Source organism: Pungitius pungitius, chromosome 3 (genome assembly GCF_949316345.1).
Source record: "Pungitius pungitius chromosome 3, fPunPun2.1, whole genome shotgun sequence".
NCBI classification, from domain to species: Eukaryota; Metazoa; Chordata; class Actinopteri; order Perciformes; family Gasterosteidae; genus Pungitius; species Pungitius pungitius.
This window is the reverse complement of record NC_084902.1, coordinates 17,285,814-17,393,531: the sequence shown is the minus strand read 5'-3', so window position 1 is coordinate 17,393,531 and position 107,718 is coordinate 17,285,814. Positions and strand designations below refer to the sequence as shown.

The 107,718-nt window shown below is 40.9% G+C and overlaps 4 protein-coding genes across 4 annotated transcripts; 2 read left to right on the top strand and 2 right to left on the bottom strand.

Moving 5' to 3' along the window:
* Window positions 1-3,217: 3,217 nt before the first annotated feature.
* LOC119217811 (glycerophosphodiester phosphodiesterase domain-containing protein 5) lies at window positions 3,218-34,672 on the top strand. The gene is made up of 19 exons (XM_037471759.2): window positions 3,218-3,244; window positions 4,990-5,115; window positions 6,821-6,985; window positions 17,749-17,831; window positions 18,364-18,469; window positions 18,676-18,779; window positions 19,603-19,696; window positions 20,091-20,150; window positions 20,245-20,343; window positions 20,497-20,590; window positions 23,988-24,133; window positions 24,217-24,299; window positions 25,111-25,261; window positions 25,644-25,862; window positions 26,574-26,731; window positions 29,069-29,216; window positions 31,259-31,341; window positions 32,367-32,446; window positions 33,558-34,672. Exons 1-19 carry the CDS (start codon window positions 3,218-3,220, stop codon window positions 33,662-33,664), a joined length of 2,133 nt encoding a protein of 710 aa, XP_037327656.2. The 3' UTR covers window positions 33,665-34,672.
* A 2,723-nt stretch (window positions 34,673-37,395) lies between these two features.
* myo7aa (myosin VIIAa) lies at window positions 37,396-86,791 on the bottom strand. The gene is made up of 50 exons (XM_062561281.1): window positions 85,822-86,791; window positions 78,564-78,631; window positions 72,262-72,375; window positions 69,942-70,094; window positions 68,390-68,574; window positions 66,879-67,000; window positions 66,323-66,465; window positions 65,800-65,913; window positions 65,152-65,220; window positions 64,956-65,040; window positions 64,486-64,562; window positions 63,847-63,966; window positions 63,428-63,570; window positions 62,956-63,166; window positions 61,712-61,847; window positions 60,675-60,781; window positions 58,906-59,043; window positions 57,916-58,074; window positions 56,529-56,621; window positions 54,745-54,839; window positions 54,508-54,592; window positions 54,171-54,389; window positions 53,428-53,535; window positions 52,807-53,016; window positions 52,279-52,485; window positions 51,985-52,161; window positions 51,385-51,474; window positions 51,186-51,313; window positions 50,543-50,669; window positions 49,470-49,589; window positions 48,945-49,118; window positions 47,684-47,911; window positions 47,152-47,319; window positions 46,854-46,971; window positions 46,088-46,214; window positions 45,556-45,725; window positions 44,956-45,146; window positions 44,434-44,558; window positions 43,959-44,116; window positions 43,433-43,586; window positions 42,845-43,000; window positions 42,570-42,675; window positions 42,363-42,476; window positions 42,110-42,197; window positions 41,787-41,893; window positions 41,432-41,617; window positions 40,728-40,844; window positions 40,400-40,483; window positions 40,067-40,186; window positions 37,396-39,620 (listed from the first exon to the last, which is right to left on the bottom strand). Exons 2-50 carry the CDS (start codon window positions 78,579-78,581, stop codon window positions 39,528-39,530), a joined length of 6,537 nt encoding a protein of 2,178 aa, XP_062417265.1. The 5' UTR covers window positions 78,582-78,631; window positions 85,822-86,791; the 3' UTR covers window positions 37,396-39,527.
* A 566-nt stretch (window positions 86,792-87,357) lies between these two features.
* On the bottom strand, window positions 87,358-107,000 carry capn5a (calpain 5a). The gene is made up of 13 exons (XM_037471646.2): window positions 106,775-107,000; window positions 103,691-103,850; window positions 100,099-100,230; window positions 94,180-94,388; window positions 93,692-93,884; window positions 93,416-93,609; window positions 93,190-93,267; window positions 92,733-92,928; window positions 92,508-92,630; window positions 91,559-91,755; window positions 90,813-90,934; window positions 90,318-90,454; window positions 87,358-89,666 (listed from the first exon to the last, which is right to left on the bottom strand). Exons 2-13 carry the CDS (start codon window positions 103,844-103,846, stop codon window positions 89,490-89,492), a joined length of 1,914 nt encoding a protein of 637 aa, XP_037327543.2. The 5' UTR covers window positions 103,847-103,850; window positions 106,775-107,000; the 3' UTR covers window positions 87,358-89,489.
* On the top strand, window positions 95,813-98,084 carry ompa (olfactory marker protein a). The gene is made up of 2 exons (XM_037471870.2): window positions 95,813-95,989; window positions 96,915-98,084. The coding sequence occupies exons 1-2, from the start codon at window positions 95,921-95,923 to the stop codon at window positions 97,344-97,346; spliced, it is 501 nt and encodes a 166-aa protein (XP_037327767.1). The 5' UTR covers window positions 95,813-95,920; the 3' UTR covers window positions 97,347-98,084.
* Window positions 107,001-107,718: the final 718 nt, after the last annotated feature.

Sequence of the window (107,718 nt, the reverse complement as noted above, 5' to 3'; positions counted from 1 at the left end):
GAGGGCCACTAGCAGCCCCCCCCTCCCCCCAATTTCTTCTCGTTCTCGCTCCTAATAAAAAGTGCTGAATACAGATCGCCTGCTTCCAACACATTCGCTTTCATTTGCAGGCGAACCAGGAGGGAGTTATGTGACTGATATGTGGGCCTTGTAGGACTCTGTCCTTGGACGAGGAGGGAGGGGGGCGGGCAGAGTTGGAAGCTTTACAATTTTCCTCTTAATAAATGTCAAATTCCAAAGGTCAAAACTCTATATGATAGTCAAACACACCCTGACACCGCCAGTAAAGAGTCTCATTGTAAATTAGGTGCATTTGTTGCACTGATCATAACACAATTTGAGCCTGTGTCTGTCTTATTGAATCAAATGGATAATTTAGCAAAGATCACACATTTCACTGTTTTTTGCTAACTGCTATGAAAAGGAAAACCCCTCTAAAAAGCTGCTTAGATTGCGCTACACTCAAGCGATCATGCAAGCGGAGCATTATGAGGATGCAGAATGAGCTCAAAGCACACCACGAGAACTGCATTGTCCACACACTGGTCTTCACTACACAGTGTACGATACAAGACAACAACATTATCGAACATCAAGGGAAAACAAAATATTTAAAATATATAGCTAGCAAAAGTGTTCTAGCGTCCTAACTATTAGTATCAGTATTTGCCAAGAGAGACTTCCTGTACATGTTTGGTGGCCCATGCTTTCCCAAGCAGAATATTTTAGTTTCTTATATAAACAATAGAGGATCAATATTGTTTTTAAATTACATTATAGCTCCCTGTGTATTCTGAAGATTGAACTGATAATTTGTTTACTTGGACTTTAAATGCAACAAAATGTTGGACTCTTTCTTGTTTGACTATCAAAACCCTTAAGTTTCACTTTTAGGGGTTGAAAAAAGAAAGAGCATGACGGAGATGCCAACATTAGCCGTAACTCAGACTTTCTTACAGCGCATCATGTCCATTTTTCGTTTATTGTAAAAATTCAAAATGTCTTTATATGACAATATAACCTACGATAACCAGAATATAAATATAATAGTATATATTTGCATTCAAATTGTGCATGGAGGTGCTGTACGTCATTTCTGGCCACCATTTTTGGGGAATTAAGAAATACAGCTTAGTCTTAATGGCAAAAGCCCCCTGTTACCATGGAAACTGAGGAACCTCTAATCGTCCTGCAGGGATAGAAACAGTGACGCAGGATTTTTCTCTTACGTTTCAGCAAAGAAACTCTCTCTGATTCTCCGTATCCACCTCTCTCCACCTTCTTTATCTGTCCTAAACATTCTCTCTCTCTCTCTCTCTCTCTCTCTCTCTCTCTCTCTCACACGTGCACACCAGTATCTCTTCCTCTGCTGGTGCAGTGTGGAGAGCTGTGAGGCCTGTTTCTGCTGAGGTGGCAGAAAGGAGGAGGAGCTACAGAGTGTGACGTATCTCTGGAGAGAAGCTTGAGATGGGATCACACTGGTTACCATAGGACCAGGGGCCACAACGTGTACCGGGGGCCCGTGGACACCGCTCCCTTTGCTCAGACCATACCCATCTTCACACTCTGCATTTTTAACTACACAAGACATCTGTAACGTTTCTGGAATGCTGTTTCCAGAATGCAACCACGTTAACATAGTCTGTCCACAGACAGACAGAAACACCTAAAAAAGTTTTAAAGAAATCAAATGGAAATTGCTGCTCCACGAGCTGTTTTCCCAGAGCACACAGGGTGAAACGACACTAGATGCTGTCACAGAAAAAGAGTTCTCTCTTTTTACTGCCAAACCTGTGGCACAGGAAAAACAGGAGATAATGTGTAAAATAGGACAAATAATAACATCTTATGCACTAGTGGTTGTAGAAAATAAGAAGCAATAAGGTGCAAAAGGTAGACAATGCCCAAAAATAATAAAAAATGATAAAGTAGTTCAGCCACGATAGATGAGTTTCAGTAGCATGGCTCTCAGCTCCTCAGAAAGATCCTACTTACCTTTTAACCACAAAGTTGGAGGCACAATACGGCCTAAAGTACCACTGTATATTATACTTAGCTTTGCAATTAAGAGACAAAAGTGTCTTACGACTGTATAATGTATTGCTGAAGATAAAAAGCATCTGCTACAAGCCACACTTCTTTGGGTCATGTAATCAACTGTGTGTGTGTGTGTGTGAGTGTGTTGATTGATGTCCTTTAGTGTTGCAGTGGAGCCCCCACCTTCTCCCCACTATTATATAACAGCCTCCGCTGCAGAGGAAGAGCACTGCAGAGGACTCTGGCCACAGCACATAAATCTTATTATGTACAATCTCTACTTGGGTAAGCATTTACCATTTGTTTCAGTTTACAGTCACGTATTTCATCATTACAAAGACCAGAATCAGGTGATATCGGAGCATTCTGTTTATTTCTACCTCTTATTTTTAGAATTATGGTCAGATATCCTTTTGATGAAGTATAATATTTAACTCACTGTGTAAATAGATAGCAAATTATATATAACATTCCGGGATTGGAAAACAAGGCTATGGCCACTTGAGACTGGTAATGCCTTCTGGATAAAACTTAAATGACATGTAATGTACTATAGAAAATCCTCAGATGTCTTCAGAAAAAAAGAAACACCTGTCATTGTCGTCTGAATCATATATTTGTGTGTAATTTTATTAAAAATGAATGAGGATATGCTTTAATAGCTCCAATTTCTTTGTACAGCTCAGGAGAGAATGATGGAAACAGAAGCTGAGGACCCCAAATCTTCCAGTTAAGGCCATTTAACATGTGACATGTGAGCCGGATTTGATTAAACCTTGGAAATATGTGTACATGCTGCTGGGCATATGTAGTATACAGCATGTGCATCGGTGGATTTATATATCTGTAATTATATTTAAGCATTATGTATTTGACTTTCTTTCGGTTTTTAGCTGAAAAAATAAAAAAAATGGGCATGGTGTCCAAAGGATGACTCCTGTTTATTTTGGTGCATCCTTTACATTCCAAATCATTAGGGCTGAAAATAGATTTAGCCCAGAATTCGTTTGTAACTTCAAAACTAAGAATTTCACTATTAGCTGTGCTTTCTGTTTGATGCAATTGAGGCAATGCCTTACTAATATGTTAAACAAAGTGCAAGATTAAACCTACCAAACATTAGCCTGTTGGCGTTATCGCTGCAAGTATTTTAGCATGACGCATGTAGCATTTAGCCTGCATGTGTATGGCTCTGCAGAGTCACAAGGTAAAGGGAACATCGTCCCTTTATTTACAACAAAAGTAGAATTATTAGACTATTATTATAGTCTCCTGTCTTTAAATGTTTTAAGAATTATGACATCAGTGTGTGTGTGTGTGTGTGTGTGTACGTGTGTATGGCGTCATCTCTTATTGTTTGTCTGTGAACAACAGATGTCTTTTTACTGGCTATCATCACTCATGCAGTGTAATAAAGCTGTTACCTGTGTGTGTTGCACAGGTTACCGGGGCTTCCATTACTGTGGCGACTCGTGCCTTATTGAACAGATTCAACGTGTTATGATTAAAGGTGCACCGAGTTGCTACGGCAACCCTCTGTTAGAGTATCAGATAGAGGAGGCCCCAGTCACTGTGTGTGTGTGTGTGTGTGTGTAGGTTTGTGTTGCAGATCAGTGACCTCAAACTAAAAGAGTTTGACGTTTTGTATCTCTTGAGGAATACTCAAGAGGTTGATGACTTTCCTTCTGTCATTCTTTTAACCTTTTTATTTACCGTGGGGAATTTGTTCATTTCACAACAACGCCCTGCTTCCCATTGTCTCTGCTACAACAATGACCTGCATTAATGTGTTTGTTCCATTTCTATATCTGTAGATGCCCTTGTCTAGCTTGTTTAGTCTACATCAATGCATCACATTTTCTAACATCATAATATGACACTTCGCAGGTTCTCTGTCCTATGAGAAACTTGTATCTCTAAAAAAAAAAAAGTTCTATTTTTATTTGTGAACATTGTGCTACGTGAACATGATGCTACGTGAACATGGTGCTACGTGAACGTTGTGCTATATGAACGTTGTCCTAAATGAGCGTTGTACTACATGAATGTTGTGTTACATGAACGCTGTGCTACATGAACGTTGTGCTACATGAACGTTGTGCTACATGAACGTTGTGCTATATGAACGTTGTCCTAAATGAGCGTTGTACTACATGAATGTTGTGCTACATGAACACTGTGCTACATGAACGTTGTGCTACATGAACGTTGTGCTATATGAACGTTGTCCTAAATGAGCGTTGTGCTACATGAATGTTGTGCTACATGAACGCTGTGCTACATGAACGTTGTGCTACATGAACGTTGTGCTATATGAACGTTGTCCTAAATGAGCGTTGTACTACATGAACGCTGTGCTACATGAACGTTGTGCTACATGAATGTTGTGTTACATGAACGCTGTGCTACATGAACGTTGTGCTACATGAATGTTGTGCTACATGAACGCGAAAGGAAGGTCCATGTGGAAAAAATGCACGACCCGCCACTAGTGTGACGTGTGTGAAAGAGTTTGCCATAACATCACAGAACTGATGCAGAAGTGAGAAAAATACCTTTAGAATATAATTAATATACAAGGCAAAATCTGCATCTTATCAAGTTTACTTTTTTAATTTTAAGAAATAGGTCAGACATAAATTTGAACAAAAAAGGCTTCCAAGAGGTTGTTGCTAACCATGTTTTGGAATATGTTTTTCCATGTAGTCCAAAGTAATATATCCTCTCAAGAAAAGCATGATTACTAATATAGAATATTAAGCGTGGAAGTATATTCAAAGTGATAAGTTATTGTACTCAGTACTCAATGAATCGGTTAATATCAGGCTTTCTTCTCGAATAAAACATATCATTTTGCCAGAGAAGGAGACAAGCGAGGGTGGTGACGTAAGCAACAGGTGAGTTGAAGCCCCCTCTCGCGCACGCTTCGTGCTTATCTGCCCTCCCCTTCAGCCGGAGCGCGTGCTCGTACTGTCCTCACGCACGGAGCTCGAGAGGCTGCCTGCCGCGCGAGGCTACACGCTGCAGCAGCACAGCACGACTCGTGAGCGGACCGCGAGCAGCAGAGCGCAGCCTCAGGTAAGAAGACGGGTCTCTTCGGGGTCTGTTCCGATGGGAATATCAGTCCGTGGCCGGAAGGAAGGAAGGAATGCAAATACTCGTTTTAATGTGAAACGGGGTTAGTAGACACCAGAAACGTTTCATTACGGCGGAGGCACTTCGGCTTAAATCCGTTGAGCTGTTCCATCTGGCGCACTACTTGTCTCCCTCCCTGTACATTTGGTCATTTCTCTCAAAGATATTGTCAACATCAGCTGTTATGAAAGGGATCCTTTTTTCCGTTTGAAGTGCCCTTTTTCTTCTTCTTTTCTCGTTAATCAGTTTGCTATAACATTAATGTTCGAAATGTAACTAGCGAGTGGATCTATCATTTTAGAACATTTATCTGGGAAACCTGCATAGCAATATTTAAGAAACATTTCTCCCATAATCAGGACTATATACATGAGAGCACTGTACATAAAGGCTGCCATCCTTGTGCTGGTGAGGTATGCTCATTCTGTACTGACCAGCAGGGGGAGGAGATCTGATCGTATAGAACTCTATGAGGAAATTGCCCTACTTCTCACTTAGTTTATTCCCTCAGTAAACAATTTAAACATGAGTTTGTGGTCTCAGTTTCTATTCTTATTCAATATAGCAAATTGTTGTATGCTAATTCATAGTCATGCTCCGACGGTGAGAACTTTAACTAGGGCGGTACTAATCTTATCCGGTGGCGTTGGGTAGGGAGGATCAGTCAAGCTATTGAGAAAGAAGTGGTGCATGTGGGAGGGCAGCTTATTAACTACCCCCCAAAATAAAGGCGCATGAAGTCTCTAACCACTGATTTTATATCTTGTGTTAATGTTTTTTTTTATCAACAAGGCTTTTTGTTTTTTGTTTGTTATTTTCTTTTCTTACTATAAATGTTGTTCTTTAAGTCTGTGTTTCAGTTCACCAACATTGGTCATGCTGCATTTTATGATTTGTATGTTAATGTTTTTGCCTGGACCCCAGGAAGAATAGTCTGCACTATGGTGTAGACTAATGGGGATCCTTAAAAAACATAAACATAAGCATAAACAGACTTAAATTAATGGGAGGTGTTCAGTTTTATATTGAAAATGAGTGAGTGGCTATTGATTATTTCAAGAAAGATTATAGTCATTGCTAATATTACTGTGCTTCCTGTCCTGAAGATTGCAGCTTTTCAGCTTTCAAGCACTTCTGTCATAGCGGTGCTCCCACTGACGTCACTTTGAGTATTTCCTCTTCCTCCATCAGCACCCGAGGCCGCAGAATGTGGCTCAGCAGTTGTCACACGCTGGTAATTTTCCACATCTGATTTAGTGACAGAGCTGTGATTGATTGCGTTCCCTGTCTCTGTCGGCCCACCTCATTGTTAACCCGCAGATCAAAACGAGCTGATTGGCGGCTGCACACCTGGCGGAAAGTCTGCTGTCAATTCAACCGGGAGCGCTTGATATATGTTCATTGGTCGCCCTTCGGGGCCCAAGGTCAGCTCACGCAGTTGCAGCCATGTGAGGGATAACGCTCGTGGGTGACGAGGTCTGGTTCTTTATCGCTAAGCTGAAAGCACCCGTTTATCCTTCAGGTGTGCAGGTTTGGTTAATCAATCACATGGGCCAAGTGATAACACGTCATCACATGTCCGACTTGAAGTGGAAGTGGCTGGCACCCTTTTTTCCTCACGTCTTGCCCCCCTGGTTTAATCTGCCAGTGGAGAACGAGTAGCGGCTTGGTGATACATGGCACAGAGCAGCATCACGGAATGAGCAGTGTCAGCAGGAAGTGGAACATCCTGAAGTGGAGTTACAGTGTTTTGAGGGCCAAATGCCAGAAGAGTGGCATGCAAACACTGAGGAGGGATGCACCGCTCATGACTGTAGGTGAAATCGCTGATTAATAGAGAAAAGGTGAAAAATTGGTAAAGAATAGTCACACATCAAATCTGTTGTACCTCAGGTGATCCAGTCGTGATGCCTAAACCACCAGCAGCTAAAACCACAGCATTTCCAGAAAGTAACTTTAGATCTGTGTCAGAGAGTGAATATGCTACTTTATATTGTCCTACTGCTATTTGATACATTTAGTCCATTGCTTTACAGATTTTGATTATATATACTTTATGATAAAGTGATATGTTATCATAGAGTAAGCTTCCCAACAGTAGAAAAAGTAATTCACTTTAGGCCCACATGTACCAGCAGAAACTTAAATGGATACGCACAATAATCCACCAATGATTTTAAATCAGTTTTACTTTTGGTTTGATAACCACACTTTTCAGCATTGCTGACCCAATCAAAAGAGGCAAGTAAGCTCCAACATTGCAGTTTTGAGATGTCTGAAATCTTTCCGGAATTATAAGAATCGGTTTTGCAAACCCAGTGAAGCTTGTGGTGTACGTATGTGTGTATGTGTATATGTGTGTGTTTGTGAGAGAGAGAGAGAGAGAGAGCGATAGTTTGCATTTGGCCTGTATACCAGTACCCGGGAGACACTGGCCTGAAGCAGGCGTCATGGTAACGGGAGACGGGGGAGAGTGTCATGATGCAGCAGCTGGTCTCCAGCCCTGCCTGACACTAAAGCTCACACAGCCCCGTCACAGCAACCAGCGGTGGGTCTCTGCGCAGCCCCCCCTGTGTGGTTCTGGATGACGTCAGTGTTGCTCCATCATCCTCCTTTTCAACACCAAAAATCAGAAGCACAAATGCAGATTTCGCCAATGTTAAACCATCAGTTCCTGTTATAGGCGCAGAAATGACAGATGGAATGTTTGGACATAAGTCAATTGACAATGTTCCTAAAGCCTGACTCGGCTTTTGGGCTTTTCCCCCCAAGACACAAAGGGTTGGAGTCGTGGATCTTTGTTAGCTTTACAGAGTATTCTCTCTTTTTGTGTGGATGACTTTGTGTTTCCTTCTCAGCTCCATAACTTTTTTTTTCAAACTCAATTTGCAGCTTGGTTGATTTAAAAGTTAAAATATTAAGAGGCGGTCTCCAAGACCCGTACATTTTAATTAAAGGTTAATCAGCTGATTATCGTCAAGGTGTATAGATGAGATAGTGAAAAAGGTCCATCCCAAATATCTCAAAAGATGGTGGTGTTTTTAAATGCTTTATTTCGTCCATCCAAAACCCAACGATATTAAGTGTAATAGAATATCCTGAGAGGCTGGCATGAAAAATGACTTGGGCAATGAATCGTTTAAAGATAGTTTCTTGATATTGGACTAATGGTTGTAGCATAGCAACAGGTACAAAGTGACTTTAAAGCCTTTACACACAACGCTGGTGAATCCATGAACCGATGCTAGTGGCCACTGATGAGGCACTGCTATTATTAGTGCTGACGCTCTCTCTGTGCTTTAAATCCTCCCAAACGTGAGAAGCCCATTTTTACAGTTGCAATAACCAAAACATTATCAAACACACGCTTAAGAGAGAGTTAGACCCTCACGTCTGCAGCCGATTGGATCCATTGTCTCGCCCAAAGGCAGCGCAATCTGTCGATGTATGTTCTTTTGTTTTGTTCTTGAAAAGGGGTAAGAAAAAAAAGTAAACTAATATTAATGAAATGCGACACAGTTGGAATTAAAAGCTCTCTGCATTGGAATTTCCATGTGCATTGTTTTTTATAGTTGCTTTCAAAGACTTGTTGATTAAATCTGCTCTATTACTGTGACCGAATATTCCCACAGGTCGACAGAACTCCCAGTCCAGCAATAAAAAGGCATTAAATGGCCCTTTGATGAGGGTTCCTTCCTTCTCACTGAGGCTGTTTCAGCGGCTGTGATGATGACAACATGTAGCGAGTAGTTTAATGATTAAATCGATGTTTGTTACGGTAAATTGTCAGCTCCTTAACATCATTCCCTCTTTGTGTCGTGGTGGGAAAGATTGCAACACTCATGCACAGACCACTCTAGTCTACTAGTGAGGTAGGTAGGGGTTCGGTTTGAAAGCCTGGTGCGTCTCATGCAGACTCGGTGCGACGGTATCAGACTGTTCTTCCCACTCAATTGTCCCAGTGCATGTTTCCTCTCCTGCTTCCTGACATCCATCTGATAGTAAGCTATGCAGTGGGTTGAGCGGTGTCTTGTGTTACTCTGAGCTCACGTATAGTTTCAGGAGCTCGTGGCGAGTGTTGTTGTGGTGTGCTGAGAGTGAACAGAGGAGACAGAGGGCTGCATTGTTTCATGGAGCTGTCTCCTCTCCGTCCCTCTCTCTGGCTAACAGCTGTCCGTCTCTATTCATCCATCTGTATCTTTTTCCTCCGCGTTGTCTGCACATTCAGTGGAAACGTATATATCTCCTCCTCCAAGGTTGGGTTTTTCTCTGCATTGTGGTCCAGCACACTGAATGCACCCTGGCATCGTACAGGCGGCCTCCAGCACTATGTGATTGCATTATGTCGTCACCACCGGCCCCCTCCCAGCCTGGGACCAGATCCAGGATCTGCTGCTGGCTTACAGAGCTTTGTGTTTGCACCACAGGAGCTCATTCGTGTATTCACATGTAGTCTGTGTCAGTTAGTTTTCCACTCTAGTTCCTCCACACTTTTACTCAGCAATATAATTCCATCACATATTTATTTTCATTTTATTACTTTAATGCTTATACTCTTGCTACTATTGTTATCTTTTACTATAATCATTTGTACTCCATTTGTCCTAATATAATATTCATATTTTATATACAATCCCCATCTTTATACTCTATTAAAACTACCTTAATCGTTATAGTCTTTATGCCAGTCCACTTTTTATACCACTCTATTCTTCGTACTTATATTATCTAATAAATAAGTATTTTTATGTGATTTTGTATACTCTCTTGATATTGCTCTAATATGTACACTCTTATACTACTCTACTTTATACCATCTCCTTAATGCTCTCAAAATATATCTAATCTTTATATCATATTTAATCCAATTTATTCACTGTGGTTCCTTTAGATTAACTTTTACACAATATAATATAAACTATACACTATAAATAATTTGAATGCAGTAGTCAACACATTTAATCAATTCTTTGTGGATGTTGGCCCGAACCTTGCTGCAAATATTCCAAATGCTGAGAGCTATAATTGTGAGCTAATAGACACAAACTCTAAGACATTGTTTCTTAAACCTGTTGAGGAAAATGAGACACTGGACATTGTTAGGGGATGTAAAAATAAAACTTCTACAGACTATTATGATATGGATATGAAGCCCTTAAAAAGTGTTATTGAAAGTATCTGTAAGTAACAATGTGTGCAAATAGGAGACTATCAGTCAGGTTATCAAGAAATTGTGTGTGGCTTACCTCAAGGTTCAATTTTGGGCCCAAAATTGTTTAACATTTATATAAACGATATTTGCAAAACGTCTATAACAATACTTGTTATTATAGATGATTTAGAATTACATGGAATTCTCATATCAAATATTTAACCACTAAAATATCAATAACTATTTCAGTAATTGCAAAAGTAAAGCATTTTTTTTTAAATCAAAGCTCTGCATACTTTATACTTTTCCCCACTTACATTATTGTTCTGAGGTATGGGGTAGTACATACAAAAGCACATTAAAACCAATAGTAACAATGCAAAAAAGAGCCATCCGACTCATTCATAAAGTTGGGTTTTTGGACCACACAAACTCATTATTTTTAAAATCTAAGTTAATGAAGTTTTATGACATTGTTGAGTTCCAAACAGTACAGATGGCGAGGCACAAACTATTACCAAGTCAAATACAAAGAAGGTTTCAAGAACGTACTGCTGGTTATGCATTGCGTGATGAATTGAACTTTAGGACGCAAAAACATAGTACAACCGTAAGTTTTAGCCTTACGGTTAATGGCGTGCAATTGTGGAATAACTTAGAAATAGACATGAAACAATGTCCAAATATCAACCTGTTTAAATATAAATACAAACAAAAGAAGTATAAAAAAGAAAATATTGTCCATTAGGAGTATTCTACCATGATCAGACATTGTGTATATAATCCCTTATGCTTTTGTTTTGTAATTGTTGTTGATGTTGTTTTGTTGTATTTGGCACTATGGTCTGTAGTACTAATGTGAGATGACAAATTTTATTTAATTTTGGGGTGGGCGCCTATAAGCTCTTTTGCTTCGGCCCACTCCTTTTGAGCAGAATGGTTACTGCTCAAATAAATAAATAATTCCAATGTTCTTTAAAAATGCCTTCATTTTCAGCGCTGACCTGCTTCTAATCTAACAGTCATACCCCAAGGGATCATTAAAGATTAAGGTAATCGCATGTGCATAATCACATCCTGAAACCACAGCGGTGCAGCTCCACAGGAGCAGCAGGAATTAAGTGGCTGCTTTAAAGGGCGCTCCCAAAAGCTCTGTGGGATTCAAATTCAGTGTCAGAGGAAAAGCCGACAGGTCAGTTTGACCTCCGCCAACTTTGTGTTGAGGGCTTTATTTACTGTCACACACACCGTCAGTTTACGATTAATACACACATTTTACTAGCTGGCCTCTCTTGTTTTACATCTGATTAATCTAGTAAACAGATCCTCCTTGTATTTTCATAGATATTTTATTTTACTCCGTCCATCCCCAGAGGGGAATCCCCCCCCCCCTCTGCCATTCAATCTAAGGTTTCTTCCTTTTTCCTCTGTGTTAAAGGGTTTTATAAAGGGTGCCGTGAAGGTTCACGGGACAGAGGATGTCACATGAGGACTGACTGTAAAGCCCTTTGAGACAAATTAGGCCAAAGTAAAATGAATTGAATTGTTAAAATATTATTTGCACCTCACCAGCTAGCAGTCTTGTAATTCTTATTTTTCCAATACAGTCTCACATGTGGTGGTGTGTATATATATATATATATATATATATATATATATACACAGTATATATGTAGGTGGGGAATTTGTGTGCCCCACCTGCATTTGATAAGGTTCCAGTGGACCCTTTCTTTAGTACACCTGCCATAAACTCTCAGTTTTTGCTATGGTGAAATGAATCCCACTGGTTTCATGTCACGGTGTGTTCTAATAGTCAGACTTGGCATCGGCCTCTCGGCTCCGCATCAATAGGTGCAATATTTCCAGCTGTACTCGGCCCTGTCGGGTTCTAATCGAATTCTTTGGCGGGGCCACAAGGCAGTCGGCTACCCCGTCCGACGTAATGGAGCCGAAACATGACAGACGTCTCACATGTTCTCAACCTGCTGGCCTCTGTCGGTTCTTTGCATCTCCCGTAGAAGAAGCTGTGAGACAGCTGGGGTTGAGATAGCAGTTTGCAATGCAGCAATAGTAAAATATTAAAGTAAAATGAATAAGATCGCACCTATGATCGGCTTTGAACATTTCCAGACTGAATCAACTTCCTTCATGGTAAATGGTCTTTAACTGCTGCTGTTAATCTACTCAGACAATCTGGCCTCACTGTTAAACCTGGAGGAGCCTTCAACCCGACTGGCACCTCGTCCTACCATGGGCTCCCCAGGATGCTCAGACACTTCGACGTTCACATCCCATGCGGACAGGCAACGGGAGGGGGGGGGGGGGGCACAAACGGTACGAATCAATATAATTAAAAACATGGCCAGCTTCTCGTCTGTCAGAAGCGACCGTGCATGCGTAGGGATCTTTCTGTACTTTCTGTACACGGCGGGCCGCGAGTTTGATATACGTGCTTTATGGCATCTCTGACTAATAGATAGACAGATAGATTGTTGATGGATATAATAATGCAAGGATGGATGGATAGATGACAGATAAATAAATGGAAGGATAGATCTCATTGTGTATTTTGTTCTATTCAACCTAAATTTAGTCAAGTCTTCATATTTCATTCTCAATAATAAATCAGTATGCTAAATATATTAGTAATAAACCGGATCACTTAGGATAGTTTAATTCAAGTTTGAATCTGTTAATGACAAGAAATGTCTTCATTTTCACCGTCTGAAATCATTTTCTCCAGTTATTAGTAAATCGGAATGATATCTTTCACAAGTTCCACCTGAAGCTCGTTTTCTTCCATCAAAACCCCTCTGACTCTTTGATTGATTTTGAAGATTGTTGCTGATTGATTTTTGTGTTGAGGGACTAATTGATTGAGCTCTACCATTTAAAAAGGGAGTGCCGCTTACGGTTTGCATAGTTTCTGACCCGTGTGTGTCAGGTTACTGTGTGAAATGTACTTGATTGTTTGCGGCTTCGTGCAGAGATGCACTCAGCAAGAGGCTCAGGCTGCGGTGGTTCCCACCTCCTCGTCGGTGCGATGTCCCAGAGGATGCTGCCCGTCTGACTCTGCTTCGGACACAGACTCTGCCCTGTGTCACAAAGCTCGCGTGGCGCCGTGTTGGTTCAATGGTTTCATCTGTTGGCGCCACAGCATCAAGGACGGAAGGCTCTGCAGTATTTTATCTGTGCTATGTGTGTTTTAGTGATTACACAGTTCATCTCTGCGTGTTGACTCCACTATCTTTTTAAAAAAGGATGAAATATAACAGGGCCCTTCAGGGAAAAAAGGGGACGTATTCAAACAGTGAGGCAAAGCGTCATCTAGCAGCAAGGTGAGCTGCTCCTGGATCTGTCGGATCTGTGCTCCAGGAGCAGCGTAGCGGGCTTACAGCGAATGGTTGATGGTGATGTAGGTTCTCCATATTAGGAGAAAGAAGACATGCTGACTCAAACAGTCAGGTGGGGGTGTGTGAGGGAAAGAAGGCGTAAGAGGAGCAGGGGGGCACAAGCCGAGCTGTCAGTCGAACACCAGGCTGAGGTTTGATACTCAACCTCTGGATACATTTTAGGATTTAGTGTGGAAGTTAGGTTGTATTATAACAAGTGTAACAAGCGACAGGCCAAACAAACGCAGGACTTTCACCCAGACGGTTGGTGTTCGTGTCCCAAGTGAGACCAAAAGGAAACGTTTAACTTCATGTTGTTACTGCTGTCACTAAACAGAAGTTGAGTAAGGGCAGTTTATTCATGTAGTTATGGTTCGTACATTTCGTTCTTACCTCGTTATGTTGCCGCAAACCGTAATGTTTTTTATAAACTTGTTGCCTCAGCCTAGCCACGCTAACCTATTACAGCATTAGCATCATGTGTCTCTGCATTTGTGATGCTAAGCTGACACAGAAGCATTGACATCAATCGTCTCCCACGGTTTGCAGGAATTTTCAATGCCAACATGATTCAGGATCGACCATGAATCCTATAAATGTTTCTATTTGTGGGTGTTGCCCTTTCCCAAGCTGTTCAGAAGGTTTTATACAAACTCTGGAGTCTTCATTTGGAAATGACCTGTTTTCATTGTTGATGAATGTAAGTGACCCCTATAAATGTGACACACCTGTGTAAATAGAAAAGTGTGCCGATAGCTGACCTCAGCCCATTTTGGCTCCCCACCTGTGAAGAGCTGACTCAATGAGGTGCTGTCCACTCATGTAGTTTCATGTCGAGCTGCTCAAGCACTGACTACCTTCAAGAGAGGAAGAGGAGCACTGACAGGTACAGATGGTCGTGGAAGACAAACCCGAGATGAAGTCAATTAGTTTAGAAAGCCAACAGGGACAGAACGGAGCTTGTTGATGTAAGAAACAAAGACTGAGGAATTGTGAAGCTTTCTCCTCTGCTATTCTTGTTATCCTGAGTCCTCACATCATGACCACCTGTCAGATCTCCGACCCACTTTGGCTTTAAAAGTCATGAGTTATACAGCAGTGAAAGAAGATGTAGAAAAAGGAATCGCTAATGATGCGTCAGAAGCGGTGCAAGGGGGGGGGATAACAAACGTGTTGCTAAAACATATATCGCTTCTTGAATAAAAAAATAAAATTCAACTGGGACAGGAAGCTGTTAAGGTTGACAGAGTCAGTCAGGGGGGGACCCGGGCTCTGTTGATGAGCCCCACTGCCGACAGGAAGAAACTGTTTGTGTGGCGTGACGTCTTGGTCCTGATGGACCTCAGCTTCCTGCCAGATGGAAGGGACAGTTTTTGTCTGCAGTGAGAGAGTTCGACCACATTCTTTCTTGCTCACTTTATGCTCCTGGAAGCGAACAAGTCCTGGAGAGACGGCCGATTGCAGCTGATCACCCTCTGTGCAGAGCGGATGACACGCTGCAGCCTGCCCTTGTCCTTGGCTGTGGCTGCAGCGTACCACACGGTGATGGAGGAGCAGAGGATGGACTCAATGATGGCCGTGTAGAAGTGCACCATCATCGTCTTTGGCAGTTTGAATTTCTTCAGCAGCCTCAGGAAGAACATGAGCCTTCTTGGTGATGGAGCTGATCTTCAGCTCTCACTTGTTGGACGCAACCCCACCTGAGATGAGTCCAATGAGGGTGGTGTCATCCGGAAACTCTGGGAGTCTGCGGCCGGCTTCCTGTCCCAAAACCACACACAAACACACCTACGGAAGTAGCTCGGGCCACTGGAGAACATTGTATAAACCCACATTATAGAATATAAGCAATAAAATACAATATACAATATACGACAACGGCTCTCTGCTCAGCCACCAAATGACTGTCAAGACTTAAAGTTTCTCTGTGGCCACCTTTCATCTCACGCTGTGAACCTGCAGAATATTTATGGTTTCAGAGCATCACACTCCTGATGGTGATTTCTCACTCTTTATTACTCCGTCTGGCCCTTTCTTCTTTATTACCCGGCTCACTTCATCCTTCTCTCTGCAGTAATAATAACAGAGCTGATGTCACCGTTGCCATGGTGGCAGTGTGGTGACTCGGCCGACGTCAGTCCCCAACAAATGGATCATTGTATAGCAGAACAGGAGGTTGTATTGATTTGGATCAAAAAGTAGGCTGTAGTTTATATATAAAAATAAATGTTCATAAAAAAATGTTTTTCACATAATGATAGAAAATGTTCTTTGGTAAGAAACAACATAAAACATAAATGTGCTCAAAATGATTCCATCCAACTGCAAATTAGGTTTATTTGCAAAATCTATAAACTTTAAGTGTTTAAGTGTCAAACCACTCGAAAGGACAATTTTAACAGCTCATCAAAAAGCAAGTGGTTTTTCCAAAACTGAACACAAAATTTTATTCTGATAGTCTTGGTGGACTTTGAGGTATGCTTGGGATCATTGTACTTTTGGAAGGTACAATTATGGCCAAGCTTCTCCTTCATCACAGACGGCATGACGTTTTTTCCTGAATCCATCGCGCCCTTCACACGCTGCAGGTTTCCAGTGCCGCTGAGTACATATAATGACATAATGACTCTGAGTACCACACATGAAGGTTCATTTTTGTTACATTTTTTCTTTATCTTTATTGTTAAATTAAAAATTGTCGGTTCTCTTGGTGTTCCAACCTTCTAACTTTGGTCTTTAGTAGTATGTTGTGTTGTTTATTGAAGAGACATGTTGTTCAGTCTTGAAGTACAAAAGAAACATAGTCGGGTGTTTGTGATGAACACAACAGTGCGCTAACCATCTGTTAGCACTACAGTGTATCCTGTTACACATACACACACACATGCTGCACATGTATTCAGGTAGAGTTGAGTGACATCGGTGTTAGTAAACCATCGCGCCATCACCACTAATCTGCCTCCCTGTATTGAGATCAAACATCCTGCATGTTAGCCTTGAACCAGTCCACCCTCTGGTCAGCAGAGTGTTTGTGGTGGAGAATGTGTGTTAAGGCGCTGAGCTGACCTCTTTGTTTTTTAACTCACGGCGCAGGGCTTAAAAGCTTTTGTTGGACCTACGTTAATCAGATTTAGGGCACCTATCTGGGTCTGTACTACATCAGGTTCAGTATAAGCACAACTCCAGAAAGGGGAGGCTCAATGGTTTAGCCAAGTCTGATCTGGAATTTTGTTTTGTGAGAGATGGCGACACTTTTGAATGATTGTTTAAATTGTTTCCAAAATAGGAAATAATTAATGAATTTTAATGTTCAACAAACTTCTGAGTTCTGAACTGAGTCGTAGTGTAACAGCCAAGTTTTGTTTGAGTTACAGCGATAGTAGATATTCTGTGTCAGCCGCTCAAGGCTCTGGTCGTTGGCTGACTGGCAGGCCTGCTGCTCTGTTGAGGAGCGCAGTGGTGCTGCTATTTGGTTCAGTGGAGCAGAGGATGCAGAGCTGTTTTATAACTGCTCTTAATGCCCCACACTGTTGCTCATATTGTTGTTCAGCTGTTAATGTTCATGGGGCACCTCAAAGTAAAACAGCCTAACAAATACCTTTAAAATGAGAGGGTTTTGTTTTGTCTCAGCTGATCCGAAATTGTCGATTCACGCTGGATCAGCGCTGCCTAGTTTGACAGTTTGACACAAGCTTCACCAGCAGTAGTGCAGACTCTCTGCTCTGATTGGTTGTTTTCTTTTTAGGCCTTGTGGACTTTGCCCAATGCCATTAAAGCGCTAAAAGGAGGAAGAAGAACCTGATTGTTTTCATATATAATGTTGTATCTTGTGATTATAAATTGACATTATTAGAAAAAAATTCTTGAACGGTGTTTTAATTTGTGTGTTGATTCTGGTGATTTTAAATCGAGTCAAACCTTTTTCTCTCCCTCAGGTGAAGGTGGTACCTATTTTTCTGTCTTTTCTGCCCCCTCTTCTTCGTCTTCCTCCTTCTTCCTCTTCCTCCTCTCTCTCTCCGTTGGTCTCTGTGATGCCGGGCTGTGGGTGAGTGTACTCTTGTGACCAGACTGAAGCTGGGGAAGCTAAAGGTGGTGCGGCGGCAGCTGCTGCAGAGGTACGGAGCAACACACTCCAAAGTAATGTCAGTCAGGAAGCAGTAGTCATTGTATATGTGTCCATGCTTCTCCGAAGACACTGTGTTTGTGACATTCAACACAATGGCGGACAGTGCTTCTGGACAGGTGTGTTATGTTGATGCAACTTGATAATAAATTGAGAAGCGGAAGGAAATAATAATCAAATCGAACAACAGGATCGCTTCAAATAGCGGAAGGTCCTGGTTCAGAACCTTTAGGTCAATAACCTTGAATTTTGATTAAATTGAGGATTTAAAGATCTGAAACTGACAGGGGCTCAGTAGGTAATCTAGAGTAGCATCCCATGTGACACCTGCAAGTGAGATCCTGCTAAAATCTATTCTTATCAAAAGCTGCTGTGGTTTGGAAATTGCTCTTTAAACTGTTATGATTTATAAGTTATTATTTTGTCTGGAAGTATGCAGCTTAATGTTTTTTGAAATAATAAAAGTGCAACCTAGTCTTTATTCTTTGTTTTCATTAATATGAATTCCTCATTGACTCATTCAGGTATGAACACCAGCCGTTTGTCTCCTGCCTAGCCGGCCTCTATGGTTGCCAATGGAGGCGGTACCAGAGAGCCCGTGCCCAGCCAGGAGAGTGCTGCTGCAGCAAGGTAAGCACACACACACACACACACGTACACACACACATACACACATGTACACATGTGATCTCCCCTGTGACTGCCAGATGTTGAATTATGACATAAGACAACCTTAAATTCACTTTTCTGGACCAAAGAGTTAAAGACTAAACATTCCTCCGGCTAGAAGTGGTTTGGTTAAACTGAACATGTGTATATGTGTGTGTGTGTTACAGGTGGAATGTGGCAGTTTTGGCCTCCTGATCCTCACTTTCTTCCTGAGTTTTCTATTTCTCTACTTCTGGAGTGAGGCTCAGAACGACTACATTGACTTTGACTGGTGGGTAACAACACACGCACACGCATATGGGCTCCAGTGCGTTGGAGTGTTTCCGGATATGATGGGCACATTAAAGTAATTGTAATGGAAATACAATAAAATACTTTATTTGTCCTTAGGGGAATTGCTTTGCAGAGGTTGCGGTGCAAATAATGAAAATATATCAAAAAGATTCAGATAATGGAAGGTGTATTGAATTATATTTGCATCATTTTGTTATGCAAGACAATATGGTCCAATGGCAGGTATATGTAATAAAATATTGTGTTGTTACATATACGTAGAGGATCAGCAGTATCAAACCTGAGGTAGTGGTGTTGGAGTGCATGCTTAATACAGAATGTTTATGATCATGTCCATAATTATGGTCAGTCTTCCTAGACATAAATTAATGAGTTGTGGAACAAGCCTCAGAGAATTTAGCGTTTCCCTCTTTGATATAAGTGACATCAGTATAAAACCCTCTCAGGAAAGGAAGGCCGGTTGGTGATTATTGTCTAGATGGGACTATAGGTTTTTGCGTGAAATCAAATTACAAGTCGGAAGCTTAATGGTAGTGATTATTGAAGTCATGTGACCATGCTGTTGTTTGTTGATGGCCATTTGTTTTTTATGATTCAGGAATGATGAGTATAAGTGGTATTGATTCCAGAAGATGATCTTGCTGAATGAAACGTATTAATAGAATCATAAACGTTTGCCACAGAGCTTTATTATTACATTTAATCTTAATAATGAATACATGAATGCATGAAATGAGCGACCCATCCTGGAAACATGAAGTATGCTGGTTTTGCAAGCTGTTTTTCTTGTGCCTCCTCAGGTTTAACTTTGGGACTCTGGGCTTCTGGTTCCCCTGGTCTCTGGTGCTGCTGGTGGTTGCTGCTGCTCTCTTCACATACATCGCCCTTCTGTTGGTACGGACACTGATTCAAACCTGTCAGAAACCATGTGCTGAGAAAACTTTGGTCCTCTCTTTACAGATTCACTGGACTTCTTGGCAAGACACACATATTTTATTTGTCAAACAATGTGTTTAGTTCACATTATCCTATTAACCCTGTCAGCCCTTTGTATGGAGAAAGATCGGTCTCAATATTATTGATGTGAATAGTTAGACAATCCGTGTCAATCCGTGCACAAATAAAAAAAAACTCTAAATGCATTAAAATCATTTAGAGAGTGAAATAGACCAAATATAAACAATAAAGATTAACAGTAGGACAGGAGAACATTTAAAATATACATGCAGCAAATGACTTAAATCAGCTGTCTGTAAAAAATGTTGATGAATATGTAAATATTATTCAGGTGCTGGCCGTGTGTCTGCTCTCTGAGGGACAGAGGCTTTACCTTCACTGGAGCCACAAGGTAATGATTATAATAACCCTTGTTAATAAATACAAACACTGACATATCAAGATATCACACAAGGTGTTTTCCCGTCCTCCTGTGTTTCTGTCAGACTGGCATTGTTGTGGCGTTGGCCTTCTCTGTCACAGCCACCGCCATCTTGTCTGACCTGTGGAGCAAAGAATGGAAGACTCTCCTTCTTTCGCTGCAGGTAACTCAGTCTGGACACACCAGCCAATCACAGGAGAGGATTTCACATTTCACACGCTTTTTTGTTTACACATACGTTAATTTGTGCATTGTGATTTGACCAAGTTATTCTGGCCAAGCCCTTGTCACGAGCTTCCTCTTTTTTTGTCATCAGGTGACGGCGCCTTTCCTCCACGTGGCCGCCGTCTCGCTAATGGTCGTACTCTCCTGGCCTATAGCATTGCACTTCTTCCGCATGAGCAAGAGAGGTAATCCCCTACCGAGTGTTTATCTTCTGAGAGGCATGTGTGTTGCAGCGGTTGAAGTATTTCACCCCACATTCCATCTTTTAGTAGGGCTGTTGCGATTAGTTGACTAAACAGTTATTCAACTTATTTAGTTGATAGTGATTTTTTTCAAGCTGAATGACTCATCACCGCTGAAACCGACAAGCAACGAACAGCAGTAACTGGTGTGAATAAAGGTTGAAGGAGGTGGTTGACATATGGGCTGACAATAAAGGGTTTTGACCATAAAAGCTTCAGCTGTAGTGTCTGTGAGCTGCCCCGCCCACCAGGCATAGAGTTTTTCTAAAATTACATTACATGTCATTCAGCTGACGCGTTCATCCAAAGCGACTTACAATAAGTCTATTTCAACCATAGGGATACAAACTCAGAAGAACAAGAAACAAGAAAGTGCAATTTCATAAAATAAGCCGATTTACAACTTATAGATCCATTATAAGTACAATTTAAGTGCTGCAATTTGGTATAGTCTGAAGAGGTGTGCCTTTAGTTTGTGGTGGAAGATGTAAAGGCTCTCTGCAGTCCTGATGTCATCAGAGAGCTCATTCCACCATTTGGGAACTAGGACGGCAAAGAGTTGCGATCTTGTTGAGTGTTTTGCTCTGATGCAGAGCGGTGTAGATAGAGAAGAGGAGGGGACCCAGAACGGAGCTCTGAGGAACTCCAGTAGTATGAGGACAAGGTTCCGACACAGATCTTCTCCAAGTTACCCGGTAGATGCGGCCATCAGCGTAGGAGAGAGCAGAGCCTGAGCCCAAGTTCCTGAAGGGAGGAAATAAGAATCTGATGGTTTACTTTGCCAAATGCAGCAGAAAGGTCCAGAAGTATGAGGACAGAGGAGAGAGAGGCGGCTCTAACATTGTGGAGTTGCTCTGAGACAGAGAGGAGAGCATTCTTCCCAACCGCCTTTAAGCCTGACTGGTGGGGGTCAAGGACGTTGTTACGGTGGAGATAGGAGGACAGTTGGTTAAAGAAAGCATATTTTTGGACAGAAAGGGAAGAGAGACCGGAGGAGAGACCGGTCTGTAGTTGTTTTTTTCAGAAGGGAGTGTGTTAACTCTTGCCTCCTTCAGAGAGTTGGGAAAACAGCCAGATAACAGAGCATTGTTAATGAGACAGGTGAGGAAAGGAAGAAGGTCAGGAGCGATGGACTGTAGAATGTGGGATGGAATGGGGTTAAGAAGGCAGGTAAAATCAAATGTCTCCCTCAGCAACGTGATGAACTTTTCTGGCATGGACAGAACGGCTCTAGCCCTCCCTGCCAACCTTCTTTCTCCGACTCCACTCCCTCTCAACAGAAAATCAATGAGTTTGTTTTTCCCCTGTTTCCCCTGACGATTTCTCCCTTTCATACACTATGTTGTTTTCTGTAATTTTTTTTCATTATTCTAACCTCTTTTCCAACCCCACCGGCCTGTTTCTTTTTTCTCCCTTTTCCCTCTCCACTGCATCGTCTTTGACCCGAACGTCTCTCCCTTCTCTTTTTGTTCTCCATGGCGACTGTCCTTGGTTGCCATGGATATTCAGCAGAGTAGAGTGATGCTGAGTCAGGTCTTGCTTAGCAGTAGATAAGGGAAAGAGTTGTTTACACAAGAGGTCGTATTGTCTCCCTACTTCTGCTGCATTGACATGAACGCCCACCCAAGCTTGTAGTTTTGTGGAGAGCTTGGAGTCGATCTTTAAAGGGATGATTTGGAGCTTTTTAAGCGGGGTTTTGTATAAACACTGAGTAGATGGCTGTTGGGACGCCTCCAGGTCAAAGACATCGACAGGAGTACCGGACTCTTGTGTGAAATCACTTTGCTTGTGTTTGTGTTATGTTTTATTTCTCTGGTGTTTTAAAGGGTTAGTTCGGATATAATAAAGACACAGAATAACGGGTACAGACAAACCATTTGAGGCAGCGGTAGGTTGGCACATCCTCGGTGTTTGTTCTAAGAGATAGTAGTTTTTGTCAATGGAATCTGTTGCTTTGAAGAAAGCACAGATATGGCTCCCCAAGGACTGACTACGTTGAATCAGGGAAATATTTTAAATATATTGAACACTAAAACTATTATGGATTTTTTAAAGGTGTCTATAATACATTTTGGAGCTGCTCCCATTGCCAGCAGTATACTGCTGTGCTCAGGCAATCAATACAACTATATTGTTTTTTGATGAATAAGCAGTACCAGTTTGACCACTGTCACTGATTTATTTTGTGACAACAACCAGCCCTGAGCCCTTCATATCCTTTCAACATTTGTTAGGGATATTATTAGCTATATACAACCTTTAGTACGTGAGTCAGCTAAATAGGACAGTATTTCAATCAAAGTTCCAGGGGTTGTCAGGAAATCTTCATTTTGTAATGTCTGTGGTTCAGGGTGGCTTCCCAGGGGGATTAGATTACAAATCAGACATATGGCTATTGTTCAGCTCCAGACCACCATTTTCATCCTATCAGGAAAGATTTACTGTATCTTATCCTGATTACTGTAAGATCAGCTATCACACTCCCTTAACCCTGAACCAGGCTGTATTTAGAGGCTCAGAGATGTATCTGCTGCTTTTTTTGGGTTTTGTTTGTGCATGTGTGGCAGTCAGAGTATTGCAGATGGACTGGTCAGTATGTGTGTGTGTGTCTTTTTTGTGCGAAGTTGGTTATAAAACATGATATAGCCTTTATGTTGCTATCACATTTGTATGATTATCAGTGTTCTAATACTTCTGAAATTACACTATAGGTTGATACACCTTCTAATAACACACTTATAAAAATATAATTAGTTGCTGAAAACTAAGGATTATGACCCCAAATTAATTAAAGTAATGAATTAAATTTAAATACTCAAATTAATATATTTAGTATATGCATATATTCAAAAAATCAGCAACTATGACTTGACCTTAGCAGGAGCATAACTGCAAATTGATTGACCTGAATTGGTTTGATATGTTTAATTTAAAACTTACTTAATGTAAATGCTGTTTTAATGTGGTAAACATTACAAAAATAAATATACAATGACACAATGATGGTATCCACTACCCAACACCAAGGGCCCCACTTTAGAGCCAGCTGTTCTATTTAGTTCTATTTGCATTCATCATCAGTAAGGCTGAGGAAAGCAGGCAGTTAAAGGAGCAGGGTGCAGGATTTAGTGACATCTAATGATGAGATTGCAGGTACAAGGTTACCCCTTTGCTCCCCCCTGCCTTTCATGCGTGTCTTAGAACTACGATAGCCTTCAGGGAACGTCAGTAAACCCCCCCTGACTCCAACACACTGCTCCTCTAAAGCCAACACCTTGTATTTAAAGAGTTTTTTAAAAGTCAGTCCATGTAAACCACTGTGTTGTTGTGTGTTCTTCAGTGCGTCAGGTGGCCATCCTGGGTCTCTACCTATCCATGCTCTCCTCCCTCTACCTGGTCCCTCTCGGGATGTACTCGCCCTGCATTTTAGAGGAAGGAAGGCTGGGTCCCGCCCCCACACTCATCGGACACAGAGGAGCTCCGATGGTGAGACTAAACGAGACCATGGACCTGTCTTATTGGTTATGGTTTTTATCATTTCTCATTCTGGGAATGTTTTTTATGTGCAGCTTGCTCCAGAGAATACTGTGATGTCGTTTGAGAGAGCAGTGGAAGCTGGAGGGGAAGGACTAGAGACGGACATCACCATCAGGTATTAACAACTATCACTTGTGTATATACTGTATGTCCCTCTAGAACACAACCGTAAAAAAACACTATGGTGATAAATATAGTAAATAGAAAAGCTTGGTGTGTTTGTGCAAGTTCTGCTCTTGGATTAAGCATCCTGTCTGCATCAGTCTTCTATTTTTCACAAACAATGATGTAGTCATCCCTGAGAAGGAAAACAGTCCTGTTTTCAGCTTTGTGATGCATTTTACAGCTGTTTCATGGGGCTTTTAAAAGAGTTTATAGTGCAAGCTTAAAGTATTGAATGATTTTCTCAACTCATAAATGAACACTTCATTCCTCAGTTTTTCAAAAACCATTAAACCGTAACATATCTTGAGACAGGAAGGTAAAAATGTATCTTTCACCAAAAGGGACATTATGAAATCATCAATTGTGACTAAATAACACAAGACTCCAACATGTACAATTATCAGCAGAGCAGTCAGTCTGGTGCTAATTGTACAAAACATAGCATGCTAGCATTGGGCGCTAAGGTGATTACTGCCATGCTAATCCAGTTAGCCTTTAGCCCTCCCATTAGCCCACAGCAGCTGGGTTAGCACACAGGCTGAAAACAGAGGGGATTAGCAGCATGGCATGACTCAGCGTGAGCAGGTTAGCTTAATCCAGCTGGTGACCAGGGCGAGACTGGTAGTGTGTGTGTGTGTGTGTGTGTGTGTGTGTGTGTGTATGAGAGAGAGAAAGAGATGGCTTTAATTTGCTATCAGGTGTTTTGAGGGGGACACAGAGTTAAATGCTTACTGGTTACTTTAAGCATCCTCTATCTGCAGTTATGATGGGGTTCCCTTCCTGATGCACGACTCCACCCTAAGGAGAACCACCAATGTCGGCGAGGTTTTCCCAAATCGAACACACGTCGACGCCTCCATGTTCACTTGGGCTGAGCTGCAGCTGCTGAATGCTGGCGACTGGTTCTTATCGGTGAGGCTTGTAATACTAGACATGGCTGGGTTTGCTTAGAAATATGCAATACAACAGAAGTGAAGTGTAATTCACAGGGAGGATGATACACATTTTAACCTTAAATAACTATGAAGTTGTGTTACGATATGACTCTTTGACCCATAGATAACTGTAAAGTTAAACCAACTTTATATATATTAGTATATATGTACATTTATTTTTTATTTTTAACACTCAATTACAGTATTGTTGCTGCATAAAAAAACATGCAAACTTCAAATTACCTCTGACATTGCAACTATGCAAAGCTTTAGTTTGATTCTGAATTTTGGAGTTCATTTAATTTCCTTTTTTGAGTCCTAGAGCTTGGAAGATTGACGGACTAACCTTTGTTTTCCAGAGGGATCCCTTTGGGACGGTGTCGACCCTGTCCGAGGCGGAGTGCTCAATGGCCCAGAACCAGTCTGTTCCCTCACTGGCTCAGTTTCTGAAGTTGGCGGCCTTTAGTGATAAATTTGTGCTGTTTGACCTGCACAGGCCACCGTATGGACATCCCTACTATGAGTCATACATTAACACCACTCTGCAGGTGGTTCAGGCCCACATCAACTCCTCACAGGTATTTGGAGGTGCATGCGTGTAAAACTCTAGCTAACAAACAATGTGCCGTTTTTTTCCAGGTCCTTGCGAATCCGTTGATACCGAGTTAATTCAATACTTTTCAACGTTTATTCATATTTTCAAAGCAGCAATACGTGCAATGTTTATTAAATATGTGTCTGGCACATATAGCCTATATTTAGCAAATCTTCCCCAGCTTCTTAATTCGAATACTACAGTTCTTGTTTCAGCACAATTGAGTTGATCATTTTAAATCATTTAGCTCCTCCCTTATGTGTCACTTTGGTTTGCAAAGGCAAATGTTGACGTCGCAAATATCAAAATACAGGGTGGTTAATCTTCCTTAAAATATTTGTATTATATTTGTAGAAAGTTGGATTATATCCCAGAGCGATCAAGTCATCAATGGAAAATAATGGTGTCTGATTGATTAAAACGGACAAATGTAATGGTTGGACAGACCCTCTGTGCTCGACACCGGAGTCCATGAGGTTTTATCTTTTCCGCTGTGTGTGCTAAAAATAGCCTTTTTTTTCATGTAACATTCATTATGGTACTTTGAATGGAGGCCTGAAGATATCGGCCTGAAGAACAGTTTTTATACGTTTACCATTTGTTGTTGCAAGTGGTAAAAATGTATTTGTGCCTACACAGATGAGCATTTGTTTCTAATCGCGCACGTGTGTGGTGTGTGGTGGTGTGTGTGTAGGTGCTGTGGCTGCCATCTGAAGACCGGGAGCTGGTCCAGGCTGTGGACCCGGAGCTGCAGCAGACTTCTGGAGAAAGGGCGTCTCTTCAGGAGCTGACAGACAGCCACATCACCAGACTGAACCTGCACTACAGCACCATGTCACAGCAACAATTCAGGTAAACACACACTTCCATAGAAAAATAACCGCTTTGCAAGAAATATATATTTTAGGCAAAAGGTTTGTGTATGTAATGTATTTATGTAACAATGATTCATGCACAGTATTCAGAAAAACACGCTCATTGGCGGATTTAAATCAATTAAATAATTTCCCTCAAATGCAAGCATTGCAAACATTGGAGTGACTGAATTCTGCAGTTGTATATACCTGATTTTACTGTGGGCTGATGAAAGGTTGTGTGTGTGTGAATTCCCATGTGTGTAGTTATGTAACTTAAGGTACACGGTGACTTTGTCTCACTACGTTCATACAGAATTGGGTATTGCAGAGGTGTGTATGCGTATGGAATCTGAAAATATAAAATCTGCAACCCAAAAATATAATACTGCAAATATAAACAAATATATATAAAATATAAAAATATTAGTTAAACAAATTATAAACTATATTCAACCCAAAAATACTTTTTGTCCACTTCCAACATCCTGTCAATGGCTTTTTTTTGTGACGCCATGCTTCCAGTGTGCCCAGTTCTACCAGTTACTACCTGTTTGTATGTTTTATATTATATATACAATTTACTTTGACTATCGAAGCGCTGGATGCAACATTAAGTACACCTGAGTAGGAGAAGTTCCCTCTGTGACCTGGCTACAGAGGGCCTTCAGTAGGTTGGGGTGAGGAGAAGCCGTGAAGGAGGTTCACACAGAGTGCAGATGAGAGATGAGAGGAGGGTACACAAGGCTCATGAGAAGCAGGCACAAGAGAAACAAGTGGGAGGTTTAGCACTTGTGCATAACCAAAATATGTGGGAGAACAATCTGGAGAGAAAGATTTTTGAGTGAAATAGCACATATATAATACACCCTCAGTATCAGCTTCATACGCTCTTTGTCATGTCAAAATACACATCATAAAAATAAACCCAAAGAGTAGACTTTATGAGAATGTTCTTGCATGTGACCAATGGGACCTTGACCTCGTCTTAACCTGAGCATTAGGAGCCGGGGACTCTGCTGTGCATGGTACGTGACCACAAAGACTAAAGATTGGATGTATTGACCCATACATGTTCATATTTATGTATCATAGCAGTATGTAAAAAAATAGAAGTTTGGGATCAGTTATTTTCAGCACAATATTTCAAAGAATTCATCGATCCAACATTTTCAGTCCTGATACTGAGTATTGAGTATCGACACGCTTGTGTTATTACTAAGCTGTTTCACTGTGTGGGAAGATACAAGGATCATTATCTTAGTACAAGGCATTGTCACACCTGACTTAGATATTGCCTTCATTACCTAACTAAAATAAAAATGTCAGAATCCGATATACGTATAGATTCATCCGACACCTAATACAGATGCATCGATTTCGGTGCAAAACAGAATTTGTTTCTGTTGCATTGATGAATCCAAAGCATGCGGTCTTCTGGTGCGTCCACAGCTTTTGAGGAAGATGAAATTGCTCCATTTGAAACAAGCTTTTTTGAACAGAGCCACCAGAAATAATTATAACCAGTTCATATAACTCCCAGGGATTATGCAACTCCAAGCTTGGCAAAGAACAATTTCTGTTTGCCTCAACAGATGGTCATTAGACTTTCAAAGGACGCTTTCATCCTGAAAACCTGCCAGGCATACAGGGCAAGAGATACCTGTCTGTGTGCGCGTGTGTGTGTGTGTGTGTGTGTTTCAGACTGAAAGAGTGGAATTTAATATCGTCATTGCAATGAGGGACAAAATGATGTACAATTAAGAAATGTATTTCTTTAAGATAACAACAATCATGATAATAATCACAACAGTACTTTATGAATATCTGCTTAACATGCTGTGCACTGACAAATCCTAGTTTGAACCTCTAATCACTGAGTAGATGGCAAAGAAAAACAAACTCACTCAATATTTAGGGGCCAGTTTAATAATGATGCAGTGTCACTGGAAATAACTTCAACATCCAAGTCCAACAGTCTTCTCCTCTGTCATGTAAGAGTGTGGAGACGTCTAAATGTAACTTTAAATCATTTCACTCTTTTTTTAAGATGGGTTAAGATGAGTTAAAGAATGCATTTGATGTCTGAATTATTTTTTTCTTCTCTGCTAAAATAGTTGTTGTTGAGGAAACTCCTCCAACAAGTCTGTACATTCATCTTTTGTGTCAGCGGTTCAGCAGTGAGATTCAGGGTTACTGTAGCATTGCTAGTTTTACTTCTCCTGTCTGGTTGGATTGGGTTTGAATACTGTGCATGTAATGTGCGATGATGCTCCTTAGTCTCGTGGGGCCAGGCGATAAAGGAGAGTCTTGAATGTGCCCTCTTTCTCTCCAGCAAGTACCAGTCGGTAAACATCAGCACCAACCTGTATGTGATCAGCCAGCCGTGGCTCTACACGCTGGCCTGGTGTGCCGGAGCTCAGTCTGTAACCACCAACGCCGTGCACATCCTGTCCAACGTCAACAAGCCGCTCTTCCTCATGGTGAGCACATTCAAGTCCTCAGCTTCTCACATATTTGGATCCCTGCTGTTACCAATAAGCTTCACATTCTAAAAGTGCATGTAGCTCTGATGTTAGCACTTCACTTCACAGTACTGAATTGTTGCACCTGGACATACAGTCTGTGCAGTAAAGGGATTACTGTATAATAGGGTAAATATAAAGCGATTATTACCTCAAGGCTTAACCCTTTGTTACCATTCACAGAGTAACGTACTAGGGGTTGAAGTCAGTAATAAGATGGATTTAGTATTGCATTTCCATGAAGTAGGCGTACCCTCAAATGACGGATCGAAAAGGCTACGTAGACTGAGTCGTGTTCAGTATTAGTCCCTGGTATGGAAACAATGCATCCTATAGAAGCTACTTTAGCACTAAAATGGTTTGCAAATGTTCATAGACTTAGTGTGGATATTACACAGATATCACAGTAAAGAGAGAGGAAAAATTTAATATTGGTCTAATGAAGTAATAATTAATATTAGGTATAATGTAATAAAATGAGTAAGATTTGTAAGTTAATTTAAAATGAAAAACAATTTAATAAATGCAGTTTTACATACACACTAGCTATTGTTAGCCTAGTTTGAGCCGCTACCGTCAGCCAACAGCTAACTTCATTAATTTAGCAACAGTCATACAAATATGCAAAACTGGCTGAAATCGTGGAAAACTGTTAATCATGAACAAGGAGAGGGACAGAGAGGGAGGGAGAAATCGTGGAGTTAATACCAGCATCTCTGTCACGGTTTGGTTCTCTTTCCTGTTTTATTTTGTAGTTTATTGTCTCTCGTGTCCCTGGGTAACTTCACTTCCTGCCTTGTCCTGTGATTGCCTGATTGTTTCCACCTGTGTCCAATCACCTGCACCTCCCTAGTGTATTTAAGCTTTGTGTGCCAGTTGACCCTTGTCGCGTCATTGTCTATGTCAAGTCGTCGTTGGTGCACGTCCGTCCTCGTGTTCGATTTATTAAAGAACACTTTTTGTTGGAAATCTGCGTTTGAGTCCTCCCTCCCTGCCCTGCACCAGCAGCCCCCTGACAATCTCTCGCTCAACCCTCCCTCTCGCTCTCACTTGCTGCAGCGCGTGCTACTATTTGGCTACGTGGTTTATTGTGTTAACATAATTTAAAATTCCCCAACCTGAGACCCTGTGCACTCGACTTTTAAAATCAATGTATCTGAAATGTATTGATACTTTGTTTCAGGGCATTTTAACACCTTTTTAACACCAGTTTGTTTGCATTGTTAAGATTCCGGTTTAATATGGTACAATGTTGCAGCTGCCCCTTTGTTCGGTTTGTGTTCACACTGCAACATCTAACACCGGACTAAATATTGTAAACACACACCACGCGTGAGCAAACTGTTCTCTCATTGGTCAGATTTTAATTACAATTCTTTTTTTTTTGGTTGTTGTTTTTTAGTGTGGGGATTGGGGTTAGTGGGTGCGGGCCTAAAACGTTTGGTAAAATTTCTTTGGTTGGGGACAGGTTTCCTTAGCTCCCGTAATGTCTTCCTCATCCTAATATCTTTTCTCTTATCCTGCTTCTCAGAAGACTTCATCTCATTCTCTGATCGTTTTGTGGTGCTTCTGTTTTGGAAGCCTCTTGTCGTCTCTTGTGCTCCTTCATCTATCATTCGATTGCTTTTCCTGATTTCAATTTTAGCCTGAGGATGTTTTGTACTTTTGCATTATTGGCATGTGGAATGTTCTGTGATCCACTGTGCCTTTCGGTGTGTAGTCCGCTTGGAGCTCCTGTATCAGTCTGAGCATCTCTTCAGCAGGTATCGTGGGTGTTTTGAAGATTTGGTCTCTGACCTGTTGGTTACAAAAACCCTCGCAGGTATCTCTCACCACCCACGTGTCTGCAAAACTTCAAATGAGTTTGATTATGGTTTTATTACGAGTGTCGAAGTGCAAGCCCAATAGCCACTAGAGGAAATAATGACATTCATAATTTGTTTCAGAAAATGTACTCAACCCTCTCTCTCTCTCTATGTCTCTGTGTCTTTCTCTCTCAGACTCCAGAGGAATATAGCTTGATGTGGATTTTGACAGATGCTGTGTCGGCCTTCCTCATCATTGCAGTTTTCATATTCCACTGGTGCGTAGACAAACGAGCACACACACACACACACACACACACGTTACACACAATTGTCCTTCCCTGCTAATTGTAACGTCTGGTATTGGGGAGGTGAAGCCGTGCAGGGCTGAGTCATCCTGGCTGCTGATTAGGTTTCATAAAAGCATTCATCCATCATCTGGGATGTCACAGTGGCTCTTTGATGTGAAGAGACATGTTCTTGATCAATGTCAGAATGGAAAGAAATCCCAGCTGCAGCGTTCTCGTTTAGCTTTTAACCTTGCATTTTTCCATGGAGTTTAACCCATCACTTATATCATATGAATATTCAAATATTTGCCATTAAAGAGCTTAATTGCGGACATATTGAAGGACCGCTAGACAGACATGTGTTCGATATAATCACAACATGTGCGATCAGAGTAATAAACAAGTTTGGATTAAGCGCACACATTATTAAGCACACAATATGTAACTGAAGTGATGTGGTCAGACTGCTTTAAGACCCCCTCTGCACCTTTTCCAATGTCAGAATGAAGGGGACTGTGTTCACAGGACATTACATTATATCATTTATATATAGTTTATAGTTTATTTCTTACACTTATTGCTTGTGGAACACCAGGGCACCACTATGAATGTCCTACAGGATAGATGCCATATACAAAATGTCACTGCACAACCAGGCCTGTAAAACAAAAAGTGTGTGTGTGTAAATGTCATTGGGCTTCATCCCCTCCTGTCAGCCAGATGAGGCCCTTCACGACAAAGGGCAGGATGCTCCTTTTTTATGGCCTCCTTTGTGGATTTATTTTTACTTTATTTATTGTTACCGCGTCGCTCTTTCATCATCAGTCGCTCTCACCGCCCTTTTATACATGGACCACCTGGACACCTTCACACAGACACGCACCCACACATCCTCATGCACCATGAAAGTAGTCACTGTGGCACATGTGGTGGCCTTCAGCACTTTAAAACACAGAACACACCTGGTAATTCACTGCCTATCTGATCTCTGTCTATGTGTGTGTGTGTCCCAGGTGGAGAGAGAGAGGCCTGCCCTTCTGGTCCGGGAGCCGTCAGACTCACGAGAACGGACCATACAGCAAGTTCAGGACGGGTATGGATGTCTTTCCTAACAGTGTCATTGTGGACAAATGTGAGGACAGCAAATTAAACGTTCTCCACCCCTTGATATTCCATCTGTAACCTTTTTGCTAAGGACACATAATCTATTGGATTAATTGGACAACCTTCAAAAACGTCTGCATCGATCACAATAAAAAAAATAAAAGTTCTTCCTAACACTCAATTCTGAGGCTGCTTGTCCGAACTATTTGATATTTTGGGACAAACACAGTGTCTCACCAGCTTCTTGTACATTTTTGGAAAATACTCATCGTATGTGAGTTAGATGAGGACAGAGCGTCTAGTTGTTTTGAGTGAATGCCTCATCTCCTTAACCAGGGAGCTAACCGCCAACACACCTAAGCATCTCAAGTCACGCGTACGAGTTCATGTGCTGGGATGCTGACTGTCCTGACAGCTCCAGCTAACCCTCCATACTGAAAACACAGAGATTTCTTTGATATCGACAGCAACGAATGATCGCATTTCCAAAAGAATGCGGAGGCATTACTCTATCATTTCCGTCTTTGCATGTTTTGATCTCCTGCTGTGTGTGGTTTGTATGTGTGTGTTTGTGTGTATGTGTCAGACTCCTCAGAGGTCATCTGTGTGCGCTGGAGCCCCCTCCACTCCGACCCCCCCTGCAGGAGCCCTCATCTTCTCCCTCCCCTCGGTCTTCAGCCCATGACCCCCCTGCATGTTGAGCCCTGCATGTCTGCCCTGCGAGATGCCCTGTATGAACCCTGGGCCCTGTTTGAACTGTGCCAGCTCCCTGTAGAGAACTAGCACGAGCCCTCGGTGAATGGGGAGAGATGTGTGGGATTCAAGCAGCTGTAGGGATTAAGTCCGTAATGCCATTCTTACTGAGTGTGTCCTTGCATCACGCACCTTTATCTTTACATTTGGCTGCACCTAGTTATCATTAAAGTGGTAATATACTTTCAATGCTCACATTGCCTGCCCTTACTAAGCCCCTTGTGTTTGTTTCTTGTGGATCTTTGCCTCTCCTCCAATGTTGCCTCTGTATTACCCACAATGCCACTCATTAACATGTTATGGTATATACTCTAAATTGACCTTTGCCCTCCCCTCCGCCCTTGTAGAGCTGAGTGACGTGTGGTCCATTTCCAGCGCCAACATCCGGACTGACCTACGGAGCATGCCTGGTTCAACCAGCAACCCTCACCTGCCCACCATCACAGAGGAGTGACTGGGGGGGGGGGGTGCAGGACGGATAGAAAATGAGCAGAGAGAGAGAGAATGATAAATGGAGAAAGAGTGTTGAAAACTTGGTTTGAAATTTGAAGTTTTTGTTGAGAACAATATTGTCATAAAATAAGCAACAAGTTCGATTCAATAGGAGTTTAAATCTATGACAGACTCATTTCAAGCTCAGAGAAATGTGCAAATAACCAAAACGTCTCTGTCTTTGACAGAAAGGTTGGGTGTTCATGGAGTTAAGAAGCTAAATTGATCAAATGTGTTTAGATGAAGTGTATAGATTACAGAGGCTTCAAAAAATGACATTCATATTTATTTTTATCAGCTGACACTTTTATCTAAAAGAACTTCATAGGTAGAACACAGGCAGCAGCCGTTCAGTGATTATTGAACAATTGTAATAGAGCAACAAGTGCATGTCTCTCTGTCTGTGGGAGGAACTGAACTGCAGAAACATCTCATTCGCTGATCTTCAAACCGAGACGGAGCGCAGAGCCTCTGAGAGGCCATTTTCATACTATATACTATAGTCTTATAGACGCATTTGGAAGAAAGAGGCTGGCATGCTTGTGAACATTTTAGTCATTTAACACCACCAGCTGTGCTCAACCACGCAAGAACACCAAACCTCCCAAAAGAACCGAGAAACCACTGAACCTACCCTGCTGTAGTAACTCCGCCTCGTGCTTCTAGCTGATCTAGAGAAATGCTCGTCCAATGAAGAGCGGCAGAGAAGCCAGGGAGACGACGATGATGGAATGGACCAGGAGCTACAGTTTTTATTTTTGAATTCAGCTGTACAGATATCAGGTGCATTGGACCTAACCGTTAACCATGTGTTATGTGTGACTCCCTGTGTGTCTTTGACTTGTTGGCTGCGGTGTCTGAACTGTACACTGAGGGAGTGAATGTTTACCAAAGGGCTTGAGAAGGCGTTGTGCAGTACTATTTAAGTTTTGTACTAGTGAATGTATTATCAAGTAGGGCCACGTTTCTTGTGAAACATGTGAGGAACCTTTCAGAGTTGGAGCCAAATGAATTGTGAGCTGCTCTACATAAAGATAAAGATGCTTTTGAGAACATAACTTCTCTTTTTCACGAGGCATGCGAGTGCAGCTGAACCTCTAGAAGTAAGTCCCCCAGGTCTCTGTGGTCCTAATGTAAACTGGTTTTAGATCTGACATCCAGAGTGTCTTGTCTCAACATTTCATGGGTAAAATGACTTATGAAAGTTTTCTTGGAGGGTTTGAGACAATATGCTGCAGTGTTGCAGATGAAGCAGGCCGTGCCGCAGTAAGTGCCATTATACAAACACAGCTATGGCTCTATATGTATCACATCCAACCTGCAGTCTGAATCCATGGGCACAGCATTTTACCCACTAGCCTTCCACTCTTCAGAATTGTTTGGGAATTCTGGATTGAGTGAAGTCATCGCAGTGCAGAATCACATCACTGTCTCAGACTGCAAATGCAACTTAATGTACTATATTGTATTGTATTGTCTGAATACATGTGTACTCAGCTTGTATGAATAAGTGGTTAGCACTTTGTATTTGTGTTCCTGTTTAGAATATAAAAGGCTAAGCATTTTAGCTGCAATCATAATAGCTGCACAGCCGTATTTATTCTATTGAATATGATGTTTCCCACCGCTGGAGCTTTTTAAGTGGTTACAATGCAGCACCGGGCCAGACTTTACTTTTTTTAGGGTAGAACTGTAGTTTAGTGAAGGACAAGTGCACCTGTTTCCTCTTATACATTCATAGAAATGTGTCTTACCGATGCAGTATAATATACTCCTTCAATGTCCAGCTGGCTGCAGATGAATCCTAACAACCCTAAACGTTGCATTGGAGATGTGTGTCGTATTTTGACACACCTTATCCCTCTCTGAAGTCAATTATCTAGTTGCATACATATTTGGTACAAGGAGCCTGCTTTCCTCCACACTAGTGAACAAAATGACTTTCCAACATGAAAATATTTTCTTGTTTCTTGGTAAAACTTTGTGTCTTTTTTTATAAGGTATAGTCAGGATCAGTGTGCTTTTCTTCCATATCAAAGCTGTGTTTTACATTGTGCTCCATCAGTGGTTACTGATTTAGGATTCGCCCAGAGTGGAAGCTGTGGTCTTGCGTGCCACATAACAGTGACTGAGACATTGGAAGGTGACATGCATGTTCTTTAAAAATCAAGTCATGTGAAGAAAGTAGCCGCAAGACGCATTCGGTGTATCTGTAAAATATAAATCTGATCATCCTAAACAAGAAAATCTCCCTCAAACGAGACATGTTTAGTGCACAACATTGTCTTTAAATGGAGAACTGTAGTACTTAAATACCCCTATGGTATAATAGAATAAAATTATAAGGGTTTTATTACTGTCCATTGCCATAACAATTGTGATATCGCTGTACCATTTAGAAATGTGTGCTGTACTGAAAGCTTTTTTTTAAATATAATTTTAAAGATCTTTTAGATTTTTATCTTTCTTTTTTAATGTAACTTTTCTCTGATTGTAAATGCTACTGTCCTCTGGTATTAAAAGAAATAGAAGAAATGTTTAGTCGTTGGTATCACTGTTTTTTTTATACCTCATGTTTGAAAACATTAATAGTTTATAGTGAATTATTTAACAAACAAATCAATATTTCAGTAATTATTCAGCAAAAACATTTCTATGGTAATTTTCTAAAATGGCCAATGCCTCAAATGGTAATCAACATTTAAACTGATAATAGTCATATACTACAAACTATTTTTGAATTTACAAAACTAAGACAATGATATTTTATGGGATACTGTATTACGACAGCATGCCATTCATTCATATTCCACACCAGGAATTTTGTCACTTTACTCACAGGGCTGACATAAATGTGTTTTTATAAAATGTTAATTTGTTTTCCAAAATGTTAAAATGTCTCGAGCTTCAAGTGTTTCATTCTTTGTAATGTTGATTTGCACTTCAGGGCCACCGTAGGTGCGAAGCTGAATTCTTCCTCAAAGAGCATTCTTTCTGGTGCGAGCTTAGGACATTATTTATCTGTACATATTTTGTGTTGTTGTATTAATGCAGTTTAGAAAAGTTATTATTGTGGCCATGAGGGCAAAAGTGCCATTTCTTTTTACCAGATTCTGACTCTGCTCTTACTCTAACCTTCAAAACTCCTCACTCTAGCTCTCTACATAGGCACCCATGTAAATGTCAGAAAAGGACCGTAAAACGAATGAAACATAATCAGTGATTATGAAAAAAGCAGAATCGAGATCAACACGCTGTCATTTTTATGAAATAGTTTAGACTTTTGTCAACATTTTAAAGTTTAAATGGTGTCTCTAGCTAGGGCTGCCAACCGTCCCGTATTACCTGGGACATCCCGAATTATGGGCAATTTTGATTTGACAGCTCCAGTCCCGATTTCCAATCACAGCCTGCTAAGCCAATGACGCACGAAAAACTCCCGGTTGTTGTGAAGTTGTGCGCTGCTCATTGTGCAAGCCCGGCCGCCGACCGCTACCACCCCCCCCCAACCCTATCTCTAGCTGAAGGATTTGCAAAGCTGAAAAAGTTGAGAGTTGAAGAAGTTTAAAGGAATGTGAAAAAGTTTATGATTTTAATTTATATAAATTCAATTATAAAAGCTAGAAAGCTGAAAAGTCATAGCCCCCTCTCCTGAATGAGGCCTTATATTAATTGAATTGAATTGAATTATATTCAATCATTTTTGTTTAACATGTTGCACTATCTTGGTGAACTGGATACTAGTGGCAGTAAAAGTATAAATAATGTGAAAACCACTGGATCAGTGCCCCAGCAGTGTTAAATACATTGTGAACAATATTAACTATTAATTTATAAACCAATCAAGTCAAAACAAATGCATTCAATGCTTTATGTAAAGAGCAGACGTTGCAAAGAACTGAAGAACACTACAGGGAATCAAGACGATCTGGTTACAAAGACAATACACAACAGTCTGTTAGTCAAAGAAAAACCACAAACTGACCACATGAAAATAAATGGTTGGCACTGTTAAAATACCAATGTATTTGTTAATCATACAAGGAGAAGACGGTAGACTTCACGCTGACATGTCACCAACACAGGGAAAGCATTATATAAAAATGAGAGACCTTTGTGGTTCAGATTGGACTTTTATCATGATTCAACAAAATTATTTGTCTATTTTCAAAAACGAGCTAAGTTCTAATTAAATATTGACACAATGTTTGTATTTTGAAGTGTTGTATACAAATGATGTATCATACAGAATATTTATTACTATTTAGGTTACATGTCACCACTTTTATTGAGAACTCTTTCAAATAATAAACATTTCATCTGCTGAAGGACTTTGATGATACAATAGTCATGTATGGATCAATCAATGATCCTGAACGTAAAAACATATTTAGCACATGGAGGGCCTTTATAAAGAAGAACGAGTACATGTGTGATGCTCTTGACTATAGTAACATTTCCTTTCAGACAAAACGCCTTTTGAAGGGTCTTTTGTACCCGCCTGGTGCCTCCAAAGTGGTGAGCCAGATGGGCCTTGCTGTGGAGGTCTTTGATTCTCTTGATGGTATTATTGTTATTATTGTGTATATAGTTGTTGGAAACTTACGGATTTAGTTATCTACATTTTATTTGTGGTAACGCTAAAAACTACAGGAGTGTGAGAGTAGATGATAAATCAGACTTCGCCAAGGTCATTTTACTAACTGCTTTTTGGGCGTATCATCAAGGGATGGACTATTTGTGTCGGCAGCTCTTATGTGACAACATTTTTAAGAAAGCAAGTAAAAGTCAAGAGTTTTTTGTACAACAGCAAGAATGTTACAAAAGTCCCATTAAATCAGCAGCAACAAGCCACAGCAATGCTACATAATGCAGTCTCAACACAAATATGGAAACACTTACGCCATCAAATGTAAAACTAAACAGAAACTGACTGCTAATAATCACCAACATTTGATGCTTGAGGATAAATCATGAATGGGGTTTAAAAACAAACAAACAAACAAACACATTACACTTAAATACAGTCCATGACTTTAAGTCACCACAGTGATCGAGCCAGGTGTAGAGAGAACTGATTTACTAAAGCTAACTAAAAGATGGATGACATTTGTCCCTCTTTTAGATCCTTATCGCTGGTGAGCCTGAGGAAGGACGGTGTTGTTACTGAAATCAAATGTGTACATGTCTTCTCCAGGCTGAGCTGTACCTCAATGAAGGTAAACTGTGCTCTACTTTAATAAACTACACATTTTTTTAGATTTTTAAAGATGATTCTAACTCCCTTTTCACAATCATACAGGTCAAATATAGACCTGTATATAGAAAAACAGCGATGGCAATAAGGCCTACAATTATTGATACTATTATTACATTTTCATTTTATTATCAGTACTTTCCAGCGTTTTAGTGTATATTAATATTTCTAGTAATTTCATGAAATATAAAAGGCATAAAAAGGACCCAACACATGTTCATTATGAGTCAATGTAGTCCACCAGTCTCCCCTGTAGTTGAATCCTGAACCAATCAAGGAGAGCCGGCCTTTTGGGAGAGGCGTTGCGGGTCTAGAGGTAGTCGTCCTCACTGGACAGCTCATCCTCACCTTCGCCGTGGTTGTCGTGGTGATAGTTGCTGGGGCCTTCGCCGGGGTCGTTGCTGCTGGCAGCGGAACTCTCCCTGGTCAGATTTGACCCATCTGAGCTACCAGAAGGACTGCGGCTCATCGTCCATAACTGGTCTGCAAAGGTCCGCCCCCAGCTGCAGTGCTGGCCAATAGGGCGCAGGAGCCGAACAAGCTCAGCGGCCTCCTGCCAGTGAGAAGTTCACTTGCTGTGGCGCGGACCGGAGCGCTGCTTGTTCATGGTGGTCAGCATCTGGCTGATGTATGAGGTCAGTAGGTCATCCATCTTGTAGCCCTGCAGGTGAAATGGAAACATACACACGCATAACCACAGTGGATATCTTCAGTTCATTGATGGAAGTGAACTTTCTTTAAGCTTGTCTTTTGATAGTTGTTTCAGATCTGTTCTCATTTGTAGGGCTGCATAATGTCAATTTAGCTGCAGATTCTTCACTTGTTTTCTAATGATTTTCTTGATGAATTAAGTAAAGGGAAATTTGCTGTTTTTCTTAATGTTAAATCAAACCGGAACAACTTCTTAGGAGGCTTTTAATGTGAAAATCTATGGGAAGCTGAGTTTCATTGGCGGTGGTTTCAATCAAGAAATACTGCAAAGTAGAAGCAACTGGAATTAAATGATATGTTTAAAGAAAAACAGGCGAGTATGACATGAAAGTTGTAGCACTAATATAGCCTAAATTGTAACTCATTTATCTCATCGTGTGTGTGAGTGTGACCCACCAGTGAGGTCTCACACAGCAGCTTGCTTCCTCTGACCAGGTTGCCAATGGTGATGTGGAAGTAGGTGTTCCCACTGCTCCAGTTGGAGATCTTGGTAAAGGGGTGAGTGGTGAGGATGTCCTGCACAAACACACAGAGAGGGGTAAGCCTCTCCCTCAGGGCCTCTGATCGATGCATAGTTAAGTAGTTAATGTGGGGAACTTAAAGAAAATCCATCAACAGGCTGCAGGAGAGTTGTTTACCGTGTACACAATTCAAACTGACCATTAAAGTGAAACCTTTAACCTCAGTCAGGTGGGGAGGAGAACACTAATTGTTCCTGTGAAGACAAACCTTAGTCTTCGGGTCAATGAGACTGACTCCATGCTTGTTGATGGCGATCAGCAGGATCTCCGGAAAATTGGGCTCCGTGGTTTGCTACGGACAAAAGGAAGGAGATTTATGTTGTAATCACGTCTAGATATCCATTGAGCATCTGTTATATCTTGGAATTTGTAGAAGTAAAGTTTCTCTTCAAAGTTTCGTTTCGTTTCCCTTATCAGGTGTGTCCTTGTTTCCTTTCAGTCTATATTTTCCTTTTTTCACTCACTCACTATGAAAGTTAATGTCCTGGTCACATACAGAAACTGACTATCCAGAAACTGTCTCCAGGTGGGTTTACCTTGACCTCGAAAAAGGCGGAGCCAAAGGTTGGCCATTTGTAGATGGTCTTTAGGAACATCAGTTTGGCTTCTTCTCTTGTTTTACCGGCCTGCTTGTTGAAGTATGCAACCACCGACTGCAATGACCACACAGGCGCACACGCACGCACGCACACAGAGACAGAGGGTGTGAGAAGCTCAGAAATCTGTGAGGAACTTGGAGCTGCTCCTTTTTGTGTTATATATCATTCACAATTCATCCATTTACTTTATTTTTTTGAGATATTATTCAATTCAAAGTTTGTTGACTTCATGCAGACGACAATGCGACGGTTAGGCTTCTTCAAAACACTGTACTTACTATATAGGGCACTAAATCCTTATGCAAGCTAGACATTATTGTGAAGTTCTGGACCTTTTTTCTCTCAAAATCTCAATCTCTGAATTGGAATCATACATCCACGTTGTCTCTGTTTAAAAATTTAAAGAAAATGTGATGTATACAGTATATAAATATTTTTATAAATTTATATCCGATATATCTGACTTGAGTTAGTATAATTTAGTCAGTTACAATGTATGATCATATTAAAGTATATAACATTTACAAAATGACACGTCTCCAGGATACAAAGAAGTAAAAGTGGATAAAAAGGTTGCCCTTAATCATTGTGAATATGGCTTCAAAACAGGTGTTTTGTGATCTGGAGTTTTGCAAGTTTACCCTTTTCCAGTCATCTGGTGACATCTGACGAATGAGATCCTGGGGAACCAGCTCCCGAAGCATCTTGGGAATTGTAGGAAAGTGGGATTTGTCATCCTCAAACTTGACGCGGTAGATGAGCGCTGCGAGTTGGAAAACCTCTTCCCGTGAACACTTATGGTAGCCACGCAAGTACTTAGGCAGCTCCTAATTAAAAGAAGGGAATGACAAGGAAGAAGTGATGTCACCATTTGCAAAAAGGTCAAGTTCTAGCATAACTCAAATATAGCAGTCAAAAGAGAACCTTGGATGAAACAATCCAAGCAGAGAACAAGCAGAGAGTCGCAGCCTGAAGTTAAACTATTTCCCGCCTGACCTGGTAGTAGTGAAAGATAGAATCGGCGAAGGAGTCCTTCCCTGGAACTGTGTTAGTCCACAACTTTTTCATGAAGAACACCTGATAGGTCAGAGAGGGAACGATTCCTACAAGGTAAGATGGGAAGAGGGCAAATATGAATGTGATCAACTTTAAAACTCTTTTTTTTAATTTCAGGTTTGCCCAGCCTCTTTCCTAATAGTCACAATGTCTTCAAAAACCAAACATGGTTTATGAGTGAGCAGTCAAGTAACTACTTGTGTGTTGGATTTCTCCAGTCGCCTCAGAGCTATGAGACACGCCTGGTTAATGGAGGTACCAACCGTCTTTAGCAGGCCGAGATTTCTTAATCCAGTCGGTCAAATGTCTGACAAAGTCAAAGAAGAAATCTCCCTCTGGCACACTGATCACCTGCACACACACACACACACACACAGATCAGATCACATACTGGACAGGGTCATTTGTTTTTCATTTTGACATCTCCACTTTGACAAAAATTTATATAGCCACATGCAACTAAAATTATTACTATTATTACTAATACTTTATGATGAACACTACTTGACCTCTGACCTTGTCTGAGATCTTAACAAAGAGGCTGAAGCCTTCAGGTGATTTGAGCAGCAGTCTGGTTGAGATGTTCTGGCAGAAATCCTTTGCTTTGGTGCCGGACTCCACCTCAAACGCCTGCAGGTTTTCAGGCACAAGCACGCTCTTGTTGATCAGAGGAAATGTTTACTCCTGTATACGTGTGTGTGTGTTGGTGTGTGTGAGTCTGACCTCGTCTGTATCGTCGGGGAAATATACTTTGTGGAAGATCTGCGTTGTCTTGTGTTGGATTGCTTCCACTTCCACCAGATGAGGGGGGTACTTCCTGGATCCGTTACTGTTACCATTACAACAATAAGAAGAAGAAACACACACAGGACCACCAATAATCTGATTAGGGGTGTGTGTGTTTTAATAACTTTCAATAAACACTTGAAAGTTATGAACATTAATAAACATTAATTCAACAATAACCAGTTGAATCAAATGACAGCGTCTCCTTTTACCGCAGAGCCTTGTGCAGCCTCTGCATGCAGTCTGCACAGAGGGGGTGGTGTTTCTTGGACTGGAGGAAGCGCTGGATGTGTGGCAGAAGCACGTTACTGGGAGGAAACAGACCGCTACACAACCACAGCAGCTCCCAGCCTTTCTCCTCGCTGTACCTGCAGCACAAGAAGCGTCATGTTCGGTCTGCTTGGGCCTCGGCATGAGTAATGCATGCTGGATACAACACATCCCTCCATGCCTGAGTTTTGTTTCACGTAATGACGCACAAAACCTCATTCGTAATTTCAATGGATTGTATTTAGTATTTTAAAAGCTTAGTATTTTTAAGTAATATTTTGTATATTATTTATTAATATAAAAATAAATAGGTTTAACATTTTGGAAAAACTGTGACCATGATAAAATCATACCAATGATCCAAAAGCTGCTCAGTTTTATACATAATCCATTGAAGTAATGAAAGTTATTAATTAAAAAGAAAATCCTCTTCAGTGACTTTGTGTGAAGGTTGAATGCAAGTGTGAACCTCACGATTATCATTATCATCATTCATGTAGTTTAATGATTGTACTGATGGGTTTACTCACTTGACGTGGTTGTCAGTGAGCTGCTTGATGATCTGACAGTAGATCTCGTCTTTCAGAGGCTCCGCCTTCAGTGCTCCCTCAAAGATCTGGTCTGTCAACTCGTTGACGGAGCGCGTCCGCTTGGACGGGTAGTCGCCCATGTACTTCATCATAGGTGGGACAAATGTCAAGGAACACAACAACCTGACAAGCTCAAAAGCTCATGAATGTGAGACGCCAGAATTTCACCAATATCAACATTGGGAGTCCAATATAGAACATATATATATATATATATATATATATATATATATATATATATATATATATATATATATATATATATATATATATATATATGTACATACATATATATATATATATATATATATGTATGTACATATATATATATGTGTATATATATATATATATATATATATGTACATACATTCATACATACATTCATCTATCAAGTTATTGTCAGGGTAAAGGGTTGCATTTCTCATTGTGAGCATTTCATATGGTCTAAATGGTCTTTAAAAGATATCTATAAAGGACATGCAGGCGTCCTGGGCCAGCTCCTCGTGGTTGACGACCTTCTTAAGCAGCGGCTGCTTCAGCGGCTCTCTGGTGCAGCTCCACATCTTGTCCTTCCCCCGATTCTTAGTGACCATCACTCTGCTCAGGGTGTGTTTGGGAGGAGGCCTGGAAGAGGAAGACATGTTGACTTGACTGTGTGTTGGTCATAATTACATTGTTCTGGTTAAAAACAGACCTGTAAGTATGATGACAGGAATTCAACTCATGACAATCTCACTTAATTGTTAAAAAAAATTGTTAGTCAACTCATAATGCCTAAATGATTCTATTCAAAGGCTAAATGAAGAACACAAAGGGGCCCAGGACTGATTGCTTAGCTTTTCCATTACTGTTGCTTGTGTAAAACTAAAACCTACAATGGTAGGATGCCTCACAGATGCCATTCACTTCATTTTAATCCCAGTATCTGTGTATGAGCGTACCTGAAGTAGTCATAGGAGAACTCCTCCAGCGTGTAGGGTTTCATCCTGTCGTCACTCTCCGGCGGAACGAGTTGCGAAACACGAACCGACTCCTGCCGCTGGTCAGGCGTCATGGTAACCAGCGCCTGATGGATTGCATCACATCAGATTGCTTTCATCTGACGCAGCATTTTATTATAAAGGGACCTCCAGTAGGTTTGTGCAAACAAAACAAAGAGCCGGATGTTGGAATCAGATTGGACTCTAGAATCTATATTTTTATATTACAGCCTGTTTGAGCAGCTTTATGTTTTTGGATTTGTTTGATGTTTGTAATGTGACGTTGCCCTCACGGTGCTGTTGCAAACTTTGTTATTCAGCTTCCTGCTGCTGTGGGCACAATGTCAGCTGAAGTGTAAGTTGTGGCAATAATACAAAGCAGCCTCTGACCATTAAAAAGTAACAAGTGGAGGAGGAAGCCAGCATTCTAAGGACGAGTCTCCTTCAGACAACTAAGTTCACAAAGAAAAAGGCCTTTCTCACCAGTATTTCTTGCTGAGGTCGTGTCACTGAGGGCAGGACATAGACGCAGTCAGCAGGGAAATCTCCCCTCTGATTGGTCCGTTCGTTGATACCGTGCGCCCAGCCAGAGTTGAGCACATGCTCGCCGGTGTCCTGGTCCAACAGGATCAGGTCTCCCTTCATGAAGCTCAGGAACGTCGACTCCTCCCCAGCTGTGGAAAAAGAAAACATTGGAGGTGAGATAACTAACCGGCATTTCCTCCATAACTACTCGTATTTAATCCACAGAATATTACAAAGACTCAAACGGATGTTTCCGCTTATTCATCTGAAAATTTGGGCCAGCTTTTCAATGTGTGCGTTTGCTTATTAGCTTTAACATATTTGATACTTTAGACTTAGGACATTGTTTGACAATTTGAGAATATTTCACAGATACATTTCCAGTTAGTACCTACGGAGTTATACCTTAACACACATACTGTATATACACTGTATAGATACACAGTATATTGAAATAAACATTGCTATAAATGGACTTTGTTTTGATTACATATATCAGGAGACCAAAAAAAGAGGAGAAACTAAATGAGAAATGCCCCCTCCCCATTCAGGACATACTGGGGTTGGGGTTGTCCTGCAGCGCAACCACAAACTTGGACCTCTTCCTCAGGCCTTCCAGGAAGGTCACCACCAGGTCGCGGATGTCCTCCGCGTTGTTGGAGGTGAAGGTGTACTCGTCTCCTTTGATGGTCGCCAAAGTGAAACTCTGACTCTGTAACTTTCCTCCTCTGAAAGCACAAGTTCTCTGAATCAAACGACAAAATAACCAGATTGCTACACATCTAAGCATTTTGTAATAGCAGCACATCATTTGTTCCCTTCAAAACAGACTCACTGAAAATAAGGTTTTGTAAAGTGTTTGAAATGCTGAGAGCTGAAATTAATTTTAAAAAATTGCTGAAAATACAGAAAGGAGAAAATCTATCTCCATGGGGCTCTGGCCAAAAGTAATCGTCTGTTGGATTCCATAGTCACAGTTGTAGTTGTAGTGTCTACAACCAGCATATATTTTTCTCTCTCAAAATGATGCACGAAGAGTGAAAATTGAGAAAATGCAGGCAAAATATATCTTTTTTGAACCATGCCTCACCTGCTGCTGGAAACTGCAGTGATTTCTGGGAAGGAGAGCTCAAGGAGGACCTGCTCCTGCTCGTCCACAAAGTAAACCCCGGTCCAGTTGACGGCAACGATCAGGTCGTTTTTAGGCAGACTGGGACCTGAGAGGCAGAGAGGAGAGGAGGAAGGTTTCCCACCTGAAGGCTCCACGCTTGAAGGACCAACAAGGCAGTATCTGTGACTGTACCATCAAATAGCCTCTATCAAATGGGTCCCATATTGTCTAAACGTAATTTTTGTTTAAATCCAACATATTGTAAATTTCTTTTACCAAAGAAACCTTTTTTAGTAAAGTAACCAGTCAAAGCAGGTCAGCTGAATGAAAAGAACTGCACAATATTTTAATACAGGATTATGTTTGGCATCATGCAGATTTACTTGTTTTTTTTCACGTAACTATGGTAATACTTTTACCATCCTGCTTACAATATATACAGTATACAGCATATGTCCTACTTTTATGCATAAAGATCTACTTGATTCTTGTTAACTTGGCAATAAATACAGCCACCTACCACACATATATATTATTCCTTTATGTTTGTATCACAATATATTAACTCCTGCACTGTTTCATGTCTTTAAATTTTACTTGAGTTATATTTTATTTTTCATACATTCTTATTTGATAAGGATCTGAAGACCTAAATTGGAACTAAGAATGAATCTAATCTAGACCACAGGGCTTTGTACAAATAAATAACTAAAACTTTCAACTTAAAGAAGTTGTAGATTTTCACCTGAGAACTTGAAGGCTTCGTAGAAACGAGAGAAAAGCAGAGGCCACTTGTGTCGAGCGAAGTCCACCACTTCCTCCTTCACCTTCTGAGGGTCAAATCTCTTCTGGGTGTAGATGCCCTGAGCAGTCCAAGAGAGAGAGAGAGAAATGACCATTAGCTGTTTATACCCGTAGTTCATCGGGTATAATATGTAGCATGTTCAACATCTTTATGCGTGTTAGGATGATAACAAAAGTCACTGAAAGCCCAGATGTCAAGCTGCTGGTGTTCCCTTCTAAATACATTTGGTTTCTGTGACCTTTTTGTGTGCAGCCATGATGAAATGAGACCATTTCTCCACCGTCCTGGAGCTGCTGATCTCTCTGTCTGGGATGTAGGAGGGAATGAGGCTCAGCAGGCGCTCCAGAAGGATCTCAGAACCGTAGTCCACGTAATACTGCTGAGAGGCCAGTTCTGCCAAGTCGTCCTGGGGACACAGATGTGAGGCAACTGAGGAACTCTGTATGGTCCAGTTTGACTTTATCAGTTGTCTGATTTTTAGGTACTATTATTAGTACCTAAAAAGACCCAATACACTGTAAAATTAGAGTACTTTGCTGATATACTGTATTTTTGGGCCCTCACCCATGCTGCACCTGAAATTAAAGGAGAGAAAAAGGAACAGCTGAGCTACAGCTCAGGTGCAGCTAGCTGAGTGAAGCTGAAGTGTCTTACAATTTACAATCTCTCTTGTGCAGATCTGCGACTCATCGAAAACTCCGCTCAGGATATCTATACATACAATATACTGTATATACATACAACTAAATTATATATCGAAAGAAACGTACCCTGTCGCAGCGGTACTCCCCGAACTTGACGCCCCTGACGGTCTGTTGGTAGATGAGGCTGGTGGCGACCTGGTCCTCGGTGGGGGAGTGCCATGGCGTGAAGATCTCCTTCCTGAAGAACAGCCTCCAGGGGGCGTTCCTCTCCTGGGCTCCCTGCTCCTTGGCATACTGCTCGCACTGGGACACGGCGTCCATCACGTGGTCGTTCCCACTGCCCAAAGACGAGACCTGTGGGAGAGGACCCATTCATTGCCGCTATTACTCACAATCATTTGGATGATTATTGGTATTCTCTTATCAGATTTTTCTCTATTCTATCAAAATGTATAAGAATTATCAATTTATTGTAAAGGAACTGCTTCAATTTTACAATTTGAGAGTGAAGATATTTTCGTAAAAAGACAACATTGGAAAACATTAGTTCATTCCACAAACACGATCAATAAACCCTTAAAATGTATAACATCGTCTCCTCTTTTTAAATGAGATATTCCAAGCATTAATATATACTGGCACTACTTTTAAAGAGTTTCTTTTATTATTTATTTTTATTTTGTATTCCAATTTATACACTCTATTCATTGTATGTGTTACCATTTATAAGCAAGGAGAGCCTATTAGAAACATACAATACAACGTCAACACCTTACATGAGGCAAGACTTCATACTAAGACATTTTATGTTGGTTTCGAGACCATTTTTACTAGAACGTGTTCTGCATGGTCCGCTTTTGTAACAATGGATAAGAAACTGCAACACTGCAATGCACAGTTGCACACATATTTCTTCAGGACAAACTGGGGTATAACAGTGTGAAATTTTTTTTTTCTTGGGGATCAGGGGAAGTAATACACACTGTTAACACTGATTAAAAACTTTAAATCCTCATCACAATTAGAAACTTAATCTAAACCCACACTAAATTCAAATGAACATGTAAATATGTCACAAAACTGCAAATGTAGACCTGTAAGATCAATTGCAAATAAATAAAAGATACATCATCTTAAATAATAGGTGGTTGCTTAGTGTGTTTGACAGAAAATAGATCTTACAGGAACTGCTCAGTTCAAGGAAATCCTTTTAAAACGTTACTAAAAAGTTACTTTTATGCTGGCACATTGAGAAACTGAATATCCTCCTGAAACGATGCATGCAAATGTGCTTTCAAACATTTTGCCCCATAATACGTAGTTCTTGGTAATCAGGTTTGATTGAGAATGTGTGTGTTTGTGTGTGTGTGTGCGTGTGTCCGCCCACCTTGTCGAACAGTGCGATGTAGAGTGAGAATCCGAAGCGGTCCCGCAGGTTGATTTTGTCGGACAGAGCGTTGCAGAGCTCCTTGGCTGTGGTGGCAGAGTCCGTCAGCAGTGTTTTGGTGGTACCGTCCATGAATGTGACCGGCAGCATGATGGGCTTCTTTGACTTGGTAGCCTGGAGAGATAAGAAACCAGTTGCTTTATGTTACGGAGTTCATTTGGAATCCCTTCACATGCTGGCTCTCCACTCAGTGACCTCCTGACCATTTGTTACCAGCAGGTCACAGCGGTCTGCTCACACCGTAACATTAACAGTTACTGTGTAACGCCGCAAGTCGTTTTTTTAAACCACATTTGGCCTCTGTTTCCCACATTATTGTGCATATTTACTGAATGGTGTGGATGTCTAAGAACACTTATACACGATATAACACTTTGTAAACAAAGTAACGGTACAATAAAATGTATACATTGCCATGTTCATTTTTCTTATATCAATCCCATCCGCGTGTGTGTGTGTTCCTACCTGCAGCTCTAGCCAGGATGGAGGTTGTGTTCTCGTCCCGTTAACAAACGTGCGTCTCAGTCTCTCCTCACAGTACGGAGCGTAACCCGGCGGCCCGCTGTTGATGAAGTTCCTCAGATACTGTTGGTAGGAAAACATTTTCAAATGAGGTAGCACAGATAAACCAACACACCTGCTGTCTAAATATTCGTGCTGGGCATCAATTATATCAATTGAAGATAATTGTGCAATAAAGGGCACTGTGATGCTCAAAATTCAATAAGAAATAAAAAAACAGTGTACACTAAATACATTTTTAACAGTATTCCCCTTACACAGTAGTAGTTAAAATATTTATTATTTTCCTCGCACAGCCACCACATTGCTGCAGTAACGAATCCTTACGACCTTCACCATGAAGCATCCTAAAGGTCTCGTGGTGTGTCTGATCAAATTTTAGATGGATATCCTTATTTTGCAAGTAGGAGGATGTGAAAGTGCACAACCTTTGACTTCCGGTTGCCCCTAGGTGGTGCTCTTACTACATGTGTTAGAGCTCAATGTGTTGGAGTTTCGAATCGATTGGCTGAGACACTTGAAAAGAGAAAAAAGAAAATATGCAAATGCTAATTTTTAAAACCTGTGCTTTCCGGAAAGACTGTCCACACGCTGTGCTGCGATTTAGAAGAGTTGAATCCGCAAAGTTTATTTTGTTTATTTCGCCATCTTCATTTTCGCTTAACTAGAAATATTTACACATCTGAAAAAACGTTTCATTTTATTACGAGACCAAAATGATTCAAATGGACCTTGCAGAGATACAGCCTTTTTGGTGCATTTGCACTTTAAAAGCACTTTAAATTCCCTTTCAAATATTTATTGTATATCTCAACTTAAATGTAATTAAATTTATAATTTCTAAATGTATAAGTTAATGTGCTAACTAATTAATAACATGTTAACGTGCCCAGCCCTACTAAATATACGGATCAATTCAGAAAACACCTTGGACATATGTGACCTTTGAGAGGTTTTCCTCTTGTGTATTTAAATTGAATAGATAATAGAAATCCTAAACATTTGGATGATCTGACCTTGACAAACTTGTCTGAAGGGGCGAAGCAGCCGACACACAATGAGATGAGGATCCAGCCGCGAGCGTGAGAACTCTTGGACGGGTTCTGACTCAGCTGCTTGCAGATCTGACAGTAGATCTCATCCCTAACACACACACACACACACACACACACACACACACACACACACACACACACACACACACACACACACACACACACGGGTGGTAAGATTAACACTATACTTATACTGCACATATTCTCAGATACACAGACAGGTACTTAAATATAACCCAATCACAAACTGACAGCAACATGTCTCAGAAGCCTTGTGCTCTTCTTACTTTGTGCGCTGCAACCATTAAACAAAATGAATGTCTCCTAAACTCTCTTAAACCTTAGAGAAAATTGAATTATCTGAATAGGAGGCTTTCTAATCTTTTTGGATACATAGGTTGGAATTAATTGTCAGCTCTTCTTCCACTATAATTCAGGAGACTTTTTTTCTATGACATTAAAAGGAAACATATTAAACTTTTTTTACAGCTTTAAATCATTCGTTGATGTATTGATGCATTTAATGAATTCATGCTAGTGATATTCATATTATTTTAGGAAACCACAGCCTCAAAATGACGTGAATGAGTTTGTGTGCGTGTACCTTAATCCTGGTCTCAAGATCCCATTGCCGATGATGAAGTGAAGTTTCTCCAGATTGGATGTTGGCCGGTCCTCCAGCATGCTGTTACCATGGAGACCATGTTCGCCGTCATTAAGACGCTTGGTGACCTGAAAAATCATCAAAATGTGACTTTTCTACCGTTTTTTACTTCTGTTACTTCTCTCTCACTCTCTCTCACCTCTTCAGTGATCTTGGATTTCTTTTTCAGCGTGAGGGACACCAGCTTGTGTCTGACGCTGTTCTTCTTGTGGTTGTCAGCGGGAGGCGTCTGAGGGAAGAAAAGGAAACAGCTGTCAGAGCTGCTCCTGCTGGAAGCTCACATGAAACATGTGAAGGCTTCCTTCAGCTTTTGAGGGAGGTTTTTCCAATATGTTTATTTATTTTTAAGCAAAACTCATGAAGGCCTTTTTTATAAGCTAGAATATCAAAGAGAAGGTGATTAAGTGAGTGAAGAAACAAAGAGAGAATGGTAATGATATAATGACAAGACAACAAAAAGACTTTTCAGGAAATATAAAATATTTCAGGATTCCCTGAGAGTAGGGATCAATAACAGGTCACAAACCACAACAATATTCTTTAGAGAATCCTAATGTATTAGAAACATTTGAAAATCAATATTGACAATACACACAATTTGACAATAATAATGAAATAAGAAATGTTCCTTAATCACTGGAGGTAGGAAACATGGCTGATAAACTAACAGCAGCACATCACAGAAAAGCTCCAGTTTTTGGAGTAAACAGCCTCCCCTCACACCTCTCCTCCCCCTTACCTCCCCCTCCCCCTGCAGCGCCTGCAGCTCCCTCTTGTACGTCTTCTTCCCCAGCGTTTCGTAGATTTTTGTCATGACAGGAATCTTCTCGCTCCCGTCGCTGATAGCCGTGTGGTACTTGGGCTCCGGCAGATCTCCCATGAACCTCAGCACTGTGATCCACACCGCTAGGGCAGCCTGGGCCGAGGACACGGGGGAGACTTTCTTATTCATATTCGTCATGTTCATCAGATGAAATCTAGTCTGAATGAAACTGGTTTGAGTGCTGTTGGGTTAGGGCCCAAAGTGACCTACCAGCTGGTCCCCCTCGTCGTCGTGGAACAGCAGAGGCTGTTTGAGGGGCCGTCGGACGTAGGTGTGTGTTGTGGTGCCCTGGAAGTAGGTGGCAGCGTACTTGGCAAACTTGTACTCCGAGAGATCTTCCTCTTCGTCGTCCTCGGGCAGAGGAAGAGCCTCGTCCAGATCCTCCTCTTGCAGCTCCCGGTGGGACTGCTCCAGGTCCTGCAGAGGAGAGAGGGGCTTCAGGTGAGACCCTCTAGACTGAAACTTTGCTGTTTAATGTTAAATGAGACCCTTCTCACATTCTCTGACCTCTCAAATTTCTCTCAAAATAATACACCTTTACATATCTGTTGATGCAATGCGGTTATTAGTTCAATTCCCCCAAACTATACACAATCAACCCATTTCAAATAATCTTCAATCGTTCCTTAAGCATACATATACACTTGCACTTTTATCAATATCTAATATGCTGATACAATTTGCGCCTCTAATCTCCAAGAGAGAAATCCTAATGGCCAGCAGTTCTTGTTGACTCACCTCAAAGCCGGTGGGGGCCTGCCCCTCCTGACCCGGGAAAGAGGCCGTCGTACCGAGGAAGCCAAACATTTTGTCCACCATGTCGGAGTCGTTGACGGGCTCCAAGCGGGCCTTCTCCGTCTGCTCCACCATCTCCTTCTTTCTCCGCACCTCCTCCTTCTCCTTCTTCTCCCGCTCGGCGTCTTCTTTGGCCAGCTGGGCCAGACGCTCCTGAGAAAACAATAGTGTAATAATACAATAAAACAGTCATCGGCACTCTATTTTACACTTGGTTTCCACTGCTGGAACAATTCACAGCACAAAGCAAGAGGACGGCGCGCTAAAGTCTTCAGAGAGCTCGCAACTAGTGTGCTCACATGCACTTAAGTAACCACGTCAATCAGCACTGAAGAAATAATTGGTAATAATATTTAGTATTCACAAAGAATCAGTAAATATAGGAAAAAGTAGGAAACACAAGCACATGACAAATGAAAATACTATTGTCAAATATTTTAATTCCAAACAAATGTGTGTACACTACCAAGAAAGAGAAGATCTCCCAGAATGCCGCATCACAATCCATTTGCAGAACATACATAAACTGCTGGTTTGTGTCTGAGCTCTCTGCTGAACTCCCACCTGGTGTTTGCGCTCTGCCTCGGCCTTCGCCCGCTTTGCAGACATCTGATTCCTCAGTTTGGTTTCTTCAGCCAGACGCATCTTCTCCGCCTCTAGCCTCCTGCGATACTGGGGGGGTGAGGGGGGACACAGTTAAAATATAATCACTAGCCAAAACCACACAGTCTCAAAACGCGTGGGCTGCTTCAACAGCTCTGGTAAAATTCAGATTTAAACTGTGGGTGTTGAGGTGGTGGAACAACTGAACTACTGATTGGGATAGCATTACCTTTAACTGAAGGGAATAATAACATTAACAACTAGCATTTCACACCCATCTCAATCAGCTCAACAGGTGTGGGAGTGAAAGCAGCCGTGGTCAAGCGAGCTAGTGTGTGAATGAGGAGAGGGTGCTGTTTTGTAAGTAAGTAGTTAATCGCAAGAATAAGATGTTCATTTATTAGATGTTTTACACACTCAAATCTCGGTTTGACCTTGCAGGAAGGTGCCGATATGAAATAAAAGCAGCTAAAAAGCAAGCTACATCCTGTTGGGGTCCGTGTGCCACACTGCTCACAGCAGAGGAGAGAGATGAAGAACATGTGTACTAAAGCACATAGAATATAGAGCTTTTTGTATGTATCTATTCAAGTGTGTGCTCTGACAATCTGAGAGCATGACCCATTGATTCCACACAGAATCCTGTACAACACTTAAATGTTTGCTTGACCCAAATCCACTGCAGTTCATGTGTGTGTGCTTACCTCTCCCTTCAGCCTTTTGTACAGCCGTCGGGCGATCATGCCTCTGGTGTAGGCCTGGACGGTGATGACGGCCCACAGCCGGTGTCTGAACGCCCGGCGCACCAAGAACCCCCGACAGCGGCCCTGGAAGCCAGTGATTCGCTGACGGGCTACGTTGTACGACGCGCATAGCTTCCTGGAACGAACCAAAGCCTGGAGGCGAGAGAAGCCCGCTCGCATCTCAAGGGGCACAGAAACAAAAACAAAGGGAAAGAAAAAAATGTTTTTTAAGCTTTTCTTATAATACTCGGATCTACATCACAGATCATAATCATGCTGAATGTGTGTGGGTCCTCACAGCTCCGTAGTTCTTCCGACAGTGGTACCCTCTCCACGTCTTCTGGATGAACACAGCCGACTTCCTCATCTTCAGAAAGTTGGATCTAATGACAGGGAGTGTATGATAAGAAGACAGCACTTTTGTTTGAATCCTTACATTAAATCAGTAGATTCAAAAAGTGACACGCGAGACTGGCTCCATTTCCAGATCCATGCGACAGGTTTGCAGACAGGAACGAGGTTTTCTAAGGCCTACCTGTCCTTGAAACCTCGAACCACCTTCTGGATGATGATGACCTTGTCTGTGATGGCCTTGTCTCTCTCGATCTCCAGGAGCATGTCATGGTGATCCTACATAGCACAAAGCAGGAGAGACAACTTATTTTAGTTCACATTGTATCCACTTAAAATCAAAGGTTTTAAACCCTGTTTGCAGAAAACAAAAAGGCTCAAAAGGCTCACTTTGAATATTTTAGTGAGTGAATAAGTAGACAACAAACAACTCAGTCAAATCAATTAGTATCACGTATTTTCAAAAATACTGTCTTTCACCATTCAATTAGACAAATAGATAAAAAATGACCAACAGAGAAACTCCACTAACAATAGCTAAATATATCTAGACCCCCTAATCCCCCCTCTCCCAACGTGCTTTGACAGATCTCCAGTCTGCTGACACGACAGCAAACAGAACATTAACTTCTTCTGTCTCCTCCCCCTGTGATTTGTCCATCCGTCCTGTCGGAGGAAGTGTGGGTACTGCCCTGCCTCCCACCCCCCTGCACTTTCTACTTCCTCTTCTACTTTCTGTCCAGCCAAGCAAGGCCTGATTGAGACCAGCCTCGGAGGAGCCGAGACATTTGTGTGAAAAATAGACAAGAATATTCAGCTTCGAACACATCGCAGGGATTTGAAGGTGCCCTCAAATATCCACTAACCTGGGTGACATTCACCCGATTCATCAATGTTCCTTTTGTATTTGCATACAGGAAATGGAATGAAAAGACAAAAAAACTTTCTTTACTATTCAACCACATACTTTTAATCCAGCGAAAGCCAGACAAACCACTTGTTGCTGCTGCATGTTAATACTGGATCTCTGGCCACTGGTTTCAGATTTTACAATTATGATCATTTTGCCGACTGATGACTGTGAAATAGCACTGGAATTCTATATAGTCCCTATTTTACCATCTTCTCTACCCAATGTTTGGCCCGTAAAACAAATCTGTCTCTTAACTGTCTTGTCTGGAAACTGTTATATTCCTCTTTCATGTTTTCTCAAAAGCCACAACACTCCTTTGACAAAAACTGTAATTTTAAAACACCGGAGTTGCTGGTTCACTGCTGCCTCCATTAGTTAGTTAGAGTCATTGTGTGAATTTGATGAATACTGCTGGAAACAACCATTACTCAATCAGAATGAATCCAAACCAGCTGAAGAAAGATAAGGTTAAAACAGGCTGTAGGAGCCACACAGTGTGAAACTAACAGCGGCTGATATTTTCAGGAGTCACCGTGGCAACCAGCTTTCGAATGTGCCTCACCAGTGACCTCTGGACAACATCTGTAACTACTGGGCGGGAAACCAAAACACACACACATTCATACATACATATACAGTAATAATACTTGTATAAGGGATAAAGGGGAACCCTTTAAACACAGAAACATAAGAACACCTGTTTTCATTTTATCAACATCTCTTGTGACACACACACAAACACACACATGCAGCAGGAAACCAAAACACACACTTTCCGGTCATCAGGCATGTGAACCGGAAACAATATCAGCAGAGTCTCACTACAGCGATGAACTGGTTCATTCCCGACAAAGCCATGAACAACACTGATCACAAGTGGTCATCACTTAACTCAGCCGCAGAGAATAGTTTGCCCACAGGGATTAATGAAGCATACTTTCTTATTTTCTTCTATACGTATCAGCAGATCATGTACATCCAGACATTGTGCGGTTTCATCTTGTTGTTCATCAGATCACCCGATTCAGCAGATCCGCTGTTTGATGGAGCACTACCTTGAGGAAGATCTTGGTCTTTCCCATCTTCCAATCATCATCTCTGCCCAGCACGGCCTCTGCGATCCTCTGGCAGGTTCCCCGCAGGTCCTCCTGGTGGGCGAGAGACACATCATAAGAGAAGGGGTACTCTCAGGGGCTTTGAGCTGACAGCTAAGGGTTAGCAGGCCAACATGCTCACAATGATGATGTTGGAGACACATTTATAGTTTTCTAATTAAAAATGAGCAACACTAACAATGAATGTGTTTATTATAGTCTGATTTATCTTCTACTTTCCATTCATTGAACTCCATCAAAATACACCACTGGGTCGCATGCTATTTTATTTCCATTAAAACACGCTGTTGTTTATTTTGACTCAACCCACATAAACCAGACCAAAGCATTGCAGATTCTGAAAATAGTCCCCCAAAAGCACCCTATTTCTTCTTGCTTTTGACAACAAATAACATCCATCCATCTTCAACCGCTTATCCGGGGTCGGGTCGCGGGAACAAATAATATAAAAAGTAATTATATTCCTTCGACATGCTCATGTTTGGCAGGGACAATGTTCATGTTTTGAACAGTACAGCTGAGGCTATTTGCAGGAGTTGGTTCATAAAACAAAAACCAGTTTCAATGGATTCAACAATATTATTACAATTTATTCAGAAGGGAAGATGTATATTGACAGAATTGGCTTTTATCCATTTCAATTCTATATTAATCGAATATTTCAGGTTTTGTGATATAGTTTAGTCCCACTGTTCATTAAGGGACACACCCTCACAAACACACACATTCAAACACACAGCAAAGTAAGGCAGGAAACATGTTGGGGTCTAAGAAAACAGACGGAAAAAAACACTGTCACACTGATCTGTTCCAGGCTGATGTCACTGTATCATAATAAGTTCTCACACACACACACACACACGCAGACACGCACACGCAGACACGCAGGCACACACGCATGCACGCACGCACGCACGCACAGACACACACACACACACACACACACACACACACACACACGCACACACGCACACGTCCTCAATTGGCTGAACTTAAACCTTTCTCCTTGTTTTTATTCATTTATTTCCTCTTCGACAGCAAAACACATTACATGGAGCCACAGAAGCTGCTGCAGCACTTTACATCGAACGGAATGAAGAAACTTGCTGGCTACACAACATTCAATTCAGGCTAAAAAGCAACCCATGATGCAACATTCTGTAGGAGCCATGTTACAGTGCTCACCGTGGACACTTTATTTCTCCTTAAATTACTTATTCAGCAATCAGGAATCAGTTGGTCTCCATCACACTCTAATTAATTATTGTGCTAATCAAACAACCAGCATCACCAGCATCCAGCACACACACCTGCAGTTACACTCTACCTGTTTGTAAGCAGGTTTGACTCCAGGCATGAGCACCCGGTAGCGGTCAACAAACTCCACAAAGGTGTAGCGGATGGGGTATCCCGCGCGGCGGATGCGAATGGTCTCCATCATACCAGAGTACCTCAGCTGCCGCACACACAGCTCCCTGTCAAACAACTACAGACACAAACACGGTAACAGGGGGGGTGAGCTTACTCACCTCTAACGTCAGCTGACCCCTCAAGTGTTCAGTTAAAACTCACCGCTAAGTTGATGGAGTATAAAGGTCGACATCTCAACAGGTTTCAATCATCATTTGTAGATAATGTCGCCATGTCAAAGTCCTTGTATGTCCAATATATCTTGTCAATAAATGTTCTTTATGAGAGTGCAAATGTTGTTTGAAACCTTTTAGACCACATTTAAGCTCATATTGTTCAACTGTTTAACAATATTGCAAAATAAGAAATAACTTCTTATTTTGATATCAAAATAGAGTCATCTTTGCTTCCTGTAAAACAGGATACGGTATGAACACATTAACCATACGTGCATGAAAAAAAATAACTGGAAGAAGAAGTACGACATGGGGAATATAGCTGATCATAAACAGCTTCAACACAAATAGCTAAATTAAAAAAAATCCCTGTTTAGCTTTGAAATAGCAATTGATCATTGACAGATAATCTGACTCCTTCATTACTTCTGCATTCAACCTAAGGTGACCCTGCTCTGTAGCGGAGTCGTCAGTTTAATTTAAGTTATTATTTCGTTTTATTATTAATTAGTTTACATTATTTTGACAAAGCCCAAATAACTCATACTTCATTTTTAACACAGTTAAAGTTGAAGAGAAATGCTTTGCACTCGCTTAGTGTTGCAGAGCCAACAACCCGTAACTACGTGTTTTTTTTTATTTTGCTCCGCTTGTCAACGAAAATCCCTAAAAAGTGAACTTACTATTATTACTATACTATTGAGAATGTGTATAGGTGTGCAGACACTCACCATGGGTTTCTTGTTCTCATTTGGTTTGATGCAGCGAACAAAAAAGGGCTGACAGACGCTCAGAGTTCTCATTAGCAGCTCCAGAGATCTCTTAAACTGACTGCTCAGGGTGGGCGAACGCTTCCTGGTCTCTGCCCCCTAAAACACACACACACACACACACACACACACAGTGCGACAGCGCGGAGTGTGTCATTGGTAGAAACAATGAGGAGTTCTTTCTCTCTTCCTGTGCTCTGACACTAACCTCTTTCCTCTTTCCTTCTCTAAATGTAAAAGTCTTTGTGTGGCTGACAATGCAGGCTCAGAGATAACTACCGATCATAAGTGAAGCCATAACAACTGACTAGGTTGATTAGTCAATCGTGAGAAAATGATATGTTTCTATTGTATTTCTTATGTCATTAGGCTCAAATAACTCAATGCAATTTCTTTCCAAAAATAATGAACAGATTAATTATTAATTATTGATCAACAGAAATAATTGCTAGTTGCAGCCAGAGATGGAAGTAGTATTCAGATCATTTACTTTAGTAAAAGTACATTTACCACACTGTGATAATACTCCAGTACAAGTGAAAACCCTTTATTCGAAAACCTTACTGAGGGAAAAGTAAAATCCTCCAAAGTTTTGATGTGGTAAGTGCTGTAAAATGTTCCCTGCCAGGCTTTTAAGCATTATATAAAGTATATGATGCTTCTTCTTCCCGGCTCTCCTACCCAAAATTACATGTGTTTTATGTTAAGCTTGTGTGAGTATATAGCTTTCGATAATATTATTATTGTACTACTACGGTACTTTACATGGTCGAACCAAGACCATAGCAAAAGACCAAAATGAAGCAAAGCAAATCAATTTTAAATAATGGACAAATAAAATAGAACAAGAACTCCATAATACAAATACAGTAAGTTAACATAATAGTAAAAATCGCATTTGAGAAATAAAATAGATTAACAAAAGGTATTTTTTGAAGAAATCAGATCCTCGTGCCTTATTTAAAATGTGTAAGAACTGAGATTTGGAGCCACTTGATTGTCTCCTAATGTTTCTCAACATGTCGCCAGCGACTAATAGCTAACAGTGCAAACTACACAAAAGTCCACATATCACTAGAGTGACATTTTACAGTATTCAGTATGAAAATAGAGGAAACATGAATTACTAAAGTGTGAATTATTCTGAAATGCCGGGTTTAAACAATGAATGGATATAAAAAGAAGAAAATAGTGCATTGTCAAAGTGATTTAGAACTGAATCTGCAACATTATCAAAGAAGCTAGCAAACCTGTGACCTCAATCCTACAAGGCAGATTTTGTTTGCCATTAATCATTTGATGACAAATACCATGAAGTTCAACACAACAAGGTATGATTTGGATAACGCCATCAAGGATTTTTCTCCCTATCTGTAGCCAACCCCCTCATAATGATTAACGCAACCAAATGATCATAAGAAATATGTGTTTTGCAAACAACATTAAACTCAAGGACTTTCCCTGCTCACGCTTGACATCCAGTGTAGGCCACGTGATAATCTCGCCTCGACATTTGCAGAGATGGGGCAACACAACACAAATGACCCCGTCCACAAGAAAACAGGATCCACAACTTCAGTCTGCTGCAACTTCAGTGGTTACTCTCAAGTTCCAGAATTCTGCTTAAAACATGCATCTTATCCCCCACTTCCCTTATTTCCCCTCATAGTGTGTCCGTGTGTGTATGTGTGTGTGTGTGTGTGTGTGTTTGTGTGTGAAATGACCGTTACCATCGCGACATCGGCCTGGAAGATCTGTTTAATGAACTTGTTCTTCGAAGAGTGAACCAGCTGGATGATGTCACCGTATAAAGTGTCTCTGTTCTTCTCCAGGAAGCCTGCAGGACACACACACATACACAAGCTGTTAGAATGTACGCATGATAAACAAACACATGACGCATTCAGTCATCAAAAACCAATGTTTTGCATCGTTGGCTCACTAATTCTGAGACAAAAACACACCGGTACATGTGCAATACTGTAACTAGATAGAACAGAAGGACAGTGTTGTGCCTGAACGCGTTCATTGAACGATAGTTCATGAACCAGCCACCAGTGTCGCACTGCGCGTGCGTCATCAAAAAAAAAGAAATGCATGGAGGCGACAGCTGCGTGTAGCAAAGAGGCGGCGTATAATAATTTAAAAGAGTTTTATGATGTTACTGACAAGGTCGGTGAGAATGGGAGGAATCTGACCTTTCTTTGCAAACATTTGCACCTTAATGATAACGGTCGTGTTTTTATTCCTTATTTAAAAAAGACCATTCAAGCAGCATGTGTTTGAGAATGTACTGTAGGGGTGAACGCTGCAGCTGCTGCTAGTGTGGAGTGAATGGACAGCAACATTAAAGCAACAAAGGGGAAATGCTGTCCCCTCTATGCTAATGTAAACCCTGGTTGGATAAGGATTCAAAATTGGATATGAAGATTAAATCTGATGCATAGCTTCAGTGTTAAAACTGATAACATAATTGCTGTCTGTGGTTCTATATGGGCTGTGGCAATAATTTTGAAAAATAATAGCTTGCAGAAAGATATGGAAAAAAAAGAACTGAAATAGTTGGAACTGTAAACATAGATCAAATATTTAGAAGTTTGAACTATGAACTGAACTAGTTCATTTTAAAATTTGTGAACTGAACTTTGAACTAGTTCATGTAGAAAGTTACTTTCCCAACACTGCAGAAGGAAGTACATCAAACAGGCTTAATTAAATATTGTATATGTTCATCATCTCCTCCTGTTGTTTATGAAGTGACTCTGACCTTTTGTTTCGTAGTAAACCACTCCAGCAAAGTGTTGGATACCAAACTGGGTCTCGTGGTTGTTCTTTGGAGGAATGTAGTACGTATTGAGCTTGTGTTGAAAGTTCAGCTTGTTTAGCATGGTGGTGTCTGTGCCCTGCAAGAAGGAAACAAATGACATAATAATATATGTAAGGCCCCTGGTGAACTCGCCAGTCACTTCTTTTAAGTTGTTGTGGTGACCATTTTCTCTCTTTTAGCTCTGGTTTTGGTCTCCACCAACTACCTAGAAAAATACCCGTCCCTTTAGCAACTAAATACTCCCCTTTATTAACTAGCTAGTGTCCAAATCTATCTGTGCGTCTGTTTTTTCTTCACAGCAGGTATGGTAAAGTGGTCTTTACTGCTTTACAGCTTCTTCTCCCTAAACGACACTACAGTGACAGTCAACCGGAAAATATAATGTGCCTCCGGAGAGATTTTAAAAAGTGATAGCTGTTATTTTTATGAAAAATATAGATTCAAACTACAAGTCTTGCAATTGGCATTCAATAATAAATATCCAGGACACAAACCCAACGTAAGACTTCCTGCCTGCTTGGGAGCTAGCCCAGTGAGAGTGATTGACATCAATTTTCTAACCCAAACCCGTTTTTTGCAAAATGTCAAGATCATACTGACATGTTTTTTTAAAACAGCACTGGTAAATGGACCAAAAATACTGCAGAGCAGTGGCGACTTGTGGATTTTTTTTCAGTTTTAGTTCTAGTTTTAGGACATTGCTTGTAGTCGCCATTGTTGTTAAAACAGAGCGTAGCGAGACTCGCCCTGAGAGAGCGCAGCTTAGGGCCAGCGAAGGTCTTGCCCAAAGCTGAATGTATTTTTGGATGCTGAAGTTATGTCACTCATTTATCTTTATCAGTGATAGGCTAGACTGCTTCTTAGACCCGCCTTTTGGGACCTGGCCCGAGCTCAGCTCATGGAGGAAAAGCATATATTTTGCGCAGATATTTTTATTTACAAATATTACTTAGTTTATTCCATATTTCAAAAACAAAAATACACACATATTGATTATTTATAAAATGTATTTTTAATATAATTTAAAAAAATTATAATCTTTTTATTATTTTTTGTCACTTGAGTTGGGGCCACGCCCCATGGCCCTCTTTGGACCAGCCACCACTATAGCAGAGTGCATTTTGCTGCAGTGTGTATTCCCTGGAACTGAGAAACCCATCATCCAACCCCCTGAGTGCGCGTACCTTGGGGAACCGGCTCTCCTCATCGATGAGCGAGATGATGTTCATGGGTTTGATGGCGATCATGTCCAAGGCGTCCTGGTTGTCGGTGAACTCGATGTGCTGCCAGTTGATGTTCTCCAGGTTGTACTCCTCCTGCTCCAGTTTGAAGACGTGCCGGACAAAGAATTGTTGCAGGTTCTCGTTGGCAAAGTTTATGCACAGCTGCTCAAAGCTACGGAATAGAAGGGGCGAAAAGCGGCATGAGCAAATGGAGACAATATTATTCCGCACAAATGCCAAATCCACAAACAGGAAGCAAACAAACCTAAAGAGAACAAGGTGCTACAAATGAAAAGAAACAGCAGGGAGACTTGGGATATTGTGTTTTAACAGTGGCCCCTCATTCCCATCGACAGGAGGATGCTTATTGGATCAGCTGGTCGTGTCACTATGACAGTCCTGTACGATTCAGGCCTTTGGAGACGGGCTGTACCTATTCACAGTGAAGTTCTCAAAGCCGAAGATGTCCAGCAGTCCGATGGAGCGTCTTAGAGCTTTGGGCTGTGAGGACGTTGGCTTATAGATGGCTGCGTTGATCTTCTCCACAATCCACACAAACAAGCGTCCGTATATTCCCTGCACACACACACACACACACACACACACACAGTCCAGTCCAGTCCCCTTAATACGTTAAAGCCCTACAGCATTTTGAACCTAATTCATGATCTACAGGTAGTGATGATGCACTCAGAAATGCAGAAAAAAAGCAGGATTTAAAATACTAAACTAACTACCAAACTATTTCCAAAGGTTTTCTGCAGTATGTGCTAAAAAAAACTATCAAATTTAACCTCCTGTAATGGATCTTAGTTTTGGCTATATTTAAGGTCACACAATCAGGTATCTCACCTTAACAAAAGCATCCCGTACATCCAGAGCTTGTTCTATGCTTAAAGGGGTAGAGACGGTCTCTCCTCTGGTGATCAGAGTTCGGCTGGTCAGACAGTTCATTAGGTCCTTGCCATCTACCTAAACACACACATACACAAATCTGTTTTATGTATGTCCAATACAGTCTGTTAATGTACAAATGTCAGCTGTCTATTACGGAATCTTACAGACACAAACCACACTGATGGCATAAAGAAGAGTTAAAGCCCCGTTATTATTGGACATGGCTACAATCACCTTTTTATTTCAACACCCGATGACACAGATTTACTTCCATACATATATAACAGCGAGTACAAAACGTAATGTTCTTCCTGATGTTAGTCAGTTCTTCTTTCGGCCTACGGGCCAACAAAACTGCCACTGCCTTTGCAAACACAGCGCTGATACTTGAGTATATATACTCACTATATGTAGTATTACTCTAAAAAATATGGTATTGGAGTTTATTTCACAATAGAGCTTTGTAAATGCCGTCTCTTCTTCGTTTTGCGTCCAAACCACCTGTTTACATAATGAACCGATTGAAAAGCTGTGCGTGTGTGTGTGCGTATGTGCGTGTGCCTGTATGTGTGTGTGTTTGGGGGGGGTTGTCACCTCCAGCAGCATAGCAGCAGTGGTGAGGTGAGAGCTGCGGATGACCTCACAGGCATCCAGGTTGTCGTAGGTGCGAGCTGCAGGGCCAAAGGTCAACAGCTTAAAGAATATGAAGCTTGTCAAGTGGCTCACTCAATGTTGGGCAGGGTTATACTGCCATACCTTAATAATGCTAGAATAACAAAAAACAGAACAGGATGTGTAAACTGGTGTGGCAACACTCCCCCAAAAAAAATATATATATATAAATATTTCCAATGAGGTAGAACAGCATGCATGTAGCACTGCTAAGCTTTAGAACCAAAGCGTTTTCTCATGTGGGCTGTGGCTGCAGAGTATGAAGAATGCTCAGAGAGGGTGAAGAAAATCCACCTGAAAATATGACGGTGAGGTACAATACACTTGAAGAATGAAGAAGACTTACACTTACACAGTGTTGTAAAATTCACCAAGAACCTTTTTGGCTGTACCTTCATATCGGAGGTTTCCCATGTGTAATATAGCAGCTAGTAGTTTGGAAATCTCCCAGTTCTCTTTGTCTGTGAACATCAGGACCTGGAGAACAGAGCACATGAGAACCAGAACTCCTGGTGGAACTTTATCTGTTTCTTAACTCCAAGTTACACCTGGATCTCATGCCTCTCTGCTGATGGTTTGAATCAGTACCTTCATAGCTGAGCGGATGTTGGAGTACTCTTTCATGTCGTCTCGGCCGTCACACACTGTACAGTTACCCTGAAGTGGAAGAGACCAAGAGAGGCACTCTCAATATTAAACATAATCATTTATGTTAAGTATTTTTACCTATATTTCAGCGATTCATTGCTGTTTGACTGTAACCAACAAAACATATCACATTTTAAAATGAGTTATATAGCTATTATATTAGAGGAAGTATTTCAATTGATCATCACAGCCTTTGCTTAGTTGTTGTTTAAGAAAGATGTTTCCAACCAAAGCTGTTTTAAAGTGTATCTGAGCAGCAGCATACCCTGACACAACCCAGGGGAGAGAAAAAAAATAAAAAGTCACTTGTCTCGTCTTGTCTTCTTCCAAAGTGCTAGATTTTCATCCCCTCCACTTCTCATGTTCAGGGCTATTTCCCAACCTATCAATGTCCTTCCAAATTTAAAGCCACACATGTCTGCATATACGTTGACATTACACCGCATCTGTGCCTCTTTTTGGTCTCTCACAGAACTACAAGGCTTTTTCTTGTACTTTTTATTAGAGGCAAAGGTGGCAACAGCTCACTGGTTGCTAACAACGTGACCGGCAGAGCCCACATGAGGATGGAGGGGACACAGTACTCACTATGGTCAGGTAGTTGTAGTCAGTGGCCTTGCTCAGACCCAGTTTCTTTTTCTCCTCTGCAGTCATGCCCTTTAGCATGCAGTAGAAGACGTGGTAGTTCCTCTCATCAAGGGCCTACAGAAGGAGGGAGAGAGACCAAAATCAAAGTGAACTTTGACTTATAACAGCAGGACAGACACATGCTGAGTGGGAAGAACGGAATCACAACTATTTTATTGAAATATAAATTAAATTTAAAGGAAATGAAAATATCATCCACAAACACTGCATTACATGTCATTTAGCTGACACTTTTATCCAAAGTAACTTACAATAAGTGGATTTCAACCATAGGGATACAAACTCAGAAGAACAAGAAACAAGAAAGTGCAATTTTATCAATTTTATCAAATAAGCCAACTTGTTATAGATGAGAGCCATTATGTGCTACAATGTTAGTGTTTTTAGTCAAGGTAAAGTCTGAAGAGGACATTGTAATGCTGAGGAGTTTAAAGGGTGAGCAGGTGGACAGGTCTTGCCGTACCTGTCGACAGACTCTGGATTTCTCCAGCAAGTATTGCTCTATCTTGGCTCCCTCTATGGCTCCTCTCTTGTTGAAATGGATGTCAATGTATTTCCCAAAACGAGACGAGTTGTCGTTGCGGATGGTTTTAGCGTTGCCAAAGGCTAGAAGACAAGAAGGTAGTGATGATGTCATGTGGATGCATGGATAACGCAGCAGCAGGTGAGTTCTTTTGCGTTATTACGTAACACGTGTTAGAACATTTTCAAGTGAACACAATATTAATACCATATCCAGACCGTAGTGTCTTAACTTGACACTTTGTGTTTATACAGGTCTTCTCTCTCCTTTCTGACACAGTTGTATTCACACATCCGTTCTGGACTGCTTTGTTAAAGCCTTAAGTTTGGCATGTTGCACCATTTTGTATATTGGTCACATGCTACAGGAAGCGACCAATTGACAGGCAACTTATCTAAAGCTCAGCTATAAAAGGCACCAGAAAATATACATTCTAGCTTTCTACTTCATCATCTTCCCTTGCAATCAGTGGACTGCACCATCTCTGTGTTCCTACCTTCTAGTATAGGGTTGGCCTCCAAGACCTGCTGTTCTATCCAGGAGTGTTGACCGCTGATGGCTGCCAAGAACTGCAGGATCAGTTTGGTGCTTTCTGTCTTACCGGCTCCAGATTCCCCACTACCAAGCCACACACACACACACACACACACACACACACACACACACACACACACAGACTTTCAAGCTGTGCTTGAGTCGCCAGGCTGCATCCTTGTAGCCTTCAGCAGCCTTTGCGGTAGACCTGGGCTGGTCCTCCAACCAATGCATAGGCTGAACCTAAAGGTCTCTGACATGGGACGGTCTGGCCAGGGGGGGGGGGGGGGGGGGACCTCCTGCTTACGTCATCAGCATTACCTCCACTGCTTCCGTTGTCTAGCAACCTGCTGAACCTTGAAACTCGAAAAACGTATAAAGTACAGATAAAGAAAAAAAACTTCTTCTAATTTCCTTAAATGTATGAAGAAACCTTTCTCCTCTGGAGCATGATATATTTCAGGCTGAGAGAAAAACATTTTCCGGTTATTTTAAATTGAAATTAAATAAGTTAATGTATAATGCTTTACTAATTCCTAATTACTTTCAGCTATAAGTGATATTGCGATCTTAAGGCAGAGGAGATTCCATCAATGTTGTCAATAAAAAAGACAACAGCAAACCCATTTATTACTGACGAGCTGCTATTAACAGCGCAGGTAACGTGAGCTGCTCGTTGTGTATTTGTAATAAATGTGTGTTGGTACCTTGGTGTTCATAAGAACAGTACAGGGACCCTGTGGGGGTTCAGGTGAGTGGATGTCTGGGTCAGGGGCTGTATGGTGGGGGGGGGGAGCAGCATGATAGAGTTAATGTAACCGTTAGACACCACGTTGTTTGATTGTTATCTACCTTGTTTTATAAGTGTGTGTGTGTCTAATGGCATCTGATTAGGGTCGACAGGTGCGTGCCAGAAATTGACGGCAGGTGTGCCACTCGGCACCTTTTTAAGGAGCCTGGCGCGAAACGGGAGGGGCGGCTGTTGGAGCAGCACGGAGTAGAAGGGCACAGGAGGACCTTGACACAGTGGCGACTAGTGAGATTCTTTTAGATGCTTTTAGAAACCCGTCATCTATTGGGCTTTTAATTAACTCTTGGTAAGGAAACCCACCTTTTGGTTACATTAACGTTATAAGTAAGAGCAGTTTGTTTTAAAGTCCTATGTGAATTTAAAAACACGACATTGGTTACCAAAGTCACGTTACTTAGATGTGATGTTATATATTGTATTATATTCTAACATTTATATTAGTAGATATTCCAGTGAATTCTATTACTTAACGGATCACCCGCCTCCGTCCTGAATAAATTAAAACAAAATTGGAAATTTCAGCTTCCGTATGATTTGAATATGCGTTGAGATATTTCACTCTGGACCAAAGTGGTGGACCCACTGACTGACTAAAATATTAGCCACATGTTGGGGATTTGTAGTTGAGCCACTTCTACATTGTGGCCTGAACTCCCTTCTACCTGATGATGCAGCACTGGTCGCGGTTGTTCCTCTGCATGTTGAAGTAACAGTTGTCAGCGATGGCGAAGATGTGGGGCGGCATTTCTCCAATCTTTTTATTAGTGTAGAGGCGGATCTGGTCGGCCGTGTAGATGGGCAGCAGCTGGTACGGGTTGACGGCCACCAGGATGGAGCCGGTGTACGTCTGTACACAGAGAGGAAAAGGATGAGCTATGGTCAATGATGAGGATTACTTATGGACAGTCTCATCCCGATGATCCGTCGAAAGTACTGGACAGCGGCGGCATTGCAGAAGCATTCAGATGCATGAACCTTGGAAAGATTGTAGTTATTATAATAAATAATGTTGATGATTGAGTCCTGAAAACCATATTGTGCGGTATAATGTTCTAATGTGTTTATCCAAACTAAAATTCTTCTGCTACACTTGCACTCTGCGGGTGAGAAAATATAACTCAATCCCTCAAATTCACTTCATTCTGGAGAATGAAGTGAATCTGTCAGATGATGTTTTGTGTGTTTTGTTTGAAAGATGTTTTTTGACATATGCAAAGTTGTTACAGCTGTCCAACAAATGTGGCTTAGTAAAATGTGCCACATTTACTTCTTAAATGCAGTTGAGTACAAGGATAAAGTTTCCAAGTACCATTTCTTATTAAGGATAAGAAAGCAGCATTGTGGCTGCAGTGATGAAAGAACCTGCATCGTAAAACCCGTGTTTTTCCATTTTGTCTTTGCCAAAACAAACTTTTGTCATGATAGATGCAAATTATCAAAAAAATGTAGCTGCAATGTTTGTGCAGAGCAAAATCAAATAAATTGACTTTCGAGTTGCAAGTGGCTTCAAGAATTTATGAGACGGAATACTGATGAAATTGACATGCAACATACATGCAATTTGCAGGAAAAACACTGCCTGCTGCTGTTTCAGAGGCCGTGCAGCGGTGCATTATTTACACGTGTTAGGCGCGTTATTTTAAGATGAAGTCGGACCTGTCTCCAGCCATGCCTGACGTGTGGGAGCTGACTTACCCTGCCACCGCAGTTTGTCTTTAGAGGAAAAGGGGCAAAAGGACAGGAGAAGGAGGAGGGCCAGAGACAAGACAAAGAGGCAGGAGGTTGAGATGAGAGCAGAAATTTGTGAATTCAGGGAGTGTAAGCTCAGGACAAAGATTTTAAAAGTTATAGTAGATAACCTAGTAGCTGCATTGATGTGATGGCTTTCCTTAGATTGGATGGATTGACTTGACTTAGGCCCCAGGTTTAGTTTTAGAGACCATTCAACATTTACCTGTATATTGTTGCTCCATACGCTTACTAGCTGTTTACATTGCGGTGTAAATAAAGCATATATATATTAGATTCCAATACTCTGTCAGAATGTGCACCGTGTTCAAATATGTATGCTTATTTATGAAAACACCTATCATTACCCAGGTAAGGAACGTCAATACCTCAAGGAAATAGGTTTAATGAGGACTGGTGGCTTTTTCTCTGTTGGTGATTCAGTGTGCAGCAGTAGTGCTAGAACAGTACTGCAGTTGTACTCACATATATGAGCTTCTCTCTGTATCTGATGAGCAGGTTGCGTAGGATACCGGCTTCGTTAAGATCTCCCAGGCGGATCATGTCCTCCACACCGTGGATGGAGGTGGGATGCATTGGCTTGATGTTGGTTGCATTCTGGGGGGAAATCCAGTGCTCCTGGCGGGAAGGGGGGGGTGGGTGTACATTTCAGACGCACATGAGGATGATCAATTGAAAAAGCGAGGGTTTACCACAGAGCACATTATACAGTATAGTTGTAGTATAAAGAGTATTTCATTATTGAATCTTTCCACAGACATAAAAAACGTTTATCCAATTAAACAAAAATGATAGGATATTCCAGGCAAGGCTTGAGAAAGTTCTAAAATCTCTGACCAAAATCTGACTGGAATCTGAGTGGAATCTATCCAGCACGCGTTTTAGGCCTTTTATCAGAGACAATGAATCTGTTAAAATCCCCCAAAACAATCAAGGAAATTCTTAAAACACTGTTAAACTAATTGAGTGGGATGAAAATATACTGTTGGGAATAGAGATTGAGAGACACACAATTCACAAAGAAATGAGAGTACACGATCAAGAACTGATAGCAAATTTAGGCACAAAAATATTCAATACACTGTTCTTTGGATGGATCATGAGGTCTTACAACTAATGGAAGAACGGGATTGTGTTTTGAAAACTGCAATTAAAAATGAATCCAGCCATGGCCGACAAAATGTTGCTATGCCTAGGAACAAAGGGGTAACGGAATTAACAAAAGCTAAGACCAATTTTTTCCTCACCATTATAGAAAAGGCAAACTTAAAATATCTGTGATCAGTTACACAAGCTAACAGGGCATTTGAACAAAGTAAGGAAGCTGTAGGAACTTGACATAAACAAAAAGCTAAATGTGTCTCCCATCAGAATCCATGCATCTATACATTCAATTCATTGGAGCCGACCTTCAGCATAAGAAATGTCCCTCAATCAGAGGTTACAAGTTGCAGTTACATTTTATCCTCGGGTACACTTAAATGGATGTATTTGAATCTGCTAAATAAATTGCAGTATGTACAAATCTACTGTCCCCCATTCGTCCAGGCGTCTCATGGGGATCTATCTAGAGTTATAAATGAACATCACTAACAGGTTCATGTAACTGCATGATTAAAGCAACACTTTTTTACAGTTAAACGTATCCAAAACAGCATGAATGTTCTTTTCCAAAACAAACTTTGGTAGTGTAGAGGCGAATGCTTTTGTCTCTGGGGAGAGGTTTTACCTGACTACATGAATGAGTACTTTTGGATACATGTCAACAGAGGGAGCAAAGGAGCCAAGCCTTATATGGTTGTTTCCCATATCAGTTACCGTTTAACAACCTGTTCACAGGCAGAGACACGCAATATTTCTACTTGTATTTGAAATATGTATTTAAGTTAATTTGAAGTATTTTGGCATTTGATCGGGCTAATAAAATGAATGTAATTTGTAACAATATACTTTACTACTAGAAAGTAGTACTTACTATTACTTTGGAGTCATTTTGAATTTAACATACTCTCTATATTTTATAATACTTATATTACTTCCTCTATGAATCAAAAAATAGTTCACAAGTTCAGTCTTCAGATCTTTAAGTTCAACGGATTGTCTGTCAAGGTAAATAGTTTATCTGCTATCACCATTTCATAGTGTGAGAGCTAGAGGTATAATAGATGTCTGGGTCTGGCTACATATGTTGTATAAACATGTTGATGGTTATAATATCAAGCTAGCAATCGAAGCTAACATGCTAATGACCCTAGCATGGCCTAGGCTAGTGCTAGGCTAGTATTCATCATGTTAACTTGTCAGTTGAGTAGCTAGCTATACGAAGAGGAAAGGATTGGGAGCTTGTATGTTCATGATAATATAGTTCACAGTTAGTGAGTCCATCACAGTAGAAGTCCTTTTGTTTAAGAAAAAAATGAAATATCCAATTTATTTTATTTAAAAGGCATATAAGGATTTGCCTTTTTAAATATATGAGGGGTATTTATTAAAACACATTTTGGTGTATTTTTGCCCATCCCTACAATCATGTAAATGTAAAATGAAGACACTAAATTCTTGATAAAAAATCTGTTCTTCTTTAGTTGGCATAGTTTAGTAATTAAATGTGCAAATGTCTGTCCCATCTACAAGTATATATACATGGCTTGACCGCCCCTTTGCTCAGACAATTAAAAAGAAAAATTGCTTTCACCGGGATGTTTTTATCAATGTGCACTGTACCATATCAAGTAAACCAACAATAAAAAATAAAATCTGATTGTAAGTGTGTTTCAGCACTTACATTTCCTTCGTCATCCAGCACCTGGATCTGTCCCGAGTCACAGAGTTTGACCACCGCGCCGACTGCCACCTCAAATTCTCGTCCAGTCTTCAAGTCCAACCAGACAAAGTCGCCCTCGGAAGAAGAATATATTTAAAAATGCAGTTAAGAACCAGGATTAGGATTAGGAAACCAATGAGTTGAATCATAGTTGGGAAAAAAAACAAGGTTAGAATAAGAGAAATGAGAAAGATTGGAAACCAGCCACAGAGATAGGGTTTGCTTTTGTTGCTCCAAGCATGGCCACAATGTTTGCGTTTTTAATAATGCTGTTTTCAGACTTACAAGTATGTATTGTAACTTTGACAGGTTCAAAACAGAAAAGCACATTCGTGTGATTCATGCATGTATGTTAGCACACAGTTCTTCAATATTAAAGTCTCTTGAATATCTTTAATGCACATGATGCATGAAACAAAGCGACACACACACACGTACCCACACAAGACAAATCCCTCAGACATATAATTATTACTCATGTAACGTAAACACTCTCTCACGCACACACACAGACACACTCTGTTGCGTACCGGCATCAGCGTGCTGTGTTTCACCACGGTGTTGACGTTGCGTAGCAGGGCCCATTTGGCCAGATCCTTCTCATAAAGTTCCACATATTCCCGGCGCCTGTACATCTTCACGTGCACAAAACTAAATCTTCCACACTCGGAAATGCGCGCACGTCTAGTCAACACGGGCGTGCAAAAAAAAAAGATCCACAAGCACAGGTGGAATGGTGTGTGAATTGATCTGATGTTGGCCTTCCAAAAACCCAGGTAGAATTTATAAATCTGAAATGGTTCAACAGCCTAATTACATATTAAAGAAAAACTGGTCAGACATCAGATCTCTAACAAGGTCAAAGACCCTGGTTAGTGAACTCCAGCCTCATCTCTCTCAGTATATTCCTGTTCCAATGTGGGGAAAATCGATTAAAAACCTTCTAATAATATGCAGCCTCCTACTGATGGTCAGATCACTCTGAAGTTCTCCACTGCAGCAACATTTCTCGCTCGCTCTCTCTCTCACTCTCTGAGAACCCCTCCTCCCTCCACCGTCCCCCATAGCAACAAGATGTCACTTCCTCCTCAGGTGTGTGCTAAGCACGGTGTTGGATTTCTGTACAGATCCAACGCAGACCTTTATGCAAAGGTAAATTCTTCAAGTTAGGCATGTTTGTATTTTCATTTTAGTATACTACTAATACAATGTAATGAAACAGCACGTTTAGATACATTGTTGTAAAGATATTTATGATATTTTAATGAAAGAGGCAATGCCTTGGGGGCCTGGTACATGTTGTAGTCACTTTAAATAAATTGTCAATGTTCTTGACAGTCTGCTGATTTCACAATTGTTATAGAAAGGGTGGGGGAGAATATATCATGCTTCCACGGTGTGTCTGTCAAGAAATATCTTTGTCTACTATTAGTTGTTTGGTTCCCAGATGATGAATCTATTTTCCCAGCAGTCACCAGCAGAAATCATTGGAACTATTATCAGGTGTTCAATCTGTATTTCTACTTAAATAGGCCTACAGTACTGAAGTGCAATTCAGCCATGCTACCTCTACTCAAACACTATGCAAATACTTTACATTTTACTCCCTTTGCCAGCAGCCTTTCCAATGCCAACAAGTGAATTTGACGAATTCAGTTGAGATCAGGTTCGAGAAGTTGGTCGCACATTCAGATCCCCTGAGAAATACTCAAATACCTTTTAATCCAGCACAATTATCAAAATGATGTGTTCTCCTACGTTTAGTTATTTGACAAAACTACCTGCAAAGCAAATGACATTCCCATCAGCCTCAGCTGCACTTTGTGTTGACTGCTAATTGGCAAATATTAGTATGCTAACATGCTAAACTAACACAGCACAGATGGTTAACGTTATATCTATGTAACATCCGCATGCTAGCCTTTTCATCGGCAGCAGCACGAGATGTGAGTTGATCACTAAGGGTTGTGTGTGTATGTGTGTAATACTGTGATGAATGGTTTTTGAGAGTGTGTTATATACAGGTCAGTTTAATTAAGTAAATACTCCGTCTGGCAAACTCAGGCACCTGAACATTACACCACTAAGCACCTGTCATGTGCGCGAGCACAAACACGCACACACACACACACACACACACACACACACACACACAGCTTGTGACAGAGCCAACCGAGGAGAGTATAGCCAACTATCAGAAACCACATGTTGAATTATTTAACACAAAGGATCAATGTGGTGTTTGTCTTTCACCTCTTTTATATTTCTTCCTCACTGCCTCTGTATTTCCTTTTCCTCACATCTTTCTCAATCCTATCATGCACAGATGCATCTCTTACAGTGGTAATGTGCACATAGATATAACTCAGGTCAGCTTAGTAAAGGATCAGCTTATAGAGACAACCATGAACTGTTGTTGAATTCAGGTTAAAGTTCTTATCCTGTCACATAAAATCATGTCATATATACATTCCTCTGTGGAAAAAAAGAAAGAAAAGTAAATTTCCTAATCAAAGAATATCGGTCTGATATGGTGTCCCCATAATTAAATTATAATTTAAAAAAATAAAATTTTTGTTTACTCGGGTTATCTTTATCTAACAGTTAAATCCCAGTTTAATCTGAAAAATGTAAGTGTGAAAAGGAACAAAATAAGAATCCAGTAAGAGGGGGAAATACTTTTTCACATGACAGATTCAGAGAGGAAGACTTCCACCATTACTAGGAGGACAGCAGTGATGTCATTTCCAGTGCTTGGTTGCTCATCATTTCTTTCTTTAGGTAAATAATTCAGGCCAGAAATGAGCCGGGTATTCACTTACGCCTGCTAATGTCACTCCTGTGTGGAAAGGCTGCAAGGCTGAGGGCAGACAGAAACTCTGGTTTCGGGTTAACAATCGAGAAACGGGTCAAATCCTTTTGGGGCATGTCGTCCTCATCTCTCTCCATTACTTCCTGTTCCATATTATTATCACTAGTCAAAGAAGAAACAATTCTGAACACAAATGTAAAACAGCAGAGTGTAGATTATTTTTACACTAATGTGGAATCCTTCATAACTTTAGCAGATATGGAACAACATCACTATTTATTTGAAGTCAAGATAATGGCCCCTTGGACATATGAAGTCCAATAGTCCCTCTTATTGGGACTCCTGGGATCAATATCCGTCTCTTTAGTTGCATAATGCTCTGCTACGTCACCAACCTAACTGTCCCTGTCTGCTTTTTCTGCCGAGCAGGTGGAGTACAGTGGGTTACATAAAGCTCTTTCTCGGAAAACAGCGGCCAGTTGTGGCTGAAAACAACCTGATGGGAGAAGTGAGACTGAACTAACAGTGAAGTTGTACGCTAGGAATCAAAACAGTTTAAGTGTGTAGGCAAAAGCAAGTTTGCTTAACTAACGTTTTTGTCTTCCCTGGACTGTTTTTTAGGTTCCCACAACTGAAGGTTTTGAAAATGCATCATCCTTGAATCCGGTTCAAAAAATTAATTTCAAATATTAAACTTGAAATAACTTTGTTTTTTTCCTCTCTCTCTCTCTCTCTCTCCATCCATCCATCCATCTCTCCCTCTTTGCTTGGTCCGAACACAGCGTATGTCAAGTCCTGTTTGGGAACCTGTGGTATAACGTCTGCAGGCTCCCTCCGGAGGCTTCTAGTGTACACCCCAGAGCACAGTTCATATAATGAAATAGGATGACACAATTCATTCCATTGAAAATGAATCAAATCAAAATGTTTGAATGAAAAGCACGGCATTGATGCTACTAAGTCTACATACAAACAAATCACGCTTTATCAGAGGGAGATGCGCTCGGTGTCAAAAATGGGAATCTTCAAAGTAACAAGCGTAAGATAATTGTAATGCGGGAAGTGGAAATGGGTAAGCAATAAAGAAATTCAAATAAAGCACAAGGGAAGAGATTCATGAAAGCTGAGTCTCAAGACTCACTTTGTAGCCCTCAGTGTATTGTAGGTTAGGTGCACAGAGGAGATGTCTTTTTCACATACTAGTCTGCCCTCTGCTGGTTCTTATGACGTTTCATCACTCAACTTCAAAAATGTATTCCTCTTTGTGCAGGAGTGTGTTTCCAAACTAAAGTGACATTTAGAAATTAACCAGACGCTGAAACGTTGAGACAGGATCAGATGTACCCTATTAACTACCCCATCAATGACCAGGCGAGCGAGACATCGTAAAACGTCTGAGGTCCAGCCCCCCTGGTCTCACAAAAGCCTCTTGGACATACTAAAGATGATCCAATTACTTGAAAGGAGCGTTTTAAGGCAGGGAGACACTAGACAGCTATTAAGAGGCCATGTGAATGATAAAGGCACATCCATCTTTAGCTCATTTGCATTTAGATTGGTAATTTTGATAAGTCAAAGGTTCTCGGGGTGAGATATAGTGACATATAGAGATAATTTGTGCAGAATAAACTCATGCATAAAACACAGTGAGACCAGCTCGCTCCCTACCTGCTTCAGTGGACCATTAACACTAACATTTTACTCTATTCAGCTTTGTTGAATCTCCTTACAATTGATGTGTACTAACTTCAGTTCAGTAAGTAAGGACTGCAGGCCACAAAAATCTAGACGAACCAAAAGCTAAAACTACACACGTTGCAGGTCTTCTAAATTAAAAAATCGTTGCAATAAAATGGGGGTTGGGATGCAGTCAGATAGGGCCTAACCACACAACAGTACATGTAAATGTGTGATCCGGCAACTGCAAAGGCAAAAATACACAATTGTGCCACGGTTGCAAACCAAAAAGATAGAAGCCGTCAGACAGTTATCAAGCTATGCTACACAATAAAAAAAAAAATTGTCTCACACAAATGACTAATTGTTCATGTGTTATCCTATGAAAGCCCAGCAACAAGCGTCCATTTCTGCTCATTGCACACATACATTCTTTACAGGAAACAACTAAGTTAGGTGAAGGAAACACAAACTGGTTGGATAGGTTTAAGAAAGATCGTAGTTTGGGTTAAGATAACTAAATAAGTGGTGTTACCCAACTAATAAGGTTAGGTTGACAAATACAACAAAAACTGCAGATCTTAGGAAGACGCTGTGAATGCAGGTTGATTCAGTAGGTGTTTGTCATATAGTTAAAAACTCTGCCCCGTGACTGTGGTGTAAGACGGGATTCCAAACAAATCCAAAGACCTGTGTTGACTTGACATTCATGGTGTACGTTATCATGGGTTCGACTCGGACCCTGAGTCTAAACCTTATGGCCTGATACTGTTTCTGTAAAGCAAGTTTTCAAAAAATGATGTTTTTTACCTGGATGAGGGTGGTGTATCTGAAGCTGAGACGGCGTAATTTGTTGTCACAGTCCTCTAAAATCCAATCCAAACCCTTGCTGCTCATTTTCCTTTCTATGGTTACCAAGAGAGCCACGATCTGCTACCAACTAAAACAACAAAGGTTTCCTTCTTGTTCTGATGTGTTGAATGATCAATGCCGTGCTGTAAATCGGTGACAATGGACTCCTGACCATAATTGTTATCTATGGATTTGTAAAGATCTACAGTGACATCCTAAAATAAATAAGACTCCCAATGTAAAAAATTCTTGTCTTGATGAGGAAAAAAATTCCAAATGAAGGGGAAACCATTACAAATGGAAAAGAGCCTTCAGAAAATTGTTAATTTTGTGAAAAGGAATCCCTTTTTTCAAACTAAATTCCAAGATGAGCCAGAAAAACAAATGATAAATCACAGCTGTCATCCATAGCTGTCTTTAAAAAGACAAAAAATAATCCTTTGCCTCATCTGGAAGTAGCAGAGTTTGATTACACATGAACAGTTTGGATACAGGTCAGTGTGTGTGATGAATGTCCACTGAGGGGCTGATTTGTGTGTGTGTGTGTGTGTGTGTGTGTGTGTTTGTGTGTTCACTTTATTGGATCGTCCCATTTCGGCCTCCACAGTGGGCAACGCTGTCACAGCTGATTAATTGATGAGAAAGGCTGACAAGTTCAGCAACGCGTTAACAGAGAATCAAAAACACCGACACTGTGGCCAACGCATGCCTGCACACACGCAAATACACACACAGACTTGTTTACAGGGGTGTGTGTGTGTGTTGTGTGTGTGTATTTGACTACAAAGAGGTTTCAGTGGAAACGATGCAGTGTATTGAACAGCTGATTCTTAATGAGTTTTTGTGGCTTCACTACACAGTGCGCATACAAGTTTAACTGTGTATTAATGTTACGTGTGTGTGTGCGTGTGAGTGTGTTTACCTGCTGTAGAATGACCATGGTTCCCGTGTGTGTCCTTATGACAGGACATCAGCAGTCACCTGTGGACACTGAAGACAAGAGAACAATAACATCATTAAATACTGTGTGTTCCTACAGGAAGGTTATCAATTCTTACATTAAACTGCATACAGCAACAACATATACTGTATTTATATATATATAGCGGCCGGAAAGGGTCACGTGTGATTATTTTCTAAAAGCCTTATGCATGATTGTGCGTCTGCGGGGGAATACTCAGATATGTGCTGGACGTTTATCTACACCTGTAAGAGCTGCACAGCTTTCAAATGTTGACTTGTGTTTATTTAAATGTCATTATCATGAACGGAGCCGAACTACTTGGTATTATCCTTTATTCCATGGGGATGGGCAAAGACATTACCTGTATTTCTCTGCCTCTGCTGAATCACTTCATTTTCGATGCTAAAGGCTACTTCACCAGTAGGACATACATGTAAAAAAACGTTCACCCATTTCTAAGTGTGGCGCTACAACGTGAGCACAGTTTGCAAAGGAAACAATAAACCGATGATCCGTCAACAGGAAATCAGAAGAAAACAAGTACATAATGACAGCAGCTGTATTTTTAGTCTCAGCAGAAGGCATACACTGTAGCTTATTTCTTTTGGGGTTGGCAGTATGGTGTGCTGCTGCATCTTGTAATTGTTAAATAGTGAGTACATGAATACGTGTTTTGGCACGCCTGGCCATGCAACACTATCAACGGCCTTAACATTATTATTATCAGTTATGATCGTGTCCCTGTGTCAACGTGAGGAAAGGATGGGGACCAAACTGGGACAATTTGCATGCTTAATAGTGTAGGCCCCATCTATTTTCATGAATCACCAACATTTCAAAAACATTTGAATAGTTAGGGTTAGGGTTACCTTTTTCTTTAGCTCTACCTACTACAGTGCTTTACATGGAGCATATTATCAGACTCTGCACTACTATTGAATGTACTTTTAAACCAAGAGTATTTCAACAAGCCCAGTTATTATGTGTCTGCTGCTTCTTTGAACATGTTTATTGGTAAAACAACACCGGAATATGTTGTTGTGTGTGTGTGTGTGTGTGTGTGTGTGTTTATATAAGCACTAGTAAATTATTTAGTCGTCCCTTAATGAAGCTTGAGTTTGATCCTTTGACTCTTTTGACACATGGCAGCCGTGACACCTCGACCTCATTAGACGTTTTCTTCAATCTTCTCTTTCAGAGGCGAGTCAGGGTTACACCTGAGCTGCAACACAGAGTTTAAGGCGGTTGAGGTTTGAGGCGGTGGTTGAAGACGGAGAGAGCTTTCTTTTTATCATGTGTAAAACACAAGGGGATGAGTGGCAAACGGACCACTTCACGCACTGCTGGGCTTAGCTTCCTGGCTAAATGTGGGGAGATTGTTTTCACTTCAAACACAGCCGCAAATGATGGAGAGTTGAGAGCAAAGTGCACGAGGACAGCAGGAAGAGTCGCTAGTTCAACATGTTCCACCAGGTGGAATTCAGTCTTAAGGATGATCAAAAACTCCCAAAACGCCAAATCTGTTTCAGAAATCTGAAAAACATCAACCAAGACACTATGGCATCCAACCTCCAGCATATCCTTTCTGTAAATTATTTAACAGCCATGGACTCAGTTGATTATTACAATAACACTCTCTTTTCCCGATCAGCCCCCCTGGTACACAACTGAGCTACGAAAAATGAAGGCAGCTGGACGTGCCATTGAGAGGAGATACAAAGCCACAGGTCTCACTGTCCACAAGCTTGCTTTCCGGGAACACCAAAAGGTTAACTCAAAATCACATACAGAAGCACGGCCAAATTTCTACTCAAAAATCATCAGAAACAGTCCCGGAAACTCCAAACAGCTGTTGTCCACCATAAACCATCTTCTCAAACCACAAACCCCCTCACTCACAGAAGCCACAGAAGAACACTAATAATTTCCTGGCCTTTTTCAAAACTAAAATAAACTCAATTCATTCATCCTTTACTGGATCCTCACCACTGCCCACCCCGAATGTCCACTCACATCCTGCAATCTCCCCCCTACACTGCTTCCCAGAAATCTCACAGCAAGAGGTTGAGAAGATAATTAAAAGGATGAAACCCACCACCTGTGCCCTCGACCCCTTTCATACAGCCCTAGTGAAAGCAAACACTTCTGTGCCAAGTCCTTTGATTACTACTGTAATAAACCACTTTCTCCAGTCTGGCAATGTTCCGTCTGCCCTAAAAACAGCCATAATCAGGCCCCTTCTCAAAAAACCAACCCTTGATCCAGATGCATTTGCAAACTACAGGCCCATTTCAAATCTCCCGTTCCTCTCTAAAATACTGGAAAAAGTTGTTGCCGCCCACCTCCAGGAACACCTCAATCACAACAACCTTTTCGAAAAATTCCAGTCTGGCTTCCGATTAGCCCACAGTACGGAGACAGCCCTGGTTTGAGTTACAAATGACCTACGAATGGCAGCTGATGCTGGTTCACCTTCTCTCATCATACTTCTCAATCTGTCTGCTGATTTTGACACTGTGGATCGTGGCATACTCCTCAACCGCCTACATCAAACCACCGGACTCACTGACACTGCTCTTACCTGGTTTAAATTATACCTTACTGACGGAACAGAGTACATCTCACTTGGAAGTGCAAGGTCCCGTCAACACACAGTCACCTGCGGGGTTCCCCAGGGGTCAGTCCTTGGCCCCATCCTCTTTATCACTTACATCCTCCCCCTTGGTCATGTCATTAGCCGCTATGGAGTCTCATTCCACTGCTATGCTGATGACACACAACTGTACATGAAAACGGAAACACACGCAGCTTCATCAACATCATCATCCCCGTCTTCAAAACGTACTGCCTGTCTGGAGGAGATAAAGGTGTGGATGAAACACAACTTCCTCCAGTTAAACAGCTCCAAAACGGAGGCAATTCTTGTTGGCACCTCTCATCAAATCCAGTCTTCCTCCATAACCGGTATTAATTTCTCTAGTCACGACATTCCCCTCTCCAAAACTGTCAACAATCTTGGTGTAAGATTTGACTCACAACTCACTTTCGAAGCCCATATCAAAAACCTCTGCAAGATCTCATTCTACCATCTCAGAAATATTGCAAAACTCCGTTCCATATTCACCTTAGCAGATGCTGAACAGCTAGTCCATGCTTTTGTTTCCTCCAGACTGGATTACTGCAATTCACTTCTCATCGGGATCCCTAACAAAAGCCTGCAGAGACTGCAATATATTCAGAATAGTGCTGCTAGGATCCTGATGAGAGTGGGAAAAGACTGCATCACTCCCATCCTTCATTCACTTCACTGGCTCCCTGTTTCCGTAAGGATTGAATTCAAGGTCTCCCTTCTTACCCACCAGTGCATCTATGGAAATGCCCCACCCTATCTGAAAGAACTACTCATCCTCTTAACTACAACTCGATCCCTCCGTCCCAATGATCTCAAACCGCCTCCTTCTCCCCAGGACTAAACTCAGCACCATGGGCGATCGGGCTTTCTGTTCCGCCGCTCCTCGGATTTGGAATGCCCTCCCCGACCATCTAAGGGATCATCAAAATACTGAGACTTTTAAAAAAGAATTAAAAACATATCTTTTCAGTAGAACTTATCACTTTTAATTAAGCTTTTATGCATTATCTGTTTTATATTGATGTTTTTATGATGTTTTTATGATCTTAACTGTAGCACTTTGGGATTTGTTTCAAATCTAAAGTGCACTACAAATAAAATCTATTATTACTATTAAATGTGTGTAGTTTTGTGTTTAAAAAATACAATTAAACAACAGTGTCTAAAATACACGCTAAAGTTATTACTTGTTAAATTATGGGATCTATTCTAAGAAAAACCAACTTTTCATAGTGATTAGTCATTAATTATTCTTTAATTTATTGCCAGCCCGGTTTATTATATAAATTCTAAACTTTTTGACTTAAATATTGTGGGAATACTAGGAACATGAGAGCTCACCTTACACACCAGCGATAACTTTAACCAATAACGGCCGAACCAAAGGTATATTCTGTCTTCTGGACGACTGGAGACATCGTCACAGCCCAAAGGAGCACTCTGACCTCACAGCATTTTGGTCAGCTCCTCTTTCTGAGCAAGAATGCTGACATTCCTTCTCTGTGCAAATGTCTTTGAACTTTTGAGTTACAAGGCCAGAAACACACAGCAGCAAACTCTATTTCCTTTTATTTAAGAGTACATGTTTTGTCTATTTCATTTCATTTTAACAGTCATCTTCTTTCAAATCCCTAGTCGCTGAAGGGACAGCATAACTCATTTATACAAATAGAAGTATTGTAGTTCTATTGTGAGAACTACAGAAAGGTCCCCATGTATGCGCAGCCACTTCTGCTTTTTTTTAATATTGTTTTGTACGGCACCCGCTGACAAATTGCAGTTTGGAAAATTGCAAAATGGGAGAAAATCCCAATAAGTCGCAGTACTCAGCATTGTAATAATATCATAATGTGGGACCTCAGGTGATTCCACCCCTAGTGGTTAAGTTGTGCATCATGGAGCCATCCTGTATCTGTTAGCAGTTGTGTGGGCACGCTTCCATGTTCTTTCAAATGCACTGTGTAATTTGTTTTAAATTAAGAGAATCAATATAAAATGTTTTAAGCCAATCAGGGGGAGCCATTAAGACGAGATTCAAAATTCTACTCTTCAACATGTGGCTGCTGAATCCCACCTCCACTAAAACAAATGGTCCAATGAGAAAAAGGTCTAATAATAATAACAACTGAAACATGCACACAAATACACGTACATAAGAAAAACACTTACCTACAAGCGGGCCTCACTCTGTCACAAACAAACACACAATGACACTCCCATCAATATTTTAGCATCTAATTCCCCCAGCAGAGGTCTGGGACAAAGGTGGTGTGCCGTCATGGCATGTGTGTGTGTGTGTGTGTGTGTGTGTGTGTGTGTGTGTGTGTGTGTGTGTGTGTGTGTGTGTGTGTGTGTGTGTCTGTGTGTGTGTGTGCGTGCGTGTAAAACATATCCAATTTTATAGCAGGGGATTCAGGAGAAGCAGATTGAGTGTGTTTGTGCACTTGCTTGTACACAGACATAGGTGTCCAGGATTTATTTCTTTAAATACAATGCTGACAGAGGCCCCTTTCTCACCTCAAATAATTACGGCTTAAAAGTTCCCCCAAAAAAACTTTACAGCCTATTCATTGATTAGCCTGAACAATTTGTTAAACACAACAATCTGTGAGCCTAAGTCCACTGGGAGAGGCTCTAATGGCTCTGCTGTGGACGAATATTGAACCCAAAGGCTGATAGATTGCAATTAACTTTCTGGTGAGGGTGAAAGGAGAAGGGCTTTAAACTGTGAAAAAGGTTTTTACCAATTCAAATTTCCAGTGCATTATTGGGGGGTTGTATACTATGGGTAAATAAAATGATGCTAATGCGGATGATATTAGCTGGATCCCAGTGGATGAATAGAAAGGTTTAAAAGAGAAGAAGATGAGTTATGTCATACCGTTCATACCGGCGTTGTGAAGCAGTTGCATGGTGGCAGCTCTATACAAAGGTCACGGTTTTGAATGCAAGGGTATTGTTGTGAAAGAGAACTAAATGGCCTTCAGTGAAGAATAAGACATCTCTGGTTCTGCTTGTGATCCATAGCGAAGAAATAATGAAGCTGTTCATCCTGAGTCTGACAGTGTCACAGTGGTTTGACATTAAATCATCAAAGCATTCCTTTACTGGACCTTTGTTGTGGTTGGTTTAAAGATGAAGCAATATCAATTAAGCTTTTACATGCAATCAATACGAATCAGTACACTAAACATTCAAATGACCCATTGTACAGTAACACAGGGTTAAACTGTCCTCTCATGTTCCCTTCAGTTGTTGGGGATCAAAACAGAGTCAAAAGAGGAGTGAGTATTACAATTCAATTTGACAAGACTTCATGTGTAAACAAGCAGTTGTTTGCTAAAGCCATTCCTGGGCTGGAATCAGATCTCTTTCGCAAAAAGTCAATGAATTCTTCTTTCATAAACCGACTATGACACAACCTCAACTACACCCAACTCAAAAAGTAATTGGAATATTTACATCAAGATAAGCGTACAAAAGCTGTGTGTGTTCCCAGGGAGGGCCGGGAGTCAAACGCTGTGGCTCAAATTCACCGGGAGTAAATAAAACCTGACTAAACGTGTTTCAAGGTTTTGCTGCAGAGTGATGATTTAAAGAAAAAAATCACAGAATTCATAAAAGAAACTGTCAAATTTGTCAAATAACACAACAGATGTATTTAGACGAGTTAGCTCGTGTCTGAAAAAGACAAAACTGTTTTTGTTGTTAGGTCTGTTTTGATATTTGTGAAATGTGTATTAGTCAAACCCATTGTACACAGGGTTATTAGAAACAAACTACGAGTGTAGATGACGAGCAAATCGTCTGACACTCGTCGCGCTTCAACCAGACACTGTATATAAGAAGTAGGAGTAGTCCTCCTGACGTCCTCCATTAGTTTGTCAGTTTTTCAGCAAATTTGCATTCCCCATCTCTGATAACGCCAATGCCATGCTGTTTTTTTAATATAAATATTGATAAACAGAAGTTAGCATATTGGAAATGCAGAGTGACGTAGAAATGCCCTATGCATCAACCACAGTAAGTCTGCACTAAAGCACACTCCACTTTGTGTTCTATTTGTATCTAGATTGAGCATCATTTTCCAAAATAAACATCATGCTGTGTTGAAGAAAACGTCAAACTAGAGATAGGAACCATAAACTCATGTTTTTAATGTTTACTGGGGGATTAAATCCAGCTAAAAGTATATTCATTTAATCATAGAATTATGCAATCTGATTCACTTTTTTGAACTGGCCAGTACTGAGAACGCATATTTTTAAGACACTTCAGTATCGGTTTCACTCTGCAGAAGCCATTGTAAAAAAGCAAGTCATAACTACACGCCCAACAAACATACCTGGTTTTGATAAGAAAACAGGTGTTTACATTATTTGGGCAGACATCCCCCACAATAAAGGAAACGTCTACCATTAACTTACACCTCTAAGTGCTGCTTTTGTCCCAGAGTGTTGAATCACAAAGTAGTTGTAGGCGTGTTGTGTCTGTGCTCCCTGCAGCGTTGACATAACACGATGCACTTCTCGAGAAACCTCTCAAAACTACACGGTTTTACTCACACCATGACTTTGTCCTTACCCTTCAGTGTGATCTCAACTTGCACTTCCCTTCTTCTGTCCTCCTCGTGTTCCACTTTTGGTCAAAGATGTTCACCTCTGGAAGGAGGGATGGCGTAGAGAACCACACGGTCAACCCAGGAGCTGTAAGAGAGGCACATCATCATCTCTATTTCAAACCAAGCTAACCCCAACCCTTTATCCTTTTCAATCTTCCTTTTCTTTTTTTCTCTTACCTGTATGACTCTCTCTCTCTCCAACTTAAAGATCTTTGCCTATTGATTTCACTCCTTACTTCTCATTCTCTTCTTCTGCTCTTTCCTCCTTCTCTCCCCTCTCTCGTTTGTGTGAAGGTCTAGAGGGGTGGCGGTAAATGACTACCTCCTCCTCACACCCCCCCCTTTCTTGTTGGTACAGCAAGCAGCTAATTCACTGCCACTGATCCCTCACAGAGAGAGTCAGTGGGGGGTGATGAAGACTGTAGGGGGGGTTGTAATTACACACACTGGCACACTCACTGCAGTTGTGGAAAGTACACTTACTTTAGTACAAACATTAAAGTCTTTATATCACTTTATATTGTTATTATTCTTTCATTTAACTACATCTTTGTGAACCAGTCTTAGACTGGGTGGACTTAAAAAACACTTGTATGAATACTGACTCGACCTGATGAAACAGTCGGAATGTACTCATGCCTGATGCTGTATGAATGTGATATTACATGCTGTGGTTGTTTTTATTCCCTTTTTTCTGTTCTTTCTTTTTCGGTCTTGTACTATTTTTTTTTCTTCTTGACTCTGTTCTTCTCTTGGACTATATTCTTAGTTTTAGAGCGCTGTCTTATTAAATTGTACAATCAAAATATTTATTTTGTCTAACCTAATAAAAAGCCTGGACTGCTGCGATTGGCTTGACTTTTTGTTCTAGTATAACCAGTCCACTCTGCCTATCTCGCATTATAAAAAGTCCACTTATCACTCCTTGAATTCAAAAACGCGCAAATTAAATCTAGATTTGCATTGCAGCAATGACTGAAGACAGAACGCACCGTCTCCCCAGAGTTCTGCGTGTAATAATGTTCATCTTCAGCACTAAATGAGAAGAGAAACGGTGTCATCTAGTGGGGAAAATCAGGAACTACAAGGTCACTTCAGTGTAGGTGGAGCTCCCTCACACTGACAAAGTCCTATACCATAAGATACAAGTGATGTATTATTGGTCATAAAATAGTTCATAACCCAGGATCAAAAACTGTGATAATCTTTAGACATCCCTTTGATTTGATTTCTCAAGGAATCCTCTCGGCCTGAACACACTCACCATTCATTCCATTGAGTTTGGGAATACAGTTACTTTGTACTATGGTGTTTACATTTTACTATCAACATTTTATGATCAAATGAAGAATACAAAGCCTTTTCTTTGGCCTGTTTGCAGTTCTGAAGATTGGGAGAAGGTCAGTTAGGGGAGAGTATCGGTCGCTGTGCAGGATGATGAAGAGTTCCAGCAGTCAGCGGCAAGATATAAAGAGACACACAAAAGAGCTCTGAGACGAACCACAGACATGGAAGTCATGGCAGCCGTACAGTGAAAGTATTTTATCATTCATAAATGTACTATAGAAAAAACCTCTTCAATACAACTGATGAGTAGATTGCAAAGAGAAAGAAAGGCACTGATTTAATAAGTTCATTTGAGGGTCAACAATGATGGAGGGTCACTGGAATGAAATTCAACAATGAAGTGCAATAATATTGTTGTAAGCAGTACAGTACACTGCGGGCACTGCAATGAATAGAAAAACTTTAAGAAAGTATTTGGGGATTAAATTATTCCATTTCACTCCCTAAAAAGAAAAAGATCAATATGAAATCAGATTGTAAACGTTTGAATGACAGGGCAAAGATCTTTAATTAGAATATTCTGACAATGTAAACAGCAACTTGTAAACAGGCTAAAATATTGCTTTGACCCAGAGTGAAATACTTTCCATATTCCAAGAAAGAAAAATATACCAAGAGATTCCGCATTAAAGGAGAAACTTAGCATCTGAACAATCATATGGCAGACATCACAGAAGGCGAATGCCAGATATTATCACAATGGCACATTTATATGTGTAGAACCTCACAAGGCAATTCAGAGTGGTTTACAGGAGCCCGTATGAAAAGAGTAAATTAAAATAAAAGGTCAAATAGACATCAGAGTTGAAGACACATGACGCGAAGTAGTGGTTGATAGACATTACACAAAGAACTGTAAACACTGAGTATGTTCACGTGCACTCTAATAATCCACTATTATCCTGAACAAAAGTGTAAATTTGACATGGGTCATGTAAACAACATATTCCAGTTGGGTATCCTGGATGGATTATTTTCCCATTAAGACATATGAGATGTAGATATTAATTGGGTTTTAGGAGCATTCTTTGGACATGTATACAGCACATTCTGAATATTTGTCTCAATCTGTGTTTTTAAGGCAGTTTGCAACACGCATGCTCTTTACTATTTATGGCCAGCTCTGAGTTGAAAACAAACAAACAGACCAATGGGGTGGAGAGGCATGCCCAAAAGATAGATAAATCAAAATGTTTCTGTTTTAGAGGGGGAATAACACACTTCTTTAAAAGGCAGGCATTGTGATCATGAGAAGTTAAAAGCCTCAATATTTTGTGAAAGTCAGCAACATCAAAATCCAACCTTCAGGTCCTCCTCCAAAGCCACGCCCCAAATAATGAGCACAATGTACGCAAACAACAAATGTAGCAGCTTAAAAGACTCTGGGGAAGGGTGATAAGTGCAGAGGTAACGTGTGTGCTGGTAGGCAGGCAGGTAGCCTGTCCATCATTTTAGATTTGATATAGGCTCATTACAGACAGAACACAGATAACCAATTTTGTTATTTAGTATTTGATGCATTGATTGCGTGTATATATTTAATGGGACAAAGACATCCAAACTGCTCATTCAGACTTTCATTGTTGCACACGTTATTCACTTTTGTATTTTACATTTTCTCTTGTGTATGAACACAATCTACTTGTGGTCCAGACTTGTCAAAGGAGCCTTGTGCAATTAGTGTGGAGTTATTCAAACCAATGGATTGTATATCTTAGGATTTTTTTGAAAAACACCATGTACCTACTGAATAAAGGTCTCACATGCGAGGCAGGAAACAAAGGCTTATGTGGTATTATTAGGGTGTCAATCATGCTTATGTATAATTCTCATGAAGGTGTGCTCTTTTACACAGATGCTATTCCTTAGGTTCAAGCTGCTCGGTCACAGTTATCTGCAGTGAGGAGCATTTCCTAAATTGGATATGGAATACTTTCACAAGCTTTGGCATGAAAAGAAGCAAAGGAGAATTAAGATGAGAATCCAGCTGCCTTTTGGTCTTTCATGGAATAAGGGCAAAAAAACTATGTTTTGAAAAAGTAAACGTATATTTAATATAGCTAAAAAAAAAATGTCAGGATGATCAGATTCACCAAACACAGGTACTGTAAATCATCGTGTAAACAGACGTTTACAAGCCCCCGGGTAAAGCAAAATGAAAGAATCAGGTTGGATCTACACACGACTGCTGGATGTGTTAACGTTCTATAAAGTAAACAAAATGTAAACCTTCTGTTCGTGCCAAATATTTAACCCTCTCGGGGAGGTAAACCAGCAACCTGTTTCAGATGCTGGTGAGCACCGGGCTGGTCACTATGGCCACAGTGAGCGTCCCCGGCAGGTCGTTGTCACGCCGATCGCCCTTGTCCCTCAGGTGGAGCGTCTGCTGGAATTCTCCCTGCTCGGTCGGCAGCGTCACCTGACCCAGGAAGGAGTCCATCAACGCATTGTGGTTGTAGATCTGAGAGGCAGAGGGAGAGAGGGAGTCCAGACTGAGTGTGACGACAAAATACTCATTGGAATTCAGTGGCAGAGAAATTACACTAGAATTCTACTTATTCTACAATTATGAGGCACTTGTACTTTACTTGAGTGTTTGTATTTATGCCACTTTTTATTGTATACATCGTATTATTTTGACCTTTGAAAGCTCCGTATTTGTCCCACACCTTTAGTTACTTTGCCGATTAATCCGTCCATAACTTCGATGCAACGATAAAATATGTATTGTTCTGAAATAAGCCATTCTGCGTGAGTGGTCAACGTGATACTTTTGGCATATTTTGATGTTTTCTTGTGTTTTACTTAATTATTCAAAATTTGAATCCAGGGAAAAAGTCGGCGTATTTCTACACAGACGTATATTTTACTTTAAAGTTTAGTTGGGATCTTTCAAAGAGAGTTATTATGAAGTCATTCTTTGTAGCCAGTGTATTTACAGTACACAGTGTACTACAGTACAACAGGAGACCCAGGATTGGAGCAAAAAACTGTACTGCTGTCAACTATAGATAAGTTGTATATTGACCCACATTAAAACATCTTAACTATTCCTTTAGCGAAAAAATTATAATGCTTTGTCAGCCTCTTACATGCAATCAAACACACAAACCTCAATTCTGATTGGCTGGTTGGCTTTCTTCCTGTAGAAGAGCCCCTTGGTGTCAAAGTTGGGGCTACAAGTGTTTTTATGGACCGGTGAGCGAACCTTCTCTCCTTCACAGCGGATTATCACGTAGGGGTCCGACACTGAAGACAAACACAAAACATTTCAATCAGTTTTCATAAACTTGATTAATTAATTATTGTGCCATATAAGATGACAAAATTCTATATAGCTTTTGTGGTACCGAAAGCAAAATACTTCTCCACCGTGACTTAGCAGGGAACATTGCAGTTAGCAGAGATCATGAAAAGCATATAGAAGAAAGATGGAGAATGATTGTGGCACAGCTGGGTAGCACCAGTGGAGTAGTGTCAAGTACTGTACTTAATAATACTGTACTAAAATAAATTCAAATGACAAAAAGGTTGTATGACTTTAATATTGATTTTGTAATCTGTTGATGTAGTGAATATCTAGATTTATGAAAAAACTAGAACTTACCTCCATCAGAGTCTTGTCCTGCAAGTCCATTCGCACTCAGTATGTGGACCTGAGTGACCAGAGAGGGATATCCACACAATCCAGACCAGCAGGTCTGTGGAGGCTCGTGTAGAGTCAACTCCCTACAAGACAGAGAGAGAGAGACAGAGAAAAAGACATGTATTAATTATTGTGTTCTTTTTTTAGGACCCCATTTTATGTGGTCATTATCTTTGCTTCCAGCTAACATCAGCTGTTAGCTTAGGTGTAAACTGTAAGTCGCTTTGGATAAAAGCGTCAGCTAAATGACATGTAGTGTAAACTGCTCCTGTGGTTTAGTTCAAACAACAATTACTGTGTCTGCAATTCCCTGTAATGCAGCCGGATAGGATTGTTGTTGAGGTTTAATTTAAGCCTGCTGGGGACCAGGGGACATATTCACACACCATGCTAACAATACAAGGCAGTCCAGAGTCCTGAGTCCCTGAGACCTGCTCTCATGTTCAGTCAAAAGACAACCATAGTGAACTATGGCAGCACAGTTAATAAGAATTCAGTCCAATCACCAACACGTCACAGAATCCCAAAATACTGGAGACCACAACCTTTTGCTGCTTAGACAAGAATGCAGTTCTAATGATCTTAGATCTGTTAAGTTAATGAAGTCCACATTAAATTATCAGCAACTGCAATACAAACATAACCAACTATCTAAATATAATTTCATGTATTTGTTTTCTTTCTTCACACACTTCTGCCCTACTCACTGGCAGTCAGACAGCACGTCGGTGAAGACGCGGAGCAGGAAGTCTCCCTCCAGACCGGGGTCAAAGGTCGTGGGTATGATGACGTACCGCCCCTCTTTCAGCTCGATGCGTTTGAACACAGACCGTGAGTTGATGTAGACGCTCCCGCCAACCTTCTGCTGGGTGACGTGCATTCGGTAGATCCTGTTAAACTCCACCTGAACTCAAGAGGGAGCACACACTTTAAAAATGAAGATGAGGATATTATTTAACTATTGTAGTGAAACCAACAGGGGCGTGTCCATTGAGCGACCTGAAGTGACCCCTGTATCCTAAAGTATTACATAAAGAGTTATCATGATCAGGGCAGGGACCTCAGCTTAAACCACATGTTTGACAACCATACAGGATTCTATAGTGTTGCAACAGACTAACCCAAAAGGACAATTTTCATATTGATTACACACCCATTATTCTATTGATTTACAAAAGGCACATTTTTTTCTGTCACCGTGAATGAAGAGCCAAAAACTGAGAACAGTCATTGAGTAAACCTTAATAATATTACTTAATATTGAGTAGCAGTGTGTCGTTAAACAATACAATTACCCTACACTATAATGTACTATATTCAGTGCAGTGATGGGATGTTGTAAAAAGGCAGACATGGTTGTATGCCGTTTGTTAAAAGTGCGAGGTCTTTCCCGGAACAATCGCAATAAAAGGTACAAGGATGTATCGTGACTATCGCAAACTCAACGCGATTGTGGGAGAAGTCACTTCACGTCACTCAAGTGATTGTTGAAAATGACGGTGACCACTGATTAACTACAGATATGTTTTTTTTCAACCAGGACCTATTTGCATTTGTGAGTCTGTGTGCATTTGCAAATATTGAGACTGATCTGACCCCATGGACTTTGAGATGACATCTGTAAATGTCCTGAACACAGACACACAGCAAACTGACCCTGTGTATGTCAAAACCAATAGCCAGGTTTTCTCCCCGTCCATCCCTCAGCGTTGCTCGGCGGTCTTTCTGCTGCAGACAGATCAGAACCTCGTCCTCCGGCTTCTTCACGTCAAACATGTACTGCAACACAGAAGAACAATAACTACACGCCTTCCGTTTACAGTTCTGTTGCAAAGTGACGGCAGATCTGAGAACTCATGTCTCGGAGGCAGAAAGCCACACCTGCGGGTTCTGGAGAAAGGACTGCTTGTGGTTGGTGCAGCCCCCAGCCCGGTTGAGAAGTGGGTCGTCGTGGCGCCGCCAGGAGCCCCGCTTCACAGCCTCCTCCCAGGTCTTGTGGAAGCTCAGGTAGGACGTGTTGATGAGGCGACACAAGATGAGGTCCGTGAAGTTAGCGATGAAGTCATCGAACGTCATCCTACAGGAGTGAAGGGAAAAGGGGAGGCGTCAACGGGTATTCTGGTATTTACAGTGAGCGCCATTTACTGAAGATATAAGTGTAAACTCCGGACTATCTTTCATTGACCCTGTGACGTTTTCCACAGAGGTCACGTAATAGTGGTTGGGAATATAGACTGTAGGAGGTCATTTTTTATACGATTTTAATCCAGTCCCAAAGTCCAAAAACTCCAGGCTGCTGGTGTCTGCCAACAGGGGGCAGCGTTGAATTAAAACTCACCAGAACTCTCCATCGTCTTGCACTGTGACACCAATTTTCTCCCTCTCACTGGTACTGACCTTCTTCCACTCTTCAGAGCTGCAAACAGGCATAAAATTACAATGACATCAATGTTTTTCCAAACTGGGCAGAACAGTTCCCTGGGACTACACACGTGTTCAAATTGTATGTGCTCTGGACAGATACTACATTTTTTTCAGCGAACCCGTGATTCTCTGCCCCTCACCTGTCGCTCCAGGCCCCGGTCCACTCTTTTTCTCCCCAGGGGTTTCTCATGCGGATCATGGTGAGTTTGTCCGACCGGAAGTAGGCGAGGAGGCCATGGCCCAGCCTCACCCTGCGGACATCAGTCACCGCGTAGGCGTGGCCCTTCACCAGGCCGCAGGACAGCCTGGCCTCCATGTCGGCCGCAGTGGTAGCCTGGAGGGACACGGCGCCGGTCTTGTGAGTCTGTAAGACTGTTCCTAAATCTTGCCCTTCAATCATTCGCCCCTTCCCTCACCCGGATGGAGCAGCTGATTAGGCCCCCTCTGTCGTGGACCTTCAGGACTCTCTCGAACAGCTCGCTGCGTTTCTCTTCATTCTCTTTCAAGTCGCTCTCCATCAGTTCCATCGGCTCCGACACGCCGCCAGTGAAATCCACAAGTGCGTCGGCCGTGTTGCCCCCGTCAAGCCCCTCGTAGCATCCGCACATCCTAGGAAAGACATTATTAGCACTTATACACACAGACTTCTATTCTATTATCAAATCTGTTCTGGGCTTTGAGCGGCCAGAAATGCAGTCAATCTCAGCGGTTTAATAAAATGATATCATATGTCAACCACTGGATTTATTTATTTATTTATTTATTTTTTACAACTGTCTATACTTCCCATATTATTTATTATATTTAATATTGTATTCACATATTTTATATATAATATTGTATTCACATTTGCTCGCTGCTCCACTAAAAGCAATCAACCAAAGGCACACAGTGGAGGTCTTACTTGGCGTAGGCCTTTTCTACTAGCGCGCTCCAGAACTCGTTGCTGTCGTTGGAGTGGCAGTACACCAGCTCTCCGTTGGCCGTGGGCAGCCGGTCGTCAATCACCACGTCCACCCACTGACCAAAACGCCAGAACCGGAAGTGGAAGATCCCGGCGTAGGACTCTGGTTTCTCCTCATTCCACTCTTGGTCCTTCCAGTCAGGGATCACCTAGGAAAGAAAAACAGAAAGAATCATCATATGCTCAAAGCTCAGGATTTATTACAAAATGTATGATGGACTTTAGTAGAGAAGGAAAGTGTGTTAATGAGGTATTTGCTCACTATGTACGATAACAGACGTTAAATACCAGGTTGTGATTGCCGAGTTTCCCAGAAAACAAAGCTACGAGCTCCCATGAAATTCCACTATTTCAATTATGTTTCAAGTATTAGACCTAAATTTGAGGCAGAAAACTCACACATTCAAGTGTCTTATGACATTTAGTTAGTGGTCATCATGCCAAAAAATGGATGGAAAATGGAAATAATGACAAATGTTCATGTCCTCTTCATTGTAACAAAGAACGTTCATACTGAAAAGAGGATTGCCTACTATGATTGAGAGTAAATTGTGTTCATCAGTATTTTGTAAAAAGAACATTCACAAAAACAAATCATGTCAAACGCAGTTCAACTTCAACAATAATATATATATCTCGTAATGTGAATCCAAGGGCCATAAACTCAATCTCCGTTTGAGTCCCTCATTCAGCGTTAGACTAAATTCATTTTAATGACCATCTTTAAGAACATTACTCTAAATTCCCCTAATGTAATAAACGCCTCTGATGATACAATCTATGCATATTCTGGCCACTTGTTATTTCCTATAAAGTTGAAAAGCATCAGCGTATCCACTCATTTCCCCTTAATTAACTCGCGGATGTACACCATTTTTGACAAGGGAATGCTATCCACCCATATCCTGAGCCAGGATCCCCAGTGAGAACACACTGTAACAATTCTAAGTGAACCGAGTGATATAAATAAATAAGTGCTCCATTGAGCTGCAACTAGTCGAGCTCCCAGAAGTCCTCAGGAAACTCCCAGAGTTACCTCACGTACGTCACCAGTGCCTCCTGTTGCCTAGCACCCTCACACATCACCCACCTGTGACGCCTTTAAAAAAAAAACAAGCTAAGAGTATTTTTCATTTTATATTCAGGCATTTCCAACCTGATCCACATACAATAATTGAACTCATTAGACAAATACTTCTCAAAAAGAATTACTCCGTGATAGTAATGTGCTCAAATTAAATAGCGTATTATAAACACATACAGAAATAGATTATACTTTTGGATATTCTTTTCAACATAAATAACAGCGCTGAACATTGTAATTAGTATTAGTATAGTATATTATGGATGAATTATTCTGAGAGATGCCGTTCTGGCATTGATCCCTCCAGCAAAGCAATGCTCTCCTTTACCCTCTGTCATGTGGCCAATCAATGCATGTACCCTGTTGGCAGCAGGGCGGATGGGGGAGGTGGGAGGGGAACAAAAGTGAGCAAACTGCCACCGTGATGGAAATAGTTGAGAAGGGGAGGGGGGAGAAGGCTTGCGAAGAGCCTACGAGGAAAAGAGAGCAAGAGTGAAATGCGAAACTCTTCCCAGAGCTTGTGATCACAGCATCCGTACAGACAAAGCCAGACTCGCCCGCTCCTTTAACTCCAGGATTAGAACCTCCAGGTCAAACATGGACGGCGCCCGAACCCCCTCCAACACGCTGGTGCTTGTGTTTAAAGAAGATCACGCACTGACAGAGGTTTGCTTCTCTTCCCGCATGTGGTAGTGCAATGTTTTGAATTGAAAGAAAAATATATTTATGTAATATATGTATTATTTCAACTAATGTGATGGGGTTTAGTGCAAATCACCAGAGAATGTAAACAAGGCAGTTCTGACTGCTAAACTAGATGGTAAAACGTAAGATATTTTTCAACGTTCACTTTTTGGTAGATGCTCTTTTTGTATTTAAAATTTGTTCTCCCTGCTTTATTGTCTTCACAATATCTGTTCTGGAATGTGCCCTGTTTTCTATGTGTCGCCTGGTGCTTTGAATGTCAGCGATCAATAGCTCATCAGCAGAGCAGCACTGTGCCTCGATAACTATTCCAACAGAGTGCTTGCTGCCACTGTGGAGATCACTGTGGCTCCAATGTTAATGTTCAGTTTAGAAAAGTAGTTTTATAGCAACAACAACCAGTCAACTATTCAAAAGGAAACGCAGCAGAAATTCTCTTTTTGACAATTGATGCTTTAAGTCATTTTCAAGTCCAAAAGCCAGAAACAAAAACTTTTTGGCTCACTTGAATGTGAGGATTTTTCTGATATTCCATCACATTTTACGTTCTTATGTACTGTTGATCTAATGCTCACCAGTAGCACTGACATTTGATTGTTTACGATTCTGATTTAGTACTATTTTGAAGCTTTTGTGTTTTTATGGATTCAACACTGCTCTTAATATGAGTGAAGCACAGCAGATATTTGTGCCGCGATAACTGCATTAAAAAGCAAATTACCTCCTTGTTTTAGTAAATGATTTTCACAATCAAACACTGAACTTTGGGGTTGAGTTAATCTTGTTTGCGTCCCCGATGTGAACCAGATGCCATCTGACACCTCTCTCTTCCTCTCCAACCTATTTTATCGGTCTCTCCCTGCGTGGGCTTCCACTTCCTCTGCAGATGATGCGTCTCCGTGTGTCCTCCCTGCAGCGCTTGGGGCAGAAGCGCCAGGAGGGCGAGCGCCTGCTCCTCTCCCACGAGGCCATTTACCGGCTGGACTTTCCCAGCCAGGAGCTGAGCTTCTCCCGCTGGTACTTCTCCCTCGCCGCCCATGGCCGCGTCACCATCACCGGCATCTCTCAGCACTGGACACCCGACCTCACCCACCTGATGACCCGTCAGCTCCTGGAGCCCATCGGCACATTTTGGCGGAACGCCGAGGACCCGGAGGATTCTCCGCTCAAATGGCTTGAGGCAGACATGCAGGAGTTTGGGGAGAGGATCGCAGAGCTGGCCAAGGTCAGGAAGGTCATGTACTTCCTGCTCGCTTTCAAGGATAGCGCGGAGGCCGCCAACCTCAGCTGCTCGGTGGAGTTCACACTCGACAAATGACCCTTAACCGTTATTGAGTAGAATATTTTTAGCGCAATATTTGTGTTTAATCTTTCCCCTTTAGAAAAGAACAATTGGAGCTGAAATAAAAACTTTGGATCTGGAAATCAAAGAAAGACATAAGCTTCCCATTTTCTCTAAAAAACCTTTGCCCATTTCTTAAAGTGAAAGTTTAATAGTAAAACAATAATAGTTTTACCTTCATTGAGCACAATTTATTTAAAACGGTTGCTTTCCTTTCTAAACTGCACAAAGAGCAAATGTTTAACAGCATCCCAATAGCCTAAAGTAGGGCCAATACCAGTACTTCTTCATGGAAATCATTTTTTCTCCCAAACTAGCCTTAAAAAAGCCTCATTGTTGCGTGAACATTAGCTAGACACAAGAGGAGACTAATATAATATAATGTTAGAGAAGAAGACATTTTTGGAGGGGACGTCCTCACCCAAACAGGCGGAAAGGGTTTTGTGATTAATTTGGCTCAGCTCGATATTGTAATTATTGTCTAGTTGTTTGCCATTTCTGTTCTGTTTTCTAAATCTTGTTTTTCGGAGGCAGCCACCGTAGACACAGAACAAAGCAGTAGCGAAAGGAATACAACATTCATACAACACAGATCAATGGAGTGAAATCCATTAAAGATCGACTGAAAGCTGTCTGTGCCTCTCATTGGTGCCGGTTGTTCATGTTGTTGCTGGAAAGAGGAAGGAGGCAGGGCGGTACAGGAGGAGGGGAGGAGACTAGGAAACAAGGAGTGGTTAATAAACAAAGTGATGATAAGAGGCTTGATTCCAGTGGAAAGAATGTATTTTTCAGGTATCCTTGAGATAAAATGTACATATATGGATTACCAATCTCTTATCTTTTGCTTTTTAGCAAACAAAGTTACTCTGGAAGTTATCACAAGCATGAGAAGATCATTTTTGAAAAGGGGAAAATAAGTGAAGATGAAAGAGCAGAACCATTCAGTTTTAACTGCTCTGTCGAGGTTCTCCTTCATATTTTTCTTCTGTTTGGGATTTACAGTAGAAATCAGTGAAAACAAATAATGAGAATAGACTGACCAGATGAGATGAAATTACTACAGTATTTAAAACATTTGATCGATCGATCAAACAGGGTGCGTTTTTGTGGTGCGGCTGTCAGGACAAGCTTCAACAGAGATGACACAACTTACTCTTGCTGCCTTTAGAAGCCCAGCCCCTAGCAAAGGTTGACAGTAGGGCTGAGCAATATACTAGTTCAACCGGTATATAAACGGTATATCTTTTTCACATACCGTCATACCGACTGATGGGGAGGAACGGAGCTCTGTGCCGTTTTGAGGATTTGAAAAATTACGTAAGTTAGATCAGAAACCAATTTATTGCAGTTTGTTGAGCCACAGTTATTTCGTCTGATGGCAACACCAGCAGCCACAACAGCTCACAACGCTAACAAGCTAAATCGCCGCCCAATTGCGAGCAAGTTGGCCAGTGAGCAGCCTGCAGTCCTTTTTGACGTCAATGAATGAATGTGTTTACTTCCGGGTGTGTTTGCGGTGGAAAAGTCGTCATAATTTGCAGTGATCCTTAATCGCACCCGAGGCTCACAGTGTTTGGATGCAGGTGCCAAGACAACCGGCTCCGCTGAGGGAGCGACGCCTCAACCAGCCGTTAAGTTTCCCTTCAGCAGGTGGAAAAGAAGCGCTGCAGAGGACCTCAGAGACCATGCAGGAGGAGAGAGGTAACCAGGAGTGGTGGAAACACAGACACACACACCCCAATAATACAATCTCACCATGTCGGTTATCAAATTGTCTGAAAAGGCCATGCTCATAGATAGATCCCATCTAAAGGTGCGTCAAATTAGAAGCGTGCTGTGGGGCCTTTATTTAATCTCAGATTAAACCCTGGAGGATGACTAGTCCTTAAAGTGCATTACATGCACAGGTCTGAGTGATTTTCCACAGGCTCAAGAGCCAAACTAGCCACCTTATATTGTCATGATCAACATGCATATCACACAGCAAAACATACTAATTAATTCATCCAACCATGTTCATTTATTGATATTAATGTTTTTTTAAATGTTATATTTATTTCTTATTGTTTATGTAAAATACTATTATTTTATTCAAGAATGTATATTTTACCTTCCTAAAATGACCCCAGAGTGGGGTGTATTTAGACTATGAAGCCAGCAGGGCAGCTATTGGTCAATATTTTACCAATTTTGACAATGGTTTCCATAGCAACGATTAAATCCTTGAGTCAGCCATGTAGTAGCAGGATGCACTCACGGGCATACATATGTCAAACAACCCTACTCTGTGTGTGAGTAAAAGGGCGGTAATCTGAAATCAACAAAAAGAAATGCGACAGTACAAACAAATCTTAAGTGAACACACACCCAGCCACAGAAATCCAAAACAAGCATGCACACATTCCCACACCCATCAACACACACACACACACACACACACACACACACACACACACACACACACAGTCACAAGGACTGAACCGTGTGTGTAAGTCTATAACTGACTGTTCTGCCATAAAACATTACCAGATCAACACGAAAGCTGTATATTTGTAGAGAGTTTTTTTTATAATATTGTGTGACCTTTTGTGTGTTTGCAATTCAGTACTGTTTGAATCCCTTTCAGTAATACGGATACCGCCCATTGGGCAAACGTGCCTAAAGATTTATCAATGAGAAAATAAGTTGCAAATAAAACACGGATACTGTCGCTGCTTCTTTGACTCACCTTCTGCCATAGTGTCTCTCTGGAGGCCAGACTGGAGCAGGCGGCTACGAACCAGCAGTTTCCCAGCTGGCCCTGGTGCAGGTCATGGGCACTTATGCCGTCTACAAAGAGATGAGGGTTGCTGCATAACTCCTACAAGGACAGACATGATTAAATCAGAATCACCCCTATATTTGTCTTTAAAATTAAAATCCTTTAAATGCATTGAGACTCCCCCAAGGGGCTTTTGAAATAACAGCAAACTACTAACTTGCAAATATATTGACTTTGTAATTATATTTGGGGTATTAATAAAAAAAACATCATTAAACACACATTTTGAAATGATTCGTGATTAATGGCGATGATGATTTTACAATGTTGTTTTAAATGTTTGTTTTACTTCTAAAGTCTAAATCTTACAAGAAATTAGTAATCATTTCAAAAGCATGTATTTTAGACACTGTTGTTTAATTGTTAATGTTACTTTAAGCACATTTGAATTCCACCGGGTAGAACATGTTGAACTAGCGACTCCTCCTGCTGTCCTCATGCACTTTGCTCTCAACTCTCCATTATTAGACGGCTGTGTTTGAAGTGCCAACAATGTCCCCACATTTAACATGGACGTTTTTTAAACCCCGGTCTTTAAGGGACACAGTGGTTGGCCTCTGCAGGCAGTGTGCTGCGCAGGGTAACGTTAAGATGTTGAGATGGAGGTAGCCTAGCAGCTAGTTTAACCTAGCAGTGCTTTAAGTTGTCCATTGGCCCATCACCCCCCTTCAGTTTGACACATGAAGGAATTCCTCCACATAGTCCTCCACTGTATGTCGCACCTCTGTAACAATACATTGTTTTAATAAAATATACATATATGTGCATAATTTACACAATCACAACCATCTTGGCCAGGGCTTAGCCCAGAGTGCAGCGGTTCTAATTACAGATTTGTACCAATGTGCACATGTACTGAGTCTTTTGGTCAACCTACAACTACTGCACGGAAAATAACTAACACTTGATTGATGTGTGTGATGACACGCTGGGAGGAACGTGAAGCAGTGCATTAGCATGAGCACTCATCCAACCATGAAAGTAAACAGAGGGTAAAAAACACCCTGTGGTTAAATAGAAATAGCTTCTGAACGTTCAAAGCAACACAAACCACAAAGCGTGTGGGAGTCAGGCTACGAGGACACATGGAGGAGCCATGATAAAACACAGACACCGCTAACCGTGTGCAGACAGAACATGTTACATCTTAGCAGGAAAGCTTTTACGTGTTAATTAGTTGGCTTTAGAGCCGCGGAATTGGTTTATCTGTAGACAGAGCCAGGCTAGCGGTTTTCCAAAGCTTCCTGTTATGCTAAGCTCACCTAACAGGGGTGCTACTAAAATTTAAAAACAAGAACATTGATTGTAACATTAAGAAAAAGTAAAACAATATACATGCCTAGATATTCTTCTAACACATTTTTCAAAAATATATCAAACTGCATGACCACTGATCTTACAAATTGTAAACACATCCTTCCTCTTAGGCATATGTGTCAAACTCACGGTCCGGCCTGCTGCCGGAGTCCACCACAAAAGTCCTCAAGCATGCACGGCCGCTTCCGCTTCTTTTATATTGATTAGTCTCTCAGGTGTCTTCCCACGAGCCCTACAAACTTTATTAAACCACTTCTACAGGAGGCTAATCAAAAAATGTTAGGCGAATCGAACCTGCCTTTTTACTGAAACTGCTTGTTAAGGTTTTCAACGAGATCCACTTAAACAGATAATGGAAGAATTTCAGCCTTATTACTGGATCTCAGCGCAGCATTTGACACTGTCCACCGTGACATACTACTGGATTGACTAATCAACTGGGTGGGACTTCCTGGCACAGCACTTGGTTGGAATCCTGCTTAAAAGACAGAATACTTTGTGTATGTAGATAATTACACATAAGAGACTTGTGGTGTCCCCTAAGGTTCAATCCCAGGGCCCCTTCTGTTAAACATCTACATGCTTCCATAAACTTCCATAAAGATCATGTAGTTAACAATATTGTGTGACATCATAGTTATGCAGATGACACACAGAGAGCAGATCACATATCTGGAACAATGTCCCAGAAAGCTGCAGGTCTGCAGTCCCTCAGCTCCTTTGAATGCAGATTAAAGATTTGCTCTTTTTGCTACTTCCTTTAAATTTACCATTAAATGCCTTTTGGAATTCTTAAAGAAACTCTTAAGCTACACTGCAAATTTTATTATTGTATATTTATATTATGTATTTTTTATCCTTTTAATAAGGTTTTTCCTTGTTTCAAATGAACATTCTTAACCGTTTGTAAATCTCCTTGCTTCATGTTTGGATGTTTTTAATGCTTTTATGTGACGCATTTTGAATTACATTGTTGTTTAAATGTTCTATACAAATAAAATAAAATTGCCTTACCTTGCTTTTCATTAAAGGCAGTAGCAAACAGAAAAGTCTAAGCCTAAGAGAGTTATCTTTAGGGTAAAATGAAACAGATATTCTCCCTCCCTCCCCTCCCTGGACAAATCCATAATATTGATTCATGGGTGTGCTTTATTAAGTTTCCGGTTTAATTATTTACCAGCTCGACTCATCAATGGTTGACAGTCAAAATATATATTATAAAAGTAGCAGGTCAGGCTTTAGTTTCTTATTTTCTTACTGGAGGAGAATTTATTTGTTTATGCTCATACGGTGTGTGTCTGTACTACAAACAGTTGGTTTAAAAAGCAGCAGATAGAAGCTTGAAAACCATTAAGCAACATCTCCATTTAAAGTGTCCCATTTTCACATGGTGTAAATAACTAAATGCTCTTCATTGTATTCGTCTCATGTGGACGTCATCACTCCCGTAATCTCTCACCATCTCCACTGAGAATCAGCGGATCGGCTCACAGTCAAGAACATTGTAGGTTTTTTTAAAAAGGAAGAAAATGATGGAGCTGAGTGAGGCGGATTATAGTTTTCATTACATTAAAAATAACTCAATTAAAATTGTAAATAAAAAAAAATATATAAATATTATTAAAATATAGAAAAAAATAAAATAAAATGACTGAAATTATAAAATCATAAATCTGCTCTCTAGTTTCAAGTTTTCAAAAAAGCATGATGTTGATTTTGTAAATTATGATCACATTCAGTAAAATGGGGGTATGTAATGCAGTATTGTTCGGTCTGGGAGTTGTCGGTGTTTTTGTCTTAGAACTTTGACTGTATTTAGTTGCAGAGAACTTTGTTACTTCTAGTTGCAAAAATCCAAGATGGCGAAGGTCGAAATGCAAAACCTTTAGAACGGCAGTCCAAAAAGCAGTGGGCGACGTCACGATGACTGCCTCCAGTTCTTTTTCACAGTGTTTGTAAATATTATTTACTAAAAATGTATAGATGTTGTAAGGGAGGAATATGTTCTCATAAATATGTCACTTTTTACTTGTACAACTTACATTTCAAAAGAAAGACTGTTTTTTTCTTGGAATTACCCCAATGCCAGTGCTCCATAACTACTGCGTGTTGTACACATGATGCCTCTGATCCACCTGCGTAAACCACATGCCATTTAACAAACCATTTATTTTGTTCTCACCTTGGGCCTTTTCCAGGTGATTCTGCCGATGCTGTTGTTCTGATAGAACAGAGACTGGTCGGATGTGGGGAACAGGGGGTCTTCAAACAGACTTCCATTCTGCCGGCACTGCCTTCTTAGGGCAGAGAAAGACTGGCCCTCATATGGAACCGCCATCCCCCTGCACAGACACACACACTGAAGAGTTAATCAGGGCTCCCTCCCCTAGTTCAGAAAACACCTTTAATAATAAATAACCAACAAAACAGTCCACGACTGGATGTTCAAATAAAAAAATTCAATGCCATACGAGTAAACTAGAAACAAAGGAAAGGCAGGGACTAAACAATGTTGGTTATTTTGGAAAAACACCTCCAAATAACTGACCCAATCACATTCGTCTGGTAATCTGACACACCTTGTCACAACCCCACCGGTCATGTGACAGGATGACCAAGGTCGCACAGTCATGGATCACCAGAAGAGCGAACTCATGATGAACGTTTAGATATTAGAGCTGAGAAAACTAGAAGAAACTGAGCTGATCTTCACAATGCGTTTGAGAAAGTGCATTAGATCACATGATTTAAACGATTAGTTTTAAACGGCGGTCTGGCCAACAGGTCGCCTCTCTTCTTGCGTTTGCAGTTGTTTTTTGTGACGAAATGTTCTTTGAGGATTCCCCCTTGGGTTTCCAGATGAAAGATCGTGAAGAGTGTCAGTTGTCACTTCAATATTCCCCATTAACTGAGACAATGAGTTGTGTAATGTGAACACACTGTGATCGGAGGACTTGAAAGTTATGAAGTGGGAACTTGGATTCAAAAGAAAGGGGCACCTAAGAAAAGATATCAGTTTAGGTGTATGCAGACAGCCTTTCCCCACAGGGGAAATCGATCTATGCTCTCTTAAGTCAACGGAAACCTTTGACGGTAATTCTACGTCTCAGAACCCCGGAGTTGCACTCCATCGCTGCCACGATTGGTTAGTCCAAACAAAAGCTTTAAAACCCCCAACTTTACTCTTGTTTGGCTTTTTAACTGATATGACAAGGTTGTTACCTCTGTTTCACACTCAGCTGGGCACGTTTACTGCAGCTTTAAAGGGGGGGTGGGGTTGGAAGCAAGTCGAGGAGGTATTGAGTTGGTTGCAATCTTCAACAACAGCGATCGATGCCACTAAAATATGCACACATTCCCTTTAAATCATTTAAGTAGAAACATTTTCACTTTCTTGTATTCTGTTTTTTGTGACCGATATTCCTATCTGCTTGGTCTTTTACATTATTAAACTTTTACATTTTACATTATAAAAATGGTCTCTGGGTTAACAACTATATGACTGTTTCTAAATGACTTCAAACATACCTTTGGCATTTCTGTTTAGCAGTATTGTTGTAACTTATCAGGCATGTATGGGGATATCTAATCTATCTGCCGGCTAATGAAGGTCCATATTCGGTACATTGGCTTGACTGGTTGATTACTCTGATTTGAGAATGTGACCTTGGGCTTAAGGGGGTTGTGATTTTCAATAGATTGATTATTAGATGTTTATATATATATATATATACTACACGAGCTGGGCAAGCAAACATGTTATTATTGCATTCATAAATGGTGATGATTATTTTATCATGCATCAACGCAGTTTTTTTTTTTATTATTATTTTTTTATGTCCTTTGCTCACTAGATCTGAGATACACATACAGAAAAACAATGGGTCACAGGAAGGGGGATTTGGATCAGTTTTGTCTTAAGAGGGGGATCATCATGCTTCTAAACCAAGACTGCTGCAGTTGGGGTGCCACAAAGATGGACAAAGGTAGCAAACAGTGGAGTTTTTTTTTTTTTATGTTGGTAACATAAATGAATGTGAAGGTTACCTTGCCTGTTTTATTGTACATTATTTATCTATAACAAACTACATAAAAGGTTTATTGGCATTGGAAAATAGCATGTTTCATATTTGATTACATAACTGTTTAAGTTGTGATTTACAATAAATATTTAACTGCTATTGTGTAAAGAGGATACTGTTAAAATGCACCATAACTCTAACCTTGACAAATAACAACTTAACTAACTTAAGTGTCTGCAAACCAAATGGTATTGCACTTTTGTTCATATAAAAGTACTTTCAAATAAAAAGGCACTTCCCAACACTAATGAATGAAAAATTGGCCCACACGGATAACGTTTGATTATTTTAACATGTTAAATGGTGAATACACAGGACCTTTAAGGATCCCCGGTAATGATCCCCAGACGGAGGTTTAACTATTGTGTAAATCTGGGTGTGGTTTCTTGTGAGCACCAATGGGCACGTAAACACAGATATTGTGTAACAACTGAACAACAAAGCAGTTTCAAAAACACCTCATTTGATGTGTGACCATCTCTGATGAAGACACTGTAGACTAAATGATGTGTTGCATCACTTTGTTAGGATTGACTTTAAAACGCATTAGGTAGCATAATGTTTTTTCCAGCTGTGTAAAGCTACTCATAGTAAGCCCCCACCGGAAAATTGGGGGTTAAATCCTTCAAAGTAAAACTACAATGTCACGGGAAAAAAATATAGCATTCTGCAAAATGGGTACTGTTGCTTTTGGTACTTAACTTTACTATATTTCGATGCCAGGAATGGACTTGTAACGTTAACAGAGGATCCCTACATCTTAGTATGTTTACAAAAGTAAAAAATCGCAAGTTTCACATTATAACGTTATATCGCGGGAAATATGCATTTCATTTTGAAGGTTGTTATCGGAAGTACAGTAGTTTACGCAAATTTTGAAAAGGGTCATTTTTTTCTTTTTTTACAAATTGTTATCTTCTGTGTGGAAGGCGGAACGAAACCGTAAAGAATTTATACAAGTTCACTGTAATTCTTCTCTTCTGTTTAGGATTTGTATCCAACGCCGCCAAACATTTAAAAAATCTTTCCAAAGTGAATGTTTTTAAAATTCAACTCAACGACGGCGGTTAAATTAGAAACTCTCTTATAAGTGAAGTAGAATACAGCTCGTTCGAAGTCAGTTGAGAGAGATGCTTGTGAAGGGAAGCCGTGCCACTGAGAGTCAATAGTTAATCACACTTCACCTGGTAAATGTTTGGTTAAATGTCCGCTCCCCAGGGTCTCTCGCTCTTCTCCCAGGAGGACTTCGGTGCTGTTCTTTATTTCCTCCCTCTCTCCCCCTCTCGCTCTGTCGTCAGGTCGCTGATGAGATACGCTTTCAGTTGGCTTACATCCGCAAAAGTTGAAGCACGAGCACTCACGCAGGAGGAGCTCCGTCCCGCACTCACTCTGAAGGCTGGAGACGGACTCTGTGATGCCTTCAGGTGCAGCGAGGACAAATCGGAACGATTAAAAGCTAATAATAATAATAGCAAACATATGATTTTCGAGTGGTTCGTGCGTACGTTCACTTTTTGTACTAGAGTACATTTTTATGACGTACTTTTACTTAATTAATAGTTTGAATTCAGGAATTGTACATAACTGAGTATTTCCACTAATATGGCTTGTCGGACTCTTGTGGTTAGTGGAATAGAAAATGTATGGAAGCCCATTTCCGCCACAAAAAAAGGGTTAGAAAGTCGAAATTATGAGATAAAAATAGTGGTTTAACTGAGTTTAATTCCCTTATAAACATCTGCTAAGTACTTAAGAACCAAATAATAGCTGTTCAAAAGAAGCTTACAGTCTAGAGAGACAAACTTAACATGTAGAGAGTAGATGTAGTTTTTAAACAAACACAGAGATATAAAGACCTACAAGAGAGGATTCAATTTTTAAGGGAAGCCGGAAAGTTCGCTGTCCCAACTTTTATGTAACTACTGAACTCTGGTGGTTGATTTTGTGAACTACAAAAAACAAAACAACATAACTTTTGATACTAAGGCTAATAAGTGGCGGGCCTGTATAATATTTCAGGGGTATAGATAACATCCTCGTTCTAATACCCTACTATGTTGTTTGCTTGCTTATTTCTGAATACATTTGTTTAATAAAAATGTAAAAACTTCCAGCCAGAGGTGTGATT

Excerpts from the sequence above, each read along its gene's own strand:
- LOC119217811 (XM_037471759.2), top strand. The coding sequence starts at position 3,218 with ATGTGTATGGCTCTGCAGAGTCACAAG. Across the intron at positions 18,780-19,602 it reads GACTACATTGACTTTGACTG|GTTTAACTTTGGGACTCTGG; the intron begins GTGGGTAACAAC and ends GTGCCTCCTCAG. Across the intron at positions 26,732-29,068 it reads ATGTCACAGCAACAATTCAG|CAAGTACCAGTCGGTAAACA; the intron begins GTAAACACACAC and ends CTTTCTCTCCAG.
- myo7aa (XM_062561281.1), bottom strand. Across the intron at positions 63,571-63,846 it reads TACGGGATGCTTTTGTTAAG|GGAATATACGGACGCTTGTT; the intron begins GTGAGATACCTG and ends GTGTGTGTGCAG. Across the intron at positions 47,320-47,683 it reads GGGAGTACCGCTGCGACAGG|GACGACTTGGCAGAACTGGC; the intron begins GTACGTTTCTTT and ends CTGTGTCCCCAG.
- ompa (XM_037471870.2), top strand. The coding sequence starts at position 95,921 with ATGGACGGCGCCCGAACCCCCTCCAACACGCTGGTGCTTGTGTTTAAA. Across the intron at positions 95,990-96,914 it reads AAGATCACGCACTGACAGAG|ATGATGCGTCTCCGTGTGTC; the intron begins GTTTGCTTCTCT and ends CTTCCTCTGCAG.
- capn5a (XM_037471646.2), bottom strand. The coding sequence starts at position 103,846 with ATGGCGGTTCCATATGAGGGCCAGTCTTTCTCTGCCCTAAGAAGGCAG. Across the intron at positions 91,756-92,507 it reads TTGGTTTTGACATACACAGG|GTGGAGTTTAACAGGATCTA; the intron begins GTCAGTTTGCTG and ends TCTTGAGTTCAG. Across the intron at positions 90,455-90,812 it reads AGGACAAGACTCTGATGGAG|TGTCGGACCCCTACGTGATA; the intron begins GTAAGTTCTAGT and ends GTTTGTCTTCAG.